Source organism: Lepidochelys olivacea (assembly GCF_965140295.1).
Source record: "Lepidochelys olivacea isolate rLepOli2 genome assembly, chromosome: 9".
Classification (NCBI taxonomy): domain Eukaryota; kingdom Metazoa; phylum Chordata; order Testudines; family Cheloniidae; genus Lepidochelys; species Lepidochelys olivacea.
Window position 1 is genome coordinate 55625410 of NC_140419.1, and position 126222 is coordinate 55751631.

Here is a 126222-nt window from a genome sequence, read left to right on the forward strand (position 1 = left end):
ATTGAGAAACCCCATTCTAGTTAGATTTCACATTTTAAGAGTAAGAGGAACTAACAGAGTGTGTGTTACAATTAACATACTTCATTATTTTCACCATGGTAACCCTCATCCTTCTAGCTCCCCATCCTTTGTTTACTGGCAATCCCTGTTGTGTCATGTTGATTCAACTGTAAATCTCTTGGGGCAAGAACCGGTCTCATCTACAGACCACCACCAGCACTCCTGCCACTTCATGTCCATCATCATTACGGGCAAGCCATATGGCAGGATTCCTTTGTGTATGGTGTCAACAAAAGGGAGCTCCTGTGCACAGTCTATGACAAGCTTGCTCAACTTTGCTAATGAAAAGATTGTGTGGCAGCTAATAGAAGGTTCACTGAGGGTCAGCGCAGAACAGCACTGTGTTCCCTGAAATCCTGGTGAGTGATGGCTGCTCTGTATTTGGGCCCCATAATTTTTAAACTAGCAGGATTTACCATCCAGTTTCCGACAAACAAACAATTGTGTGTTTCCTGGGTTCTAAAGTAATCAGAAAGGAGACACTTTTAAAGGAACAATGTCACCTACTTTTCAGGTCCACATGGACAAACCATAAATATTACTCATGTGATGACTCTAAGCAACAGCACTGAGCAACAGCTCAAACAATAGTTTGCAGAGAAAGGACAGAGGCAGACTATAGGAATAAAGCTCTCAGAGGTGGTACGCTCTGGTGGAAAAAGGTTTTGACAATACCTGCTTATTTGAAGTATCTTTAGGCACAAGGGAGAAGAGACCTCTCTGGCAGGAATGGTTCAGCAATATCCAAAGAGTGGGGTGAACTCTACCAGAGGTAGAGAAATTCCCTATCCTGCCTTTACAGTTCAATACTGGGTATGATTCACTTATGGAGAGCACCTTCTTACTCTAGACTCTTCTTTGAGGTTTCCTTCTGCTGAGTATTGTGTCCAATTCTGGGTGCCACACTTTGGGAAAGAAGTGGACAAACCGGAGTGTGTCCAGAGAGCAGCACAAACAATAAAAGGTTTACTAAATCTGGCCTATCAGAAAAAGTTTTTTAAAATAGGCATGTTTAGTTTTGAGAAAAGAAGATTGGAGGGGCAGGAGTGCTGATAGGAGGAACTGGCTTTGGGGGGAAGGATAGCTCAGTGGTTTGAGCATTGGCCTGCTAAACCCAGGGTTGAGAGTTCAATCCTTGAGGGGGCCATTTAGGGATCTGGGGCAAAAATTGGGGATTGGTCCTGCTTTGAGCAGGGGGTTGGACTAGATGACCTCCTGAGGTCCCTTCCAACCCTGATATTCTATGATATCCTCAAATGTGTAAAGGGTGGTTATAAAGAGGACAGGGATCAATTGTTCTCCATGTCCACTGAAGGCAGGACAAGTAGTAACGGGCTTAATCTGCAGCAATGGAGATTTAGGTTATATATGACGAAAACCTTTCCAACTCTAAGGGTAGTTAAGCTCTGGAACAGGCTTCCAACGGAGGTTGTGGAATCCCCATCACTGGAGGTTTTTAAGAACAGATTTGACAAACACCTGTCAGGGATGGTCTAGGTATATGTGGTCCTGCCTCAGCACACGGGGCTGGACTTGACGACTTCTAAGTCCTTTTCAGCCCCTCATTTCTACGATTCTTAGATTACATCAGGCTCTGTCACCTTCAGCATTTTTGTAGCAGCCTGGCAGAAATACCCAGACTGAAGAATCGGCGTTAAGAATCCATCTGAAGTCCTGAATGTCAGAGAAGGAAGGCTATACCCACACCTTTGAGACTGACTCAGGAAGTCACCCAGGAATCAGCACCAGTTGAACTGAAATCCTTTGCTCCAGAGTTTCTCTCTTATTCATACACATTTGGATGACATTTCTGCTTTGGAAAGGAAAGTGGAAGCAGTAGGAAACTGCCAGATTTGGGAGTTATAGCTCCATGTGATTCGGAGGGTTCTGCATTAGGGTATAATGCTACATTCACCAAAATTAACAAGGACAGTGCAGTTCTGTGCCACAGAGTAGACTACCTCAAAACCAAAGGAGTGGAGGAGATATTTTTGCTTGGCTGGCATACTGGAGAACATGGCATCAGGAACTCTGCAACTTTGTTCTTGCTGGATGCTTCACAACTTTGCTTGAAGCAATGGGTCCACTGGATCCCATTATTTGATGTCACCTAGAAGACTTCCTGATGGGTAACTGTGCTGCCAAGACTTCTTCTAGGATTGGTTAACGTGTGAAGTTTAGAATATGAGGATTTACATGCTGAGTGTGCTAAGGAGAATGCAGAATCTGGAAAACATTTTCTTACTGAAAAGTGCATTATACAAACAATGGAAAAGTTTAATGGTAAAATCCCAACTGCATTAGATAGTGAGGTACCAGGCCAAACAAAAACAGAATGGTATGTACACAATACAAAACAGAATACAGTGCCCTCTGAATTCAACTCCTTGTCCTAGCTTTAGCAAATGATGGGGCTCCAATACCACAAAAGTGGATATGGTATAAAAATCAAAGTAGGGTGAATGTTGAAGATGCCTTTACTTTAAAGCAGACTACCCTTCTTTCGGATCTCTGAATGCCTCTGCCTCAGCATAGCAGGGAGTTGCCACATACACTGAAAGCTATATTTTGTTATGGCTAATTCTGAGGAATTCCTGAGGCAAATTTAAGTCACAAATGTGGGGGAAATAATGTAAGGCACAGATTTAGGCCTCCTTAGATTCAAAAGTCATAGAATCATAGAATCATAGAATATCAGGGTTGGAAGGGACCTCAGGAGGTCATCTAGTCCAACCCCCTGCTCAAAGCAGGGCCAATCCCCAATTTTTGCCCCAGATCCCTAAATGGCCCCCTCAAGGATTGAACTGACAACCCTGGGTTTAGTAGGCTAATGCTCAAACCACTGAGCTATCCCTCCCCCCAAATTCCCTAAATTCCCCCCAAAATCCCTAAGTCAAATTCATAGTCCCTCCCGCCTCTAGCTCCTTCCCCAACCAACTACTTAGAGTGGCAGCATGTAACAGTTATCACTTCCCATCACCATAGCAGTGTGTGGACTGGCAGTTCATCCATCTGCTCGCGCACACATATCCTACTTAGCTCAGGTTTTTAAGCAATATTCTAAATCGATGAGTGCTTATCTTAAAAAGGATCAGAAAAGATAGAAACTCTGGACAAGGGTAGGAGTGTTAACACAGTTCAGTGCCTTTAAAGGATTATCACCCCCATCTGTCCCACTACAAAAACTGAAGCTCTATTCACGGGGGTGTTACTGACTTGAAGACTTTTCACTCCTGTTTACCAACATGGTTACTTAATTCTGACACACGAGAGACAGCTGCTGGCTTAGACTGAACACAGAAGCTTGCTGACGAAATACCCAATACAAATAAACACTGGTACAACCAGGAAATATCATGTGTTAAGATTTATTAATAATAATAATAATAATCATCATCATAATTTTTCAAAAACAACGAGAGAGAGTGCATTATACACAAGATCTGGTACTCAGTGCTTTTTATTGGCTGTTTTCTCTGTGCCAGTGTACTGAAGACTTGGGTAGTGGTAAGTGGATAAAAAACCCAACTGGGACATTTCTCCAAGGAAGGAAGGAGAGAGGGTAGGCAGGAAGTTCAGAATCGGACAAACGTGGCATCAATCTGCCGGACAGAAGGAAGAGCCAGCATGATTTTGCGCCGGTACTGAGGATCCTTCTGCAGGGGGTTTCTCTCCAGATATACAGTTTCCAAATTCTTGGCTCCCTTCAGCTCATCCAGGTCGCTCCAACTCTCAATGAGATTATCATTCATCTGTGAAGCACACACACGAACACTCCCAGCAAAGCTTCATTAGTGAGAACATAACCCAGACAGACACCGCTCATGAGGGGTTACCAAGAACCAGGGGGCAGTTAGGCTGTGCGGTTACCAGCCTGATAGAATCTAGCTAGAAAGAATGACACCGTATAAGCTTCTTCAGTGTGAAGCCTTGCTGAGCCTTCTCTGTTCCCTACTCCAAGCACAGTTATTCTTCAGCAATATCCACCACAAGACCTCGCCCCCTGGTAACGTGTAACCAGAACTCAACTCGACAGGCTTTAACATACCTTGCCCGTTTAGAGGATCCATGGAAATGCCACCTATTGGCTCTCTCTTGTCTACAGAGCATCACAGGAATGCCTTACTCACTGCAAACCTCACTCCCTCGTGACTTGTCCCTTCAGCACATTGCTGCAGTTTTGGCCTCAAGGCTTCATAGGTTCCCCTTTAATATTGTTCCCTTAAAGCCAGCTCCTGCCTGACATGGCAAAGCTTGAGTTCTCCAGTCTAAGGGCACCAATCTTTCCTAGGCAGGACATTCTCATGTAGGGGTGGAAATGCTCTAAGCCTCGCTTCAGCAGGTTTCCTCTCGTGTCTCCACTGGGAGGCAGTCTGACTCCCACAGAAGAGGCTGCATGGTTCAAGCTATAAACATAAGACCTGCTCAGATCTCAGTGCCACCTACCACGGAGGCTTCATGCCCCCCCACTGCAGCCAAACCCCCGCAGGGTTAACTGTGGTCTCTTGACAGCTGGGCACTGCTGCCCAAAATACACCCACTGGAAAGCAGGATGGCTTCCATAGCACAGAGACTTCATGCATGTCACTGTAGACAGTATGCAGCAGTGCTTTGAACCACAGTTGGCAAGGGGGAGGGATACAAACATGCCATTCAGTGTTATCATTCCATCCCACATTTGGATCCTGGCCGAATTCCAGTGGGGGTGTCAGAGGAAGGGAGAAGCATACCATGCAGCCACAATTCCCCTATCCCAGATGTGAAAGCTTCAGCTCTCCTTTGCTCCTGCAAGCAGAGCCTGGAGGTTCAGAGGAAGTTACTGCAGCAGCAGCATCTTTACTCTCAAAATAAGAGATCAGACCTTTTTCAGCACACTGCTCCCAACTCACATCATGCAACCAAGGCAAGCAGCACTGAGGACTCCCAACTTCCCCAAAATTGTAATTGTGAAGTGGAAAAGCAGTGTTTTTCATTGAAGTGCCTACTTCCCACCACCCCAGGGAAAGACAGCTGCTCTAACAACAGGGGCCATGTGTCACCAAAGGATGGTCATGGGGTTAAGACACTGGACTGGGCCTCTGGAAATAACTTCTCAGCTCTGCCACAGAGTCTCCGTGTGACCTCAGATAAGTCTATCTGTTGGTGCCTCAATCGCCCCTGCCCCATCCATAACATGGGAGTAATTTTTCCCCTATCTCAGAAGGGTGATAGAGAGGCATTCATATACTATTGTGCCAGAAGCCATATAAATACCTAGTTAGAGTAGGACAAACTATCTGCAACATTCCTGGACTTAACAAGTGATACTACATCTGTGCTAACTTTAATACCCTTATTTAGGGCACTAAATAGGGTCAGAAAGATGCATACAGCATTTAGGAACTGGAACCCTGCAATTAATAAAAAAATAATTCTTTAAGGTGGGCTTCATACCTCACTCAGTTCTCTCCATCAGGAGGGATGTAGGGGCAAATTAAAAGAGTATTAAATGGGAAAACTGGAGGCTTAGATGAGGAAGGGAGTTAGAGATCATGAGCAGACCTTTACCAATGCACTGCTGTCCAGTTCAGTAGTGGGCTCAACAAAGGTAAAGTCCTATAGAATTAGGTTGCTCCCTTTCCCTCCTGAGGAAGAAACAACAGCAGCTGGAGCAACTTTTTCTTCTGGGAGCAAAATGCTTTGTAAATGTCTCCATTTGGTTCAAAGGGAGAGTCTAGTAACTTGAAAAGAATCGCACCACATTCTGCACACGCAAGCTAGTCTGTAATGTCTCACTTTGAAGACAGTAGTAGGCCACACTTCATAGGATGCCTGAGCTCCTTGGTGTACAAAGGCAGTTCATTCTGGCATGAGTAGGCACAGATGGGAACCACAAACCTGACTAATACAGCCTCTGAAAGGTTATATTCAAGGGTTGGAAAAGCACCATCCAAGAAGCCTCTATATTGGATTCTAGCTTGATTTCATGTCCAGCTACTTCTCAGTCCTGCAGCCAAAGCCTTCATTCAAGGGCTCAGATAGTGAAAAGTTCCAAATGATGAAAATGTGAAACAGAAAAATGTGGCTTCTAGGGCTTCTATTTATTAAGCACTAGCAGAGCAAGTCCAGACATTCCCTAACTGAACATAGCAAGAAACACTGTACACTATGGGGGCTGGAGCACTGAGATTCCAGGTGGATATCTACTCCTCTGTTCAAACGTTGTTCCCTTCCTGACAGAAACTACAGAAACAAAATGTGGGGCTTAGCCATCCAGGATGCCACCAACCAGAGCCAGCTCAGTATTTTGATCTGGCTAGCAGGAGTGGAAACACCCAGAGGACAGCTGAATTTTTCCTAAGTGGTTACAAGAAACTGACCAAACTGGCTCTGCTCTAAAACTGCTTTTAAACACTTTGGCTCACCTCTGCACCAAAATGCATTATATCTACTTCTATTACACAGCCATACTGTAACTTACAGAAAAGCTAGCTGTGCAAAAATGGGGGAAGGCAGAGCTCTATACTTCAAAGCCATAACCCGAGCACAGTGGCAAGATCAGTATTCTAAGGAGATAGGCACCTGACATAATTAAGGGCCTGCTATCATTAAAAACCTGTAAAATGAATTAACTGTGATGACCCTCCCCCCATGCAGACAGGTAAGGAGAAGAGGGGCTTACAACCTTGTCACCAGAACAAAGGGGACACCTGAAAAAAAACTCAGTCCACATCTAATGAGCACTGGAGCCGGAATCTAAGAGATGTACAACTCACCATTTTAAACCCTCTTCACACCCAATCAAGAAGGATTTCTTTTAGTACGTATCTATTTCAGCAAGGCCTGCACTTACCCAGAATTCCTGCAGCTCTGTTAGATGGCTGACATTTTCAATCTTTTTGATCCTATTGGATGCAATGTCCAGCATTGTAAGTTTGTTCTGAAATAAGCAAATGAAAACTTTAGCTTGGATTTCCTCATTTCCTCCTCTACCCCACTCTGAGCCCGAGGGCTGAAAATTCTGAGGAGCACTAGTAAACCACTGCCAGCTGGCTATTATGGTTAGCTAGCAAAAGTACAATTGGTTAATTAGGCTCTAATTAGTATTGTCCTATACTCCTCCCCAGAATTATAAAACTTCTGAATATGAGAGAAAACACATTCAGTGCAAGGAGAACTCTCACTGTTTAACTATAGCAGAAAAGATAGTTTTTAAATCAAGACAGCTTGCCAACTTCTCAGAAGCAACTGAAAACAATTACTAGCTGGCCAGTAGTTGCTGACAAACTAATTACTCCTGAGCAGTGAGCTTTCTTTGTAATATTTTAAGATTAGTAATCAGACATTCCAAGACGACGTTTTGAAATCTACAAAAAATCTGATTAAAAGAAGGTTTCAGAGTGGTAGCTGTGTTAGTCTGTATCAGCAAAAACAACGAGGAGTCCTTGTGGCACTTTAGAGACTAACAAATTTATTTGGGCATAAGCTTTTGTGGGCTAAAACCCACTTCATCAGATGCATGGAGTGGAACATACAGTAGGGTGGTATACATACACAGCATATGAAAAGATGGGAGTTGCCTTACCAAGTGGGGGGTCAGCGCTAACCAAAGAACTCTCTCAGGTGGCATATTTGAAGACAGGAATTCTATGCATTAGGAAGCCCAAGAGTTTTAGAATATGTAACCCTTAACGTGTGTATGCAGGAGATCAGCTAAATTACTCAGATTCCTCTGATCCCCATGGGTGCCTCACAATGCCACCTATTGGTAAAAGGGCATGAACACATCACAGGCTTCTCCATAAGGACAATCCAAAGCAGAAATACAGAAAGTTGGACTGATTTAAAAGAGCAAGATGGCATGGTTTGCCTCTTCTGACCCATGACAACTCACTTAGTCATTTCTGGTGCCCGTGTAAGAGAAACTCATGGCTACCTATTGCAGATCCAATTCATCTTTCAACTCAGCAGTTTAGCAGCAGAGATAATCAGCAGAAGTGCTGTCAGGCCTCCCTGTGCTAGTTATCAGCCAAATTGTTACATTAACTGCTTCAAGACTCCATCTAGCTGGTACAGTTTTACAGTCCACTCCAGACTGACTAGAAAACATGCCGGTTCCCAGCAGAAGAGGCGGCGGCTCATGTTTTGTTCTTTTAGGTATAACAGACAAACAATTTATACGGTTTTCCAAGAAGCTCAACTTTCTTTGGGTAACTTAAGGAAAACAGGAACTTCCCAGCAACACCAATGTAAGATGAACCCAGCCATTCTGCGAAGTACTGTGAGGCCAGCCCTTCTTAAAGAAAGCCAAATGAGACGCTCACATTGTTCTCCAGTCCCTCGATGACTTCTATGCCATTGTGGCTAAGGTACAGCTCACGCAGATTCACCAGGTTCTGCAGACCCTCGATCTTGGTCAGCCGGTTGCTCTGAAATTGTACAGGAGGGAGTGAAAGTCCAGTCCAAAGGAATGAACCCAGAGTGAACTCTTACACAAGAAAGAATTTCAAGAACATTTCTACAGAGCACAGATCATTTAGATAGAAATAAAGTGGATGGGAAGGAAGGACTTTGCCTGTTACAGAGGAAGGACAACACTGTACTTGATGGATGTGGGACATTCAATTACTTTGAAACTTTTGTAACCAACTCACAAGCAAGTTCCAGGCGAGCCAGAGTTCCTTCAAACCTGGCAGGATCTCTGATTCTCCCCCTACTTATGACAGCTGCAACCCTGAAGGCCTTTTCTTTTTAGTTTCTTTAGAAGACCAGGCAAGGACTTCAACAGCACTCATTTTATATTGCTCTTTTATGAGCTGGGGAAGAGGATGATGTAGCAATTATAAACAGACCCCAAATACATCTGTGATACGCTTACTGTGTCTGTCATACATGACAAGTTTTTATTGGCAGTGAAACAGTGTGTGTGTGTGTGTATGAACATCTGATTGCTATACCCCCTGCTGGAACTTGCCAGGCTGCTATATTGGTGTGCAGAGGAAAAGAGATTGTTTCTCTGACCCAGACTGAGGTGTCATTAGAGGTGGTTTTGGAACAAATTGATAAATTAAACAGTAATAAGTCACCAGGACCAGATGGTATTTACCCAACAATTCTGAAGGAACTCAAATATTAAATTGCAGAACTACTAACTGTGGTATGTAATTTATCATTTCAATCAGCTTTTGTACCAGATGATTGGAGGATAGCTAATGTGACGCCAATTTTTTAAAAAGGTTCCAGACACAATCCCAGCAATTACAGGCCAGTAAGCCTAACTTCAATGTCGGGCAAACTGGTTGAAACTAAAGTAAACAATTATCAGACACACAGATGAACATGATTTGTTAGGGAAGAGTCAGCATGGTTTTTGTAAAGGGAAATCCTGCCTCACCAATCTACTAGAATTCTTTGGGGGAGTCAACACGCATGTGGACAAGGGGAAATCCAGTAGATATAGTGTACTTAGATTTTCAGAAAGCCTTTGACAAGGTCCCTCACCAAAGGCTCTTAAAGTAAGCTGTCATGGGATAAGAGGGACGGTCCTCTCATGGATAACTGGTTAAAAGACAGGAAACAAAGGGTAGGAATAAATGGTCAGTTTTCGGAATGGAGAGCGGAAAATAGTAAATAGTCCAGCTCCCAGGCTGAAAATGTCACGGAGGTCAATGGAGACAAAATCGTAGCCTTATTCATAAATGATCTGGAAAAAGGGGTAAACAGTGAGATGGCAAAATTTGCAGATGATGGAATACTAAAGAAGATAGTTAAGTCCTAAGCAAGAGTTACAAAGGGATGGGTGACTGAGCAACAAAATGGCAGATGAAATTTAATGTTGATAAATGCAAAGTAATGTACACTGAAAACAATCCCAACTATACACATAAAATGATGGGGTCTAAATTAGCTGTTACCACTTAAGAAAGAGATCTTGGAGTCATTGTGGATAGTTCAACATCCACTCAATGTGCAGCGGCAGTCAAAAAAGAAACAGAATGTGGGGAATCATTAGGAAAGGGATAGATAATACAACAGAAAATATCATATTGCCTCTATATAAATCCAAGGTACACCCACATCTTGAACACTGCGCACAAATGCGGTTGCCCCATCTCCAAAAAGATATATTTGACTTGGAAAAGTACAGAAAAGGGCAACAAAAATGATTAGAGATATGGAATGGCTGCTGTAGGAGGAGAGATTAATAAGACCGGAACTTTTCATCTTGGAAAAGAGACGGCTAAGGGGGGATATGAATGAGGTCTATAAAATCATGACTGGCATGGAGAAAGTAATTAAGGAAGTGTTGTTTACTCCTTCTCATAACACAAGAACTAGGGGTCACCACATGAAATTAATAGGCAGCAGGTTTAAAACAAACTAAAGGAAATAATTCTTCACACAATGCACAGACAGTGTTGTGAAACTCTTTGCCAGAGAATATTGTGAAGACCAAGACGTTAACAGGGTTCAAAAAAGAATTAGGTAAGTTCATGGAGGATAGGTCCATCAATGGCTATGAGCCAGGATGGGCAGCGATGGTGTCCCTAACCTCTGTTTGCCAGAAGCTGGGAATGGGCGACAGGGGATGAATCACTCTATGACTACCTGTTCTGTTCATTCCCTCTGGGGTACGTGGGCAGTGGCCACTGTCAGAAGACAGGATACTGGGCTAGATGGACCATTGGTCTGACTCAGTATGGGTCTTATATATTGGTGGGGAAGGATAGCTCAATGGTTTGAGCATTGGCCTGCTAAACCCAGGGTTGTGAGTTTAATCCTTGAGGAGGCCATTTCGGGATCTGGGGCAAAAATTGGGGATTGGTCCTGCTTTGAGCAGGGGGTTGGACTAGGTGACCTCCTGAGGTCCCTTCCAACCCTGATATTCTATTAAATGCTTTTTACTACTTTTATTAGCTCTGCATGTTAAAAGTGAGACACTTGGTATCAGGGCAAAAAGGATAAACCCCCTCATTTTGCACAGCCTTAGAACCATAGAATATCAGGGTTGGAAGGGACCTCAGGAGGTCATCTAGTCCAACCCCCTGCTCAAAGCAGGGCCAATCCCGAATTAAATCATCCCAGCCAGGGCTTTGTCAAGCCTGACCTTAAAAACCTCTAAGGAAGGAGAGATTCCACTACCTCCCAAGGTAACAAATTCCAGCGCTTCACCACCCTTCTAGTGAAAATCTTTTTCCTAATATCCAACCTAAACCTCCCCCACTGCAATTTGAGACCATTACTCCTCATTCTGTCATCTGCTACCACTGAGAACAGCCTAGATCCATCCTCTTTGGAACCTCCTTTCAGGTAGTTGAAAGCAGCTATCATATCCTCCCTCATTCTTCTTTTCCGCAGACTAAATAAGCCCAGTTCCCTCAGTCTCCCCTCATAAGACATGTGCTCCAGCCCTCTAATCATTTTTGTTGCCCATTGCTGGACTCTTTCCAATTTCTCCACATCCTCGTAGTGTGGGGCCCAAAACTGGACACAGTACTCCAGATGAGGCCTCACCAATGCCGAATAGAGGGGAAAGATCACGTCCCTCAATCTGCTGGCAATGCCCCTACTTATACATCCCAAAATGCCATTGGACTTCTTGGCAACAAGGGCACACTGTTGACTCATATCCAGCTTCTCACCCACTGTAACCCCTAGGTCCTTTTCTGCAGAACTGCTGCCTAGCCACTCGGTTCTTAGTCTGTAGCAGTGCATGGGATTCTTGTCTTAAGTGCAGGACTCTGCACTTGTCCTTGTTGAACCTCATCAGATTTCTGTTGGCCCAATCCTCTAACTTGTCTAGGTCCCTCTGTATCCTATCCCTACCTCCCTGGCACCTCTTTCATTACAATTACTAGAAGAAGTTACAGAGTAACAGCCGTGTTAGTCTGTATTTGCAAAAAGAAAAGGAGTACTTGTGGCACCTTAGGACTAACCAATTTATTTGAGCATAAGCTTTCGTGAGCTACAGCTCACTTCATCGGATGCATAAAGCGACTGAAAAAGTTCTTATATCAGGTTTGAAGCAGCAAAAGAATAAAACTGCTAGTTTGCAAAAGTCTCTTTGGAAATTACCTCAATAGCTTGGGGGTCATCAGTCCTTATTTAGTGCTTCCTGGTTAGAAATCCAGTTAGGAAGCACTAAATAAGGACTGATGACCCCCAAGCTATTGAGGTAATTTCCAAAGAGACTTTTGCAAACTAGCAGTTTTATTCTTTTGCTGCTTCAAACCTGATATAAGAACTTTTTCAGTCGCTTTATGCATCCGATGAAGTGAGCTGTAGCTCATGAAAGCTTATGCTCAAATAAATTGGATAGTCTCTAAGGTGCCACAAGTACTCCTTTTCTTTTTAGAAGTAGTTATTAAACTGTAGTTGAGCCAAGGATGCAGAAGTATTTCTTTCTTCTTTCCCTCAACCAAAGTAGATCTAGATACCCATCTGATGCACTTATAAAGTGCTGGCATTTCCATTTTCAAAAGGCATGAAACAAAATACTGAGCACAGAGAATGTCACAGTCTTTAAAAAAAATTAGCTGAAGAAAGATTGCAGATCTGCTGATTCAGGCTGAGTTGTGATTTACATGTTCCCTTGTCAAGGTGGAATGAGGAGCCCAAGGAGGATCAATACCTGTATACTGAGCACTGTCAAGTTTGTCAGTGCATCCAAATTCTGGAGCTTGGTAATTTTGTTCTTTCCCAGGAACAGGCTGTCCAGGTTAGTCAGTGTGTCAGTATTCTCAATTGCCTGTAAAATGACCAAAGGAGGCAGTGTTACTGCTCTGGGCACTACTCCCAGCCTTAAGTGCCATCTCCAGACTCATTTAGAGAGAGAGTTCAGATGGTGGGAACACAGCAAGCAAACCTAGATCTCCTGATCAATTCAAGCATTCTGTCCTTCTGGATCTATGGAGTCCTAAAATGACTATTCAGATTAGAACCCTTATGCCATACCATCCAGATGATTTTCCACCTCGAGTTTTGAAAGAAAGCAATCAATGTTAGAAACAAGCAATGTTATAAATGTTCCTGCAGCAGTTCTCGAACTTCATTGCACCACAACCCGCCTTTGATAAAAAAAATTACATGATCCCAGGGGCTGGGGGGAGAAGAGAACCCAGCTGCCGGGGGGGAGGGGGGGGGAAGAGGCGGCAGCAAGAGCCCGAGCCCTGCTGCTCCTGGTGGGGGTGGAGCTTGGGCTTCACAACCCACTTTGGGGCCCTGACCCACAATTTGAGAACCGTTGTGTTAATGAAGCTGGCATCCCCAACTAGGCGGAAAGGAAAAGGGAGACAGTCTATGGAAAGATCCAATTCTTCTGGTAGAGTTCACATTACTCTTTATAATCCCCAAAGAAATGTAATAGTCTGATGAGCAAGTCCTTAGAAGGCAGAAGCCATTATCCCACCTCACCCAGAACAAATAGTGAGCTGAATCCATTTAGAAAATTCACTCTTAACATAATAAATAACTTCAGAAGACAAACACATTACAGCCAACCCAACTGAATGAGAATGGAAGTTGTTGTCCTTGGCAGATACATTGGACTTGTTTTTAAAAAGGTTTCTGAGGATGGCAGCATTTTCAATATTACAAACACCACATTCCATTGAGATTAACTATTGCATTCATCCACAGCTGTGCAGTTGAGAATCATGACCCCGAATGATTCTGCAACACCTAGTTCACACGAGCTGGGGCCTGCCCTGGGGGCACAGGAGCAGCACAAATGCCAGCATGCTTTCATGGAATGAATCCAGGAGTGGGAGCTAGGAACTCCTGAGTCTTAATCCTGACTCTGCCATTGTTGTGATGTGTAGCCTGAGGCAAGTCATTCAGCTTCTGTGTCTCAGTTTCCCTATAATAAAATAAAGATGATAATGCTTTTTTGGTTTCATAGGGCTGTTTAGTTCATAATGAGACAGTGCTTTGAAGATGAAAATGCTACACATATGCCAAATATTACTATTAGTACAACATGTGCCATTCTAGTTTAAGTACTGAAGGGGGGGAAAGGGAAATGAGGTGGTTTCCCTCTGGATGATCAAAAGAACTGTATTCTTTGTTTCTAAAAAGAGATGTGTCCAGCCCTCCTCATCAGAGAAAGTATCAGAGGGCAGGAAAGTGTGAAAGGGAGGATCCCAGAGACTCCTATAAAGAAAAGGAAACACAGGCAGGCTTTAAAAAAAAAAAAAAGGGAACTTCAGCACATAAATAACTGAAGAAATTTTCTTTTCCTTCTTCTGGAGCCTTAAAGGCATATAACATTGATCAGACAAACCATACACAACAACTTATAATTGACTCTAAAGTAGCTTAGATTGCCAGGTCAGAAAAATATTCGAACAACGAGAGTGTCATAACTGAAAAGGCTTTTCTATGTTTGCCATGTAGTCATCAACAAATAAATACATCCTGGTAACAGCTCACATGGGGACTCTATCACACTTCATAGCCTGTGTCCCTGCCAAGGACTGTGTTCTGCCAGGTCCCTGAGCAGTCTGTTCCCCGAGTTCAGCTCAGCAATGGGAGAAACCTGCAGCTGATACCACCTCTGCCCCTCACTGGCAACTCCTGCTGTAGTAATTGGGAAAAAATTGCTTAGCGCTCTGGGGATATGTAAGAAGAAGAAAACAGGCGGGGGAGAAGAAGGGGAATATCTCCTTAAAGCAATGAGATGCTTATTTTAGTGAGAATATTATCGAACAAGTGCAGATGGGAGACATAAGAGGTACGTCATCAGTTAAATATCTGTTTGATAATTGGCTTAGCCCAGCCTCAGCATAAAAACATACCAGAGCAAGCACAAAATAAATTTACTTGCCCACGCTTACCATGACACCACCAATCAGATAATTAGCAGCATTTTACCTATCCATCACAAAGAATTACTTGACGTCAAGTGAGAGAATTTTGCAAAGCAACTACAACCCTTTGCTACAAGTGCTCTTGTCATTCATTCTAATGCACCATCAGCAAGTCAGAAAAGTTCCAAGCATCAAAATATTGATATGACCTTGTTAAAGACTGAAATTTCAAAAGTTCTTTTTTAGGTCTTCATCCTACAGATTTATCTCCAGGAATTTGTCCACAAGTTACAGTGCAGAAGAGAGCTACAGCAATCAAAGGTTTTTATTGCCCACAAACCCAACAGGGACAGGAGCTACTTCCTTGTTGTCTGCCTGGAAGTTGACTCCTCTCAACATTGAGCTGCAGCATTCAGCCACTTAGGATGGAGGCACTTTGAGAAGTCAGAATACAATCAATCTACAAACACAAGTACCGTGTTTCTAATTTTTTCCCCCCATTAAAATAAGCTTTAGCGATTACATAATCTGATGTAACTTATCTCCACATACCTTTCAGTCCTTTACCATGAAGGTCAATTCACCAAAATTTGTACTTATTTTTAAGTTGCTGGAAGAGATTGTCTGGCTAGACCCTATCTCACTATAAGTATAAGAACATAACTGGATCTTCTGTCTTTCTCTACCTGGATCTTCTGTCTTTCTCAAATTGCCTCACATACCCATAGATGTGGGATAGAAGCTAGACCACTGAATTCAGTTTGCTGGATTCCTGCCTGCCTCTCCAGGCCACCTATGGAGATCCCATTGCCTTGTTTCTGCAAAGTCCAAGATTCCCAATCATTTAACTGGCTGCAGCCCCAAAACTGCAGTGTTATTCCCCACAGCCGTTTCATTTCACAAGGAATATTTCCCTCTATTGAGGAGAAATGGACTGGAGTCTCTCTTTTAGCTGTGAAGGCAAATCTATTGACTATAATGCAAGCAAAGCGCTCCTCCCCTTCAGCCTAAGAAAAAGGCTGACCACAGAAGAGGGGAAGGAATTGCACCCTGGTTCCATGAAGAGAAACATGCTCCCAGGTGGTTATAAAAAAAAGAAAACCAAGAACTCTCCCCACCTCAGATGCTTTCCTTCTTTTCTTATTATTTCCTTCAGCAAAACAGCTGGTTTACCAAAGAAGTTGGGTTAAAGGGGTACTGTCAACTTAGAAATCATCTTTCAGACTGACATTTTTCTACCTACTATTGTTACAAGCATTCCATAAGATTTCTATACTGAAAGAGATTAGGGAAGTATTTCTGTCTATTTCACATTTTTTATCTTGAGCATTTGACAACACTTTATGTGCAGTCAGCTTCAGTATTTCCCATGTTCCCTTGTTTGTGTGGATCTCACACCCAGGAACAGCAAGAGAACACACAATTTGCAGAGGTATGTAGTATCTGAAACCATTCATTCATCTTCTTGAAGTTGACCATGTCTCTAAAGTCAGGAGAACCACATCGGCAAAGACAAATGATAGAAAGGAAAAGTCAGTCGTAGGATAGGAGATGTACAGGCATTTCAGGCTATAAGTGAAGTAAAATAACTAATTCTTACTATAGGTTAGAAACACCTGCATGAAGCAGCATAAACCAGAAGTGAAAAAACATATCTAATCTTAACAGATTTCAATACTCAAACACTTATACCTGCCTTGCTCCAAAAAGATGAAAGGAAACTGAAGACCTATTGGACATCTGAGTCCCTCTCCACAACCAACACAACACTTGGATGGGAGGCTGGCTTCTCCTGCTGTATTCCTGTGAGACAGTTTTGATTCTTGTATCAAAAGTGTTACTGCCTAAATTACTGGCAAGTTCATGACACTATTCCAGTATGATTACATTGTTAAAAGAACCTGAGTATTTTCGAGACAGAAATCAGCTTTTCTCTTTATGATGCCCATGATCTTCTTTTCCTAGGGTGCACTGTCCCTTTATGGAACAAAGTGAGTCACATTTTCAGATGTGCACAGTGCATCTAAAACCTAAGTTAAAAAGTCATTGAGGCAGCAAGTCAACAGAATGTAGGCTCCTAAGTGACACCTGAAAATAGAACTCTGGGTAAAATTTTCAAAAGCACACAAGAAATAAAATGGACCATTTCGGTTATGCCTAATCAGTTATAAGAGCTAAAGAATTACAGAGTAAAAAATCCCAATCAAAGGAAAGCAGCATGGCTGGATTGCCTCAGATAGTTCAACTAGAACAGAGCTTTCCAGTCTCCAAGATGTATGCAGAACAAGACAGAAGAAGAGAGGAGCAGCTGCTCCCTTTCTAGACTGGTTTCTGACCTCATCTCTAGAGACGGGACTGGTCAACAACAAATGAGTGAGTGTGCAAGGAAGAGGACGTGGAAAAGACTAAGCCATTCCCTACCACTCCAGATATTGCATAGCAGATATTACAGGTACTCTCTTTTTCTCCAAAAATACGCGCATTACTTCTATCTGCCCTTTCCTCATTTCTATGCAATACACTGGGTTGTCTCAGTTGTATCTAGCCAGCTATTACTGGATCCCCATCTACTTTCACCACATAGAGTAGATGTTAATTTTGCTTCTACTATACATTTTGCAGTCGTGCCTACCCGGATTCGATTGGATCCCAGCTCTAACATCTGTAATTGCTGTAAGTTGCTCAGGTTCTCAATTTTGCCGATTTTATTGTTGACCAGGAAGAGTTTTTTAAGCTGGGTGAGCCGGTCTAGTCCTTCAATGTGTCGCAGCAAGTTAAAAGAGATATCCAGGATCCTGCCATAAGCAAAGCAAATAAAGACCTCATCAATCCAAGGCAAAAGCAAAGGGAGTCCATGGAAAGGACACTTGCATACGGGGCGGGGGGGGGTTGGGGGGGGAAGGATCTAAAATAAATTTCCCATCACCTATGGAGCTCAAGCACTTTGTTAGCACACTAAGCTATAGGGAGTCAGAAATAACATTTGTTTACCATACAGGAGATTAAATACATGCTTAAAACAGGGTCTGAAGAAAAAAAAACAAAGAATTGGCACTAGTTTTACTTCATCACCTGAACCCAACCCAACAGTGGCACTTCAGCCTCCAATTTTAAAAATACGACTACAACATGCTTTTCCCAACCCAGCATGTCCCTATGGAAATTCCCTCTGAAAAGCACCAGATCAAAACCTCCCTTAAGCACTAGACAATCACTACTAGTGGAGGCATTTGTGTACTCAGTCTAAATTAAGGTGAATTTCAGTATCCCCAACAATTTATCACCTCTCGCAAGGCCTCATGTCCTCTAGCCAGGAGGACAGTACAGAATTCAGCTGCTTGAAGGAAGGATGAGCTTGTGGTTAGGATACTTGACTGGGATTCAGTTCCCTGCTATAGACTTCCACTGTGACCTTGAGCAAGTCACTGTATAATGGGGATAACAATACTTTCTTTCCGCGACCTTGTCTGCCTTGCTTAGTTAGACTGGAAGCTCTTCAGGGCAGGAACTGTGTTTGTACAGGGCTCTGCACAATGGGCTTCTGATCTCACTCAGGGCCAATAGCTGCTTCTATAATGCAAATTCTAGTTACAGTGGTCACCACAGAACAACAGGAGGCTACACTCCTCTTCTCTGGGGTAGAAGTCCTCTGCCGCCACGCAGCACTCCAGCCACACATCTACAGTACATTTAATTTTTGGTTTTAACAAAAAACTGTCCCTGATCGCCTCCAGAGTAATGAAACCAGCTTACAGCAAGACCTAAATCCTAGTGAACACAAGACGTTGTCCTGCATGTAGCACCCATGTGAATCTCCACAAGCAGAGAGTGCAGCTTGTGTAATTAAGGTTTTGTTTTTTTTAAAAAAATGCCTAATGATACATTTTGCTTGACAACCACTTCATAGAAAGCCTGCAGACTGGCAGCCTCATTTATCACATCACCACCCAGTCCCGGTCATTCCCTCCTCACTGGATACTCACTCAAGGTCTGTCAGGTCCTCTAAGTTCTCAATCTTCCGGATCTGATTGTCATAGAGATCCAGTTCTCTGAGAGTCTGCAACTGTTCCAGGTTCTCGATGCACTTAACCAAATTCTGACGCAGACACAGAGTCTGAGTTTTGGGGAGAAGTTAAAAAAAGCCACAACAAAGTGAGAAAAACCCCACGAGAAAAAAATTGCACCTGAAAAAGACAATATGCACCCCTTCTTTGGGGTTACCATCAGACTCCATTTTATAGTTCACCCCCATTACCATGAGGAGGAGGAAATGTTGATCCAGTTTCTTTAAGGACAAGAGAAGCACAGCCATGCCAGGTATAGGGTGAGGAAGGAGCACATGGAACTGATGCTATGGCTAGCCTATTAACTAAAGGCCCAGTTCTGCTCCCCCTGAAGTCAACAGGAATTTAGTCATGGACTTCAAGGATTGCAGGCTTCAACTCAAAGGGAGTCATGTTCTAGAAGAAGGGAGGAACCTGGGTCCCATTATCTTGTTGAAAGGATTCTGTTATGCCACAGACTTGCACAGCAAGGACAGGACATTCTGGCTGAAAGGATGGACCACCACACAGGAAGAATCCTTGCAATGCTGAAAAAAGCTATACAGTCAATACATTTTTCTACAGAATTTTGCTTCTCTAGTTTTGTTAATAGCAGACTTTCTGGAGCTAGTTACTCTTCAAATTGGGGTTCAGCATCACAGTTTGCTGGTCCAAAGACCAAAGAACTTACTTGCAACTTACTAGTCTCTCAACAAAGACGTATTTTATGTTTCAGCCTATCATAGAGCATACTATAGTCTCAAAATGCACAACAGTGATTTTGAGAAAGCCCTCAAAAGTTATTGTTATGGCAGATGTCACCAGGTCACACTGTTAAAGTCTTCCAAGTTTGATAGCGTGCAAGCAAGTTTTTAGTCTTGGAAGAAATGCTTGTAGTGGTGTTAGGTTTTGGTTGTGCAAGGTTCTGTGTTGAGGCAGCTTTGAGAGGAGAGGGAGTTGTAGAAGTAGTAGGAGAGATTGCTCTCTGCCTCAGTTTCAAATCTTGAAGCAGAGTTTGTGCTGAGCTGAGATTCCTGAAAGAAGGGAGTTGCCTGAACCTCTGTTCCAGGACTGACATGTAGGTGTAAATAAAGCAAGTTACACTTGGAATAAACCTAGATTCCACGTCACTGATTTCTCCTCCTCTGGGAAGCAATCTTACAAGGCCCTGACATCTGCTACTGCTTGGCAGAGGAGCAGTTACATTCTTTACAGACACATCTTAAAAGGTTATTGCTCATTAGAATCTCTGCTGGTTCCCAGCCAGAGAAAGACTCATCATACTGGTTGGCTTACAGATAAATGACATAAGAGTTGCAGCTCCTAGAGTTGCTTGTACCTTGATGCTCACCATTCCTTCTGAGTCTCACCTTCACTTTCTTGAGCACTTCAAATCCCTCAATCTTTCCAATTCGGAAGTGATTCAGGTCAACATCCTAAAGAGAATCATAGAATATCAGGGTTGGAAGGGACCTCAGGAGGTCATCTAGTCCAACCCCCAGCTCAAAGCAGGACCAATCCCCAATTTTTGCCCCAGATCCCTAAATGGTTCCCTCAAGGATTGAACTCACAACCCTGGGTTTAGTAGGCCAATGCTCAAACCACTGAGCTATCCCTCCCCAGAGAAGACTTGGACTCATCCACCGGCTGTTTAGGGTTGAAGGTTTGTTTCATGATAGTGTCTTCCAAGTCCAGAGTGAAAATGCTGCTTGTGCATTGCCTTGAAAGGGAGACTGTAGGTTCATAGAGTATATAGACCTCAATAAGACCCCTTCTTAAAAATCTTGCAAAACTCTGGTCTTGCGGGCAACTGAGTGCCATTAAATATGAGGGGAAGCTTGGGTTTGTTGCCCAAGATGACACGTGTCATAAATATAGAGGGAAGGGTAACAACCTTTATGTATGCAGTAACATCAAATCCCTCCTGGCCAGAGGTACAGAATCACTTACCTGTAAGGGGTTAATCAGTTCAATTAACCTAGTTGGCACCTGACCAGAAGGACCAATGGGGAAAGAAGACACTTTCAAATCGGGGGGTGGGGTGGGGGGGTGTTTGGTGCTCTTTTTTTTTTGTTCTCTCTCGGGACAAAGAGAGACCAAGCAGGTAACCCAGCTCCTACTGAAATGATACATCTAAAATTATAGAAATTGTAAGTAATAGCAAGGAAATGCATTAGATTATCTCTTGTTTTAGCATGTGAATTTTCCCTATGCTAAGAGGGAGGTTTATTCCTATTTTTGTAACTTTGAAGTTGAGCCTAGAGGGGAATCCTCTGTGTTTTAAATCTTATTACCCTGTAAAATTACTTTCCATCCTGATTTTACAGAGGTGCTTCTTTTACCTTTTTCTTTATAATAAAGTTCTTCTTTTAAGAACCTGATTGATTTTAGTGTCCTAAACATAAAGGGTCTGGTCTGTACTTTTATTAAAGGCAACTGGTTGATATATTATTCTAAGTCTCCCCAGGAAAGGGGGTGAAGGGGTTTGGGGGAATATTTTGGGGAAATAGGAACTCCAAGGGTCCTTTTCCTGAATCTTTGTCTAAATCACTTGGTGATGGCAGCAATACTGTCCAAGGACAAGGAAAGGAATTTGTACCTTGGGGAAGTTTTTAACCCAAAACTGGTAGAAATAAGCTTAGGGGGTCTTTCATGCGGGTCCCCACATCTGTACCCCAGAGTTCAGAGTGGGGAGGGAACCTTGACAGCATGTCTGCCTACAGCTGAAAAAGTCTGAACTAGAGAATATTAATAGTGGTTATATCAACCTGTGTTCATTTAACAGAAGGGAAGTTTTTTGGGTGAGTTTTGTTCTTATGCAGATAAAGTGCTAATTCTATTGGCTAGAGCCAGGTACTGCACAGGCTTCCCATACATACCTTTCTAGTGTTACCTCAATCCCAACTAGAGCATCCTTTTCTATTCCAGTCCTGGGCCTCTGCTGGCAGAAATTGCCAATTGTGTCTAATTATTTGGTGGTTTTGGGACTACAGGTGTAAATAGGTGAACAGCTAATACATTTACCATCTGTGCTGCCTAGCCCCTGCTGTTCAGTTTTTGCCAGAGAAACATACAAACAAAATGTAAATACAACACCTGCCAAAGTTCAGCACATTGCTCTGTAAACAGTCTCTCACAATTCATTTATCTGACAGGCTGGGTGGATAACTTCCTATGTGTGCTGACAGAATAAAGTTTTGCAACAGCAAGGAGATCTTTAAAGACAGTCTAACAAATGCTTACAACATGTTGCTTGATGTTTATACCATCTCTGCTTTAAAAGGACTTTGTCCTAATATCCCAAGTTATTACAAAAAGATTCCAGCTATTGATTTAAAAAGTACTTTTTTGCTTCTGACTGTAAAACTCAGATTCAATTTTGGGGAGATCTGGACAGCCAACACTTCCGGAAGAATTATTCCTCTTGTCCAAGGTTCAGATACTTTCCCATAGAACTAGTCATCCTTTGCCTACCTTTCCTTCTTTAAATAAGTCCGATATGAGTGCAACCAGCATTACCTCAGCTTCCGGGTCCAGATTAATTGTCTCCATATCCACTGGTGTCTCTGCCTCTCCTGCAGCAGAATGAGAACATACAGTATAAACTCAAGTTATACATCAACTGATGGAAAGGCTGCAGTGCTTCTCCACTGGGTGGGGAGGTGCAGGAGTAAATGCTCCTTAGGCAATGTAGGAAGGTGAGAAAGATACTGCTTTGAGTCTCTGCTGCACTGGACAGAAGCTGCAGGTACATGAACGGGGGAGGGATAGCTCAGTGGTTTGAGCAGTGGCCTGCTAAACCCAGGGTTGTGAGTTCAATCCTTGAGGGGGCCATTTAGGGATCTGGGGCAAAAACTGGGGATTGGTCCTGCTTTGACTACTAGATGACCTTGTGAGGTCCCTTCCAAACCTGATATTCTATGAACACTGTCCATCTAGTTGAGAATGCAAAAGTCACTAACAATAGAATTTCATACTTTGATGCACAGTGCAGAAAATAATTATAATTCTCCAGCCTAGCTCTAGTGAAGCGGGTAAACGCTGCTGACTCAACAGCCAGGTATGATGGGGGTCTTTGCTGAAGTAGTGTCTAATACTGAGATGCCAGGTTTTAGCAGGACTGTTGATTTTTCAGCTACCATGACATTTAGCTGATTTACTCCTGCACATTCTCCATCTTCCCTTGTAAACAGTCACAGTTGCTGAAATAACTGCTCTCCTCAGATAACTCAGTACAATGCTCCCAGGGGGAAAACTAGCACACACAGGTTGTCTGGTGGAAACACATTGACCTGCATGTTCAACCACCTGAAGAATTCCACCCTTATTGGAATACTGAAAGCATAAGTTACTAGTTTGCATGCCTTCTTGAATGGTTTTTCCTTTTTGTTTAAATGAGCTCACCAATATTTTAGAATGCAGCATTTGTTATGCTGGGTATGTTGTTCTGGGAAATGCTCTTACATCTCTGGAACACAGCCCAGTATTTTCATGCACTTCTAGCACAGCATTAGAGGGAGAGGTATTTAGTGGAGAGATTCATGTTGAGTAATTCATGTGTGTTTCCCATTTGGTGAAGAGGGTGGGTTGGGTGTATCAATTTCAGTATAGGATTTCAAAAGACAGATATACAACATACGAACAGATCACATTTCAAACCTATGGTCCCCTTATGCTGAAGGAAACCTACAGGAATTGTTAACTACCGCTGAGCACACAGACTTTGGATTAATCCTTGCAACGCTTTATGCAATCTCACTCCATTAGCCCCTTCAGTAATACCTGATCTTATTTGTATTTTGGTTCAGTCAAACATCCATTCAAATGACTAACATCTAACTACACTGGACAAGTGCATTTCCTAGACATACCTGACACACCCTCCAGCACTGAAGGGATTCATGGTACAGAATTCAAACTCAATAGAGTCTAGCAGACAGATTTGCTAATATTCTCAAATTCTGTATTCTACTATTGCCCCTATTTCATCAATTCAGAATGGGAGGATTGACTGACTCAGGGGAATTGGTGAGTGATATGAAGCGTTTGACCTCTATCTTTCTAATTTGAATACAACATAAATCAGCAGTGACTCCAGCTTGTAGACTTCTGATGTGAAACAAGCTTGTGGTTTGGGAGCTGAGTGGCATCACAAAAAACTCGGCCACAACTGACACCAATCAATATGCTGGTTGGCAGCCTCAGCAGATGCCAAAGGATGAATTATCCTGTGATCCTTCCAGGCAATCCTTTCTTGTTTGGGTTGAAACACCTTGTTAGAGCCTTGTGGAGAAGCATGCTCTGCCACTGCCAAAGCTGTACGCGTTCTATGGATGACTAGGGTAAAAAAGGGTGCCAAACTGCCAATAGCCTCAGCCCAAACAAATTATGCTGCAACAAACAGCCCAATTTAATTTGCAGCCAGCCAACTACAGAATTGCAGGGCAAGACAGGAACAACAATTATTTGAGATCTCACTTGAAACTAACACATTCTCCTTGTATTAAGAAGTATAAAGAGCCTGTTGCAGGGCACAAGGTACGGGAGGCCACTTCACTGTATCTCCAGAATTCTCCAATGACAACATTACCAAAGCGATACAGCTGGTAGATCATTGTGATTAACAAACACTAGCATTATTCACAACCTTACTGTGCTCTGTTCCTTCCCATATGACATGACAAGCTCCCTTAGGATCACCTTGGTACTGACAGTGCTTTCTTTGGTGGCAATGAATTAATACAATACTATAACTGGTGAGCCATGATTGGAAGGCTCAATTTAAGTGCACTAAACAGACATTAATAAAACCCCTCAAAAATCCCTGTACTGTCACCATTTGACATTTGGGTAAAATAAGCCACAGCCAGGTTAGATGGTTTACTCAAGGTCACACGCAAATTCTGTGGCAGAACCAGGAACCGAAACCACATCTGACCCCCAGTCGTGTGCTTAATGGAGCTTCTTAATGACAAAGGCTGCCCTTCCCAGAACACTCTACGTACTTGTACATGCTATGCTAACACCATGAGTATAAATAAAGATTTCATTGGGAAGAACATGGCTGCCCACCTGATTTCGCTACTCATACATAATTCATGTTATCCCAAACAAGTGCCAATAAAACTTGTCACCACACTAGCATTTATCTTATGGCACGGGTTCTCAACTTTTTTCTTGCTAAGACCCCCCTCAACATGCTAATAAAACATCAGGGCCCGCCGGGGGCTCAAGCACAGCCGGGTCCAGGGAGGGAGCACTGCCTCCACCCCCTGACTCACTCAAGAGGCCACTCAGCCTGTCTGGGCTGTGGGGGGATGAAACAAAAAAAAGGGGGAACTCAGTTCAAAAAGTTTGAAAATTGCTCAGGATGCTGGCAGGGGGTAGCTAGGGCTGTGTACAGGTGGGGTGGTCTTCCGGTGCTGTTCCTGGCTTGGGATGCTTGAAGGGAGGGTGCTGGCATCAGCCCTGTGCCCAGCGGGGAGTGGGGGAGGAAGCGCTGGCTTCAGCCCTGCGCCGCTCCCGGCCTGGGGGTGGATGTGGGGGGGGAAGCCGCCAGCTTCAGCCCCGCAGCACTCCCGGCTTGAGGGGGATGGGCCGGGGGCGCCAGCTTTGGCCCTGTGACACTCCCGGCTTGGGGGGTGGGAGAAAGAGGGGGCGCCGGCTTCAGCCTCGCAACGCTCCTGGCTTGGGAAGGGTAGCCCCCCCCACTTGATTCAGCCCTTCATCCTTGGGGGCGGGGTGGGAGGGGACGCCGGCCTCAGCCCTGCGACTCTCCCAGATTTTTTTTGGGGGGGGGGCGCCGCACGGTGGAGAGGGGGCACCAGCTTCAGCCCTGCACCGCTCCCAGCTTTGGGGGGGAGGGGAGCTGTCACGCCGGCTTCAGCCCCACGACGGTTCCAGCTTGGGGGGGGGAGGGGGAGAGGGTGCCAGCTTCAGCCCCACGACGCTCCCGGCTTGGGGGCGGAGGGAGAGGGGGCGCCAGCTTCAGCCCTGTGACGCTTCGGGCTTCAGCACTGGGGCTCGGGGCACCAGGTTTCAGCCATGGGGCTCCGCGGCCCCTTTGAAAGAGATCACAGACCACTAGAGGGTTGTGGACCCCTGGTTGAGAACTGCTGGATATGGCACGTTAGAGACAATCTTTAGAATTCCTAAATGTTACTTAGGTTTGCGATTAACATGTCATGTTAAACATATTCCTGTATGTTCTGTATCTATCTGCTTGCAAAACTCGGTTGCCTTAGTTACTTTAAGTCCTGCTATTTAAAGTAATCCAGCTTTAGAGCCAGAGCAAGAGTTATCAATACATAAATAAGCCAGATAAAATGTTTCAAGAGTAGTTTTTTAAAGGAGACAGCAAGAAACCCTCTCATTCCCTCCTCCTTCTATTCTCCTCGCCTACAAGCATTCATCCCCATTGTAGTTACAGCAAAGAAGCTGTACACGACCTACTTTCCCATGGGTTGAGAGAGACAGAGTGGGCTGGAAGAACCACTGTGCAACTGGAGAAGTTGGAGGACTTTTTAGCTGCCACAAATAGAAAAGGGAAATTATAAATAAAGATAGATTGCGGATTTATTTATTTATTTAACGGCAATCTTCTAACAGGGTTGGTATTTTTTAAATAGTCCAGGCAGACAGCACATGAGAAGTCCTAAGGTGCCAAATAAATATAGATAGTGTATTTCATAGTTGTCATAATCACATGTGAATATATATCAAGTGTAACAACCTACAGACATGCAATTTAAAATCGAACACACAAAAGTCAGGAAATATAAAATAGTTAAGGTTTACATAGCAACGCTGACTCCGCCCCCACCACCACATTCCATATCCTACACATTAAGATGGGTTACACATTTACTAGTCTAACCACACACATCTATATACGTGCAACACAGGTGATATAACATTGCTATAGGAACCTTAAATTGTATTTTGACTCTGGAAAGTAATAAAAACAGTACTAACAGATCTACTTCCTATGGGTAGTCTGTCTGTAATCTTATTTCTGTAACAAAAATAAGTTTTTACTGCTCTTTACTCCTGTTAGCACTTTATATCCAATACTGGCTCCTGCATCATCACCAGAACTATTATGTTCTGACTGCAGAATCTTTAGATATCTGTGGTGGTACTGGAGCTAGAAAGAACCCTGCTTGATTTTCAGAATCAATGCACTAGATAGAAAAATAACAGGTTTTTACTTGTAAACTGAGCAAAAGTGATATAGCATCACTAATAGGCATCAAACACATACCCCTATACTGGTATTTTTACAGTCATTGCTAAGAATAGAACTGCACTTTAACTTATGTGTATTAAAATATGCTAATATTGGTTTAGCACAATTTTTTTTTAATATTTAACTGTTTTCTGAGAAAAAAATAAAAAAATTCTCCAACTCTGCAGAGTTGTGCAACTTCACTGATTGCAAGCTACAAAACTCTACAGAGTCCATATGTAGGTTTTTTCTGTAAGATTGGGTTCCACATTACAAAACTACTGGTTTATGTAAGTCCACAGTACCACAGGCACTTGTAATTACAAACATAACTGCACTTTTCTTTAACTGTAAATGCATGAAAAAAAAAACTAGATTACTTACAACTAAGTTACTTAAAACACATATGCTATTCCTTAGAGAACTGATTGCATGTGAAATCTGAAATCTCAGCCATTTGATCTATCCATATTTAAATTTACCTTTCAGCTGTATAACTCAGAAACTGGTTGGCTGGATTTAACTACAAATATTTCAACCACGGCAGAGAACAGGTATTTTTATTTTTTACTGATAGCTTTGGATGGAAAGATGAAACCTAGATGGAAACATTAAATAAGCTCCAAATTTATACTGTCCATCCAATCTAAACCTTGTCTCCTTGTTTTGCTCTGTAATGGAAATATGCTGCTTTATATATACTGTTTATTAATTGTGTAATGAAGATGTCCAAAGAAACAAACATAAAATCTACTCCCAGGGTGCATTTAAGCTATGTCAGTTCTATGTACACTCATAATGTACTGTGTTGGTAGAGAAGAATTTTATGAAGGATTGATCTGTTTGGCATTATCAAATATGTTGATTATAAAAGTAGGGCTTCTGATTTATGGTTTTAACCAATAAATATTGATAAATGACTCCCGATATTACAAAAAAAATCAGAGTTTATCCAATTAAAATCAGAAACACACTGGAAATGGTTACTTATATCTATGGGTTTGTCTACATGTGGACTATTGGGGGTGTGATTTTTAACAAGCACTAAAGCATTGCAAGTAGTATAGCAGGGATAGTCAATTATTTTTTATCAAGGTCCAAATTTCTTGGTCAAGGTATAGTCAAAGTCCAGACTGCCACACAGCTACTCTCTCCAAACTCTGATTGCTTGCCAGCTCTCCGCCTGCCCTGCCAGGAAAGTAAGGTGACTTTATTTTCCTGAACTGAAAACAGGAAGCAAGGGGCAGGCCTGAGCCACCTGGCTTTGCCGCTCCTCCACACACACACACAAAAATGTTCCTCTGTGCCCCGAATTGAGCCAAGTAGCAGAGATGGGGCAGACAGTAAGAGGAATAGGTATGTACTGGGATCTGGGCAGTAAAGCAGTGTGTGACTGTGCGAGAGTACTTTTGAGTTTGGAGCCAGGAGGTGAAGCTGTTGGACTGTGATCTAGCTAGTGGTGCAATACCTTTTTGGGGGCTAGGATAGCAGAGGAGCAGGAAGGAGGCAGGAAGTGGGAGGGCCAAAGTAGACTCCAGATAGCAGCTCTGGTGAGATGTGGGGAAGCTGGGATGTGACGGAAGCAGGTGACTGGAAACGGACTGGGAGGAAAAGAGTGGGGTAGGGGACTCGGGGGGGGGGCGGGGGGGGCGGCTGGAGAGGACTTCAGGGACTGACCCCAGAAGGATGGGGGCGGGAAAAAGGAGAGGGAGGTCATAAGGCCAGAGTGGAGGCTCCGGGGACCACTCAGGGTCAGGGAGGGCAAAAGGCCAGGGTGGGGACTCCAGGAACCACTTGAGGGCGGGAGACACAAGAGTGGGGGGCCTCTGGGAACTATCTGGAGCACAAGCATAGCTCCGCTTGCCTCCAGCTCAGCTTCAGTTTGCACACAGAGGCAACATGTAGCTGTGGCTAGTGGAGGGGGGCACAAATGAAAGTTCTGGGGGGGTCACGTACCCCCCTCTCCACCCTCAGATTTCTCAAGACACCCAAAAGTGAGGAGGCAGTACTTCCCATGGCAGCAGAACTCTCCGTGTGTGTCCGTGCAGTGCAGGGACGGAGAGAGCATGGTTGCTGGCTGAGCTCCTCCCCACTAGGTCCACCCATGGGGCTGTTTAGCATTCCCTGCCTTTCACCTGCAGATGGTCTGCAAAGCAGGCAGCAGTGCCGAGACTCCAGTGAAAGCAAGGGAGGGGGGAAGAGAAGAGGAGGAGAGGGGAGGAGCTCAACCAGCTCCCCTGCTCCCTCCCTGCACTGCACCAACACAGGGAGAGTGCTGCCTCCTTGCTTCTGGACATACCCTCCAGGGGCATTCAGAACAATCTGGGGGAGTTGAGCATAAGCTTTCGTGAGCTACAGCTACAGATATATTTGTTAGTCTCTAAGGTGCCACAAGTACTCCTTTTCTTTTTGTAAAGCATCTGTCAGTCCAGATTTGGACTGCGGTCCGCCTATTGACTACCCCTGCACTACAGTATGTCCTACTGTAATTAATAATGTATAATATATGTAACTCATTACAGATATACAAAGAAAAAGCTCCCAAACCCTCCAATTTTTGGACATACATAAATTCAAAAATTGTTAAGAATAACCTGCAATAAATTAAATTAATAAACTCCTAAAAACAAAAGCCCTAATTATATGGTGCTGAAGGTTTATGTAAATTGTACAGCAGTTCCCATATGTACTTTTTACAGTGACTAATGCAGAGTTATAGTATATTGGAATGGATCCTTTAAATGGGACATGGGATTTTAAATTTCCCTAATAATTTGCTATTTTGACCTAACTATACCTTTGCAAATTTTAAAGGGCAATACTAAGATTGGGTGGTTTCTATAACTAGTGATGTGTTAGTCAGAGAGGAAGGATTATATGGCAATGGAGAACTGGCTGGAACCCCTAATTTTAAAAAAAGCGCGTGTAGAATTTCTACCCAAAAAAGTGTAACTGTGTTTCTGAGCATTATCTGGACTTCACTAAAACACTTCAGCCTGTAACTCTTTCTTGACTAAGTTTTTATTGGAGAATTTCCCTCCTTTTTAAAAAAAGGAAGTCCCAAAAGTTTAAATGATATTGGCATATGAGATCTGTCCGAGCAGATCCCTTTGTGCAGATCTTAAATAGATTGCTAAACAAGACCTACTCGCCTGCACAGCCATCAGGACAACTAAAGCCACTAAGCACTATTACAAACAATAAAATAATAATGGTGCTAGTTTTGAGCTCAGAGGATTCCAGAGAGGAGCAAAATAGGACTTTAAAGCAATGCCTGCAACCTCTTCACAGTAAAAGTAATAATGAAGTACATCAGAAAAATCCTATTCTCTTTGATACCGTAAACTCTTTGAATATTTTAAAGTCAAACATGTTTGCAGATAAATAAAAACAAAGATACTACAAAAGACCAACATTAAAGTGAACCTAAAAAAAATAGATCCATAGAACAGATGTAATTAATTAACTAAAATATAATACATGATCAGAGTAACTGCAAAATTGGGAATGGTACAAACATTTTATTACACATGGCATTAAGAAGTCCATCTTTAAAATATGATTAGGGTCGCTTAGGTACCTGTTAAATTCTCCCCATTCTGCTCATCTCTCAGGCTCTGCTGACTGAGGTCTGTTACTATGCAACCTGCTTGCTTCTTCCCTTCTTCATCTCCTGACTCTTCTGACTCTACCCGCCTGTCAACTGTGCAAGATACATAACAGCAGGGTTAGGCTACTTTCAGAAAACAGTAGCCGCAAGTACATACAGTAACCAAGAGTCACATAAACCTTTATGAAGTTAGTAGAGATCCTAAAATTTACTAAATTAAAGGTTTAGTCTTAAATAAAAGTCCTCTTACCCCTTGTTTTTACTTTGATTTTTGAAGCACTTTTTCCTCCCTTCACCTCTTCCTAAACCAACAATCTGGGAAGAAGACTGGAGGAAAAAGGAAATTTCTTAGACCGATGGAATGCAAATCCAAAGATTAAGGTGATGGAATTAGAACTGTGACATTTAAAGATAATTTACAATGGTGACACTTTACAGACCAATATCACTAATGCCAGGTACTACAGTGGTAAAAGTTTCCAACCCTGTTGCAACCCACAAGGCCACCTCACCTCCCCAGCAACAACTCATGAGATCACTTCATAATTTCATTACATGCCTTCTTCAATTCAGTGTAAAGCAAAGGCCTCTTGTGCACTGAGGTTCATCTTGCTCAAAGGTTTGGACAGAACTTTATGTGACTGTGAATGACCTTAAATATGACATCATCCCATTTTGGGGGGAGAGAGTAGGGGAAAGATGATTCAATCGTAGTTACAAATAAGCTGTATTTCTATAGCACCTTTCATTTGATGATCAAAAGACACTGCATAGTGATTAATTAGCCTCCCAACACTCCCCATTTTATTAATAGCTTAGGTGATTCACAAAAAGGACAAGCAACTTCACCAAGAACACCTAGACCCAGAAGTGCAGTAGGACCCAGTCCCCTTACAAATCCCATATTTTAACCACTACACTATGCTCATCTCCAGTCCGCAAGTGCAGAATCCCAAAATCCTTAACAAGTTTAGCCCTAACTCCTCCCAGTAGGAAACTAACAAAAAGTACAGCTTCAAACCCCATCCCTCAAGCCTGCTTCGGAATCGCTCTCCCGTTCGGCACCCCAGCCGTTCCCTTCTTGCCAGGCCACAGCTCTGCCTAGCCCCACCTGCCCCCCGCTGCCAGCACCCCGGCAACAAGCCCTCTGCTCTCCGGGCACCATCACCCCAGACAGACCCTGCCCCTCCAGCCAGCAGTCCCCTCCTTTCCCACAGGCCCAACCCTGCTACCTCTCCCCTTGCCTAGCCGGGGTCGCTCCGCTCCGGGCCCAGGACTTCGGCCCAGCCCGACCGCACCCCGCAGGGAAGCTGGCCTGATGCCCCAAGCATCGCCCCAGACCCCGGCTCCCCCCGCCATTCCCAGCCCGGGCTGTCACCTCAGACACGGTCGCGCCGCTACCCAGGGCCGGCCCGAGTCCCCGGCCCTCAGCTGCCTCCTTCCCCTCAGGCCCCGCTCGCCCCACGGGTCTCCCCCCATCGGCCCCCAGCCCTCGCCCCCTTTAGCCGGCTGCCCCAGGGGCCCAGCCCCGTCTACCCCCGACCGCAGGGCTGGCGTCCCCGGCTGCTGCGAACGGCCGGGACCGGGGGCTCGGGCTCGGCTCGGCTCCCCCAGACACGGCCGGGCTCTCACCCTCCATCATCTCCTGCAGCGGCCCTTCTCCTCTTGCCGCCGCCATGTCGCTTTTCCTGACCCCCACCCACTCCCCGTCGCAGCAACGGGCACAACCAATGAGCGGGGCAAGGATTTCCGCCAATCAGCTCAACTACTGTTTTCGCAGAGGCCTCCTAGGACCCCAGGCGCATGTGTATAGTTTCCGCAGCCTCATGGGAGATGTAGTTCTCCGCTGGCTAGATTATGAAGACCCTGACTAGCGTGCTGAGAGGTGGAGGTGGTGTCCACCCACGCTGCTTCATTGGCGGCGGCAGCAGCCTCAGCGCTAGCACCGCTGCAGGGTTCCGGCGGCTGCTTCTTCTCCCATTTGGCATATAAAAAAGAGATCAAAAGAATTTGACAAGAAAAATGTTGAGGCCAAATGGTGCATCAATTTACATCTTGTGCAGCTCCCTACTTTGCACGTTGATCAGTGGTGCTTTGCCTGAGGGCAAATGGTCTATTGATCCTTTTACCTAGTGGGCTAATTGATCTCTATTTCTGATTTTAATGTTTTGTTTTATTTTACTCTATGGTGCTTATCTGATGGTTGTTAGGCAACTGTAGTTTAGGTAAATGTATTTAAATCTTGATGCTGCTTTACTACATATCTATAAGATCCAGCGTTTCCTTTGCACTTACATGGCTCTTATTTATCATCATAGAGATTAGGAGCCATAGTCATGGACCAGTGTACAGGGTTCTGTACAAACACAGAACAAAAGACAGTCCCTGCCCCAAAGAACTTACACTGGTAAACTTCATCATCTTGAATTTCAACTACAGCAACCTTCTCTCTGGCTTTAATAGATGCTATATCGTCCCACTTACATCCATTCATAATGATGCTGCAAAGATCATATTCACACATGCCATCTTACACCCCCGCCCTCCTCCTTGCATCCCTCCACTGGCTCCCATTTCTCCATTAGGTTAAACATATGCTACTTGTCTTCACTTTTAAGGCCCTTCGTAGAGTATCTCCACTCTACATATGATCTCTTAAATGCTATTGTAATGTCAACCCTTGCCTTTCCTCTGGCAATGATGCCAACTTTAGAATCATAGAATATCAGGGTTGGAAGGGACCTCAGGAGGTCATCTAGTCCAACCTCCTGCTCAAAGCAGGACCAATCCCCAATTTTTGCCCCAGATCCCTAAAAGGTCACCTCAAGGATTGAGCTCACAACCTTGGGTTTAGCAGGCCAATGCTCACACCACTGAGCTATCTCTCCCCCTTGCATTGTCCAGTTGTCACAACCTTGCCACACCTCGGTTTCCTCATTTAAAATGGAGATTTTAATATTTACTCAGTGTACTGGAGTGATATGAGACTGACTTGGAAGGAAGTCATTATAGAAGTGTGAAGATTTGCTTATTGTGAAAATCTCCTTATACTGACTGATTTTCTAGCTATATAATTTGATATCACACAAATTTTAATAATTCCACAAGTGCACTTCTACATGTATGCCACTGTGGTAACAGTATATGCAAATTATGCAAATCTGAATTTATTCTATCTAGAGGGGGGGATGGAGACCAAATACAACGTGAAACAGCTTGTTAAACACAAGGGTAGGATACATGTAGGATACTGCTTAGAACTAAGGGCTTGGCTACATTTGCGAGTTAGAGCGCATTAAAGCAGCCCTGAGCGCCCTAACTCATGATGTGTCCACACTGGCAAGGCGTGTAGAGTGCCCGGACTCCACAGCTGGAGCGCTCCTGGTAATCCACCTCTACGAGAAGCATAACGCTTGCTGCGCTCCACCTGGGGCGCCGCGGCTCCAATGTGGACGCCTTGGTCTACTAATGCACTCTGATCGGCCTCCAGAAGTGTCCCACAATGCCTATTCTAGCCACTCTGGTTATCACTTTGAACTCTACTGCCCTGCCCTTAGGTGACCAACCATCAGACCCACCCTTTAAATTCTCTGGGAATTTTGAAAATCCCCTTCCTGTTTGCTCAGCGAGGCGTGGAGTGCTCTCAGCGAATCTTTCCAGGTGACCATGCCTCCACACGCCAGGTGATCCCCGGTATGGAGCAATGGCAAAGTCCTGGACCTCATCAGTGTTTGGGTGGAGGAAGCTGTCCAGTCCTAGCTGCGCTCCAGCCGTACGAATTACGATACCTTAGGGCAGATATCGAGGGACATGATGGAAAGGGGCCATGACCGGGATGCACTGCAGTGCAGGGTTAAAGTGAAGGAGCTGCGGAATGCCTATCGCAAAGTGCGCAATGCAAACTGCCACTCCAGTGCTGCCCCCGCAACCTGCTGTTTCTACAAAGAGCTGGAAGCAATACTTGGGGGTGACCCCACCTCTACTCTTTAGACCACCATGGACACTTCAGAGCCCAGTTCAACAAGGCAGGAGGAGGAGGAAAGCGGGAGCAAGGGTGCTGAAGAGGAGGGAGACAGCCCAGCATCCCTAGATGCATGCAGGAGCTGTTTTCAAGCCAGGAGGAAGGTAGCCAGCCGCAATGGACGGTGCTTGGGAAAGAACAAACACTTGAGGAGGTGCCTGGTAGGCAGTTTTTATTTTGGGAAGGAAGTTGTTTGGTGCGGGCTCATGGGGCGAGGAGGGTTAGGGCTGCATGCATGCCTAGATGCGGAATAGGGTGTTGATGTGCTCTCTCATATCACAGTAATCGGCCTCAGTGATCTCTTCAAAGGTCTCATGCAGAAGGTGGGCAATGCGCTTGTGCAGGTTCCTTGGCAGAGCTACTGTGCTCCTTGTCCCAGTAAAGCTAACGAGTTAAAGAAGTATGGGCTGGATGAATGGACTATAAGGTGAACAGAAAGCCGGCTACATTGTCGGGCTCAACGGGTAGTGATCAATGGCTCCATGTATAGTTGGCAGCCGGTATCAAGCGGAGTACCCCAGGGGTCGGTCCTGGGGCCGCTTTTGTTCAATATCTTCATTAATGATCTGGAGGATGGCGTGGATTGCACCCTCAGCGAATTTGCAGATGACACTAAACTGGGAGGAGAGGTAGATACACTGTGTTAGGATATAGATATTCAGGCCTGTTTGTAAAGGCCTATATGCTAAGAATTTAGGTGTATTCTTATCACTTAGCTAGTTCTAGAGGTATAAAAGAAAGAATCAAAATCAGTCTGCCGGTGTAAGGGACTTCTCTTACTGTGACAGTCTGAGGCCCTGTTCTTAGGCTAAGGCCTTTGGCTAAGCAACAGAGGCAGCCATAAGCTGGGAAGCGACAGGTCACATCCTCACATTCCAAACTGGTCACACTGAAATAAGGTGCTATTGAGCTGTTAGGAATACAATCCTATCCTGATAATGCCTATCGCCTCCAGATAAAGGGAAGTGCCTAGAAGATGTAAAAGGAAACTTAGTTTGATAGCATCCTGTCTGGCAAGAACTCACTTATCAATAGCTGGGATGTGAAATCCTCACTTCTGGTTTTTTTTGTCATTATAGTTCCCACTTTGCTATTGTTTGTCTGTATAATCTCTGTCTGGTTCTGTGATTGTTCCTGTCTGCTGTATAATTAATTTTGCTGGGTGTAAACTAATTAAGGTGGTGGGATATAATTGGTTAAATAATCATGTTACAATATGTTAGGATTGGTTAGTTAAATTTCAGGAAAATGATTGGTTAAGGTATAACTAAGAAGAACTCAAGTTTTACTATACAGTCTGCAGTCAATCAGGAAGTGGGTGGATGTGTGTGGGGGAAATGGGAACAGCGAATGGGGGTGGGGAAATTGGAATCATGTTTAGCTAAAGGGGAAAATGGGAACAGGGACACAGGTAAGCCTCTGTGGTGTCAGAGCTAGGATGGGGGAAACTAATGAAGGAAACTGGAATCATGCTTACTGGAAGTTCACCCCAATAAACATCGAATTGTTTGCACCTTCGGACTTCGGGTATTGTTGCTCTCTGTTCATGCGAGAAGGATCAGGTAAGTGGGTGAAGGAATAAGCTCCCTAACATGCTGGAGGGTAGAGATAGGATACAGAGGGACGTAGACAAATTAGAGGATTGGGCCAAAAGAAATCTGATGAGGTTCAACAAGGACAAGTGCAGAGTCCTGCATTTAGGATGGAAGAATCCCTACAGACTAGGGACCGAATGGCTAGGCAGGAGTTCTGCAGAAAAGGACCTAGGGGTTACAGTGGACGAGAAGCTGGATATGAGTCAACAGTATGCCCTTGTTGCCAAGAAGGCTAACGGCATTTTGGGCTGTATAAGTAGGGGCATTGCCAGCAGATCGAGGGACGTGATCGTTCCCCTCTATTCGACATTGGTGAGGCCTCATCTGGAGTACTGTGTCCAGTTTTAGCCCCACACTACAAGAAGGATGTGAAAAAATTGGAAAGCATTCAGTGGAGGGCAACAAAAATGATTAGGGGACCGGAACACATGACTTATGAGGAGAGGCTGAGGGAACTGGGATTGTTTAGTCTTGTGGAAGAGAAGAATGAGGGGGGATTTGATAGCTGCTTTCAACTACCTGAAAGGGGGTTCCAAAGAGGATGGATCTAGGCTGTTCTCAGTGGTAGCAGATGACAGAACGAGGAGTAATGGTCTCAAGTTGCAGCAGGGGCGGTTTAGGTTGGATATTAGGAAAAACTTTTTCACTAGGAGGGTGGTGAAGCACTGGAATGCATCACCTAGGGAGGTGGTGGAATCTCCTTTCTTAGAAGTTTTTAAGGTCAGGCTTGACAAAGCCCTGGCTGGGATGATTTAGTTGGGAATTGGTTTAGCAGGGGGTTGGACTAGATGACCTCCTGAGGTCCCTTCCAACCCTGATATTCTATGATTCTATGTCCGCACCACTGTGCCGTGACAGGCAGGGGGACCATTGCTGCACAGAGGCAAGCTACATATGGGCCAGGGCAGAAGCTGCATTTTAGTAGAAGACACTCCGTTGCTTCCCAGGTCACCCTCAGCAGCGAGATATCTTCCAGGATGAACTCATCCTGTGGAAAATGTGGGGACAGTGTTCAGTAAGGGGGCCCCCTGCAGCTGTTGGCTGTCCCCAAGGCACAGAACCCCAGAGGACAGTACAGCTGTGAAACAATCAGTCCCTCTTGTCCCTGTGCTTACTCACCATTTTGGGGCTCCTGTGGGTTAGGTGCGCTTGCTTTGGGACGCGTAATTTCTGCTATTGTGTACACTGTGCTTGTCTTTAAATACAGCCGAATCATTGCTCTGTCTGGTGTGAACAATGCTGCCTCTATTAAGTGTTGCATTTTGGCTTTACAGATGCAGCCTTGAGATCCAAGCCATCCTTGTTATCAACCGTCGAAAGACTCCAAAGAATCAGGAAGCATCCACGAAGAAGCAAAGAGGACATGCTGCATGAAGTCATGCAGCAGTCCCTTAATGAAAATCAAAAAGTGCAGGAGGGAAAGGAGGGTCTGCCAGCAGAATGCGGATTGCCAGCACCAAAGCACGGAGTGGCTGCTAAGCATCATGCAGCACCAAGCGGACTCGATACAGGCGCTCGTAGCAATGCAGGCGGAGCACTTCCACGCCCATCTACCCCTGCAGCCCTTGTCCCAAAAATCTTTCCCGTGTGCCCCTATGTCACTACCAACTCACTTTCCCCAACATCCGGGTTCTTATCACCACCAGCCACCTCCAACACATGTAGCTTCACCACCCAGCCCTGCAAACTCTGACTCTTACCCACTGCACTTAACCCCCATCACCATGCATTTTAGCCAGCCTGAAGTGCAACACTCATTGTACGGCACTCCAGACAGGAAGGCTGAGTATGATAACAGGACATACGCAAATCTGTGATTGTCCCGTTCCCCACCCCACCCCACCCCCTTCCCTCGTCCCACACAGCACAGATGTGTCATGCCCTTTCTGTTTCCCAAGCAGTTGTGTTTCTTTTCAATAAATGAATCTTTTGCCTTTGAAAACATTCTTTATTATTGCATTAAGTAAAAGATACCGTAGTTCAGGAAAGCAAAAGTCAGTGCATCATACGTAGCAAACAGAGATTTCTACTAACATTGGAACCACTGCACTTCACTCCCGTGCAGGGCACCAAACATTAGTGCTGGCTTTAAGCCCCAAATTGCTCCCTCAAGGCATCCCTTATCCTTGCAGCTGGGCCCCTCTAATAGCCCTGCTCTCTGGCTGTTCAAATTCAGCCTCCAGGTATTAAACCTCAGAAGTCCATGCCTGAGTGAATCTTTCACCCTTCCCTTCACAAATATTATGGAGGGTACAGCACATGGATATAACCGTGGGGATGTTGTCATTGGCCAGGTCCAGCTTCCCATACAGACAGCGCCAGCGGCCCTTTGAACAGCCAAAAGCACACTCCACAGTCATTCCACACCAACTCAGCCCGTTGTTGAACCTCTTCTTGCTCCTGTCAAGGTTCACTGGGTTTCATGAGCCACAGCATTAAAGGGTAAGCGGGGTCTCTAAGGATCGCAATGGGCATTTCGACTTCCCCTACAGTGATCTTCTGGTCTGGGAAGAAAGTCCCACCTTGCAGCTTCCTGAACAGGCCTGTGTTCCGAAAGATGCACCTTTCCGGACCAGCCTGAGTTAATGTCAATAAAATGCCCACAATGATCCACAAGCGCCTGGAGAACCATAGAGAAATACCCCTTCCGATTTATGTACTTGGAGGCTAGGTGGGCTGGTGCCAGAATCGCCCCTCCACAGCTAGGGAAACGCATTTGTGCAAAGCCAGCCACAATGTCATGCATGTTACCCAGAGTCATGGTTCTTCTGAGCAGGATGCGATTAATGGCCCCGCAAACTTGCATCGAAACAATTCCAATGGTTGACTTTCCCACTTCAAACTGTCTGGAGTTGCCAGCTCCCAGATTGCAACAGCCACCCGCTTCTCCACCCGCAGGGCAGCTCTCAATCTCGTGTCCTTGTGCTGCAAGCTCATCACACAGTCCCATGAAAGTGGCTTTTCTCATCCGAAAGTTCTGCAGCCACTGCTCGTCATCCCAGACTGGCATGACAATGTGATCCACCACTCGGTGCTTGTTTCCTGAGCCCAAAAGCGGCATTCCACTTTGGTGAGCATGTCCATGAATGTCACAAGCAATCTCATGTCGTATGCATTATGTGAGTCAACATCATCGTTGGACTCCTCACTGTCAGTTTGTAGCTTAAGGAGTAACTCGGCTGCAATTCGTGACGTGCTGGCAAGACCCATCAGCATATTCCTCAGCAGTTCGGGATCCATTCCTGCAAACTGAAAGGGAAGACAGAGCATGCAGTACAAAAAACGTTGAAAGATGGTGCCAAATGTGGACAGAAGCATAGGGACTGCTGGGATGCGAAGCGATGCATCACAGGGCATTGGAACAGGAACCAGAATACCCCGCACTCCCCCGCCCCCTTCCCACAAACCACAGCACCAGAATGGGAAGAGGTGCTCTGTGGGATAGCTGCCCATAATGCACCGCTCCCAATGCCGCTGCAAGTGCCGCAAATGTGCACTTGCAGCTGACAGTGTGAACACACTGCAGCGTTTTCCCTCCTGTGGTCTCTGCGGGCTGGTTTAACTCACAGCGCTCTGCATCTGCAAGTGTAGCCATGCCCTAAGTGGGCAATTAATACCTCTGCAGTTCTAGGGCAATTGAGAGATAGTGGGCAGCAGGGTGTGTTACAAATTGTTGTAATGAGCCTCAAAATCATTGTCTCTGTTAAGTCCATGGTTTTTAATGTCTAGCACTTATGAAGTCAAGTTCCCAGGCTCAACTTTTTAACATGTGCAGCTTTCTTTTGAGGACAAGGACTGAGAAGTCAGCTATGGAGTGAACACTTTGTGAAAAGCTGTGTTAGTCTGTATCAGCAAAAACAACAAGGTGTCCTTGTGGCACCTTAGAGACTAACAAATTTATTTGGGCATAAGCTTTTGTGGGCTAAAACCCACTTCATCAGAATCATGGAGTGGAAACTAAAGTAGGGAGGTATAAATACACTGCATATGAAAAGGTAGGAATCATAGAATATCAGGGTTGGAAGGGACCTCAGGAGGTCATCTAGTCCAACCTCCTGCTCAAAAGCAGGACCCATCCCCAATTAAATCATCCCAGCCAGGGCTTTGTCAAGCCTGACCTTAAAAACTTCTAAGGAAGGAGATTCCACCACCTCCCTAGGCAACGCATTCCAGTGTTTCACCACCCTCCTAGTGAAAAAGTTTTTCCTAATATCCAACTTAAACCTCCCCCACTGCAACTTGAGACTTACTCCTTGTCCTGTCCTCTTCCACCACTGAGAATAGTCTAGAACCATCCTCTCTGGAACCACCTCTCAGGTAGTTGAAAGCAGTTATCAAATCCCCCCTCATTCTTCTCTTCCGCAGACTAAACAATCCCAGTTCCCTCAGCCTCTCCTCATAAGTCATGTGTTCCAGACCCCTAATCATTTTTGTTGCCCTTCGCTGGACTCTTTCCAATTTATCCACATCCTTCTTGTATTGTGGAGCCCAAAACTGGACACAGTACTCCAGATGAGGCCTCACCAATGTCGAATAGAGGGGGACGATCACGTCCCTCGATCTGCTCGCTATGCCCCTACTTATACATCCCAAAATGCCATTGGCCTTCTTGGCAACAAGGGCACACTGCTGACTCATATCCAGCTTCTCGTCCACTGTCACCCCTAGGTCCTTTTCCGCAGAACTGCTGCCTAGCCATTCGGTCCCTAGTCTGTAGCTGTGCATTGGGTTCTTCCGTCCTAAGTGCAGGACCCTGCACTTATCCTTATTGAACCTCATCAGATTTCTTTTGGCCCAATCCTCCAATTTGTCTAGGTCCCTCTCTATCCTATCCCTGCCCTCCAGCGTATCTACCACTCCTCCCAGTTTAGTATCATCCGCAAATTTGCGGAGAGTGCAATCCACACCATCCTCCAGATCATTTGTGAAGATATTGAACAAAACCGGCTCCAGGACCGACCCCTGGGGCACTCTACTTGACACCGGCTGCCAACTAGACATGGAGCCATTGATCACTACCCGTTGAGCCTGACAATCTAGCCAACTTTCTATCCACCTTATAGTGCATTCATCCAGCCCATACTTCTTTAACTTGCTGACAAGAATACTGTGTGAGACCATGTCAAAAGCTTTGCTAAAGTCAAGATACAATACATCCACTGCTTTCCCTTCATCCACAGAACCAGTAATCTCATCATAGAAGGCGATTAGATTAGTCAGGCATGACCTTCCCTTAGTGAATCCATGCTGACTGTTCCTGATCACTTTCCTCTCATGTAAGTGCTTCAGGATTGATTCTTTGAGGACCTGCTACATGATTTTTCCGGGGACTGAAGTGAGGCTGACATGTGACACTGGGATGGGGTAGCTGCCCGCCACCCCCGAGTGTGACACTGGGATGCGATAGCTCTGCCCCTCCCCCCGAGTGTGACACTGGGATGGAATAGCTTTGCCCCTCACCCCCGAGTGTGACACTGGGGTAGAGTAGCTCTGTCCCCCTATAATGATGCTGCCTCTGACGGGACACATCTGAGAGTATCAATTCAGGACAAATTGCTTAGAGCAGGGCAGTTACAGCCCAAAACTGGAGGTCCTTTACTATTAAGGTTTCAGAGTAGCAGCCGTGTTAGTCTGTATCCGCAATAAGAAAAGGAGTACTTGTGGCACCTTAGAGACTAACAAATTTATTTGAGCATAAGCTTTCGTGAACTACAGCTCACTTCATCGGATGCATAGAGTAGAAAATACTGTGGGGAGATTTTATATGCACAGAGAACATGAAACAATGGGAGTTACCATACACACTGTAACGAGAGTGATCAGGGAAGGTGAGCTATTATCAGCAGGAGATAAAAAACCCCTTTTGTAGTGATAATCAAGGTGGGCCATTTCCAGCAGTTGACAAGAACTTGTGATGAACAGTGGGGTGGGGGGGAATAAACATGGGGAAATAGTTTTACTTTGTGTAATGACACATCCACTCCCAGTCTTTAATCAAGCCTAAGTTAATTGTGTCCAGTTTGCAAATTAATTCCAATTCAGCAGTCTCTCGTTGGAGTGTGGTTTTGAAGTTTTTTTATTGAAGAATTGCCACTTTTAGGTCTGTAGTCAAGTGACCAAAGAGACTGAAGTGTTCTCCGACTGGTTTTTGAATGTTATAGTTCTTGATATCTGATTTCTGTCCATTTATTCTTTTACGTAGAGACTGTCCAGTTTGGCAAACGTACATGGCAGAAGGGCATTGCTGGCACATATCACATTGGTAGATGTGCATGTGAACGAGCCTCTGATAGTGTGGCTGATGTGATTAGGCCCTATGATGGTGTCCCCTGAATAGATATGTGGACACAGTTGGCAACGGGCTTTGTTGCAAGGGTAGGTTCCTGGGTTAGTGGTTTTGTTGCGTGGTGTGCAGTTGCTAGTGAGTATTTGCTTCAGATTGGGGGGCTGTCTGTAAGCAAGGACTGGCCTGTCTCTCAAGATCTGTGAGAGTGATGGGTCGTCCTTCAGGATAGGTTGTAGATCCCTGATGATGCATTGGAGAGGTTTTAGTTGGGGGCTGAAGGTGATGGCTAGTGGTGTTCTGTTATTTTCTTTGTTGGGCCTGTCCTGTAGTAGTTAACTTCTGGGTTCTCTTCTGGCTCTGTCAATCTGTTTTCTTCACTTCAGCAGGTGGGTACTGTAGTTGTAAGAACGCTTGATAGAGATCTTGTGGGTGTTTGTCTCTGTCTGAGGGGTTGGAGCAAATGCAGTTAGAATCATAGAATCATAGAATATCAGGGTTGGAAGGGACCTCAGGAAGTCATCTAGTCCAACCCCCTGCTCAAAGCAGGACCAATCCACAATTTTTGCCCCAAATCCCTAAATGGCCCCCTCAAGGATTGAACTCACAATCCTGGGTTTAGCAGGCCAATGCTCAAACCACTGAGCTATCCCTCCTCCTACCTTCCTGTGACCACAGAGCGCACGAGGACCCGGAGAAAGAGCTAACGGCGCACGAAGCTTAGAATGGGCTGCGTTCTGATCTTCAGCAGCACTGATTCCCTTAGCCTCAGTCACAGGAGACAGTTTCCGACGTCAACTATTTAATACAACGGAAATGGGACCAGACATAGGTATGCGGGGGAGGGGGTCCAGGCAGGGAAGAGGTGAACTCAGGGCTGAAAATAGCTAAAGCGGTTATATGATGCTAACACACACAAACAGGAAATGGGCTTGTCTAGAGAAACGCCATGTACTACCTCCTACAGGCCCCAAGCCGTGTCACACCCCCACACAGGCAGGAATCAGGACTAGGTCCAAGCTACCTCCTGGAAGTTGGTGACTTGGTCCAGTGGCAAACCTTCCTCCTCCTCGATGGCATGCCGGAGGGTTTTCTCTACACGCTGCAGCAGGAAGTCGAAGGCAACAGGGTTCTGGGGGGACATCAGAATGAGTAATTATGAGGCTGTCTCCCGCTCCTCTCACCCAACCTCCCTCGCTGGCCTGGGGAAGGAAAGCAACTACAAACTCCTACCAAGCTGCCCATTCTTCTGTCTGCTTTAGATGGGCCTAGGACAACAGAAGGCATCCATGCAACAATTGTATCCTAGAGCTTGGCTGTAGACAATGGATCGTGTGGTGTGGTCTGGATGAAAGCTGGAAGCACGTAGGTAGTCAGTAGGTTTCCGGTATAGGGTGGGGTTTATGTGACCATCGCTTATTAGCACTGTTGTGTCCAGGAAGTGAATATGTGACCATCGCTTATGTCATAAAACTAAAGGGAAGGGTAACCGCCTTTCCATATACAGCGCTATAAAATCCCTCCTGGCCAGAGGCAAAACCCTTTCACCTGGAAAGGGTTAAGAAGCTAAGATAACCTCGCTGGCACCTGACCAAAATGACCAATGAGAAGACAAGATACGTTCAAATCAGGAGGGGGCGGGGGAAACAAAGGGTTTGTCTGTCTGTGTGATGCTTTTGCCGGGAACAGATCAGGAATGCAGTCTCAGAACTTCTGTTAGTAAGTAATCTAGCTAGAAATGTGTTCGATTTCCTCTTGTTTAATGGCTGGTAAAATAAGCTCTGCTGGAGGGAATGTATATTCCTGTTTTTGTGTCTTTTTGTAACTTAAGGTTTTGCCTAGAGGGATTCTCTGTGTTTTGAATCTGATTATCCTGTAAGGTATTTACCATCCTGATTTTACAGAGGTAATTCTCTTACCTTTTCTTTAATTAAAATTCTTCTTTTAAGAACCTGATTGATTTTTCATTGTTCTTGAGATCCAAGGGTTTGGGTCTGTGTTCAACTGTACAAATTGGTGAGGATTTTTATCAAGCCTTCCCCAGGAAAGGGCGTGTAGGGTTTGGGGGGATATTTGGGGGAAGACGTCTCCAAGTGGGCTCTTTCCCTGTTCTTTGTTTAACACACTTGGTGGTGGCAGCATATGGTTCAAGGACAACACAAAGTTTGTACCTTAGGGGAAGGTTTAACCTAAGCTGGTAAAAATAAGCTTAGGGGGGGCTTTCATGCAGGTCCCCACATCTGTACCCTACAGTTCAGAGTGGGGAAGGAACCTTGACAGCTTATTAGCACTGTAGTGTCCAGGAAGCCACACTATCAGAGGCTCGTTCACATGCACATCTACCAATGTGATATATGCCATCATGTACTAGCAATGTCCCTCTGCCATGTACATTGGACAAACTGGACAGTCTCTACATAAAAGAATAAATGGACAGAAATCAGATATCAAGAATTATAACATTCAAAAACCAGTCAGAGAACACTTTAATCTCTTTCATCACTCGATTACAGACCTAAAAGTGGCAATTCTTCAATAAAAAAACTTCAAAACCACACTCCAACGAGAGACTGCTGAATTGGAATTAATTTGCAAACTGGACACAATTAACTTAGGCTTGATTAAAGACTGGGAATGGATGTGTCATTACGCAAAGCAAAACTATTCCCCCCCCCCCCCACTGTTCCTCACATGTTCTTGTCAACTGCTGGAAATGGCCCACCTTGATTATCACTACAAAAGGGTTTTTTTTCTCTCCTACTGGTAATAGCTCACCTTCCCTGATCACTCTTGTTACAGTGTGTGTGGTAACACCCATTGTTTCATGTTCTCTGTGTATATAAAATCTCCCCACTGTATTTTCTACTGCATGCATCCGATGAAGTGAGCTGTAGCTCACGAAAGCTTATGCTCAAATAAATTTGTTAGTCTCTAAGGTGCCACAAGTACTCCTTTTCTTTTTACTAGTAACGCAAACCAAACCAGCCAAACAGAGAAGACTTTGGTTTTACCCCAGTGGCTATTCAGAAGTCATACAAGCAATTCCCTTTGACACTCCAGTTTCCCAGTATCACCACCAGTGTCACTCCTTATGGGGACGAATGGTTATGAAAACCAATACCCCAGTAAAAGAAAAAAAAGGTCTCCTGATTCCAAAGGACCAAGCCCCACACCCAGGTCAATATACAAGTCAGATCTTACCTACAAATCACGATGTTGCCAATCCTTTAGAATCTAAAATCTAAAGGTTTATTTATAAAAAGAAGGAAATATAGATGAGAGTTAGAATAGGTTAAATGGAATCAATTGCATACAGTAATGGCAAAGTTCTTGGTTTAGGCTTGTAGCAGTGATGGAATAAACTGCAGGCTCAAATCAAACCTCTGGAGTACATCCACAGCTTGGATGGGTCATTCAGTCCTTTGTGCAGAGCTTCAGTGTAGCAAAATTCCTCCAGAGGTATGAAGCAGGATTGAAGACAAAATGGAGATCCTGCTGCTGCCTTTTATAGTCCTTTTGCCATGTGGCTTGTGCTTTCTTTGTTCCAGCAACAAGCCACCCAGCACATGGCATGGAAAAACCGAAGTGTTTCAGTCCATAGGCATGTCCCTGCGTGCCTTCCTTAGTCACAAAGTGTATCTGCCTTCTCTCAATGGGTCAGTTGTATAGCTGATGGACCTTAATGGGCCGTCAAGCAGGCTAGGCAGTGCTGATGCCACATTGTCTGGGGTGTCACCCAGAAGCATAGCACAAGTTTGAAATACGGACAGTATAGAGCCAATACTTATAACTTTAAATACAAAAAGGATACATGCATACAGATAGCATAATCATAACCAGCAAATCATAACCTTGTCTTAGACACCTCACATGACAACCTTTGTACAATATTTGCTGCAAATATATAACAGTGGTTGCAGCAATGAGCTATACGGTCACAGTTTATGTCAATAACGTCACACACCCGCAGTGTGACAGTGGGATGGGGTAGCTCTGCCCGCCCCCGAGTGTGACACTGGGATGGGTAGCTCTGCTCCTCCCCCCACATTGTGACACTGGGATAGAGTAGTTATGCCCCCCTCTCCCAGTGTGAAACTGGGATGAGGTAGCTCTGCCCCGGGGCAGTGTTTAGATTTTTAAGGTGGTTTAACCTTAGCACAGGATTGTCCTGGAGTCTCTATGAATTAAATATTAATATTCAATTAAATATTATGTTATGCGGTGAAACCTCATTAGAACATAAAAATGGCCCTACTGGGTCAGACCAAAGGTCCATCTAGCCCAGTATCCTGTCTTCCGACAGTGGCCAGTGCCAGGTGCCCCAGAGGGAATGAACAGAACAGGTAATCATCAAGTGATCCATCCCCTTTCGCTCATTCCCAGCTTCTGGCAAACAGAGGCTAGGGACACCATTACTGCCCATCCTGGCTAATAGCCATTGATGGACCTATCCTCCATGAATTTATCTAGTTCTTTTTTGAACCCTGTCATGGTCTTGGCCTTCACAAGGTCCTCTGGCAAGGAGTTCCACAGGTTGACTGTGTGTTGTGTGAAGAAATACTTCCTTTTATTTGTTTTAAACCTGCTACCTATTAATTTCATTTGATGACCCCTAGTTCTTGTGTTATGAGAAGTAGTAAACAACACTTCCTTATCTACTTTCTCTACACCAGTTATGATTTTATACATGGTAATAGACCTCAATCATATCTCCCTTTAGCCGTCTCTTTTCCAAGATGAAAAGTCCCAGTCTTATTAATCTCTCCTCATATGGAAGCCATTCAATACCCCTATCATTTTTGTTGCACTTTTCTGAACCTTTTCCAGTTGCAATATATCTTTTTTGAGATGGGGCGACCACATCTGCACACAGTATTCAAGATGTGGGCATATCATGGATATATATAGAGGCAACATGATATTATCTGTCCTATTATTTATCCCTTACTTAATTATTCTCAGCATTCTGTTCATTTTTGTTGACTGCTGCTGCACATTGAGTGGATGTTTTCAGAGAACTATCCACAATGACTCCAAGATTTCTTTCTTGAGTGGTAACAGCTAATTTAGACCCCATCATTTTATATGTATAGTTGGGATTATGCTTTCCAATGTGCATTACTTTGAATGTATCAACATTAAATTTCATCTGCCATTTTGTTGCCCAGTCACCCAGTTTTGAGATATCTTTTTGTAGCTCTTCACAGTCTGCCTGTGTCTTAACTATCTTTAGTCATTTTGTATCACCTACAAATTTTGCCACCTCAGTGTTTAACCTTTTTCCAGATCATTTATGAATATGTTGAATAGGACTGGCCCCAGAACAGAGTTTACCTCTCTCCATTCTGAAAACTGACCATTTATACCTACCCTTTGTTTCCTATCTTTTAACCAGTTACCAATCCATACCCTTCCCTCTTATCCCATGGGAGCTTACTTTGCATAAGAGCCTTTGGTGAGGGACCTTGTCAAAGGCTTTCTGAAAATCTAAGTACACTATGTGCACTGGATCCCATTGGTCAACATGCTTGTTGACCCCCTCAAAGAATTCTAGTAGATTGGTGAGGCATGATTTCCCTTTACTAAAACCACGTTGACCCTTCCTCAACAAATTATGTTCATCTATATGTCTGACACTACTGTTCTTTCAACCAGTTTGCCCAGTACTGAAGTCAGGTTTACAGGCCTGTAATTGCTGGGATCACCTCTGGAGCCCTTTTTAAAAATTGGCATCACATTAGCTATCTTCCAGTCGTCTGGTACAGAAGATGATTTAAATGACAGGTTACAGACTACAGTTAGTAGGTCTGCAATTTCACATTTGAGTTCCTTCAGAACTCTTGGGTGAATACCATCTGGTCCTCATGACTTACTGCTGTTTAATTTATCAGTTTGTTCCAAAACCTCCTCTAATGATACCTCACTCTGGGACAGTTCCTCAGATCTGTCCCCTAAAAAGAATGGCTCAGGTTTGGGAATCTCCCTCACATCCTCAGCCGTGAAGACTAATGCAAAGAATTCATTCAGTTTCTCCGCAATGGTGTTATCGTCCTTGAGTGCTCCTTTCGCACCTTGATTGTCCAGTGGCCCCACTGGTTGTTTAGCAGGCTTCCTGCTTTTGATGTACTAAAAATTTTTTTGATATTACTTTTTGAGTCTTTGGCTAACTGTTCCTCAAATTCTTTTTTGGTCTTCCTAATTGTATTTTCACACTTCATTTGCCAGTGTTTATGCTCCTTTCTATTTTCCTCACTAAGATTTAACTTCCACTTTTTAAAGAATGCCCTTTTGCCTCTCACTGCTTCTTTTACTTTGTTGTTTAGCCACAGTGGTTCTTTTCTGGTTCTCTTACTATGTTTTTTAATTTAGGGTATACATTTAAGTTGAGCCTCTATTATGGTGTCTTTAAAAAGTTTCCATGTAGCTTGCAGAGATTTCACTTTTGGCACTGTATCCTTTAATTTCTGTTTAACTAACCATCTAATTTTTGTGTAATTCCCCTTTCTGAAATTAGATGCTTCAGTGTTGGGCCACTGCGGTGTTTTTCCTGCCACAGGGACAGGGCCTTCCTTACCCATACGCAAAACACGCAGCGGTGTAGGGGTGCCCTGTTTCAGCCCCTGCTCCGCCCCATCCCTTCCCCACCTCTTTCTGCCCCTGCTCTGCCCCAGCCCCGCCCCCATTCCCCTAAGCTCTGCAGCAGGGCTGAGCCTGTACTCACCAGCAGTGGGAAGTGCAGACCCGGTCCCAGCCATGCCGCCGTTGAGTGCTGGTGGGTGGTTCCTCACTGCCCCCCAAGCCAGTCCCCTCTGCACAGGCCTGGGGAGAGCCGCCCTTGCTCAGGCCTGCCCCCCCACCCCGATGCGGGGGCTGCATCGGGTCCCAGAATAGCTAGGGATGGCCCTGCACAGGGATATTAAATTTAATTATATTATGGTCAGTTACCAAGCAGTCCAGTCATATTCACCTCTTGGACTTGATCCTGTGCTCCACTTAAGACTAAATCAAGAATTGCCTCTCCTCTGGTGGGTTTCAGGACCAGCTGCTGCAAGAAGCAGTCATGTAAGGTGTCAAGAAACTTTATCTCTGCATTGTGTCTTGAGATGACATGTACCAACCCAGTCAATATGGAATACATCCAACTGAATTGGCAACCCTGGCTGCGTCGCAGTCTTTCGTGATACGTGGAGGGGAGCGCGATTTCAGATGCTTAATTAATTTTGCCTCATGTGACATGCCGTCGCCGGGGTCCAAGGAGACCCTAGCAACTATTTATGCCGGTTTTTGCCATTCAGGGCCAGAGTGGGTACCGCCTCGGCAGCCGATTGGCTTCTCTGGCTGTCAATCTGGACCTCTCCGTTTCTTACCATCTTGATTGGCCTCGGTGGGGGCGATGCTTTTTCCTTCTTCCCTTCGCGCTAATGTGCGCCACCGGTTCTCAAGTGACCGGCGCCTCGAGGTGGGGGCGGGGCAGGGAGCGGGCCGCCTTGGGTCCGAGGTGGTTATGGGCCCCGGGGGACATTGGAGAGCAGGATAGTCCCCATGGTGGCGGGTCTGGGACCTTGTAGGGAGGAGATTGGCCATGGGGGGCAGGGATCCTCGGGGGGAAGAGGGTGGGTCGCCCGGTGGCGGGGGGGAGTGAAAGATGTTCTCTGGGATGGGAGGTGTTGGGGGGCGGGGAGTGAAAGATGTTCCCTTGGATTGGGAGTGTTGCGGGGGTCAGGACAGGGTCTCTGCTGGTTTGGCCTCAGGTTTCCTTGCTGTGGGTGTTATTGGGGACAGGTTCCTGTGGCGCCTGTTGTAGCCATAGTTTCTGAACTGGGGTGGAGTACGGTTTGCCTCCCGGTATGGCTATGCTGCGAGCTGGCTCGGGTTCGCAGTGCTCGGGTTCAGGGGGCGCTGTTTGTGCTCAGGCTGCAGCCCGAGCCGCGGTCCCCTCCCACCTTTCTTTTCCGCGGCACCTCTTCCTGACTCCGTTGACAGTGTGTGTTCTTTTCTTTGCATAGACAAAACTCATGGGCCTGGAAAAGCAGTGAAAGGATGATTTGGGAGGTAATAAGAGAGCAGAAGCTGAGCAGGTGAGATGGGGAGTTTGTTTTGTTGTGTGTTAAGGCTTAGTTAACTTCAGTGACTAATATTTTGGAGAAAGCATGCTTTTTGTAACAGCTTCAGCACCCTAACTCCTTCAGTTAAGGTGTGAGGGCTAACAATTTGTGTCTGAAACATCAAACCAGTCCTCTAGGGTGGGAAATTGTGGGGGGGGGGGGGTTGTTTTTGAAGCAGAAAAAATTCTTCCAGCCTTTGCTTCTTAATGATGTATAAACAAGGGCATTTGGAGGGCAACTATAAAAATGCCACATTAGCAAATAGATTATGCATAATCAATATATTTTTAATAGGACTGTTAAGCGATTAATAAAAAATAATAGAATACCATTTATTTAAATATTTGTGGGTGTTGTCTACATTTTCAAATATATTGATTTCATTTACAGCCCAGAATACAAAGTGTACAGTGTTCACTTTATATTTTTTATTATAAATATTTTCACAGTAAAAAACAAAAGAAATAGTCGTTTTCAATTCACCTAGTACAAGTACTGTAGTGCAATCTCTATCATGAAAGTTGAACTTACAAATATAGAATTATGTTCAAAAAATAACTGCATTCAAAAATAAAACAATGTAAAACTTTAGAGCCTACAAGTCCACTCAGTCCTACTTCAGCCAGTGGCTCAAACAAACAAGTTTGGTTACAATTTGCAGGAGATAACATTGCCTGCTTCTTGTTTACAATGTCACCTGAAAGTGAGAACAGGTATTCACATGACACTGTTGTAGCCAGCATCACAAGATATTTACGTGCCAGATGCAATAAAGATTCATATGTCCCTTCATGCTTCAGCCACCATTCTAGAGGACATGCGTCCATGCTGATGATGGGTTTTGCTCGATAACGATCCAAAGCAGAGTGGACTGACGTATGTTCATTTTCATCATCTGAGTCAGATACCACCAGTAGTTCGATTTTTCTTTTTTTTTGGTGGTTCAGGTTCTGTAGTGTCCGCATCGGAATGTTGCTCTTTCAGAAGTCTTGAAAGCATGCTCCACACCCCATCCCAATCAGATTTTTGGAAGGTACTTCAGATTCTTAAATCTTGGGTTGAGTGCTGTAGCTATTTTTAGAAATCTCACACTTCTTTGCGTTTTGTCAAATCTGCGTGAAAGTATTCTTAAAATGAACATCATGTGTTGGGTCATCATCCGAGACTGCTATAACATGAAATATATGGCAGAATGCGGGTAAAACAGAGCAGGAGACCTACAGTTCTCTTCCAAGGAGTTCAGTCACAAATTTAATTAACACTCTATATTTAACAAGCATCATCAGCATGGAAGCATGTCCTCTGGAATGGTGGCCAACACATAAAGGGGTATACGAATGTTTAGCATATCTGGCACGTAAATACCTTGCAACACTGGCTACAAAAGTGCCATGTGAAAGCCTATTCTTACTTCCAGGTGACATAAATAAGAAGCAGGCAGCAGTATTTCCTGTAAATGTAAACAAACTTTTGTCTTAGTGATTGGCTGAACAAGAAGTAGGACTAAATGAACTTGTAGGCGCTAAAGTTTTACATTGTTTTGTTTTTGAGTGCAGTTATATAAGAAAAAAATCTATATTTGTAAGTTACACTTTCACAATAAAGAGATTGCACTACAGTACTTGTATGAGGTGAGTTGAAAATGCTATTTATTTTATCATTTTTACCGTGCAAATATTTTTGTAAACTTTGTATTCTGTGTTTTAATTGAAATCAATATATTTGAAAATGTAGAAAAATATCCAAAAATATTTAATACATTTCAATTGGTATTCTATTGTTTAACAGTGTGATTTAATCGCGATTAATTTTTTTGAGTTAATCGCATGAGTTAACTGCAACTAATCCACAACCCTAACTTTTAACTATTTGTAACTGCCCCCATTTAATTCTCTTTTGCATATATACATATATATCTGTGTGTGTGTGTGTGTTAAGATCAAGCACACAAATTCCGTGGGGACATGTGTACCTCTTTTGTGTCTCCAGTTGTTAGTCCGATAGCTTCATCAATCTAACAGTGGTGTGGCTAGATTGTACTCTCTATGGATAGTTACAAAACCTCTAAGACTTGTCTGAAGCCCTAACACTTTACTGTTTAAAGAAAGTGATATCAGTAGAGGAGAGACTGTTAATGTAGAATGTAGCATTTAATTTGTCTCTTCCATTGTGAATTTGGAAACTACTAAACAGCTAGTTATATATAATAAAGATTGTTGAGAAATGAATCTTTCAGGGAAAAGTGGGTCTCCTTAAGGAAGACTAATACTGGAACAACAGTAAAAGTATTGTGTGAGCAGCGGAGAGCCCCACCAAAGGCTCATCTCTCCATGGAAAATCTTGTCCTCATCTCACACCGTCTTTATTTTTCATGGTGCAAACTGGGGAACACTGATGGCTGTCTGTATGCTGTGGAGTGTTCTCTCAATCATTGATCTCATTGGTCCCTTCTATATTTCCATTATAGATGGACTCCTAACTGTGGTGTTCCAGCGAGGGTCTGACTATGGCAACCAAGGATTGTGTCCCCTCTGAAGAGGGCACCTCATTAGGATTACCCCTTCCAGGACTGAGTGACTCTGATGAGCTGAGCAAATCCTACCCTTGGACCAACAAGAGTAGAAAAAGTGGGCTTTCCAGACTCTGCCAGAGTAAAGCTTCTTTGTCTGGTGATTATCATGTAGCACTCTGAATTTGACAGTGTGAACTTATGAATCAAGATATCTGTTCTTTCCAATGCCTTAAGACGGGGTGGACAACCTGTGGCTCCAGAGCCACATGTGGCTCTTCAGAAGTTAATATGCGGCTCCTTGTATAGGCACCGACTCCGGGGGTGGAGCTACACGCACCAACTTTCCAATGTGCCGGGGAGTGCTCACTGCTCAACCCCTGGCTCTGCCACAGGCCCTACTCCCACTCCACCCCTTCCCGTCCCTTCCCCTGAGCCTGCAGTGCCCTCGCTCTTCCCCCTCCCGGTCAGAGCCTCCTGCATGCCATGAAACAGCTGATCGGAAGGTGTGGGGAAGGAGGGGGAGGTGCTGATCGGTAGGGCTGCCGGTGGGTGCGAGGCGCTGGGAGCGGGGTGAGGGAGCCGATGGGGGGAGCTGCTGACATATTACTGTGGCTCTTTGGCAATGTACGTGGGTAAATTATGGCTCCTTCTCAGGCTGGCCACCCCGCCTTAAGACTTTCCCCATAAATTAGAAATGACACAGTTAAAGAAGTAATTGCAAAAAAAAGATAATGTGTTCAGGAAGTTGTACCAAAGGAGTGAGGAGGAGGAGGTGATAGGGATGGGGAACGAATTTGACTACTTCTGAACCCAGAGCATATCCATGGGTTGGATGAAGGTCTTACTACATGGTGACTATTACCAGCATAACGGTTTACATACCCTTAAGTTGCCTTGTTTTAGACCAGAGGTTCTCAAACTGTGGTCTGAGCTCCATTCAGGTGGTCTGTGGATAATTCCCTCTAAGGTGCATGCCTGGGCAGCTGCACACAAGAGAGAATGGCCACCCATCTAATTAGTGGAGCTGTGCAAGCATGGCTCCACTGATTAGGTCCCTGGACCCTGGAGAAGATGCATATGTAAGGTGAGGTGGTAGCCTTGGGGGAAATAGCGGGTAGTTGAGAGGGAGCAGTGGGGTAAGAAGAGGGGGTGGGGGGAATTTGGGACATGCAGGGCTGCAGTGGCCAGGGAAAGAAGTGACTTTCCCCAGCTCCAGGGCTGCGGCTTCTGGAGAGACCCCCACTCCTTCCGAGCCCCAGCTTGGGGGCTGCTGTGGTGGAGGGGGAGAGGGAGAGACTCTCCTCCTTGCCAGCCCTAGCTGCCGCGGCAGGAGAGAGAGGGAGAGACCCCCATCCTTCCCAGCCCAGCTCGGTTGCTGCCATGGTGCTGGAGACCCCCCTCCTTTCCAGCCCCAGCTTGGGGGCTTCCACAACGGGGGGCAGGGGGAAGAGGGCACATCCATCGATTTAGAAAGGTAATACTATTGATATTAAAACGAGTTGTGTGCTTTTATTTGTAGAACAAAAAATTTTTTTTGTTTTTTTTGTATATAATGCTTTTATCCAAAGTCCTTTACAGTAGTTATCTAACGATACAAACAACATTTGGAAAGATCATTAAGTGGTCCACTGAGACCCTCAGCAATTTTCAAGTGGTGCATGGGGAAAAAAAAGTTTGAGAACCACTGTTTTAGACACCTTCCTCAGTACTGCCTACCCCTGCTTGTTCTTTTGGGAGTGAAATGACTTTATAGGTGACGCTATGATATTTCCTGAAGTACCTCCCTTTCGATGTAGGACTTCTGAGAATTTCAGCAGAGTCACTTGGCAAGATGTGCCCTACAGATTTTTGTTTGTTAGTAGTCAAAAGTATCGGTGGGTGAACAGCGCTTCCTCACCAGTTCCAGTGCTGTTGTAGTTACAAGCAGGTAATTAACTAGTTTCTGACTAAACAAATATTTAATGGAACACTGTCTATGTAAAAATTATTAATAACAGCTTAGATTATTAAAACGGATAGAATTTTTAAAATCATCATTTGGTCTTTTCTCAGGTTGGCCAAAAGAAAATAAGACTAGCGAAACAGTGCATGAGAACCAGTAACATTGCATTTTTCCAGCCTTTGAGTCATAAGTACTGGAATACTTAAATCTGATCAAAACAACTGTTCGTATTAACATTAAAAATATTGAAAACATTTGTATTTAATATTAGGCTTTGAAAATCTTTCTTTAGTCTAAAAATTTAAAGTTTTTATATGTAAACTACTTGACAATTGCTTCAGTTGGTGATCTTTCCCTGAAAATTGTCTCCCCACTAAATGTTCTTTTATATCAGACTTCTTTAACTACAGAGATGCTCATCTTTTTTCCTTTAGAGGATGAATGGACTTCCTATTGCTTATCTTCACTGGCTGCTCATAACATTTGTTCTGGCAATCTTGGTAACCCTTGGGCTCATTTGGAACTTGCCTCCTTATCCTGTTCAGTCGGTAGCACCTCTTGTTCCTTCTTGAATGTCATGAGTGTAGAGGAATCCCTCCCGTCGCTCCCAGCTGCTGTGCGCAACCCAAATAAAGCTGTCTTCACTGTGGATGTCAGGACAACAGAGGTACAGGGAGTCCTCGACTTTACGACGTTCGCCTTATGACGAAAGGCACTTACGACGTTTCTGAATTGACACCCTGATTTGACATACGACAGTTGGTTTCGACGTTATGACGCTCGGTCCCACAATGGAGTGGACTGCTGTTCCGAGTTACGAAGTTTTGACTTACGACGCAATTTTCAGGAACCAATTGTGTCTTAAGTCCAAGAACCGCCTGTACCAGCCTTTTACCATGGCTGTAGCAGGACCACCCATTAAAAATGAGCTTTGTATAGTTCTGTTATAAACCACATAGTTTTATGTAGATTCAGACTTGTGTAATTTTTACTTGTATATGTAATGGAACTCATAGTCATTCACAAGTCTTAAAAGTATGTGAGATTTATGTATCCCAGGAATAGTTTATAATTGGCAAAATGCACACAAGACAAGATCAGACAGAACACTGATCTATTGAGCCCTTTTCAAGCAGAGAAGGGGAAAATAAAACTTTAGGACAAAGGTTAATACAAATTGAAATATACTTGGAGTTCTTTGCACTTAATGCTGTATTCATATAAGCTTATGGCCAGTGTATCTAGCTGTCTGAAAGTTTAGGCTTTCCTCATGCAGACATAGGTCCTACACTGTAAAATGCTCTTTGTGGTGCAGAATCACTTTAAGAACTGTAGACATTATGTGGTTAATGCACCTTTTGAAGGTCTGGAGCAGGTCACTTTATTTAAAACAAAAAAGACTCGTCAGCTAGAATCAGCAGTTGCAGCTACAGTAAGCTGGAAATTGAACTGAAGACTGAACTGTGGCTTTATGTAGCTGTAACGAAGGACCCTTTCACTGTGCTAACTGGATTATTTTACTGTAATCAATTTAAAGGAATTATAGTTAAGTTAAAAGCAAGGGTTGGCTAACTGGATTTTGGATACTAGTCTGCAGGTTGCTGATCAGTTGTTTTTGCTGTTAGATACATCTAAAACTATAGTCCTATTTAGGATTTACTTGTAAATATAACATAATTTTATTCCACTAGATAGTTTTGTTTTCACAAGCCAAATGGCTGGAGGGTGCTGAGTAGTATACAAGAAAGAGGAAAAGATGAAAGCAGTGTCTCTGTTTCGTTTACCAGATAAGTGACTATGGCTTTGTCTAGACTACATAAAAAGTTGGGCAGTGTAAACGGTTTTTGTCGACACTTTTGCCAACAAAATATTTTCACCCCCCTACAAGCGTTGTCAGCAGGAGAGCGCTCCTGCTGACAATGAGCCGTTTACGCTGCCACTTGCTGCGGCAAAACTTTTGTCTTTTTTTGAGGGGCGGGAGAGTTGTTTTTTTAAGCACCTGTGAACGACAAAATTTTGTTCAATTGGCAGTGTAGACAAAGCCCAAAGCAGCGGATTGTCATAAAATTGAAACAGACATAGGAATACGACTAAGTATGAAGTGAAATACGTATCAGGTTTCAGAATAAAAGTAGGACCTATCATTTCCAACTTCCATTGAGAGAAGATGTGATGTAACGAAATATTAGACCAGTCATCTAGTAGGAGAACTAGAAACAAAATTCTTACTGCATTCTTTTTCCTCTCCTAGATTCTTGTTGCCAGTGACACAGCCTGCAAGCTCCTTGGGTACAGTAGTCACGAGCTGATTGGCCAGAAGCTGTCCCAGTTGATATCAAAATCTACTCAGGGTGTAGTGGAGGCTCTAGGGGAGGAACATGTGGAAGATGATGGATATGCAGCTGTGGTTTCTGGAACAGTGGTGTGTGAGATGTTCAAGCAAATAATCCCTTACAGAAATACACTTGTGTGATTATTTCAACTTAACTCTTCAGTGTTGTCCAGTACATGTCCCTGGGTAACCTTTTATCACTCTTTGACAGTGGAGGCATTTCTTTTTTTAAAAGAAGCTTATAAACATGTTTTGCCTTTTTTAATTCTGGCTTATGAAGTCCACTTGGGAGGCACTCGTAAGAGTCATCCCTGTGTCAACTTGTATAGTCAGGATGACTGTTTCTCTATCTAATGTCCATTATGAATTAATTTGAGCAAAAATGTTAAACTGCTCCAAGTTGAGCCATTAATACTAATGCAAGATTCCCAAGGACTGTCTCAATGTAATTTAAAAAAAAAAAATTAAACTTTAAATTGCATTCCATGAATTAAATAGTTATCAAAGCAGTCAAATGCGATGAAATATCTGAGGATATATATGGCAAAACACTTAACTGAAAATGAAAAAACGATATCTTGCCTTCAAGGGAATATAAGCCATAAAGTATATGGAACTGTCTGAGAGAAATGTCTCAAAAAAAGCATTTTTTTGTTTCTATTGTCCAGTTATTGCATGTGCAAATATTCTGGAGGGAAAATGAGCTCATAGCCTCTCAGCAGGTCTTCTCTTTTAAAAGAGATTTACAGCACCTCAGAACTACAGCTTTCTCAGTCCTAAAACAAGTTTGGGGAGTAAAGTGAAGGTTTGGTTGGCTGAGGCCCCAGAATAGAAATTAGCATGTCTGACAGTTGTTCAACTCAAAATTTGTGCTATTAAATGTATTTCAGAGACTTCTTATGGTGTAGTAAATGCATAAACTCTTTCTATCGCAATGCTAGTAAGGCCTGATATGAACAGGGCAGGGGAAAAAGTGAGTAAACCTCATGTGAAAGAATCATCTTATTTTAGAGGAATCTATTCCAACAAGAAATAAAACTGGCATTTTTGCAGTTGAAATTAATATAGCTACCATTGAAGTTAAGTCTGCTGGTTTATTTCCACGGTGCTAACTCTTCTTGCAAGGATCCAGCTGCTGTTTTGGTTATTGTAATTTACTGAGATTCCCATAAGGAATGCATCTTTGAGTGTATGGTGTTAGAATAAAGAAAAGGAGTACTTGTGGCACCTTAGAGACTGACAAATTTATCTGAGCATAAGCTTTTGTGAGCTACAGCTCACTTCATCGGATGCATTCAGTGGATCCACTGAATGCATCCGATGAAGTGAGCTGTAGCTCACAAAATTTTATGCTCAGATAAATTTGTCAGTCTCTAAGGTGCCACAAGTACTCCTTTTCTTTTTGCGAATACAGACTAACACGGCTGCTACTCTGAAACCTGGTATGGTGTTAGAGTATCACTTTTTAAAAGGCATACAAAAGTTGGGGAAACACCTTGATCTTTTTTCTGAGGTTGAAGAGAATAAGTGTGTGTGTGTGTGTGTGTGTGAGAGATCGGTAAACTATTTGCAAACCTTCAGCCCTTTATATTCTAACAGAGCCAAAGCACTGGATCTTATTGGGGACTCCATGTTGATTGTGCATGTCAGATGTGAGGTTTAAAAACAAAGCTGTTATGCAAGCACAGAGAAGTTTTAATGTTACATGCTCTTTCAATGGCCGAGTAACTCAAACAACTTTATTTATAACAGCATTTCAGCAAAGCTGCAATATTGGAGATACAAATGTATAAATATGCAGCTTGCATATTGATATTATGCATTCATTGAATGCAGGGCTTTGGAGCAGAGCCCGGAGCTAGAGCTCTGAGCAGCTCCGGAGCAGTGGAGCTGCAGGTTTTTGCCTGGAGCTGGAGCGGAGCAATCCTATAGTCCAGAACTGTTTGTCATACCCCCTATAATACAAATGGAGGTTCCCATTTAATTGAATGTTTTGGAGAATGCAAGAGGAATTGGCACCATTAAGGAAGACTTTTTCACTTTGCCCTGTTCGAAAAATTAATAGAAAGATCCCTTATCTTGCATTTCTAACAGCAGGAGAGTCACATCTCAGATTGAAATCTTATTCAGCTCTCATTGCCCTGAAGCTGTTGGTAGGTAAAGAGACATATCAGAACACTGTATTTAATGTTGATTTCTGTTAACAGGTGGATGTTATAGGACGTAGCAATGAGAAGATCCCTGTCTCAGTCTGGATGAGGAAAATGAGAAGCAAGGACAACCAGTGCTGTGTGGTTGTGCTGGAACCAGTGGAAAGACTCTCTGCCTCTGTTTCCTTCAGAAGTGATGTGAGTGTTCTGTTCTATTAGTCACAAAATGTGAGAGCAATTTGACAAAAGAGCTTTTGTGCAAGTGAGGGGATCTTAAAAGCTTTAACAGACAATTTAGTACTCATGAATATGAAAGATGTAGATAGCACTGGCTGGAGCCAGGTGTAGTGTGGGCAGACTCTGCAAGTTTCTCCCACACAGCCGTGCCAGTTGATCTCAGTCTTGACTTGCAGTTTCTAACATGATTAGCTCAGTGGTCTCTCAGTATAGATAGAATACTGCAGGTGAATTAACAGACATGGTTGTAAATCTTTGTGTACAAACACTTTTTGTTGGGGGAAATCTCAGATACTGTTTTTCCACTTGCCTCACATGGATTTTAGCTACATGTAGTTTCCGTGTATAAAAATAGTGTCAGAGTGGCACTGTATTATACTGCATCTGCTTACTGAATCAGTGTTTGTTATTGGTATTGACTCTCTTCATGGGCACGTCCAGCCATATTGTTTGATATTAGCATAAACTGCTCTTTAGGAGTGGTGTGGCCCGTGGTTAAAACATTATAATGATGAGGGTCATGTGAACTCTTTTTAAGGGAGAGATTACATCGTGTGACCTTCTTTTTGCTCATCTCCATGGTTACACATCATTGGAAGAAGTAGTTGGTCACTACATAACAGACCTGATTCCTTCGGTGCAGATCCCTGCTCCTGGCAAGAAAATTCCAAAGGTACTGTGTGGTCTATCAACTAAGCTGTTCCTTGCTCTTCTCACTTGTGATATAAATACTGCACAGTCTTCATATTTCATATGTTGGCTTTCTCTAGTTGGGTAACAAATAGAGCCTCTGGTGGCAGATTTAGCACCTAAGACCTAAGTCTCCTGATAATGGCTATGCAGTTGTTGGTTGCTGTTCAGGTGTTTCCTAGCTAAGTAATGAGCTAGGGCTTTCACTGCAGGAGCTCTCCTAGTGAAATAACACATTCTCCCCTCCACCCCCTGGAAAGCTTTCCTGTGCATAACTTGATGTGTAAACAGTGTTTCTCTTTTTAGAATCTCAAGATCCAGAGATCTATAGGTCGAGCCAGGGAGGGCACAACATTTCCTCTCAGTTTAAAGCTGAGGGCTAGTCTTCCTGATGAGGACCAAGTCTCAGTGATTGAGGATGGACTCTTTCAGGAGTTCAAGACAGGATCTTCCACAGACTGTTCTTACTCTGCCACTGTCTGGGTTTTCACCGCCCTCAGTGGGCTTATCACACTCCAACGAGATGGGAGCATCTATGGCATCAACAACAGTTTTGCTTTAATGCTGTTTGGCTATGAGAAAAAGGAGCTGCTGGGAAAGGTGAGGCCTGAATTTTCACCCCTCCTCCCCCCAGAAATGATTGGTGTGTCTTAATGATCTCAAGTCTGCCAGCAAAAGAATCTATTCCACTTGCTCAGTTAGAACTGCTGTAGTCAACAAATAAGTGTGGGGTGGTCGTTGGTGCATAAGTTAACTTCTGAACAAAGGATTGCCAAAGGATTAGAACAAATTTTAAGTATGCGGAAGCAGACTCTGTAATCTCTCTTCTTCCATCACTGTTGTGGATCATGTATTGGGGGTAGCCTTGTTAGTCTGTCTCCACAAAAACAACAAGGAGTCTGGTGGCACCTTAGAGACTAATAAAATAAGGACAAAATAAAGACCAAATAAATCTTAGTCTTTAAGGTGCCACCGGACTCGTTGTTGTTGTGGTAAGTCAGACAAACATGAACCACAAGGATCAGATTGGATTGCTTTCTCCACCAGCAAAGGTTATTGGCATCTGTCACCAACCAGTGAGGAGTCAGTCTGATTCATACTGTTGTATTCTGTATTTTAGAACATCACCTTCCTGATTCCTGGTTTCTGTAACCACATGGATAGAACTGATGAATCCTCCTTGCCATTTCCACCTCTTGATGACTGCATGGAGACAGAAAATGGACTTACCTCTGGAGATATTAAAAGAGCCCAGCAGGGAGACTGTTGTATAGCAGATAGTAGAGAAGGTAAAATGATCTGAAAGAGGAGAAGCATGTCACTGAAAATGGTTGTGTGTGCTACGAAATGACTGGATTTCTGTATAGTTGAAAGCACATGTTTGAAATAATCAGTTACATTGCATTGATGGAAACTTTATTTTACTTCTACTTCCCTCTGCATTTCTAATGGCAAGAAACCAAAGAACATGCCAGTTCAGAAATAATTATACCAAGAATAAATAATACTTTGCCTGTATAGCATCCTTTTTTCTCAATGATCTCAAAGCACTTTAAAATGTCTGAAATGTAACTGGCTTGACAGAGGTGTCGGTATGCAGAAGTCTACTGTATTAGCATTTTGAAGGAGAACCTTAATATTGGTTAGCCAATATTTGGAGCTTTGCTGGTTTGTTTCTGTTAACAGGAGAAAGTGCTGATGAGTCAGGTATATTATTTGGTGCAATCCTGTCCATTTACAAAGAATGGACACACATTCCTGTTCCCCTGAACACAGTAGGAACAAAGAGGAGACAGTGTTTTTCTTTGTTCACAGTTTCCAAGCGTACCTTTCCAGCCAGGGCCCTGTCTACAAGAAGCACTTTCTCATTTGGCTTCCTTGTTATCACTGCTTCTCTGGCTTTCTCATGGCTTTTCTTGCTGCCACGCACAGCTGTATTCCAAACCGTGCTCCAGTCCCTGCATTTGAAATCTGTTCCCAGGGATACTCTTCTTCTCCCTGAGTTAGTTCATGTTCAGGCCTTCTGTGTGGCCTGTGCTTTGGATGGTGGCTTCTATTGTTTCAGCTATCTTACTCCATAAATGAGTTCAATTGCTTCTTCCATTCAGTCAGAATAAAGGGCAGCCTGCATGCCCTTCAGCAGTCTGATTGTCTGTGTATCAAATACACCCTTGTTGTTGGCTAGCAACGTCCTTCAATGTAAGTCAACTACAAAAGAACAGTAAAAGTATTTTAAATATGACAGAAGAATTCTCAATCAAGTAGAGTTTCCATGTTCGAGAATGCATCTGTGAGCTGAATACCTGGGGTGGGGGAAGCAAGAAATTGATCAAGTTACTGTAAGGTATGTTCAGTCTGTTTGTTGTCCTAGTTAAAATTCTAGTTTAACAAAAGAGCTCTTGTTGGTGTGTGTTAGTTTTACTGCTTAATGGAGCTGTTAAAATAATAGACCTGGTGTTACAGTGTCTTGCTAAATTCCTTGCTTTTTCATGCATTGAAATCAGAGCTGTATTTCCAAAGTCATAGTCTATGTCAACCTTTCTGTGGGAATATCATATTTCTATTCCCAGAAGACTGTGTCGGGTGCCAGACACCCGGCCGCCAAAATGCCACCGAGAAATGGCAACGCTTCTCGGTGGCATTTCGGCGGGCGGTTCTCCGGCGGCCGCGCTCAGCAGCGGCATTTCGACAGTGCGGTGTCCTGTGGGTGCCCACAACTGCCCCGGCTGGTGCCATTGCATCTACATCGTCCGAAATGAGCTCCTTCTGAGAAATAGCTATGAAATGGCAGCTACCACTGTGATCAGTCTCAGCTGGAAACAGTGGCGAGTATTTCTAAAAATTCTCCTGGAAATTCACTTTTATCTAACAAATATGCAATTACAGTAATCTGAGGTATTCTTGCTAACCACACTGTTTTTCTTATAGCAAATTCTTAAGGTATGTGGCTTTATTTTGCATGCTTCTTTTTGAAGCAGAAAAGGAGAGGGGAATGATTTTTGGTTACTGTGTTCAGCAGACTTCTAGCTGTTACTGATACACACAACCATTCTATAAGATTCCTTATACTTAAAAGTATCTCAGGCTGCTTACTCTGATCACATTTCAGCAGTATGTCTTCCCACCCACTCTGTTTTGACTCTCTTCTTTTCCTTTCATTCTCTTCTTTTCCCTTTTCCTTTGTAGCAGCTGCTCTCTAACACCAAATATGTGTGTATGGATGAGGATTAGTGGCTTTTCAACAGTGCTATTGTCATCTGTTAATGAAATAACTTAGAGCTTTCCTTTTGAAAGCAAACCCATGACCTCCAGTGCATATAGCTTTTATTAGTATAGTGGACTTGACTCATAAAACTACTCCCAAATCCTGGTGGTTTGGCTGCTCTGGATAGCATTTGCTTCTGTGAGGATTCTGGATATGGTAATGTCGAAGTTTCCATTATAACCCCTGTCTTCAGAATCTCACCCATGCAGAGGAAGAATACTTCTAAAAGTCTATTTTCCATGCTGGGTCTTAATGCAAAGATAGATGAAGATATTTTAAAGAGCGTCTGAGCATAAAACAACCTTTGTGGACAAACGTGACCTTGTGTGTATATTGTACAGGTGAGAAGTAACTTAGAAATTGAGTGAAACAAAGTCTTAAAGTGTTTCAGAAGGTTGGCTTTTCTACAGTAAATCCCAGATTGATTCCATGTTATAATTCAAGACAAAGGACTCTGATTTCTCCTTTTCTGCAAATGGTAGAGGTTCAAATTATAGTATGAGTCTGTATTCGAGTATTTTGGTACAGTAACTCCCCACTTAACGTCCTCTCACTTAAAGCTGTTCTGATCTTACGTCCCTGCTCAATTACAGAACATGCTCCATTTAAAGTTCTGCTATGCTTCGCTATAACATCGTTTGGCTGCCTGCTTTGTCCACAGCTGGCAGCCCCCATCAGCTCCCCTATGCCCCCTGCCCCCCCACAGCTCCTCCTGTCTGCTGGCAGACCTTGCAGATCAGTGCCTTCCCCTTCCTCCTCCTGCCCGCAGCGATCAGCGGCATTCAGGAGGGAGCGGGGAGAAGCAAGGATTCAGCATGCAGGCTCCCCTTCCCTCCTCTACCTCCCAAACGCTACAAACCAGCTGATTGCCGTGGGCAGGATGCAGGGGAGGGAGGGAGGGGGGAGGTTGCATGTCAAGTCCTCGCTTCTGCCCTCTGAATGTCTCAAGCCAGCTGATTGCAGTGGGCAGGAGGGAGGGGGGAGGAGCAAGGACACAGCACGCCTCCCCTGCCTCCTGCCCACGGCAATCAGCTGGCTTGTGGCATTCAGGAGGCAGGGGAGGGAGGGGGAGCCTGCCTGCTGTGTCCTCGCTCCTCCCCCTCCCTCCTGAATGCTGCAAGCCAGCTGATAGCCGAGGGCAGGAGGGGGGGAGGGCAGGAGGGGGGGGAGGTGCGAGGACGGGGTGTGTGGAGTAAAGGGTGGGGGGGAAGAAAAGGCGGGTTAAGGGTGGGGGTTTGGGGGAGTGGGTGGGCCGAGGGTTGAGCCCCCCACCCCTGGTGCTTGCAGATTAGGGGAAGCTGCCGCTGCTGCTGTGCAACGTGCTTCTCCTAGCCTATAGCCTCTTCAGCCTCCTTGCCTGCCTCATTGTCTCTAGTGCCAGTGGATTGTACCTGTGTGGGGTAAGGCGGGGACACCTCCGAACTATAATACTGTACTGTATGGCAAAAAAATTTTTCCCTGGAACCTAAGCCCCCCCCCCATTTACGTTCATTCTTATGGGGAAATTGGATTAGTTTAACATCGTTTCACATAAAGTCGCATTTTTTAGGAACATAACTACAACATTAAATGAGGAGTTACTGTTATACGCCCTTTGGTAATCCATTAAGGGCTAAATTAGCTACAGGAGTAACTCCAATGGAATTATGCCAGCAGAGAATTTTGGTCCTAAATAATAAAATTAGAGATCTGAGATGCATGAACTATGTTGGTCATTTGCACAAGGCAAATGGTAGCTGAGGACTTAGGGTTATTGGCTTCACAGTTCCCTCTAGCTCTCAGCTTTGTCCTCTGGTTCCTTTTTGGATGTGGTGACAGGAACCAAAAGGAATTGGTGGACAGTGCTTTCAGTCTCTACCAAATAGATTCTGGGGGGAGCTTTTCTTGGTTTTTAGTCGAGATTTAGTCACTTTGTATCTTCATTTTGTAGCTGTATACAGCCTAGTTTAGCTGTATGTAGTTTTGGCAGTGTCTGTTTACTTTACTTTACCTGGCATCCTCACTTGCATTCTGATTCCCTTTGGATATTTTTGCATTGTAACAGACCACTGTTTCTGTTCTTTGAGTCTTTCCTTAAACCTTTTGAGCTTTGTTCTTCTTTCTATCCTAGACGTGTAATTTGGGTGAATTAAGGTTACCATAGCAAACTGAACTTTTGTGGTTTTTTTCTTGATTTTGGAGTGGTTTGAAATAACTTTAATGTTAAATAATGTAAATTTTCTTGTATTGCATTTGTCATAGGCTTTTCCTGGGGATCTGAGCATGGGCTCAGATTCACTGTCCCAGGTTTGAACAGAATGGAAAATCCAAAAGTAGTGCTCAGGTTCTTCACCTACCCAGTGGTTTCAGGGCTGTTGCTTTCTTCTGTTTTTTCTCCACCTATGTGTTTGATGCTTTAGCACTCGACCATGCTTCTCTGGGAAGTTAGGTTGTGACGACCTCCTCCCCCCCACCTTTGTCACCTGGGTCAGTTCTACCCTTTAAACTATTAGGTACTAGATACAGAGCAGGGCCATTCCCAGGCTTCTTGAGCTATGAAAGCTGATATATTTCCAATCAAGACTAAATGTGAAGAATTGTCTCATTGTGTTTGGTACAGGTGCCAGCCTCTTGCTTCCTGGAGATGCAGTCCTTCTGCTACACGAGAAGCAGAAACTATCAAGGAGCCAGGCAGAAGAGATTTTCACTAGTGCAGAGACCTGGCTGGACAGTGGGAGCAGTTTGCCATCTACTTTCTCGTCACCTGCAGTGACATCCACACATTTCAGTGGGTAGGTTTTATATGCGCACTGTCAAAGCTTCTATAAATCAAGCCAATTAGCAACAACTGCAAGAAATAGTGTTTCTTTATTTGTAAAACTGAACTGGGTGGGGTCAGGAGAGCGTTAGCCTCCTGTACTTGTTTTTTTGCAGCTGAGGGGCTATCTGCAAGGCAGGTAAATCATCTTGTCCATCTCTGCTGCTTCTTTAGTCCTACCCATACTCAGCCAGTTAGATTACCCACTACCACCACTCTGACCTGTAAGGGTCACTTTCTCCCCAGCCAGAAGTGATATCTAGCTTCTGTCTGCACTAGGTCAGGAGCAGATTTAAAGAAATGTTTAAATACAATTCCAGCTAAACCAATTTCTAACATTGCTTGGCCTCATTCATGCTATCCAGCAAAAGTGTTCTGGGAACTAGTCTAGCTGGAACTATGTTTTAAACAGTGTTCCTTCCTTCTGAGAGTCACTATATGCTATGTAAAAGTCTTGGTTCATTTAGTACTTCATCTTCCCACAGAACTTTGCACTCTATTAGCAGGGAAGCCCAACTGTCTCCGCTGGATCTCTTTAGGTCATAGAATCCTAGAATATCAGGGATGGAAGGGACCTCCGCATGTCATCTAGTCCAACCCCCTGCTCAAAGCAGGATCAATCCCCAATTAAATTATCCCAGCCATGGCTTTGTCAAGCTGGGCCTTAAAACCCTCTAAGGATAGAGATTCCACCACCTCCCTAGGTAACCCATTCCAGTGCTTCACCACCCTCCTAGTGAAAAAGTTTTTCCTAACATCCAATCTAAACCTCCCCCACTGCAACTTGAGACCATTACTCCTTGTTCTGTCATCTGCTACCACTGAGAACAGTCTAGATCCATCCTCTTTAGAACCCCCTTTCAGGTAGTTGAAAGCAGCTATCAAATCCCCCCTCATTCTTCTCTTCTGCAGACTAAATATTCCCAGTTCCCTCAATCTCCCCTCATAAGTCACGTGTTCCAGCCCCCTAATCATTTTGTTGCCCTCCGCTGGACGCTTTCCAATTTTTCCACATCCTTGTTGTAGTGTGGGGCCCAAAACTGGACACAGTACTCCAGATGAGGCCTCATCAGTGCCGAATAGAGGGGAATGATCACATCCCTCGATCTGCTGGCAATGCTCCTATTTATACAGCCCAAAATGCTGTTAGCTTTCTTGGCAACAAGGGCACACTGTTGACTCATATCGAGCTTCTTGTTCACCGTAACCCCTAGGTCCTTTTCTGCAGAACTGCTGTCTAGCCGCTCAGTCCCTAATCTGTAGCGGTGCATGGGATTCTTCCGTCCTAAATGCAGGACTCTGTACTTGTCCTTGTTGAACCTCATCAGATTTCTTTTGGCCCAGTCCTCTAATTTGTCTAGGTCCCTCTGTATCCATGGTTTCTGTAAAGGGAAATCCATGTCTTATTAATCTATTAGAGTTCTTTGAAGGGGTCAACAAACATGGACAAGGGGGATCCAGTGGACATAGTGTACTTAGATTTCCAGAAAGCCTTTGACAAGGTCTGTCACCAAAGGCTCTTAACGTAAATTAAGTTGTCATGGGATAAGAGGGAAGATCCTTTCATGGGCTGAGAACTGCTTAAAAGTCAGGGAACAAAGGGTAGGAATAAAGGTAAATTTTCAGAATGGAGAGGGGTAACTAGGGGTCAGGCCTAGGACCAATCCTATTCAATTTGTTCATAAATGATCTGGAGAAAGGGGTAAACAGTGAGGTGGTAAAGTTTGCAGATGATACTAAACTGCTCAAGATAGTGAAGACCAAAGCAGACTGTGAAGAACTTCAAAAAGATCTCACAAAACTAAGTGATTGGACAACAAAATGGCAAATGAAATTTAATGTGGCTAAATGTAAAGTAATGCACATTGGGAAAAAATAACCCCAAATATGCATACAATATGAAGAGGGCTAATTTAGCTACAGTTAATCAGGAGAAAGATCTTGGAGTCATCGTGGATAGTTCTCTGAAGACATCCACGCAGTGTGCAGCAGCAGTCAAAAAAGCAAATGGGATGTTAGGAATAATTTAAAAAGGGATAGAGAATAAGATGGAGAATATCTTATTGCCCTTATATAAATCCATGGTACGCCCACATCTTGAATACTGCGTACAGATGTGGTCCCCTCATCTCAAAAAAGATATACTGGCATTAGAAAAGGTTCAGAAAAGGGCAACTAAAATGATTAGGGGTTTGGAACAGGTCCCATATGAGGAGAGATTAAAGAGGTTAGGACTTTTCAGCTTGGAAAAGAGGAGACTACGGGGGGTATGATAGAGGTATATAAAATCATGAGGTGGTGTGGAGAAGGGGAATAAGGAAAAGTTATTTACTTGTTCCCATAATATAAGAACTAGGGGCCACCAAATGAAATTAATGGGCAGCAAGTTTAAAACAAATAAAAGGAAGTTCTTCTTCACTCAGTGCACAGTCAACCTGTGGAACTCCTTGCCTGAAGAGGTTGTGAAGGCTAGGACTATAACAGGGTTTAAAAGAGAACTGGATAAATTCATGGAAGTTAAGTCCATTAATGGCTATTAGCCAGGATGGGGAAGGAAAGATGTCCCTAGCCTCTGTTTGTCAGAGGGTGGAGATGGATGGCAGGAGAGAGATCACTTGATCATTACCTGTTAGGTTCACTCCCTCCTGGGCACCTGGCATTGGCCACTGTTGGTAGACAGGATGCTGGGCTGGATGGACCTTTTGGTCTGACCCAGTATGGCCATTCTTATGTTCTATCCCTATCCTCCAGCGTATTTCCCACTCCTCCCAGTTTAGTGTCATCTGCAAACTTGCTGAGGGTGCAATCCACACCATCTTCCAGTTCATTAATGAAGATATTGAACAAAACCTGCCCTAGGACTGACCCTTGAGGCACGCCGCTTGATACCGGCTGTGAATTAGACATGGAGCCATTGATCACTACCCGTTGAGCCCAATGATCTAGCCAGCTTTCTATCCACCTTATCGTCCATTCATCCAGCCCATACTTCTTTAACTTGCTGGCAAGAATACTGTGGGTCAGTCTTCTCTCTCTTCTTTTCACTACAAGAATGATAATTCTACATTAAACAGAACTGTATTTGTCATCCACTGTTTAAGTACAGACTCTAAAACCCTTTATATCTGCACTCTCCTTCATTTAATGTTTTACTTGAGTTAGAATTGTTACTGCCTTTGTAAATTTACAGTAATCTAAAGGTCATTTGTATTATCATAGATAAAACTGTGTATAAAAATATCTGGGAACCCAATACAGATCTTTCATTAACTTATTCTGCCATGTGCTGTAGCTTGTTTCCATTTAATTGTGGTAAATTCACTCCTGTTGTAGATCCTATTTCGTAGACCATCTATTGGATGAAGTGAGCTGTAGCTCACGAAAGCATATGCTCAAATAAATTTTTTAGTCTCTAAGGTGCCACAAGTACTCCTTTTCTTATTGGTACAATGTTTAGCAGCCTGTGCCATATGCTAACTTTAGCAATTCCTTTGCATTAAGACTTTGGATTTGCCATGAACTGGGAAGTCTGCACCAAGAGTTTCCTACTGAATCTTGTAAAAAAGTGCAAGTTGTGTATCAATGAATTCTCTCTTTCTTTTCTGGCCCTGACATGAATGACACATTTGAATCCCTATAGTGTGGACTGCATTGCTACTGGTGGCCTGCCTGCCACAGATGAACAGCCATTGCCTGAGAGTCAGCATGATGGAGTCTTCACTGTGTTGGAAACTGCAGAAACTAATAACTCACCCCAGAGCCTCTCTGCAGCAGACTCTCCCAAACCATCTAATTCAAAACCATCAGTTTTCTGTCAGGATACAGAAGACGCAGTGAGAGACAGTGGTGGTCCAGTACCATCTGAGACTCGGCAGGTGAACGTTGATGTGACCGGTAGCTTATCTGACCTGCTGCAGGAAGAACATCAAGTCCTTGTGAATTTAGATAGGCAACTGAGCTCTAGGTTACCATATGAAACCATGAAGTGTCAATCTTCCACTGAACCTCAGGGAAAGGCTACTTCACTAATGGACTCTCAGATGCCTGTTCCCTGCCGATTAGAAGAAACTGAGACCAGCGATTTGAATAGATCTTTGTGTGATGCTACTTGTCTCTCATTTGGGACACCAACACTAGATGAACCGTGGCTTGGGGCAACATCTTACCGCAGACAAGATATGCAAGCCAATGTGATTACAGAGCAGTTCGCAAATACAAAGTCGATGAGTGGGACGAGAAACTCCAGCTTTGAGCAGATGACAATAGAAGACTCCAAACTGACTGACGGATCATCTTTCCTTCCTGTTGGAAGGAATAATATTCAAGATGTTTGTTCAGGAAGTTTACTAGCTTGTGATGCCTCTGCTTTGGGGGCTGCCATTAATTTCAAAGCAATCCAAGTACCGGGCACTAAGGTAAATTGCATTTGCGAAGGCCTTGAGGAACTGGACCTGAACATTGGCGCAGAGCTGACTTCAGCCAGTTGTTCAGATGCTACTTCAGATCTTCTAAGGACACACTTGCCTGATGTGGTGGATTGTGACTTAGATATGGGCAGCCTCCTGGCCCAGAAGACTAACTCCTCTACAATTGAACAGGAAGAGCTCCTGTTGAATAGCACTTCCCCAAAGAGTGGCCAGGAGTGGTTGAATTCCAGCAGGCATTTGGAAAATATTCAAGAGGATTCCTCCAGAACATCTCCTTCAGTTCCTAAAAGTGCTGCAGAGAACATGGGGGATCACCTGAACAGAAGCCCTCTGAACAATGATGCGAATCCCCAAGAAGACTTTCTGCTGTTCAAGCAGCAGAACTTGAAAATGCAAGTAACATCCACCCCTGTAAAACCAGAAGCTACATTATCTCCATCAGTTCCTTTGCTTATCTCCAAGATCCTGGAAGGCAGCTACGCTGGGAACTGCTATCACAGAGATGGTTCACAACTAAGTAAGTTTAAACCAATGACCATTTCTGACCCTCTGAAGCTCTTGATTAGACACACTTTCTTTCCTTTCTGGAAGAATGCAAATGATTCTGGGATAAAGGAGGAAGGAGGCTTTGGAATTGCAGGAGGAAAAAGGTTAATCTGTGGGCCAGTCTGTTTCCATTGTCCAAGTGGAGTGAAATGCAAAGTAAGTAGCATAAATGATGAAGAGTGAATTTTTCTAAAATTCATTGATTTAGTAATCTCCGGTGGTGTTCAAAACACAATTAAGGAATCTTGGGGTGTGTTTTTTTTTTTTTTTGCCAGATATTTTATGTGACAATAACCTTTAATCGAAAAGCTGCTAGCATTTAATATAGTACCTGAGTTGAGTTGTGTGTTTGAAGACCTTTCATCCACTCCTACAGTTTGATCCAACAGCTTCTGATGTACAGCTCCTATTTATGTGTTACCTAAAGTCTGCATCCATAGCTTCGCCCTTTGACAGGCATTTTCTTTAACCTGCCACTTCTAAGGGTGCAGTCACTGCTCTTCCAAATCTTCTAAATTTAGGAGTGCCAGGAATAAAGCTGGCCTCAATGCTTTCTCTGCATTGGTAACTTTTTTCTTTACCTATGTTCACTGTTTAAATGGATCTGAATATCTTTCTTCTGGGATATGTGTTTCTGAAGGTATACTTTTTGAAGTGAAGCGTGTAGAATTGCAAGACCCTGCAGTTCTCTTCTGTGTCTGGGTGGTGAGAGACCTCCTTCGGAGCCAGAAAGAAGCAGCAGCAAGGACTCAGCTTCTGCTCTCCAGTCTAGCCAGTTCTTCCCAGTCTATAGAGGATCTCTCCGCATTCAGCCTGGGAGAAGTGAGTATCTCTGCCATCATGTAATGTGGGGGTTGCCAAACCCTTTTACAGTTAAAGTGTGGCCTGCAGAGTTCCCCTTCCTGTTTCCCCCTCATTTTCCACTTACCGGACTGGGAGGAGAGTTCAAGGCTTCTGCCCTCCAGTGGGATGGTGGGGATAGGGGCTTCTGCCAGACATGACCGGTGCCTGCTGAGAGTGAGGGGAAGCACAATTTAGAGGTTCAGCTCCCCCAACATCTTGAGTCACAACCCCCAGGCACATCTACCCTTGCCCTCAGCGGCCCCTCCCTGCTCTCCCAGGTATTTGTTCCTTGTGGAGTGACAAAGCAGGTACCTCCCACAGGGCTAAAGCTCCAAGACACCCCCCCACACACACACACACAAGGCTGAAGCCCCAAGCCCTGGCAGGCGCACCCCAGCTCTCGAAATTCTGAAGTTTGTCATATGTGGCTCAGAGGGCCAGTAAGTTTGGCCACCCTGACTTAGTGTTTGAAAATGCTTCTCAGTTCTTGTTGCACCCTTCTCTGGGTGAAGCTGAAGTGAGAATTTTTTTGATGTAATGTGTATCGCAGGAAGTATTTAACTGTCATGAGAGAGAGAAGACAAAGTAGTTTTAACTACTCATTCATATTTTGGATTTTTTCTTGGTGCACCTTAATGCTTTAAAGGATCTCTCTTGTTGAGATTTGGTAACTTATTGCATTAAGCTAAATTAATATAAGGATAACATAAAATGGTCTACGTGCATCTAATATAAATTCCCTAAAACCATTTTAAGTGTATCTGTTAGAGGTTTGCACCAGTGTAACTAGACCAATTTTTAAATCAATTTAATCTCACTGGCTTCTATTTCCTAATATACACAAGGCCTAGAACAGTGCTACCCCAAAAGCTAGGATTTGCATGATGCACAGAACCTCTGTCATCTCATCTAGTTGTGGCTTAAGGTTGATTTAGTGTTTTGCTGGGTTCCATTGTATGAAATTTTCATTTTTAAAAGGAAATATTAGGTTGAACAAATATTAATGGACTGACTTACATTGACAAAAGGAAATTAAATGGCAGGTTTCATCTGCAACTCCAGTGTTGCATTTGGCATGGTATCACAGTACTTAAGCACAGAGTAATGTCTGTGTGAGAAGAACAGTGGCAATCTTAAACTAAAAAAAACCCTAAAAATTCCGTTGAGGACCTGTTAATAATAAATCTGATGATATGCTCCTCCCAGTGCAGTTCCTATAAGAGAAAATAATGTCTAATCAGTTAAAATAGATGATGATGACCTTACAGATGATGTTTACCTGCATTTTCCAAAGGTTTATGGTAAGGTTATTTTAAGAGTTAAAGAACACACACACCAAGGTAAGGGTTAAATTTAAAAACTGATTGAATGATGATAAACAAAATGTCTTAATGAATAACTGCTCCTCAGAGCAAAGAGAAATACTACAGTGTATTTGCAGAAGTAATTATTACTTGGAAGAGAAAGGGGTGGAGTTACTTAATTTTTACAATGATACTTTATTTTTTTTTGTTTCTTGCAATCTTCCTTCAAGACAGTGGAGAGTTAGGCAGCAAAATGTCTCATGAAATTTCAATTTTGAAAATTGTTTAAACTGCTGATATCTGTCCTTGTCACTGTTTGGCATGGATAAGTCAATATAAAGCAGCATTTCACACTTCAAAAAAATAAATAGAGTATTTGTTGGTTCTTTTTAGAAATACAACAATTCCTTCATGTGGAATACTCTATCCACTTCCAGTTGCCTCCTCTTAAGAAAGAGGAAACCTGCTGGTCACTTATAAACACCCTCCCCTGACATAGTTCAGAGTACTGGGGGACTTACATTCTAATCTCCCTGCCTTTGGAGCAGGGGGAGCGCGTGGTAAAGGAGAAAATAGAATGAACTTGATGGAGCTATTCAGAATTCTGAAATGTATCCCAAAACTCATCAGTATCTATTTGCTGTCTCCAAGGAGAACAAGGTGACAGTCTATGAAACTTAAGGGCATTAAACTTAGAACCAGTGAAAGAATGGTATCTTTAGCCTCTGTTTGACAGAAGCAGGGAATGGGCGACAGGGTATGGATCATTTGATGATTACCTGTTCTATTCTTTCCTTCTGGGGCACCTGGCATTGGCCACTGTCGGAAGACAGGATACTGTGCTAGACAGACTTTTGGTCTGACCCAGTATGGCCGTTTGTATGAATATTCTTGATACGGTGTTTATATCTGTGGAATTCACTGCTGAGTTTTAGGTCAGTGAGACAAACTGTTGTGACTGAGTTTAAAAACTTGTGTGACTCTGATCCTACTGGTCAAGTTAAAACATGAAAAATAATCTAAAATTTTGCTCAGAATGTAACATGATTATGTATGCTTGATGGTAGTTGAAGAAGACAACTTTCTCCATACACAGCAGTTTACAAAATTATCTAGGTACATTTTCTTCTGTTTCTTCTCTTTCCACTGAAGTGTGTGGTATTGGTGACTGCTGGAGTTAGGCTGCTGAACTAGATGAACCAGCACTCTAGTTCGTTGTGGTAATTCCGAGGACAGACAGCTTTTGGCATTAGAGTTAAAATAACACATTTTCACAACTACAGTGAAAAAGCGTCTTCCTCTAAATATCTTATTTCATTATATCTCTTTATTTTATAAACCTCACTGGCTCATTTCAGTTTTTTGGTGTCTCTTCCTCCTTATTGCAGGTGATCAGGACAATGCCATTGTTTGAAAATTCCCAAAGAGCTGAAGATCTGGAAAGATTGCAGGCATGTGATGGAGAATATGCAGAGAAATATGACACTCTCAATCTCATTGGCAAAGGAGCTTTTGGCTTTGTCCGGACTGCCAGATGCAAGAAAGATAATAAGGAGGTTAAGGAGGAAAAATTTATTTAATTTACTCTTCTAGTTATTTTTTTCTTTTATAATATGACCATTTATTGCAAGAGCAAAGGTTATTCTGTAATGAAATGTCTACCTCAGACTATCAAAAACACAAAATTAAATCTGAACTTCTTAGCTCTTTTAAAAAGACAAACAAACAAAAACCTAGAAAGGTATTGACACTGATGTAATACATTCTTTAAAAAGGATATTAATCTCTGTGGCCAGCCTCATTTTGTGACTGGTAACAATTCTGTGTCTAATTCAGCCCACTGAAAGTCTGAGAGCAGTGGTATTGCAGATCTTAACAATGCTGTAAAATTAAGTTGTCAGTAAGCAGAGAGGACAAACTGCAAATGATGGCTCAGCTCCTTCAAAGATTTAAGAATATGCCTAGAGTAGACTTACTGAAGTCTTGGGGCCCTAGTTTTGATCCATGGGAGAAGTTTTACAGAGTTCAGTGAACCAGCTGAAAGCAAAATAGGGAGTGTATGTTAATAGCAACAGGTGCAGTTGTGCTGCCAATCCAGTGTAGCTCTGGCTTTTATAACTATCAGCAGCTTTCTGGGCTACTGGCAATGGCCTTTTAGAGAGCTTGTAGAGAAAATAATCTTCCTTTTAATCATCCTGGGCCCTCTTGCATTCTGTTATTTGTGTAGGTTGTAGTAAAGTTCATTTGGAAGGAGAAGGTGCTGGAAGACTGCTGGGTAGAGGATCCTGAGCTGGGGAAAGTTACTCAGGAGATCGCAATCCTGCTGAAGCTGCAGCACCCCAGTATTATTAAGGTATAATCTAATTCAAAGCACATAGCTTTTAAGGTACAGTCGTAGTTTGAATTATTCTTCACTTCCTCCCATCTTTCAAACTGATCTTCCATCAGGCTGTTGTCTAGTAGCTAATAACTCTTACTGACATTTTCTTAATGCAAAGTACGTAATACAATAAATGCTCTAAAGTTGCTTGTTTAATATATAGTATTGTCCCTAAAATATACCCATCGATTTATCTGATCAAATTAGTTCTTCAAAATTATCAATGCAAGATAACTAACAGTTGATTCTTTTTAAATACTATTTCAACCCCCAACAAGGAAAAGCCAGTATTTGGGGAATAAAGGCTTCCACATATGGAACTCTGTGTCCTTCCTGATTTTTTTTTTGGTAATGATCATAGTGTTTACATTTTTGTATATAATTAACTTAGCTTTACTAAATTGATTCTAGGATTATTACAAATTTACCAAACCCACTCTCTCATCACAATAAACCCTTTGAAGTCTGTTACAGACTTATTAGACATGACTCACTTAAAAAATCTTGCATTCTGACTATTCAGGTCAGAAGACCTTGGCAAGATTTGGCATGGCTTGCAGTCTTTACTCGGAGGCAAAGATATAGATGTGAGCCAGATTGCTGCAATAGTCTTTGGAGAATTAGGGGCATTGTAACATTGCCTTACTGAATTCTGTGTGTCTATGTTCAGACCATACAGGGGTTCTCTGATCCTGTCAGTGTTCAGAATTCCCTCCAGGATATGCTGGCTTGGTGACATGAAAGAGACCATTTTCAATTAAGAGTAGATTTTTAATTAGTCCGAGATATCTGTCACGATCATCAAAGCCTTCATCTGGTTGTCCCTGCAGTTAAAGAGAACAGTAGCTAATACCATTAAACAGAAGGTCTTGATTTATCTTGTAAAGGATTCAGGACTGAATTCCTGAGTCCTTTACCTGCTGTTTAGGTTAGCTAATTCTCCACAAGACATGAGAACCTTATTTTGTTGAAATTTACCCTTCTCAGGAGGTTCAAGCTGATCATCACAAGACTGAGGAGGCCTTCCTCTGAACTTCTTGTATACTTCAGGGTTCAGAGGAGACTTTATTTCTGGTGGCAGTGATTTGGTGACATAAGAGAGCTTTAGACCAGAAACTGATGCTCCCTTTCTAAATTCTTGCCCCGCTTACCCTGGATGATGTTACGAGTTGGGCAATTTAATGCTGACAAGTTTAGAGAGATTTAATTCCCTAAAGATAATAATATGCTTTTATCACTGCCCTTCTTGGAGGTTAATGTTTGTAGAATGCTGTAAGGATCAAAGGCATTATAGAAGTGCCTGTTATTTATAGGTGCTGGATGTATTTGAAAATGAACGTTTTTTCCAATTCGTGATGGAGAAGCATGGATCGGGTCTAGATCTTTTCACATTCATTGACAATCAGCCTGACTTGGATGAGCCTTTGGCAAGCTATATATTCAGACAGGTGGGAGCTACTTTTGAAGTAAAGTGTGTTTCTGAGAATGTGCCAGTTTGACAGTTGTGATGGGGGAAACTTGGCTAATACAAAAATCCCGTTTCACTGGAAAGTTGAGATAAGATTAGTCAATTAATCTGTATGCACTGCTCTGTTTCTATGATAGTGTGCGGTATTTAGAGAGTACCACTTGAACATTTTGGAAGGCTGATTTCTAGTGGTCTGAAATGTCACTCATAGTAACCTTTAAAAGACTGCTGCCACAAGTGGGGTAACATTAAGTGAGGTTTCCCCAAGTCTCATTAATGAATCTGGTATTTTTATGTACTTTTCATTTACTGCTGGCACACAAAGGTTTGTGTCAACTGAAACTCCCGTTTACTTTCCTGCTCAGCCTGCTTGATTGGACTGAGGTGTCACAAAATTAACACTTTATCAGATTTGTTTGTTTGCAAATTGTGATGCTATACTTAATTATGGCATCACAGAATGATTGTGCAGAACGAAGTGACTGAGAGTTTTCTATCCTTGAAACATTGCAGAGCTGAAGCTGCACCGTTGTGTCTCTTGAGTGTAGACAGGAGGGGTTCTCCCGTCAGCGTAGTTTACCACCTCTCAGGGAGGTGGATTGCAAGGAAGAATTCTTCTGTTGACCTAGTGCTGTCTACGTGGGGAATTAGGCTGGCTTAACTGTGTTGCTCAGGGATGTGGATTTTTCACACTCCTGAGCTATGTAGTTACACTGACCGAATTTTCTAATGTAGACCAGGCCTCAGTATTTATGAGTGAGTTATCTTATTTATATAAAAGTTCACTCCCAAATACTCAGACCTCATAAGCCTGCAATGATGGGGAAGGAAATGTGGGAAGACTAAATTATTCTTTGGTCAAAGTTTGGATTTAAAAAAAAAACATTAACTTGCTGGATTGTGACTAATCACTGGTGCTCCTAACCCCAAGGGATGAACAAACATGGCTAAAAGGCACCCTAACCTGTACACATTTGGAGAAGGTGAAACCTTAGTTTGCTTCCAAATATATTTCCCAGAGAGCATTACTTCAATATGATGACCACCATCTCCGGTTGGATGCAGCTCCTCATTTTGTATAGATGAGATGTAAACAAACCCCCAAAATATGCCTATCAGAGTTCTGTTGTGTTCTGGATAAGTGTCCCTCATGTAAACTTCTTTGTATTGTGACCTCAATCTTTGTGCTTCAGCTAGTGTCAGCAGTGGGATATCTCCACTGCAGAAATATCCTCCATAGAGACATCAAGGATGAGAACATCATCATTGCTGAAGATTTCACAATCAAACTGGTGGATTTTGGCTCAGTTGCTTACTTGGAACCTGGCAAGCTGTTCTACACCTTCTGTGGGACAATTGAGTACTGCTCACCAGAAGTGCTCTCAGGCAATCCGTACGTACTGGGCCTGAGTGAAAACTGCTCTTGTGTTCCTTGTTAGCAATGCACTTGTAAGGCCAGGGCGGTAGAACGGCTGACAGAATGATGCTTAAACTATTGTCATTAGCATCTATGCTAGACCCATTGAAATGAATTGGGTATTTCATACCTCAAAGCTCTTCTTTCAGGTACTCTGCAAACTCCCGGACATTGCTGCATAGGTTGCATTTGGCTCACATCTTTTGAAAATTGTCTTCACTGCTGTTGCAGAGACTTCATTTCTCTCTTTCAAATGAAAGCTATATGTGGGCCCCTGCCCATTAGTCCTTCTTGCCCCTTCAGTGGTGTGCACCCTCATGTTGGGAAATACTGCTGTAAGTTTTGTCAGTTGTCCAAATGCAATCTAAGCATCTCGAAATGTCTTGATCATTTTCCATACGTCCTTTATCAAGATCATAAACAAATTCTCTGTGCTCAACACAAGCATCAATGTTCCCAGACAAAGAGGGACTACCTGTCTGGTGTGATCTAGAATGCAAGTGCCACTTCAAGCTGAACTATTGTTGCTTATGCGGGGCTTTATTAAAAATAGCATGCTGGGTGAGCTTCTGACTGCCATGCTGTACAACCAAGTTAACAAACAGGTTTAAGATTTTTATCCCTAGGCTGGTAGGGTCTAGGTGAATCCTATTACAACTTAATCTGTTCTGTGTTTCTCACTATCTACATCTAAATCTTAATAGATGGGTCTTGGTGACCCACCACCCCTCCCATTCAAGTCTTTTTATGAACACACATCTCTTTTTGGCAATTGTTTACATGGAGAAACAGGGTATCAGGGAAGTATTTGTGTTGTAGCTGTCCTTTAACTTGCCCTATTTTGAAGAATGAAATCTTGTCATATCCCACTCCCATCAGTTCTGTCTCCCTTCTCTACTTGCTTTCTGGCATGTACTTCTCTGCTGCTTGATCAGTTTGTTGTCCTCTCCTTGATCATGCTGTCCCATAGTCTGGGCTTCCTCTCCCATTACGTGTATCTCCATGCTGATTGGTTCATTGCTCCCCTGGACGTATGGTCCAGGCATCAGGTTGTCTCATTCCCCATCTCCTCTGAAAATTCCTTTCCAAGTGGAGATTGGCAGGTTATGGATTCAGCCCCTGAAGAAGAATTACAGTTCCTCTTCCTAGGAGCAAGGACTACTATTAGGGACATGTAGGTTAGCTCTTCCTCCTTGTTTCTAGCTGTTCCCCTGGGTCCCCTCTCCAGGCTCTTCTTTCTAATGGGAAAAACTCGACATACATAGCAGCAGCTGTAAAAAAGGAGGAGAGCCAGTCCTTTTCTCCAGGGCAGCAGCAAGCCCTTTGTGCAGTCCACAGTCTAGGAACAGCTGCTTTGAGTAGACTGATGACTAAGCTGTGTTACCAGTAAATTAACCAATGTCACTTTGTGACGTTCCCCTGGTGTTATCTGGACTGGTGATCTGCTAGGTCACTCAAATCCTTGACTCTGGGAGCTCTGCTGTGAGAACCCCCACTCCCAAGTTGGTCCCACACAGCCTCTGGTATATAAGCTGCTCCCAGCTATGTGAGTGGCCAGCCGCTGCTTGGCTTGTGCAACCGAATGACTCCAGTCAATATCTCCGGTCCCAGACACAATCCTAGGAACCTCCATCTTGAGGTGTCCAATTATACCCACCGGACACTGCAAGTTTGTATGAGTTCGTCAGTTTAACAAAGAAATTGATACATACCAAGCTAGTTATCCCAAGGGGAGTCTGTGACACACTTCAAACCAAACACGCTGCTTCAGGTAGAATAAACAAACAAATGTATTAACTACAAAAGATAGATTTTAAGTGATTATAAGTCAAAGCACAAGAAGTCAGATTTGGTCAAATGAAATAAAAGCATTCTAAGCTGATCTTAACACTTTCAGTGCCCTTACAAGCTTAGATGCTTCTCACCATAGGCTGGCTGGTTGCCCTTCAGCCAGACTCTCCCCTTTGATCAGCTCTTCAGTCGCTTGGTGGTGGTGTCTGTAGATGGAGGTGGAAGAGAGGAGGAGCATGGCAAACGTGTCTCTCTCTCTCTCTCTCTCTTTTATCATGTTCTTTCTTCCCTCTTGGCTTTGTGCTGCCCCCCCTTCAGAGTCAGGTGAGCATTACCTCATTGTAGTCCCAAACTGACCAAGGGAGGGGGAGTGACTCACTCGAGAGTCCAACTGACCCTTTGTTGTTGCCTAGGCCAGTGTCCTTTGTTCCTGTGAGGCTGGGCTGGGTTTGTCCCATACATGCCCTGATGAGGTGTGAACTGCCCCTCTGCTCCTGGAGAGTTTTGCCTTGCCTTGTTTTAAGCCATGAGGACACATTTTCAGCCTCATAACTTTATACATGAAATTACAACGTGTAACATTACTATAACAACAATGCTCAGGGCATCATAAGCCTTCCAGAGACACCCGACATGACAAACTTTGCACTGGATACCACACAATCATATTACAAGGATGAACATGGGAGTGCAGGGTGTTTCCTCAAGGTACAGAGTGTCTCCCACTTCTAGCCTTGTGTGAAGCAAGTTACCTTCCTTCCCAGATGGGATGTCAAGTGGTGGGACTCTCTCTTGGAAGAGGGTGTTTCAGAGTGATGTGTGGGGTGTCCACTGAGCTGTGTAACCTGTAGTTTGAAACTCTGGTTGGCAAGCCCTGGTCTACACTACAAACTTAAGTAGGTATAGTGACGTCACTCGGGTGTGGAATGAGCAATGCAGCTATACTGGCCAAACTTTTGGTGTTAGACAGCGCTATATTGACAGGAGGACTTATCCTATTGACATTGCTACTGCCTGATAAGGAAGTGGCGTACCTATGCTGACGAGAAAAGCTCTCCCACCAGCATAGGTAATGTCTTCACTGGGTAGTGGCACTGGTGCACCTGCAGTGCTGTAAGTGTAGTCAAGCCCTAATTTTGGCCTGGGTTCAGTAGTTAGTCTTGTCTTCATAAACTACTAGGGTTGAAAGAGACCTCAGGAGGTCATCTAGTCCAGTATCCTGCTCAAATCAAGACCAACACCAACTAAATCATCCCAGCCAAGGCTTTGTCAAGCCGGGCCTTAAAAACCTCTAAGAATGGCGATTCCACCACCTCCCTAGGTAACCCATTCCAGTGCTTCATCACCCTCCTAGTTAAATAGTTTTTCCTAATATCCAACCTGGACCTCCCCCACTGCAACTTGAGACCATTGCTTCTTGTTCTGTCATCTGCCACCACTGAGAACAGCCGAGTTCCATTCTCTTTGGAACCCCCCTTCAGGTAGTTGAAAGCAGCTATCAAATCCCCCCTCACTCTTCTCTTCTGCAGATTAAATAACCACAGTTCCCTCAGCCTCTCCTTGTAAGTCATGTGCCATAGCCTCCTAATCATTTTTGTTTTCCTCCACTGGACTCTCCAATTTGTCCACATCCCTTCTGTAGTGGGGGTGGGCCAAAACTGGATGCAGTATTCCAGGTGTGGACTCACCAGTGCTGAATAGAGGGGAATGATCACTTCCCTCGATTTGCTGGTAGTGCTACTAATATAGCCCAATATGCTGTTGGCCTTCTTGGCAACAAGGGCACACTGCTGACTCATATCCAGCTTCTTGTCCACTGTAATCCCCAGGTCCTTTTTTGCAGAACTGCATCTTAGTCCGTCAGTCCCCAGCCTGTAGCAGTGCATGGGATTCTTCCTTCCTAAGTGCAGGACTCTGCACTTGTCCTTGTTGAACCTCATCAGATTTCTTTTGGCCCAATCCTCCAATTTGTGTAGGTCACTCTGGACCCTATCCCTACCCTCCAGCATATCTACCTCTCTCCCCAGCTTAGTGTCATCTGTAAAATTGCTGAGGGTGCAATTAATCCCATCATCCAGATCATTGAACAAAACCGGCCCCAGGACTGACCCCTGGGGCACTCCGCTTGATACCAGCTGCCAACTAGATATCGAGCTCTTGATCACTACCCATTGAGCCCCATAATCTAGCCAGCTTTCTATCTGCCTTATAGTTCATTCATCCAATCCATACTTGCTGGCAAGAATACTGTGGGAGATCGTATCAAAAGTTTTGCTAAACTCAAGATATATCACATCCACCACTTTCCCCATATCTCCAGAGCCAGTTATCTCATCATAGAAGGCAATCAGGTTGGTCAGGCATGACTTGCCCTTGGTGAATTCATGTTGACTGTTCCTAATCACCTTCCTTTCCTCCAAGTGCTTCAAAATGAATTCCTTGAGGACCTGCTCCATGATTTTGCTGGGGACTGAAGTGAGGCTGACTGGTCTGTAATTCCGTGGGTTCTCTTTCTTCCCATTTTTAAATATGGGCACTAGTCTTCTGGTCACCAGTGCGACATTGACCCTAAAACAGCTTAATAGATTCATGGATATTAAGGTCAGAAGGGACCATTATGATCATCTAGTCTGACCTCCTGCACAACGCAGGCCACAGAATCTCACCCACCCACTCCTGCGATAAACCTCTCACCTATGTCTGAGCTATTGAAGTCCTCAAATCATGGCTTAAAGACTTCAAGGAGCAGAGAATCGTCCAGCAAGTGACCCGTGCCCCATGCTATAAGGTGAAAAACCTCCAGGGCCTCTTCCAATCTGCCCTGGAGGAAAATTCCTTCCCAACCCCCAATATGGTGATCAGCTGAACGCTGAGCATATGGGCAAGGTTCACTAGCCAGATACCCAGGAAAGAATTCTCTGTAGTAACTCAGATCCCACCCCATCTAACACCCCATCACAGGCCTTTGGGCCTGTTTACCATGAATATTTAAAGATAGTTAATAGCCAAAATCATGTTATCCCATTATACCGTCTCCTCCATAAACTTATCGAGTTTAATCTTGAAGCCAGATAGGTCTTTTGCCCCCACTGCTTCCCTTGGAAGGCTATTCCAAAACTTCGCTCCTCTGATGAGATATATGTTGTAGCTATACTAGCCTTCTTTGTTCAGGAAGGCTAGGTTCTGATTTCGCCTAGAGACTAGGTATAACAAGGTGGGTGTTCCTTTAGTGGCTGTTAATTCATGTTGCATAATTTGTTTGCAGTTTGGCATAATTTATTAGTTTCTGTTTAGGAGAGACCCAAGACTAAAATTATTGGAAGTGTTGTATTTGAGTTAAAATACAGAGCTGCATGAAGGAAGCTTGTGTGGTGGCTCCCAGTGATAAGTGCTCTCACTTTTGCTAGTTCTGACTTGTGAAACTGAATACCAAGTGTTGGGGGAATGAGGGTGGGAGAGGGCCAGGGATCATGTGCATGACGGTAGTGTATATTTTTCTGCTTAAGCATTTATATAGTTGTGTAGAACTCCTAAAATATTTGCATATTATCTTTCCTGCCTTTAAAATGAAATTCAGAACCACAAATTAGGGGGAGGGATAACTCAGTGGTTTGAGCATTGGCCTGCTAAACCCAGGTTGTGAGTTCAATCCTTGAGGGGGCCATTTAGGGATTTGGGGCAAAAATTGGGGATTGGTCCTGCTTTGAGCAGGGAGTTGGACTAGATGACCTCGTGAGGTCCCTTCCAACCCTGATATTCTATGATATACGCACATTATAAATGTGTGTTCTTTCATATATCTTAGTGTATTTGTACTTCGAGTTTATGCAGGCTTCTGTATTTTTGTGTAGGTACCAGGGACCAGAGCTGGAGATGTGGTCGCTTGGCATCACCCTTTATACCCTAGTATTTGGAGAGAATCCCTTCTGTGAATTAGAGGAGACCATGGAGGCTGTACTAAATCCTCCTTACACGGTGTCAGAAGGTGTGTTTTCATTTATTCATGCCATTCATTACCAATGGAACTGACCATAGTGGACGAGATTGCTCTAGAACAGTAGTTTTCAAACTGGGTTGTGACCCAGCACTGGGTCGTGGTGGCTCTGATCAGCACTGCTGACCAGGCCGTTAAAAGTCCTGTCAGCAGTGCTGCCCGGCTAAGGCAGGCTAGTGCCTGCTGGTTGCGACACCATGCTGCACCTCGGAAGCGGCCAGCTGCAGGTCTGGCTCCTAGGTGTGGGGGCCATGGGGCTCTGTGCCCTGCTCCTGCCCTGAGAACCAGCTCCACACTCCCATTGGCCAGAAAAAAAAGTTTGAAAACATTGCCCTAGAAAGAACCTTTGTGTAGCTGGAAGCGCACAGTGTATATAAATTTCTCCAGGTTTTGCTCTCTTCTTGGGAGTCTGTCTTACACATGCTCTCAGTTTATTAAACATCAGTTCTCATCTGAAAAAGGGCTATGACGTGTAAATCTGTATATTCACCTGCTTTAGGGAAAGTACTCTAGTTCTTTACACACACGGAAGTATCTGTGTACTACCTGTACTGGCAGTATTTCAAATTCCAGGTCTTCACTGTGGTGAGTTCACTTCTTCATTCATTATCCCAGACCACAGAGGAGTTAAAAACTGAGTGAACTGGAACAAATAATGTAATAGGAAATTTCAGCCTACTAGGTAAGTTTAAAGTCCAGTGATTACCAGTGGTCCTCAGGAGGCTTGAATGCAAACTCAGGCTTTGCTTTACTTAGAATCATAGAATATCAAAGTTGGAAGGGACCTCAGGAGGTCATCTAGTCCAACCCCCTGCTCAAAGCAGGATAAATCCGGAACTAAATCATCCCAGCCAGGGCTTTGTCACACCTGACCTTAAAAATCTCTGAGGAAGGAGATTCCACCACCTCCCTAGGTAACGCATTCCAGTGTTTCACCACCCTCCTAGTGAAATAGTTTTTCCTAATATCCAACCTAAACCTCCCACACGTCAACTTGAGACCATTACTCCTTGTTCTGTCATCTGGTACCACTGAGAACAGTCTAGATCCATCCTCTTTGGAACCCCCTTTCAGGTTGTTGAAAGCAGCTATCAAATCCCCCCTCATTCTTCTCTTCTGCAGACTAAACAATCCCAGTTCCCTCAACCTCTCCTCATAAGTCCATGTGTTCCAGACCCCTAATCATTTTTGTTGCCCTTCGCTGGACTCTCTCCAATTTTTCCACATCCTTGTTGTAGTGTGGGGCCCAAAACTGGACACAGCTCTCCAGATGAGGCCTCACCAATGCCGAATAGAGGGGAACGATCACGTCCCTCGATCTGCTGGCAGTGCTCTTACTTATACAGCCCAAAATGTCGTTAGCCTTCTTGGCAACAAGGGCACACTGTTGACTCATATCGAGCTTCTTGTCCACCGTAACCCCTAGGTCCTTTTCTACAGAACTGCTGCCTAGCCAGTCGGTCTCTAGTCTGTAGCAATGCGTGGGATTCTTCCTTCCTAAGTGCAGGACTCTGCACTTGTCCTTGTTGAACCTCATCAGATTTCTTTCGGCCCAATCCTCTAATTTGTCTAGGTCCCTCTGTGATGTTACTGACATAAGCTATGACCGTATAGATCGTTGTGGCAACCACTGCTATATATTTGCAGCAAATATTGTACAAAGGTTGTCATGTAAGGTGTCTGTGAAAAGGTTATAATTTGCTGGGTATGATTATCCTATCTGTATGGGTGTATCATTTTCATAGTTAAAGTTATGAATATTGGCTATGTACTTGTATATCAATGAATTTTGATTCTGAAGTAGCCTTGGCCCTGGTCTACACTACGAGTTTAGGTCGAATTTAGCAGCGTTAGATCGATTTTAAACCTTCACCTGTCCACATAACGAAGCCATTTACTTTGACTGAAAGGGCTCTAAAAATCGTTTTCTGTACTCCTCCCTCGACGAGGGGATTAGCGCTGAAATCGACCTTCCCGGGTCGCAATTTGATGGTATTGGCCTCCGGGAGCTATCCCAGAGTGCTCTGTTGTGACCGCTCTGGACAGCGCTCTCAACTCAGATGCACTGGCCAGGTAGACAGGAAAAGGCCCGCAAACTTTTGAATCTCATTTCCTGTTTGGCCAGCATGGCAAGCTGCAGGTGAGTGCAGATCTCATCAGCAGAGGTGACCATGATGGAGTCCCAGAATTGCAAAAGAGCTCCGTCATGGACCGAACGGGAGGTACGGGATCTGATCACTGTATGGGGAGAGGAATCTGTGCTATCAGAACTCCGTTCCAAAAGATGAAATGCCGAAATATTTGAAAAAATCTCAAAGGGCATGAAGGACAGAGGCTATAACAGGGACCCGCAGCAGTGCCTCATGAAACTTAAGGAGCTCAGGCAAGCCTACCAAAAAACCAGAGAGGCAAACGGCTGCTCTGGGTCAGAACCCCAGACATGCCGCTTCTATGATAAGCTGCATGCCATTCTTGGGGGTGCAGCCACCACTTCCCCAACCCTGTGCTTTGACTCTGTCAGTGGATTATCACGCAACAGGGATGTGCATTTTGCGGACGAGGAAGATGATAGCGCATGGCAAGCAAGCGGAGAAACCATTTTTCCCGAGAGCCAGGAACTGTTTCTCACCCTGGACCCGGAGCCGTTACCCCTCGAACCCACCCAAGGTGGACTCCCGGACACACCAGGTGGAGAAGGGACCTCTGGTGAGTGTACCTTTGTGAATATAATACATGCTTTAAAAGCAAGCATGTTTAATGATTGATTTGCGGCCAGTACAGCTACTGGAAAAGTTTGTTAACGTGTCTGGGGATGGCGTGGAAATCCTCTCAATGAAGCTGTCCTGGATGTACTCCCAAAGCCTTTGCAAAAGGTTTCTGGGGAGGGCAGCCTTATTGCGTCCTCCATAGTAGGACACTTTACCACACCAGGCCAGTAGCTCGTAGTCTGGGGGCATTGCAAAACAAAGCATGGCAGCATATGGTCCTGATGTTTGCTGGCATTCAAGCAACAGCTGTTCTTTATCTCTCTGTGTTGTCCTCAGGAGAGTGATATCATTCATGGTCACCTGGTTGAAATAGGGTAATTTTATTAAGAGGACATTCAGAGGTGGTCGTTCCTGCTGGGCTGTTTGCCTGTGGTTGAACAGAAATCTTCCCTGCTGTTAGCCACACGGTGTGGGGAGGGGTGAAGCGATCATCCCAGAGAATTGGGTGTGGTGGGGGGGAGGTGGGCTGTTTAGTTGGGTTGTGCTGCATGTTAACCCGAAAACCGCAGACCCTCCTTCTAAATTGCCAACCCATTTTAAATGGCCAACCCAACGTCTGTTTGGTATGGGAAATGAGGGCGCTGCTGTTTTGAAATCATTCCCAAATGTTATGAAGGTTAAAGAAGCCAAAAGACTGTGGCTTACCATGGCTACCTGCAAGCTGAATTCTGTTGCCTGCCAGCCCTGCGTGTGTGATCTCTCACACCAGACCAGCAGACCCTCAATATAAGAGGCAAAATGCGACCTTGTACCGAATGCACATGTGCTATGTAATGTTAACAGCAAGGTTCACCCTGAAAGAGTCTATCCATTGTTATCTAGAATGTCTTTTTAACTACTACTCTCCCTTTTTTTTCCTCCTGCAGCTGCAAATTGTTCTCTGAGCTCATGCAGTCCTCCCACACTGAAAGAGCCCAGCAGAATGCGAGGAGGCAGACAGTGGTAGAGTCCAGGACGGCACAATATGAATGCGAGGACAGGTGGCGGGTTGAAGATGACAGATGGTGTCAGCTTGCTGACAGAAGGCAGGAGTCAATGCTGAGGCTACTGGTGGATCAAAGTGATATGCTCTGGCGTATGGTTGAGGTGCAGGAAAGGCAGCATGAGCACAGACTGCTGCTACATCCCCTGTGTAACCAACCACCCTCCTCCCCAAGTTCCATAGCCTCCTCACCCAGACACCCAAAAACGTGGTGGGGGGGCCTCCAGGCACCCAACCACTCCACCCCGGAGGACTGCCCATGCAACAGAAAGCTGGCATTCAATAAGTTTTAAAGTGCAGTGTGGCCTTGTCCTTCCATCCTCCCTCACCCCTCCTGGACTACCTTGGCAGTTATCCCCCTATTTGTGTGATGAATTAATAAAGAATGCATGAATTTGAAGCAGCAATGACTTTATTGCCTCTGCAAGCGGTGATGGAAGGCCGGAGGGGAGGGTGGCTAGCTTACAGGGAAGTACAGTGAACCAAGGGGCAGAAGTTTTCATCAATGAGAAACAAACAGAACTTTCACACCGTAGCCTGGCCAGTCATGAAATTGGTTTTAAAAGCTTCTCTGATGCACACTGCGCGCTCCTGTACTCTTCTAACCACCCTGGTGCCTGGCTGCGCATAATCAGTGGCCAGGCGATTTGCCTCAACCTCTCACCCCACCATAAACGTCTCCCCCTTACTCTCACAGAGATTGTGGAGTGCACAGCAAGCAGTAATAACGATGGGAATATTGGTTTCGATGAGATCTGAACAAGTCAGTAAACTGGGCCAGCGCGCTTTTAAACATCCAAAGGTACGTTCTACCACCATTCTGCACTTGCTCAGCCTATAGTTGAATAGCTCCCGACTACTGTCCAGGGTGCCTGTGTATGGCTTCATGAGCCAAGCCATTAAGGGGTAGGCTGGGTTCCCAAGGATAACTATAGGCATTTCAACATCTCCAACAGTTATTTTCTGGTCTGGGAAGAAAGTCCCTTGCTGCAGCTGTTGAAACAGACCAGAGTTCCTGAAGATGCGAGCATCCTGTACCTTTCCCAGCCATCCCACGTTGATGTTGGTGAGACGTCCCTTGTGATCCACCAGTGCTTGCAGCACCATTGAAAAGTACCCCTTTCGGTTTATGTACTCGCTGCCTTGGTGCTCCAGTGCCAAGATAGGGATATGGGTTCCGTCTATGGCCCCACCACAGTTAGGGAATCCCATTGCAGCAAAGCCATCCACTATGACCTGCACGTTTCTCAGAGTCACTACCCTTGGTAGCAGCAGCTCAGTGATTGCGTTAGCTACTTGGATCACAGCAGCCCCCACAGTAGATTTGCCCACTCCAAATTGATTCCCGACTGACTGGTAGCTGTCTCGCATTGCAAGCTTCCAGAGGGCTATCACCAGTCACGTGTGAACTGGGAGGGCTGCTCTCATCTTGGTATTCGTGTGCTTCAGGGCAGGGGAAAGCAAGTCACAAAGTTCCATGAAAGTGCCCTTACGCATGCAAAAGTTTTACAGCCATTGGGAATCGTCCCAGACCCGCAACACTATGCGGTCCCACCAGTCTGTGCTTGTTTCCCAGGCCCAGAATTGGCGTTCCACAGCATGAACCTGCCCCATTACCACCAAGATGTCCACGTTGCTGGAGCTCGTACTTTGAGAGAAGTCTGTGTCCATGTCCTTATTACTCTCCTCACCGCTCTGCTGTTGCCTGCTCGCCTGCTTTTGCAGGTTCTGGTTCTTCATATACTGCTGGATAATGCGCGTGGTGTTTAGAATGGTCATAACTGCCGTGGTGATCTGAGCAGGCTCCATGCTTGCCATGGTATGGCGAGAGCAGAGTGGCAGTGGAAGCAGTGGGTGGATGATGATGCTGACAGCAATATGGCGCCCGCACAGAAAAAGGCATGAAACGATTGTTGGCCATTGCTTTCACGGAGGGAGGAGCACAGGGTAGGCTGGCAGCAGACAGTACAGTACGACTGCTAGCTGTCATAGTCTCCTGGGTGCTCACAGTGCTGCTGGCTGGGAGAGCAGCCTGATGCAGAGTGGCCCCCTCAAGGATTGAATTTACAACCCTGGTTTTAGCAGGCCAGTGCTCAAACCACAGAGCTATCCCTCTGCTGATATTCCAGGCAAGACTGAATCTCCATTAGACAAAACTTAAAGAAGAGAATGACCTGAGTCACTCCCATTTATGTCCAGGCGCCCCTGACAGATCTCACCAAGGTCTTCCAGGAGCACCCATGTCCGCCCAGGCTCCCCGACCGACCTCGCCAAGGCCAGCCAAGAGCACCCAGGAGACGACAAGGACAGATACCAGTCGTAATGCACCATCTGCTGCCACAAGGCATTTCAACATCTCCAAAGTTGCTGCTGTGTAGCAACGCAGTCCTGCGTCTGCCAGCACCCAGGAGACGTACGGTGATGGTGAGCTGAGCGGGCTCCATGCTCGCCGTGGTATGGCGTCTGCACGGGTAACCCAGGAAAAAAGTCGCGAAATGATAAACTGCTGTTGCTTTCATGGAGGGAAGGGGGGGTCTGACGACATGTACCCAGAACCACCCGCGACAATGTTTTTTGCCCCATCAGGCATTGGGATCTCAACGCAGAATTCCAATGGGCGGTGGAGACTGCGGGAACTGTGGGATAGCTACCCACAGTGCAACACTCCGGAAGTCAACACTAGCCTCTGTACTGTGGATACGCTCCGCTGACTTAATGGTCTTAAGTGGGGACATACACAATCGACTGTATAAAATCGATTTCTAAAAAATCAACTTCTATAAATTTGACCTAATTTCGTAGTGTAGACATAGCCTTGGTAAAGCATTTGGTCAGTGTCTTGAGAAAGGAATGTGCAAGTAAGTGCCTAATCAAGAAACACTTAACTGACAAAAAGAGAAGGAGTACTTGTGGCACCTTACAGACTAACAAATTTATTTGAGCATAAGCTTTCGTGAGCTACAGCTCACTTCATCGGATGCATTCAGTGGAACTTAACTGACAATGGATCTTGGAAGACTCCAATCCACATAAGCTGTCTTCCTGGGGACGTGCAAGGTAGCATGTAAGCAATGGCTGCCACCTGTAAAGAACTGAGTCATGCATGGACATGTGACTTGCCCATATGACTCCAAACTCCATTTTGCTGTAATTTTCCACAGTAATAACAAAGAGGTGTTCTTACACGTGGAAATGACTATAAAAGGCTGATGCCTCATCTCCATCTTGTCTTGAATCCTGCTTCATACCTCTGAAGGGTCTTTGCTACAAACTGAAGCTCTAAACAAAGGACTGAATGACCCATCCCAGCTGTGGATGTACTCCAGAGACTTGATTTGAATCTGCAGTTTATTTCATCACTGCTACAAGCCTGAACCAAGAACTTTGCCATTACTGTATGTAATTGATTCCATTTAACCAATTTTAGCTCTCATCTATATCTTTTTCCTATTATGAATAAACCTTTAGATTCTAAAGCAGTGGTCTCCAAACTTTTTGGATCGCACACCCCTAGAGCCAGCTCTAGGGAAGCAAAAAAAAAAGAGGAGCTGCTGCTGGCGTGCCGCCGAGGAATCAAAGGTCTAGGAGCGCTGCTGCCACCGTGCCAGCGGCACTCCTTCGGCGGCGCTCCTTCTGCCGAGCACCCCCAGGGATGGTCTTGCACACCCCACTTTGGAGACCACTGTTCTAAAGGATTGGCAACAACGTGATTTGTGGGTAAGATCTGATTTGTATATTGACGTGGGTTTGGGGCTTGGTTCTTTGGTATTGAGAGAACTTCTTCTCTTTTACTGGGATATTGGTTTTCATAACCATTTGTCCCCATAACGAGTGGCACTGGTGGTGATACTGGGAAACTGGAGTGTCTAAGGAAATTGCTTGTGTGACTTGTGGTTATCCAGTGGGGTAAAACCAAAGTCCTCTCTGTCTGGGTGGTTTTGTTTGCCTTGGTGTGCATAGAAACCCCAGCCTTGGGCTGTAACTGCCCTGTTTTAAGCAATTTGTCCTGAATTGGCACTCTCAGTTGGGTCCCATCAGAACCAGCATCGTTATACCCTCTGTATCCTATCCCTACAGTCCAGCATGTATCTATCACTCCTCCCAGTGTAGTGTCATCTGCAAACTTGCTGAGGGTGCAATCCACACCATCCTCCAGATCATTAATGAAGATATTGAACAAAACTGGCCCCAGGACCGACCCTTGGGGCACTCCACTTGATACCGGCTGCCAACTAGACTTGGAGCCATTGATCACTACCTGTTAAGCCTGACGATCTACCCAGCTTTCTATCCACCTTATAGTCCATTCATCCAGCCCATACTTCTTTAACTTGCTGGCAAGAATACTGTGGGAGACCATATCAAAACCTTTCCTAAATTCAAGGAATAACACATCCACTGCTTTCCCCTCATCCACAGAGCCAGTTATCTCATCATGGAAGGCAATTAAGTTAGTCAGGCATGACTTGCCCTTGGTGAATCCGTGCTGTTTCTGATCACTTTCCTCTCCTCTAAGTGCTTCAAAATTGATTCCTTTAGTACTGAGGTGAGGCTGACTGGCCTGTAGTTCCCAGGATCATCCTTCTTTCCCTTTTTAAAGATGGGCACTACATTAGCTTTTTTCTAGTCATCTGGGACTTCCCCGGATCGCCATGAGTTTTCAAAGATAATGGCCAATGGTTCTGCAATCACATCTGCCAACTCCTTTAGCACCCTCGGATACAGTGCATCCGACCCCATGGAGTTGTGCTCGTCCAGCTTTTCTAAATAGTCCCGAACCACTTCTTTCTTCACAGAGGGCTGGTCACCTCCTCCCCACACTGCGCTGCCCAGTGCAGTAGTGTGGGAGCTGACCTTGTTCGTTAAGACAGAGGCAAAAAAAGCATTGAGAACATTAGCTTTTTCCACATCCTCTGTAACTAGGTTGCCTCCCTCATTCAGTAAGGGGCCCACACTTTCCTTGACTTTCTTCTTGTTGCTAACATACCTGAAGAAACCCTTCTTATTACTCTTGACATCTCTTGCTAGCTGCAACTCCAGGTGTGATTTGGCCTTCCTGATTTCACTGCTGCATGCCTAAGCAATATTTTTATACTCTTCCCTGGTCATTTGTCCAATCTTCCACTTCTTGTCAGCTTCTTTTTTGTGTTTAAGATCAGCAAGGATTTCACTGTTAAGCCAAGCTGGACGCCTGCCATATTTACTATTCTTTCTATACATCGGGTTGGTTTGTCCCTGTAACCTCAATAAGGATTCTTTAAAATACAGCCAGCTCTCCTGGACTCCTTTCCCCCTCATGTTGTTCTCCCAGGGGATACTGCCCATCAGTTCCCCGAGGGAGTCAAAGTCTGCTTTTCTGAAGTCCAGGGTCTGTATTCTGCTGCTCTTCTTTCTTCCTTGTGTCAGGATCCTGAACTCGACCATCTCATGGTCACTGCCTCCCAGGTTCCCATCCACTTTTGCTTCCCCTAATTCTTCCCTTTTTGTGAGCAGCAGGTCAAGAAGAGCTGTGCCCCTTGTTGGTTCCTCCAGCACTTGCACCAGGAAATTGTCCCCTACACTTTCCAAAAACTTCCTGGATTGTCTGTGCACTGCTGTATTGCTCTCCCAGCAGATACTGGGGTGTTTGAAGTCCCCCATGAGAACCAGGGACTGTGATCTAGTAACTTTTGTTAGTTGCCTGAAGAAAGCCTCATCCCCCCTGGTCTGGTGGTCTATAGCAGGCTCCCACCACGACATCACCCTTGTTGCTCACACTTCTAAGCTTAATCCAGAGACTCTCAGGTTTTTCTGTAGTTTCGTACCTGAGCTCTGAGCAGTCATACTGTTCTCTTACATACAGTGCAACTCCCCCACCTTTTCTGCCCTGCCTGTCCTTCCTGAACAGTTTATATCCATCCATGATGGTACTCCAGTCATGTGAGTTATCCCACCAAGTCTGTTTTTCCAATCACATCATAATTCCTTGATTTAACCATTGCCAACCAGTATTGTTGGCTTAAGAGATCTTGCTGGTAACTTCCTCGCCTCAGTGGGGCCCTTAGGAATGTGGAGGGTGTTTGTTTGCATTTGTAGCTTCAGAATTTGTTTCATGATCTGGACTAAAAGAAAGATATTGTTCATCTTGCTTCCTGGTGGAGGTGTTGAAGAGAACAAACATGTGGTGGGTTGATGCATCTTTCATCAGCAACCTCTCTGTAGGTGATCTTAGGAGTCTTGTAGTCCCATAAAGAGCCTCTATAGCTTTGCAGTTAGGAATTTCTTGGTGTTTTCCCTAAGCCACTGGTATATGCCCTGGAAAGAAAACATAAGACCTCATTTAAGAATGTCTAGAAAAGGACTGGTCTTGGAGTGGGTGGGTGCCCACGAGGGGCACCAAAGTTATAAAAGGAATGGTGTCCAAAAAAAGTCTTCCATGCATAGTCTGTCTGTCTGTTTCTTTCTACCTCTTCCCCCCCCCCCCCCTCCCGGTGTCTTACCTCTTTTCAGTTTGCTATTTACACAATGTGAAAGGCTTAAATCATTCCCCAAGCCAAGCAAACACAGCCCTAAGTGAATGAAACAAGACAGAGAAATCCTGACAGTAAGGCAGAAGGGTTGGAGGGATCTGGGGTTACAATTTTACCTACTTATGGGTATTGAACCTAATTTACTAAGGGTATATCTACACTGACAGAGTTACAGCGCCGCTCAGAGAGCACTGAAGGGAAACCGCTCTTGTGTGTTCACACTGTTAACTGCCTGTGCAATAGCGTGTTCACAGTTGCGGTATTTGGAATGGTGCACTCTGGGCAGCTATCCCATAGAGCATCTCTTCCTCTTCTGCCGCTAAGAGTTGTGGGAAGGCAGATAGGGTCGTGGGGCATCCTGGGTCCTGTCCCAATGCCCTGTGATACATTGCTTCACATCCCAGCAATCCCTGTGCTTCCCTCCGCATTTGGCACCATCTTTCAACGGTTTGTGTACTGCGCGCTCTGCCTCTTTGGTCTGCAGGAATGGATCCCACACTGTTGACCGGTATGCTGCTCGCTCTGACTAACACGTCATGAGTGGCAGTGGAGTTATTCCTTAAACTACAAAGGCGAGGGGAGTGCAACGTTGATCTCGCCACGCATAGTAGCTGTGACACGAAATTGCTTGTGGCATTCACGGAGATACTGACCACAGTGGAACGCTGCTTTTGGGCTCGGGAAACAAGCACTGAGTGGTGGGATCACATTGTGATGCACATCTGGGATGACTAGCCATGGCTACAGAACTTTCAGATGAGGAAAGCCACATTCATGGGACTGTGTGGTGAGCTCGCCCCAGCCCTGTGGCGCAAGGACACACGAATGAGAGCTGCCTTGCAGTTGGAGAAGTATGTGGCGATTGCACTGTGGAAGCTGGCTACTCCAGACTCCTACCGACGGAGTGGGAAAGTCTAACCATTGGACTCGTGTTGATGGAAGTGTGCAGGGCCATTAATCGCATCCCGCTCCGAAAGACCATGACTCTGGGCAACGTGCGTGACATTCCAGATGGCTTTGCACAAATGGGCTTCCCTAACTGCGGAGGGGCGATAGATGGCACACACATTCCAACTCTGGCACCAGACCACCTAGCCACTGAGTACATTAATTGGAAGGGGTATTTCTCAATGGTTCTCCTGGTGCTTGTGGATCACCATGGGTGTTTCACAGACATTAACGGAAGCTGGGCTGGAAAGATGCATGATGCACACATCTTTCAGTGCACTGGCCTGTTCAGGAAGCTGCATTCAGGGACTTTCTTCCTGGACCAGAAGATCACCAGGGAGAAGTTGAAATGCCCATTGTGATCCTGGGAGACGCCCCGCCTACCTCTTAATGCCGTGGCTTATGAAGCCATACATGGGGCACCTTGACAGCTGTAAGGAGCAGTTCAACAACAGGCTGAGCAAGTGCAGAATGACTGTTGAGTGTGCTTTTGGCTGTTTAAAGGCCCGCTGGCGCTGTCTATATGGGAAGCTGGACCTGGCTGATGACAACATTTCTATGCTTATAGCCGCGTGGTGTACTCTCCATAATATTTGTGAAGGGAAGGATGAAAGCTTCACTCAAGGCTGTACTGCTGAGGCTCAGTGCCTGGAGGCTGAATTTGAACAGCCAGAAATCAGGGCTATTACAGGGGCGCAGCACAGGGCCATAAGGATCAGGGATGCCTTGAGGCAGCAATTTGAAGCTGAAAGCCACTAATATTTGTTGCTATGCTTGGGAGTGCAGTGCTTATAATGCTAGGAGGTGATTGTGATTGATGCAGACGATGCAATATGAAGGCTTAAGATAGTTGTCTGTTGCTTTGCAGGGCTCTGTTTCCTTTCAATTAATAGAATAAAGATTGCTTTCAAACTAATACAATTCTTTTGTCAAAAAACAACCACCAGAGGAGAGGTCAATCAAAAAAAACACATCAGCACTGAGGGGTGTCGGAGAAGGGAAGGTCACAGGAGAAGGTGGGGTCCTGGGATGGTTAAAGATTTTTGTATGTCCAGGGATCATAACCAACTTTCTCCTTTGGAGTACAGTGCAGCGGGTACTGTACTTTAGCAGGGCCAAACTGCAGGGGGATGGGTGCTGAGTGCAGTGGGTACTGGGAGTCCGTAGTGCTGGACTGTGATGAGGGAGGAATGGAATGCCGCGGGTACAGACTGGAGCCAGGAAGTTGATCAGAGTTGGCGGCATCTGGGGGACTCATGAGAGAGAGTTTTGTGACAGCAGCTGCAGGGGAGGGCAGGCGCGGAGCTGCTGGGTTTCCAGTGCTAGTATCACAGTACAGTACATGCCTGAAGCATGTCTGCTTGGCGCTCCATAATCTTTAAGAGCTGCTCCGTGGCTTCATTCTGATCTGCCGCGTTCTCCTTTTGGTCTCTCTTCTCGCTGTTCCGCAACTCCTTCAATTCCTGTTTTTTGTCCGCGGAGTGCATCATAACATCATGCAGAAAGCCCTCTTTAGTTTTTTGTGGCCTCTTTCTAATTCTGCTCAGCTGTTCAGCCAGCGATAAAGAGGGAGGCTGGGCTCCCAAGGTCATCTCTGTGAAGCCAAAACGCAACATTTTACAGAAGCAGTATTGTTTGCAACACACAGAACACTGATACAGTGATTTAAAACACAGCCACTATTCACATACCTGTCACTAATTGGCTGACTCCAGGCAAGCACACATGAGCCCAAAAAAACCCCCAAAATGGTGAGTAGCCTCAGGGGCAGGGTAAATCAGTGTTCCCGGACTCTACTGTATACTGGGCACATGGCTCTTCGGGAGAGTCAGCACTGTAGAGGGAGCCTGATAATCATTCCTGTCCCCACATTTTCCACAGGCTGTGTTCATTATGGAAGATATCTTGCTGCTGAGGCTGAGCAGGGAATCAAGGGAGGGTCTTCTCCAATCCTTATTGAGGTTGCAGGAAGAAACCATCCTGATGTGTAGAAAGAATAGTAAATATGGCAGGCGACCAGCTGTGCTTAGACACATTAGAGGATTGGGCCAAAAGAAATCTGAGGTTCAACAAGAACAAGTACAGAGTCCTGCACTTAGGACGGAAGAATCCCGTGCACTGCTACAGACTTCAGCGGTTTCCAAAATCAAATCCACTTACCATGGGCCTCCTTTCCTGTTCGTGCTTCTCCAAGATCTGACAGCTGTGACTGGCTAGCCTCCTCTGGGTAGAAAAGAGCTCCTAGAGGCATGCATCGCTGTCCTCCGAGTCATTCTCTGCCTCTGGTCCCCCTCCACATCCTCATCCAAGATTTCCTCCTACTGGCTTGGTCAACTGGTATGCGAGCCACAAAAGTATCCACAGTGGCTTTTGCAGTGGAGGTGGGGTCACTGCCAAGTATTTTAACAACAAAAAGTGCAGGTGTGGACAGCACTTTGTTGGCAGGAGAGCTCTCCTGCTGACAATGAGCGGCTACACTGCATGCTTTATAGTGGTAAGGCTTTAGCGGCACAGCTGTGCCACTCTAAGTTGCGCAGTGTAGACATCACCTAGGACAAAGACAAAGCCACACCTATTATTGTCTCTAACTTTATGTGTGTGTATATATATATATATATATTTTTTTTTTTTTCTCAGCTCTGATGGTTCTGGTGTCTGGGCTCCTGCAAGCTGCTCCAGAGCAGCGCACAACCCTGGAAAACCTAATAAAGGATCCTTGGGTGCTGCAGCCTGTGAACTTGGCTAATTATACGTGGGAAGAGGTGTATATCTCGGCCAGGCCAGGTAAGACATCATTCTGAAAATGACTCCTTTCCCCACCTCTCCCCAAAGTATCTTTTGAATAAGATTTTCAAGAGGAGGTGGAAATGTGAATAGGAGTTGTGTGGAAGTTACTCTTGTGATTGTCTCAAATATGGCTGCTGTTGATAGATGGACTTCTGCTAAACACTTGCCAGTGAAATCCTAAATGGTGCAGACTAGGTACAGTCATCATGTTAATGGAATCTTGGCTGGTGTAGAGAAGATAGTGTAGTGGGGAAGCTCATATAACTAGAATCATAGCTGGTATTAGTACAGCTCTAATAACTAGGCCATGTCAGTTGGCAGTGCTTTAAGATAGACCTTAGTTCTTACAGAGATTTGGCTCCTACCTGCTTCCTGACTGCAGATTAAGGCTTAGTTTCTGGAATCTGTGCATCTGTGTTTGAGATACATGTTCATAGGTGCCGATTTCATGGGTGCTCCAGGATTGGAGCATCCAAGGAAAAAAAAATAGTGGGTGTTCAGCACCCACCAGCTACAGCTGTTTGGCGGCTGGTGGCGAGGCTTGCTGGGAGGGCAGCGAGCGGGCAGAGGCCTCACGGAGAGGACAGAGGAGGGGGTGAAAAGAGGCAGAGTGGGGTGGGGCTTTGGGTGAGGGGAGGAGTGGGGGCAGGAAGAGGCGGAGCCTTGGGGAAGGGTGCAGTAGGGGTGTGTATTTAGGGCCGAGCAGGGGTAGAGCACCCCCAGGGAAAAGAAAAACTCATCACCTATGTACATGCTGGCTGATAAACAGTGTTTATGGCTCATCCCTAAATTCCTGTTCCACCCTTTGTTTTTCTTCCTCCTCAGAAAGCAATAATTTCAGAAATCACTGTATTGAGCACAGCCGCAGAGCCAGCCAACCAGCTCTTTGGTTGCAGAGTGAGCAGAGACTGAGCCATGATGCCTGTGACAGTGAGCTCATAGATCCCCAACTGGAAGGAACAGCCACTGCTTTGGAACAAGATCTGTTGGCCTATCTTCAGTGTTAGGACTGACATGCGGAGGACGCATATTGCAGATTTCCCCACCTGCTGGAGAACAGCTCCCTAGTCATCATCTGGACAGCAATTACTGTCCTCCCAAGAACTAAAAGAAGCTTCACATTAAGCACTTCTGTTTTAACAGACAGATCAACCTTAGGTACTAGAAGACAGGAGTTGCTCACTGTTGAGAGAAATCTCTCCGCTGGTACACCATTGCTTCATGTGCTTACTGTAACAGAGGCCTTTGATATGAAGGGGTTTGATAGTCACGTGAAAGAGCCAATCTTTGACTTCAGGCTGATCCATTCTAGACTCTTAAATGCAGAAGCTTTTCACTTTCTCCAGATGAGCTTTTCTGGATATCCCTAGCACTGATTGGATCCAAATGTGCCTTTCTTTTCTTACTGTCCTTGAGCCATCAGCACTTCATCTGGACAGGTCCTGTGAGCCTGAGACGTCTATCGTGTTAATGAAACAGAATCCAGCAGTACACTTACCCATCTGACTTTAGGATTTGTCTTCCTAGTGTAAAATTGAGTTCTATTCAGGAGACCACCACACACTCAGATACAGTTTCTGGTCTGGCCCAAACCTCTGCTTATCTGAAACTGCAACTCTCCCACCAGTAGCTGTTTGGAAGTAAAATTAGCTCAGGCCAGGAGACTGCAGGGCATGCGCTCTTCCCAAGAGTTGGGACTCTGGTTGAAATCCTATTCTTGTGAATGAGGCTTGGCACAGTGGTTGCGGATGAGCCTTCCTGCAGCAATTGTTAGAATGTGGTTTGAGGCAAGCATTCTCTTGCAAATGGAAAGACTACTTTTGCTACTATCTGTTGCTTAGCTCATTCACGTCTAGAATCTGGAGTCCTAATGTTTGCTGATTGAAGCTGAGGATGGAAAGTACCCCAGTTGATCATCATCCTCTGTCGCTGTAATGGCAGTGGGAAGCTGAGTCAGCCCCTTTTTCAAGGGGCTTGGATTTTGACAGAATCCATACAGTGGAAAACCCCAGTGTGGTCAGTTGGTTTTGACTTTGTTTCTCTGTTTAATAGCACTTGGTTCAGGAATATGAGCGTGTGGTGGTGCTTTTCTCTCGACAGAAAGACTGAGATGTCAAGCTTAGAAATTGACTTACTTGGTTTGTAGTTCTCTTGTAAATCTTGGTTTAAGGATTTCAGAAATGCAGCTTGGTTTGTCAAGTGATCCATGCTGCATCACAAAATCAAATCAAGCCTGAATGCTTGTTTATTGCTCTGTAAACAAGGTGGTGGGTGCACACGCTGAAAAGAGATTTAATGAATGGCTTTGTCTAGGGCAAATGGCACGGGGGCCTCCATAATATAGCTCCATCAGTCGAGTCTTTTACTGAACTAGACTTTTTTCTTAATTCTCTTTTAATTTTTTGTCTAGGCCTAGGTCACACTTCCTCAGAGTGACCTCCCAGATTTTGGCTGTGCTGCAAAATCTCACTTATACCTTCTCCCCTCCATCCTCCCAGGAGCTGTCATTCTGTAGATAAAAGAGCGAGAGAGAGTATTTAAAGGACCTGATTTTAGTGCACTGTGTGTGGAATTGGATACAAAAGCCCAGGGCAGTAACAGGATTTATACATCTAAATACGTATTTGTAGATGCTGTATTGCAGTACATAATTCCAGTGTTATGGGACTGGCTTGCTCACTGAACTCTGTATAGCTGCCCTCACTAATAGATGTTTCATGTATGATGCTGCAGGTTTGAACGATTCTGGACACGTGCGCACACAAGATGTGCACACAAATGAAAGGTACAAGAGAAACCTCACTTGAACCTTGTTTTCCTGTAGCAAAATCACTCTGTTTACACTGACTGCAGCTGTATCTAAAAGGTTTCTTCAGGAAAATCCTATAGCCAATGTGTGTCTCTTAATCTACTGAGTGGATTACATTTTAAAATGTAAAGTGAAGAAATTTTAACACCCTGTTTAGTTTTTTGCAATATATTTTTATTTGCTATGTTTTTATCCAAATTGTGCTGTTTCACTGTTTCCTAAAAGTGAACAGAATAAACATTTTAGTTCTTAAAGTATCTCTTTGGTTGTGTCTTTCACTTGTGTTGCTGTGTGAACTGTTGACTTACGATGAAAGGCTTGTTTCCTTTAAAAATAAATAAATAAAGATAGATATAGATATAGATATAGATATATATATAGAGAGAGAAAAATATATATATATATATCTATATATATAAAATTAAGCCTGGTCTTCTCTTTCCTCTTTTTGCCAGAGGACTCCACTGGCTCCTCACTTGGAAGCTTTTAGCCCTTAATTTGTAGGGACCCGAGATGTTAAATTTAAGGTTTGGGATTTTTTTCTTCCTTCTAACAGAGAGCCTGGTTTTAACCAAAATACAAATGTTGAAACATGCAGAATAAAAATTACTTCCCCTCTCAATTCAACCATAATTCCACTTGGTATCTGTGATGTCATAAACTTAATAGTTCTCTAGTCATCCATAGACTCTGCCAGGAAAAACTGGGTAGGATAGATCTGAATTTCTAGATTTATAATCTTTTTTCCAAGACTACCTAAAAGGTTAAAGAAACAAAAAGCTCTCAGTTCCAGTTGTCATCTTTGTCATGTGTGACTTTGTTCTGTGCACTCTGAACTGCTCAGAAGTCCACAAATAAGAGGGTTTAACTTTTAGCCTGAGTACTATACTGAGGTTGGACTGCCTTTGGTTCAGAAACCCTCATTAGGGAACATTCAACTTGGCCATTCAAACGAGGCTATGTGTAATGTGGCTACTATGTTTATAGATATTGGTCACATATTAATATTGCTGCATTGATTTCTGATGACCCTCATAAAAGATGTTATACTCTGGCTCAGATATACCCTCAGTACTGGCCAGGCCAGACTCATGAAGAATTTCTGGCCATGCTTACTTATTGTTTCCTGTAGTTTCCTTTGCAGGTCAAATTTAACAAAGAGCTGAAAAAACTCTGCAAAGCTCCACTTGATGTTCAATTGCTGCTTGAAAGAGGAAAGTCCAAAAGTTATGGAAAAAGAGTAAGTTGTGCATGAATGAGGAGGGTGCGGTGTAGTGTATGTGTAGCCATGTACTATGCAAAGTCAGCTATGAGGATAGTAGAAAAGCAGCTGTGTTGGAGCTGAAAAATGGAAGAGTTAGAGCTAAGACCATCTATGGCCATACCACTTTGAATGTCCCTGATCTTGTCTGGTCTCAGAAGTCAAGCAGGATTGGGCCTGGTTGGTATTTGGATGGGAGATTGCCTAGGAATACTGGATGGGTAGGCTTTTGCCCTCACTTTCATAAACTGCATGCACAGCCACCTCTCAATCCTATTTTTCTACCTCCCAAGCTGTTTGGATGTTTTCCCTGTCTCCTCTGATTTCCAGTTGAAAGCATCTGCCAACCTGCATACAGAGCTGGCAATCACACCTGCTTCCAGATGGCAGTGCCTTGTCGAAGAGAACACGACAATTCCTCTCTTCTGATTCCCTGTAGATCAGGGCTGCCCAGGAAAGGACTTCATGTTGAACCACTTTCTGCTCCATCTCCCCCAACTGTGGTCCTGAAGTTCTCTTATTCTCTCCTCTGGGATGGTGATAGGAGTTTGGGGAATGAAGGTGGGGGTCTGCAGTGTGAATGGTGTGTAGGGAGCAGTGTGGGTGAAGGATGTGTTAATGCTGCTCACTTCATTCCCTCCATAATTAATTGTGTGGTGAACTATGCACATGAGGGGGCTGCTGCAGTGTGTGTAAATTAGGGTGGGGAACTGCAAATAGTACTAGTTGTATGTGAGAGGGAAAACACTGCAGCAGTATACAAACAAGTGTGTCTGTGAATTGTAGGAGTGGGAGGGGGGGTCTCCACTGTGTGAGCAGGGAGGGGTCTATCACGTTACCTCCTTGGGGCAATTAAAGTCTCCTTGTCTGCAGTGCCCCACACAACACAGCTTTGCTCCTCTTTTCAGGATTTTGGGCACTACCCCAATGGAAATAATCAGTGTGTGGGGATGAACTAGGTGTGGTGGGGCTGAGGAGGTGCAGCATCCGTGAGAGAATTGTGCGGGATGGGGATCTGCACTGTTGGTGGGGGGAGTTGTGCGTCTAAATTGTGCGAGTGGGGGGTCTGCAGTATGAGAATTGTGGGGAGGGAAGGAGTTTGGGTGTGAATTCTGTATGGTGGGAGTCTGCAGTGTGTGTCAGTGTATATTAAGTATAGGTCAGTGGAATGAGCCGCATTGTATGTGTGAAGTGGGGGAGAGGGTGTGCAGTCTGAGTGTGAAATTTGAGGAGTGGGGAGATTCAGGTGGTTCTAATTAAAGGGGCAATGTGTATGTGATGGAAGGCACAAAATCAATACAAATAAGTGAGAATTTTGGGAGGTAAGTAGTGTTTGAGGAATGCATTTATGGAGCAAATGAATTGCACATATTATTGTGCATATGAATTGTCAAGGTGGGGCTCTACTCTGTGTTGGGGATGATGGGTCTGCAGTGTGTGTCTGCATATTGTCCATGTGAGGGATGTGTTAATTATGGAGAGAGCAGTGTTGATTATGTGTGTATCCTGTATTAAATAGAGGGTGTGCGCTGGTTTTCCCCTCTCCCCTCCCACCCGCTCAGTGTAGCCATGTTGTGTTGAAGAGTCTGTCTTGCTCAGTGTTTGTTGCTTTAGTTGGTTCTGGCAGGGAACTGGAGTGAAGAGCTCAATGAATAAGATAAGGAGTTGGTGCTGCTGCAGTTGTGAAGCGTGTTGTGCATGGTAAGCGAGGTAAGGAATGTGGAGAGGTTGTGGGTAAGGAGAGGACACGTGAGTTGTGTTCGCGTGGAGTGAGATCCTGTGCTGTGTGAGCAGCAGCTGGGGGTGGTGATGAGGCTGAAAAGGGGCCTAGTTGGAGATGTGAATGCCCCTGTTCTTGGAAGCTAAGCAGGGTCAGGCCCTGATTAGTACCTGGATGGGAGACTTACCTGCTGGGAATACTAGGTGCTGTAAGCTTTTTGCTTTTCCTTGTTGCGATCACCTGCCCAGGCTCTCCAACCTCTTTTCTAACTGAGTTGAGTTATGTATTAAGTGTCTTGCTCTAGTACTAGGAGCCCTATCCGTAGACCAACTTTCTTCCCCATCTTCTCCAATTCAGGGACAGCACTCAGTGCCTGCCATGCTGCACAGAGAGCTGGAGCTCACACCTGCTCCAGGATTGCACCTACTGCAGGAAAACAGAAGACTTTACTGAATAAAGAGTCTCCTGCTCCCTGTCAGCTCATAGAATATCAGGGTTAAAAGGGACCTTAGGAGGTCATCTAATCCAACCCCCTGCTCAAAGCAGGACCAATTCCCCAACTAAATCATCCCAGCCAGGGCTTTGTCAAGCCTGACCTTGAAAACCTCTAAGGAAGGAGATTCCACCACCTCCCTAGGTAACCCATTCCAGTGCTTCACCACCCTCCTAGTGAAAAAGATTTTCCTAACATCCAATCTAAACCTCCCCCTACCGCAACTTGAGACCATTACTCCTTGTACTGTCATCTGGTACCACTGAGAACAGTCTAGATCCATCCTCTTTGGATCCCCCCTTCAGGTAGTTGAAAGCAGCTATCAAATCCCCCCTCATTCTTCTCTTCTGCAGACTAAACAATTTCGGTTCCTTCAGCCTCCCCTCATAAGTCATGTGCTCCAGCCCCCTAATTATTTTTGTTGCCCTCCGCTGGACTCTTTCCAGTTTTTCCACATTCTTCTTGTAGTGTGGGGCCCAAAACTGGACAGAGTACTCCAGAGTACTCCCCTTGGGGGGAGGGATAGCTCAGTGGTTTGAGTATTGGCCTGCTAAACCCAGGGTTGTGAGTTCAATCCTTGAGGGGGCCATTTAGGGATCAGGGCAAAAATTGGGGATTGGTCCTGCTTTGAGCAGGGGGTTGGACTAGATGACCTCCTGAGGTCCCTTCCAATCCTGATATTCTATGATTCTATGAGGCCTCACCAATGTCGAATACAGGGAAACTATCATGTCCCTCAATCTGCTGGCAATGCCCCTACTTATACAGCCCAAAATGTCATTAGCCTTCTTGGCAAAAAGGACACGTTGCCTCATATCAAGCTTCTCGTGCACTGTCACCCCTAGGTCCTTTTCTGCAGAACTCCTGCCGAGCCATTCGGTCCCTAGTCTGTAGCGGTGCATGGGATTCTTTTGTCCCAAGTGCAGGACTCTGCACTTGCCCTTGTTGAACCTCATCAGATTTCCTTTGGCCCAATCCTCTAATTTGTCTAGGTCCCTCTGTATTGGGGCAGGCAAACTTTTTGGCCTGAGGGCTGCATCTGGTTTCAGAAACTGTATGGAGCGCCTGTTACGGGAGGCTGTGCCTCCCCAAACAGCCAGGCATGGCTGGCAGCGGAAGTGCAGTGACCCGGCCTCAGCCACGCTGCTTGGGTGGGGCTGGGGCTGGGGCAGGGAAGAGACGGGGCAGAGCAGGAGGCAGGGCCTGGGGAAGAGCCAGAGCAGGGGCTAGAGCAGCACGCAGCTGTGCAGGGCACCAGGATATGTGGTGGTCCAAATTTCCTGGTGCCCTACGCTGCTGTGTGCTTTGCGTATGGGTAAGGATGGGCCTGCCCCCTGCTTCTCACCCCTGACAGCCCCTCGGAACTCCTGCCTCATCCAACCCCCCCCCCCGTTCCCTGATGGCCCCCCCAGGACCCCTGCCCCATCCAACCACCCCTTCTTCCTGTCCCCTGACAACCTCCAGAACCCCCACCCCTCACTGTCCCCTGCCACCCCATCCAACCCCTCCTCTCATTCCTGACTGCCCCCCCCCGGACCTCTGCCCCATGCAACCACCCCTTCTTCCTGTCCCCTGACAACCTCCAGAACCCCCACCCCTCACTGTCCCCTGCCACCCCATCCAACCCCTCCTCTCATTCCTGACTGCCCCCCCCAGGACCCCTGCCCCATGCAACCACCCCTTCTCCCTAACTGCTCCTGAACCCCTGTCCCCATTGAACTGCCCTATTCCCTGCCCTCTGACCACTCCCCTCCTCTGCTCTCTGCTCCCTTACCACGCTTCCTGGAGCACTAGTGGCTGACAGCGTGGCTACACCAGGACAAGCAGCCACGCCACGCAGCACAGAGCACTGGGTCAGGCCAGGCTCTGCAGCTGCCCCGCCCCAGGAGTTTGCGCCCCCCTGCCGCCCAGAGCATTACGCTGGCGGTGCAGCGAGGTGAGGCTGCAGGGGGCTGGGAGGACAGCAGAGGAGGCTGGAGCTCGGGGGCTGGGCAGAACGGTCCCACGGGTCGTAGTTTGCCCACCTGTGCTCTGTATTGTATCCCTACCCTCCAGCGTATCTACCATTCCTCCCAGTTTAGTGTCATCTGCAAACTTGCTGAGGGTGCAATCCACAGCATCCTCCAGATCATTAATGAAGATACTGAACAAAACTGACCCCAGGTCCGACCCTTGGGGCACTCCTCTTGATACCGGCTGCCAACTAGACATGGAGCCATTGATCACTACCCGTTGAGCCCGACAATCTAGCCAGTTTTCTATCCACCTTATCGTCCATTCATCCAGCCCTTACCTCTTTAACTTGCTGGCAAGAGTACTGTGGGAGACGGTAACAAAAGCTTTGCTAAAGTCAAGGAATTACACATCCACTGCTTTCCCCTCATCCACAGAGCCAGTTATCTCGTCATGGAAGGCAATTAGGTTAGTCAAGCATGACTTGCCCTGGGTGAATTCATGCTGACTGTTCCTGATCACTTTCCTCTCCTCTAAGTGCTTCAGAATTGATTCCTTGAGGACCTGCTCCATGATTTTTCCAGGGACTGAGGTGAGGCTGACTGGCCTGTAGTTCCCCAGATCCTCCTTCTCTTTTTTAAAGATGGGCACTACATTAGCCTTTTTCAGTCTTCCAGAACCTCCCCCCGTCGCCATGAGTTTTGAAAGATAATGGTCAATGGCTCTGCAATCACATCCACCAACTCCTTTAGCACCCTTGGATGCAGTGCATCTGGTCCCATGGTCTTATGCTCGTCCAGCTTTTCTAAATAGTCCCAAACCATTTCTTTCTTCACAGAGGGCTGGTCACCACCTCCTCTCCATGCTGTGCTGCCCAGTGCAGCCGTCTGGGAGCTGATCTTGTTCGTGAAGACAGAGGCAAAAAAAGCACTGAGTATATTTCCTTTTTCCACATCCTCTGTCACTAGGTTGCCACCCCCATTCAGTAAGGGGCCCACGCTTTCCTTGGCTTTCTTCTTGTTGCTAACATACCTGAAGAAACCCTTCTTGTTACTCTTGACATCCCTTGCTAGCTGCAACTCCAGGTGTGATTTGGCCTTCCTGATTTCACTCCTGCATGGCTGAGCAATATTTTTATACTCTTCCCTGGTCATTTGTCCAATCTTCCTCTTCTTGTAGGCTTCTTTTCTGTGTTTAAGATCAGCAAGGATTTCACTGTTAAGCCAAGCTGGTCGCCTGCCACATTTACTATTCTTTCTACACATCGGGATGATTTGTCCCTGTAACCTCAATAAGGAGTCTTTAAAATATAGTCAGCTCTTCTGGACTCCTTTCACCTTCATCTTATTCTCCCAGAGGATCCTGCCCATCAGTTCCCTGAGGGAGTCAAAGTCTGCTTTTCTGAAGTCCAGGGTCCATATTCCGCTGCTCTTCTTTCTTCCTTGTGTCAGGATCCTGAACTCGACCATCTCATGGTCACTGCCTCCCAGGTTCCCATCCACTTTCGCTTCCCCTACTAATTCTGCCATTCGCATTGAGCCTCTCGGGAAAAGGGATGATTTGTGGGGAATGTGCTTTGTATGGGTGGGTGTTTCTCTGCCTACCCTCACCAAGTCCTAAATTTGCTGGGGGAAGGTGGGTTCTGTTCCCCTGCCTTTGTCAAGACTGAAGCTGTTGGGTCTGATTTTCAAACCAGGCTGTACAGGAGGAGAAAGTATAACTTTGCGTGCCTGCGGTGCCTCCTGGCTGGCAGCAGGGTGAATGAGGTAAGATCAGCCCCAGCAGGCCTGTTGGGGAGCAAGCAGCAGAGCACCTGAGTGGGCAGCAGGCCTTATGGAGACACAGTGCTCTGGGTAGCACTGTGCCCTGCAGTGTATGTGCTGTGTGAGCAGAAGGGAAGAGACAGTAACCAGACTGGAAAGGGGAAAAGTTAGAACTGAGGCTGTCTATTGCCCTTCCACCCTGAAATGTACCTGATCTCAACAGCCTTGGGCCTGGTATGTGCTTTTTGGGAGACTCTCTGGGAATACTGGCTTATGCCCATGCTTCCGAAACATGCCTGCCCAGCCACCTCTCAAACTCACTTCTCTACCTCCCAAGTTCTTTGGCTTTTTTTCTCCCCTCTGCTGTCCAATTTTTAATCAAAAGTACCCAACACTCTGCACACAGAGCTAGATATCGCACCCACTATGGTGCTGCTGAAGGAAAGCCCTTGTTGAGGAGAACATGACCATTCCCTCCTTCAGATTCCCCTCTAGAGCAGGGCAGCCCTGAAAAGTGTTTCATATGGACCCTCTTTCTTCTCCATCTCCCTCCACCCAAAGCCCTGCCATTCCCTCTTTGTCTTCTCTGGGGGGTATATATGTGTGTGAGGTTTAGGGGGTCTGCAGCATCTGTTAATTATGTGTGTGAGGGAATTGTTAATTATGGAGGAATGGGCAGCATGGATCCACTCTGCCTACTCACTAATCAAGCAGCTCACCTGTATTCTCAGAGTTTAGTACCTTCACTCATAAAAGAAGTTCTGGACACCCTAAAGGAGTCTTCCCCCAAGGCTTGTTAATCTGACCTATATCCTTCCTGGCTTATGAAAGAGAACCATGAACAACTAACACTAACTCAGGAACCTATCCTTGCAACAAAGCCCGTTGCCAACTCTGTCCACATATCTATTCAAGGGACACCTTCATAAAACCTAATCACATCAGCCACACCATCAAGGACTCGTTCACCTGCACATCTACCAATGTGATATATGCCATCATGTGCCAGCAATGCCTCTCTGCCATGTACCTTGGCCAGACCAGGCAGTCTCTATGCAAAAGAATAAATGGACACAAATCAGACGTCAAGAATTATAACATTCAAAAACCAGTTGGAGAACACTTCAACCTCCCTGGACACTCAATTAGAGACCTAAAAGTCGCAATTCTTCAACAAAAAAACTTCAAAAGCAGACTCCAAGAAACAGCAGAATTGGAGTTAATTTGCAAATTGGACACTATTAAATTAGGCTTGAATAAAAACTGGGAGTGGATGAGTCATTACACAAACTAAAAACTATTTCCCCATGCTAATTTTTCCACTACTGTTACTCACACCTTCTTGTCAACTGTTTGAAATGGGCCATCCTGATTATCACTACAAAAGTTTGTTTTCCTGTTAATAGCCCACCTTAATTGATTAGTCTTGTTAAAGTTGGTATGGCAACACCCATTTTTTCATTGTGTGTGTGTGTATATATATATATATATATATATATATATCTATCTTCCTACTGTATTTTCCACTGTATGCATCTGATGAAGTGGGTTTTAGCTCACAAGAGCTTCTGACCAAATATATTTGTTAGTCTCTAAGGTGCCACAAGTACTCCTCATTCTTTTAACTGGTCAACTGTTGACTGAAATAGCCAACATCTCGCTGAGAGAAGGAATTTTCCCTTCCTCTTTCAAACCTGCCATAGGCTGGCTGACGCAGAAGAAACCCACCCTGCAAACTTCAGTTATAGCCAACAGTTGCTCAGTGCCAAACCTCCCAGTCCTGAGCAAGCTCACAGAGAAGCTAGCAGAAGGCCAGCTATAAACTCACCTAACTGAGCTCTCAGCTGCTGCAATCTGGATTCAGGCCAGGACATAGAACCGAAATTGCGTTATTGGTACTTCTGGATGACCTTTCAGTGGCTAGAGAATAGATATCAATTCTCATCCTCCTGGACCTCTCTGCAACATTCAGTCCTGTTGACCATGAAATTCTGTTGTCTTGCCTACAAGGCGAGGTGGCAGGGGGTCCAGAGTAACGCACTAAAATTGTGAGAGTTCTTTCTGGAGGGACACACACAATGAGTAGTGATGAGTGTGATGGGTTGGACCCCCCCTTCTAGGATGCCACCTGTTTTGCTGTGGTTTAACCGAGCCTCTCCTGCTCAATCAGCCTGGGTTTCCTCTTAGTGCTTTGCTGTAATAGGCTCTCCGGCCTCTTGCAGCACACGCACACAGGTAGGGCCACACCCCACTGCAGACACAGTCTGAAGTCAGCTCTGTGTGAGAGGGCTCCCCCAGCGCTCACGTGCCCACTCCCTTTAACCCAAAGATTTTATGAAATTTGCCCCCTCCCTCAATGTGCAGGAAATTGGAAATTAAATAAACTGGGTTATATTATAATCAAGAAACAAGTTTAACAACTACAAAAGGTGAATTTTAAGTGAATATAAGAGGGAACAGACTGACCAAAACAGATTACTGACCAAATAAAGCAAAATATACAAGCTAGGCTCAATATACTTCAGAAACATGTTACATTTAGGGTAAGAAATTACATTTTGTAACTTTAGGCAGGTTACAAAGTTTCTGTGGTTTAGAGTTCCAGTTGTATTTCTTTTCAGACTGGACCCCTGTCTCAGTCTGGACTCCCAACCCTGCCTTCCCTTCAGCTGGCTTTAGCAGTCTTTCTTCTTGGGCAGACAGGCCAGGGCGAGGAGGAGCCAAGTTTGCCTTCCTCCCCACCCTTAAATAGGATTTACATAAGGTGGGAATCCTTTGTTTCCCAAACTTGCCCCCCCTCCTTCCCTTCCCTTCCAGGGGAAAGTTACAAGAAGTCCCAGGTAATGTTTAGACTACCTGACCTAGTAGTGTCACAGTTAGGTCCCCGGATGCCTCCCAGGAGGGAGAGAAATTAGTATCTTCATAGTTTTGTTGTTCCTTCCTAATGGCTCATCAAATTTGATGGCCTGTCATCTGGTGGGTGTCTTCCCAATACACACCCAGTTAAAATAGTTACATAGTCCATATCTCTAACTTTAGATGCAGAAATGATACATGGATACAAATTGGATAATCACATTCAGTAAATCATAACCTTCCAAATGATACCTTACAAGTCCCATCTTGCATTAAGTATATCTCAGTTATGTCATATTCATATCATAGCATATTTTCATAAAGAATATGGAGTGAAACGTCACACCTTCCCCCAGAGATTACTGCCAGAGGATTGGTCACTGACCAATGTGGAGGCAGTATGCCTAAAATCCCTTTTTGGCATTGATTGTACAACCTCCCACTGTTCATAGAATCATAGAATATCAGGGTTGGAAGGGACCTCAGGAGGTCATCTAGTCCAATCCCCTGCTCAAAGCAGGACCAATCCCCAATTTTTGCCCCAGATCCCTAAATAGCCCCCTCAAGGTTTGAACTCACAACCCTGGGTTTAACAGGCCAATACTCAAACCACAGAGCTATCCCTCTCCCCAAAACACTGTAAATGTCATTCATAGGTGCTTTTGCAAAGTTCTGGATTTCTGTTCCCAGGTTGCCAGAAAACATTGTGGTGTGTAGTATTGTGTACATAATGCAGCTGTCAATACATTTTAAAGTGTAGGTGCCTTGGCATTTAGCCACCAATGCATTGAGGCAGCGTGCCTCAGTTTTCCCTTCCACACAGAAGTCTAGATTGGTTATGCTTTCTCTGTTCTGCCCAGCTCTAAGCCTGTTTACAGGTACTATCTGAGAAGCAGTATCGTTATAGGACTTTGCTACCACTCCAAGTCCTTACCAAAGATTCTTCTTCAAGTGCTTGCTCATATCGATTCCAATTTAGCTGTGTGCATGCTGCGTGCGTGGTTGTCGGAGAATTTTTACCCTAGCAACACCTGGTGGGTCGGCTGTGGAGCCCCCCAGAGTGGTACCTTAATGGCGCTCAATATAAACCCTTGCCAACCCAGCGCCCCCTCAGTTTCTTCTTACCACCCGTGACGGTCATTGGAACTGTGGAGTTCGGCTTTGGTGGTCTCCACTCTCCCTAGCACTTGCAGTTTTTAGTTTATAATAGTTCATAGTTGATAGTAGTTCACAGTTTTCGTTGTAGTTAGTTAGTATTAGTGGGTTGGGGGGTTTCCCTTCCTTCCTGATTTTCTATTGGGCTCATGCCCAGACCTCCGGGATTCAAGCCTTGTGGTTCCTGCTCTAAGCCCATGCCAACGGGTGAGCCCCATGACTCTTGCCTAAAGTGTCTGGGGGAGTCTCATCAAGCAGACAAGTGCAGGATCTGCGGAGGTTTTCGTCCCCGGACCAAGAAGGAGCGGGACTTTTGTCTCAACCTTATGGAGGTGGCTCTTAGCCCTCAACCTCCTGCAGCATGCCAAGATCCGGCACCGAGCGCCTTGGTGCGCAGTGCCCTGGCGGCAGCGGTAGGAGCGGCACCGCGGTTGGACTCAGACTGAGACCCGTGGCACCAACGCTCCCACTTTCCTGCCCAGAAGCGGCACTGGAACCTGGAAAAGGCTGGCCCACCTCCACAGAGGCCATCCCCTTGGAACCACCTCTGGAGGCGCGTCCTGCAGGGGAGCATCTAGGGGCACAGTCTATGGCCTTGGCACCGTTGACTCTGGCCCCAGGAGGAGAGTTGTTGAGTCCGGTGCCCTTGGACTCCCAGTATGCAGCGTGGTCGAGGTCCAGTTGCCGTCCACTCCGAATACCTTTGTGTCTGCAAGGGACCTTATTGCCATGACGGCAAATCTGCATCCCCTCAGCCCCATGCCAAGGCACCAATACCTGCATGCACAGCACCATCCCGAGGCAAGCCAGCCCTGATCTACCCGTAGGCACTGTTTGGTTGAGCCACGGCACCGGTCTCATTCTCTGCACCGTTCCTGCTCCTGATGCTGCTCGCACTCCCAGCATCACTCGCAGTCCCAGCGCCGGTCATACTCACGGCTCCGTTCTGACTCCCGGCGCTGGTCCCGCTCGCAGCACTGTTCTGCCCACCGGTCACCATCGAGGAGCAGATCCCAGACCCGATGCTGCTCTCAACGCTGCTCATCGTCTAGATCCAGGTCCAGATCCAGACACCGTTCTAGGTCCTGGTACCGTTCCAGGTCCTGGCACCGCTCCCCAGTGTCGCGGCACCGTTCACCATCGCCCCGTCGGCGTGACCCAGTGCAGATTCGCTTGGCACCACCTGGCCTTCCTGTTCCATCTCCCATTCTTCGGGATTGGAGGCAAGGTTGCGTGTCTCGGACTGCCACCGCGTGGACTATAGCCACCTGGGGTCAGGGGCTGGGCATTGGGAGGTGCAGGAGCAGGGTCCTGCTCAAAGGCCCACCTAATGGTCATTCTGGACACCCTGGGTGTACCACCAGGCCCAGGGTGCTCCATCTGGGGCTTCTCGCTCAGCCCCGTCCGAGCCATGAGTGTCAGAAGCCGCTACCACTCAGCCTGCCCTAGGAGGCATGGAGACCATGGTGGCTCCTCTTCCCGCTACAGGACCTCCTCCAACACCAGTTCCTGCTCTGGGCCTTTAGGTCACTGGCACAAGACAGCTGGGCCCAGTTCCCCAAGAGACCTTAGATGACCCTCTTCCCCCCGGTGGCCCCGTCCTCCCCTGACGAAGTGGTGGCAGGCACTACAGTCTTGGGCCCCCCTCCCATAGACCTCCATGCCCACCAGGACCTCCTGTGCAGGGTGGCCCGCACTATGAACTTGCAAACAGAGGAGGTGGTAGAGGTGGAGGACCCGATGGTGGATATTCTGTCAGTGGAAGCTCCGTCAAGGGTAGCCCTAACCCTTATTTGGACTATCCAATCCACCACCAGAACAATCTGGCAAATACCTGCATCCATCCCACTGACTGCTAAGGGGAGCAGAACCCCTCAAAGGGGTACGATTATTTGTTCACCCACCCACAGCCTTGTTCGCTAGTGGTAGCATCGGTGAACGAGAGAGAACGGCATGGCCAGCAGGCCCCAGCTCCCAAATCAAAGGATGCCAAGCACCTTGATCTGTTTGGGCGCAAAGTTTATTCCTCGGAGGGTCTTCAGCTCAGGATCGCTAATCAGCAAGCGCTCCTGAGCGGCTACAGTTTTAACTCCTGGAACTCCATGCTGAAATTTAAGGAGTTAATACCTCCTGAGTCCAGAGAGGAGTTTGGGGGCCTTGGCTGATGAGGGCAAACAGTGGCACGGACCTCGTTGCAGGCCTCACTGGGCGCTGCGGATTCTGCCGCATGTACTTTGTCCTCAGGGATAGCAATGAGGCGTATCTCCTGTCTGCAAGCCTCCAACCTGCCACCGGAGCTTCAGCAAACACTGCAGGACCTCCCCTTTGATGGAGAGAGCCTGTTTTCGGAGAAGACCGATTCCAGGCTACAAAGCCTTGAAGACGCAAGGGCAATAATGAAGTCCCTGGGCGTGCACACACCAGCTACCCAGCGGAAACCCTTCAAACCCCAGCAGCCACAAAGATGCTCCTATCCTCCCCCTTGACCCAGGCAGGATTTTTATAGGAGATGGGGGTGTAATGGCAGGAGGAAGCCCTCCAATCCCCAGTCTGGGCCTGTCCAAGCCTTCGTCAGGCTCAAAACAGGCCTTTTGAAGGGATGCTCGAGGACGATGTACCGGACCTCATTCAGGATCCTACCACACCCTTCTTGAATAGTTTATCCAGCTTCCACCGTGCCTGGTCCCACATAACTACGGACCGCTGGGTCCTCCACACGGTGGAAGTGGGATACGCTCTCCAATTTTCTTCCTCCCCACCCTCCCACTCTCCTTTCCCATCCCTCTTCAGGGACCCTTCTCACAAGCAACTCCTTATTCAGGAGGTTCAGACACTCCTTGCCATGGGGGCTATCGAGGAGGTCCCAAGGGAGCTAAGGGGCAGAGGGTTTTACTCCCAATATTTCCTAATCCCCAAGGCAACAGGAGGGCTTTGGCCCATTCTGGACCTGTGCAGCCTCAACAAGTTCATAGTAAAGTTGAAATTCCGCATGGTTTTCTTGGACACCATCATGCCTTCTTTGGAGACTGGTACGCCGCCCTCGACATGAGGGACGCGTATTTCTATGTAGCAATTCATCCGGCACACAGAAGCTTCCCCTGCTTTGTGGTCAGCCGCGAACATTATCAGTTCACGGCCCTTCCCTTCGGTCTCTCCACGCTCCCCCCTCCCCCCCCGGAGTGTTTACCAAATGTATGGTTGTCGTGGTGGTCTTCCTTCATAGTCAGCGGGTGCAGGTATATCCTTACCTCGATGACTGGCTTATCCGGGGAAGCACCAAAGAGCAGGTGCAGTCCCACCTCTGCTTGGTCAGGGACATGTTTCTTCGGTTAGGCCTCCTTCTCAATGTGGCAAAGTTGACACTAGAACCGACCCAGAGAATAGAATTAATCAGGGCGGTTCTGGACTCCGTGCAGGCACGAGCCCTCCTGCTGGACGCCCATTTCCGGACTTTAGTGGCTCTTGTCCGGAGCCTTCAGAGCTTCCCAACCTCATTAGCAAGAAGTTGCTTGAGTCTTCTTTGCCACATGGCTTCCTGCACATATGTGAACAGGCATGCCAGACTTCGACTCCGCCCCTTACAAGCCTGGCTGGCATCAGTCTATCGCCCAGGTTGAGACAGCCTGAACTTGGTGGTCACTGTCCCAGAGCAGGTCCTCGCCTCCCTCCGCTGGTGGCTAAATCCCCAGGTGGTTTGCGAAGGAGTCCCATTTCACAGCCTGCAACCTTCCTTGTCCCTGGTCACGGATGCGTCAGCTCTGGGATGTGGTGCCCACCTCGGGGACATTCAGACCCAGGTCCTATGGCCCCTGTCCATGCTCTCCCTTCATATCAACATTCGGGAGCTGATGGCGGTGCGGCTTGCCTGTCAAGCCTTCCGGGAGCGGCTGCAGGGTCATTGTGTGGCATTCCTCACAGACAAAGCCAAAGCCATGTTCTACATCAACAAACAAGGCGGGACCCGCTCCTCCTCACTCTGTCAGGAGGCTGTTCGACTGTGGGAATTCTGTATAGCCCACTCCATTCACCTAGTGGCTTCCTTTCTACCTGGGGTCCAGAACACGCTGGCGGACCACCTGAGCAGATCCTTCCACTCACATGAGTGGTCCCTTCGACCAGATGTCATCCACCCAATCTTCTGAAGGTGGGGGGTTTCCCCAGGTTGACCTGTTTTCCTCCAGCAGCAATCGAAAATGTCCAGCTTTCTGCTCCCTCCAGGGCCACTCCTTGGGTTCTCTCACAGACACCTTCCTGCTCCCCTGGATGAGTCATCTATTTTACACCTTTCCCCTTTTTCCCCCAGTGCACAGTGTTTTGCTCAAAGTATGCAGGGACAGGCTGCAAGTGATTCTGGTAGCTCCCTTGTGGCCCAGACAGCATTGGTATACCACGCTCCTCGAACTCTCTGTGGATGCTCCAGTCCCATTGCCTCTTCTTCCAGACCTGATAACTCAGGATCACGGTCACCTCTGCCATCCTGATGTACGATCTCTCCACCTTACGGCATGGATGCTGCGTGGCTGAACCCTGCAGAACTTCGCTGTTCAGAATCTGTGCAACAACTATTGATGGGCAGCAGGAAGCCCTCCACTAGGGCCACAAATACAGCTAAGTGGAACTGGTTCTCGTGCTGGTGCACTCAGCACAACACGCCCCCTCTCCAGGCATCCGTGCCTCTCATTTTGGAATACCCACTGGGCCTAAAACAGCAGGGCCTGGCGGCATCCTCCGTCAGAGTTCACCTTGCGGCCATCTCGGCTTTTCACCTGGGTGCGTATGGCTGTTCTGTCTTCACCAATCCCATGGTTGGCAGGTTCCTTAAGGGCCTGGACTGTCTCTACCCACAAGTTCGACACGCAGTCCCCACATGGGACCTTAACCTGGTCCTCTCGAGACTCATGGGGCCCCCATGCAATCCGCTGGCCACCTGCTCCCTCCTCTACCTCTCCTGGAAAACAGCTTTCCTTGTCGCTATCACGTTTGTGCAGCATGTCTCCGAGCTCAGAGCCCTTTCCTCTGAATCACCCTACACTATCTTTCATAAAGATAAAGTGCAGCTTCGGCCTCATCTGGCCTTTCTTCCGAAGGTTGTATTGGCCTTCCATATCAGCCAGGACATATTTCTTCCAGTTTTTTTATCCAAAACCGCACGCCAGTCACCAGGAACAGCGGCTGCATTCCCTCGATGTCCGTAGGGCCCTCGCCTTCTACACTGAGCATACAAAACCGTTCAGGAAGACGACCCAGCTCTTCGTCGTGGTGGCGGACCGGATGAAAGGCCTCCCAGTTTCATCTCAGCGGATCTCCTTGTGGATCATGTCCTGTATCTGCGCTTGCTATGATCTGGCCGGTGTATTGATCCCGCCCCTCACTGTTCACTCCACAAGGGCCCAAGCCTCATCGGCAGCTTTTCTGGCCCAGGTGCCAATCCAGGAGATCTTCAGAGCCGCAACTTGGTCCTCGGTACACACTTTCGCTTGGCACTATGCCATCGTCCAGCATGCCAGAGACGACGGAGCATTTGGTAGAGCAGTCCTACAATTCACATTGATTCACTCCGACCCCACCGCCTAGGTAAGGCTTGGGAGTCACCTAAACTGGAATCGAAATGAGCAAGCACTCGAAGAATAAAAAACAGTTACTTTTGTAACTGTTATTCTTTGAGATGAGTTGCTCATATCCATTCCAAACCAAACCCTCCCCCCTTCCCGCCTTCTCCTCTGTTGGAGTAGCCAGCAAGAAGGAACTGCGGGGGCGCTGGGTCGGCTGGGGTATATATCGAGCACCATGAAGGTGCCAGTCCAGCGGGCTCCACAGCCGACCCACCGGCTATTGCTAGGGTAAAAATTCTTTGACGGCCGTGCACACAGCGCGCGCACACTTAATTGGAATGGATATGAGCAACACATCTCGAAGAACAACCGTTACAAAGGTGAATAACTGTTTTTTTCTTCCAAAAATTATGCATGTTACAATTTTTAAAGTATTTACCACCAGTATCAAATTCTTTGTCTTAACCCATAGTGTGTGTAGTAAGAGACATTAAAATTACCAGCAAAATTCATGACAGAGAAGCACGTCCAAGTATGATCATCATACCGCACCTTTTGTCTAAACAGATCAGTTTGTTTAGCATTCATTGTATTTCTCATCCCCTCAGTAAAGGTTCTTACTTTGGGTATGTCTTTGGCAAGGAAAGGGTGCAAGGAGACCTTGTATGTTACTGGCCCATCCCCTGGGGAGTTGCATTTCCTCTCCAGGATTAAGCCCATGTGAAGAATCCACCCCCTCTCCTGAGATTCCTTTGTGTTGTTCACACCCATCACGCAGTGTCTGATGCTTAGCTGTGGGGCGGCGTTTACCTGCCTGGGAAGTGGCTGTCTCCGCCCCTTTATCAGGTGGGTCATTAGCATGTTCACAGACATCAAAATGCTTGGAAGAATCTCCGCACCCCATCTTAAAGAGACAGACTTAGGGTATGTCTACACTACGAAATTAGGTCAAATTTATAGAAGTCGTCTTTTTATAAATCGTTTTTATATAGTTGATTGTGTGTGTCCCCACACAAAATGCTCTAAGTGCATTAAGTGCATTAACGCGTCAGAGTGCTTCCACAGTACCGAGGCTAGAGTCGACTTCCAACTGGGGGTAGCTATCCCACAGTTCCTGCAGTCTCCGCTGCCCATTGGAATTCTGGGTTGAGATCCCAATGCCTGATGGGGCAAAAAACATTATCGCAGGTGGTTCTGGGTACACGTCGTCAGGCCCTCCCTCCCTCTGTGAAAGCAACTTCAGACAATCATTTCGTGCCATTTTTCCTGAGTTACCTGTACAGACACCATACCACGCATGGAGCCCGCTCAGCTCACTGTCACCGTATGTCTCCTGGGTGCTGGCAGATGTGGTACTGCATTGCTACACAGCAGCAGCAACCCATTGCCTTGTGGCAGCAGACGGTGCAATAGGCCTGAAAACCATCCTCATCGTGTCCGAGGTGCTCCTGGCCGCCTCGGTAAGGTCAGTCAGGAGCACCTGGGCAGACATGGGCGCAGGGACTAAATTAGGAGTGACTCAACCAGGTCATTCTCTTCAGTCCTGCAGGCAGTCCTATTGTACCATCTTATGGTGAGCAGGCAGGAGATGAGGATGGCTAGCAGTCCTATTGCACCGTCTGCTGCCAGCCAAAGATGTAAAAGATAGATGGAGTGGATCAAAACAAGAAATAGACCAGATTTGTTTTGTACTCATTTGCTCCCCACTCCCTCCATGAAATCAATGGCCGACAATCGTTTTGGTGAGGTCTGTCAGGGGCACCTTGACCTGGTTGCTGTGCACTCCACAATATCTGTGAGAGTAAGGGGGAGACGTTTATGGCGGGGTGGGAGGTTGAGGCTAATCGCCTGGCCCCTGGTTACACACAGCCAGACACCAGGGCGGTTAGAAGAGCACAGGAGGGCGCGGTACGCATCAGAGAAGCTTTGAAAACCAGTTTCATGACTGGCCCGGCTATGGTGTGAAAGTTCTGTTTCTTTCTCCTTGATGAACCCCCCCGCCCCTTGGTTCACTCTACTTCCCTGTAAGCTAACCACCCTCCCCTCCTCCCTTCGATCACCGCTTGCAGAGGCAATACAATCATTGTTGCTTCACATTCATGCATTCTTTATTAATTCATCACACAAATAGGGGGATAACTGCCAAGGTAGCCCAGGAGGGGTGGTGGAGGAGAGACGCACCGGGAGGGGTGGATCAGGAGGGAAGAACAAGGCCACACAGCACTTTAAAAGTTTAAAATTTTAAAACTTATTGAATGCCAACCTTCTGTTGCTTGGGCAATCCTCTGGGGTGGAGTGGCTGGATGGCCAGAGCCCCCCCCCACCGCGTTCTTGGGTGTCTGGGTGAGGAGGCTATGGAACTTGGGGAGGAGGGCGGTTGGTTACACAGGGGCTGTAGCGGCGGTCTGTGCTCCAGCTGCCTTTCCTGCAGCTCAAACATATGCTGGAGCATATTAGTTTGATCCTCCAGCAGCCTCACCATTGAATCCTGCCTCCTCTCATCAGATTGCTGCCACCTTTCAGCTTCAGCCCTCTCTTCAGCCCGCCACTTACTCTCCTCAGCCCGCCACCTCTCCTCCTGGTCATTTTTTGCTTTCCTGCACTCTGACATTGTCTGCCTCCAAACATTTGTCTGTGCTCTGTCAGTGTGGGAGGACAGCATGAGCTCAGAGAACATTTCAGTGTGAGTGCTTTTTTTTTCGCCTTCTAATCTTCTTTAGCCTCTGGGAAGGAGAAGATCCTGTGATCCTTGAAACACATGCAGCTAGTGGAGGAAAAAAAAAAGGGTACAGTGGTATTTAAAAAGACACATTTTATAGAACAGTGGGTACACTCTTTCACGGTAAACCTTACTGTTAACATTACATAGATAGCACGTGTGCTTTCGTTCCAGGGTCGCATTTTGCGTCCCACCACCACGTGGCTAGCCCCTCACCCCTCCCTCCCTCCCCGTGGCTAACAGCAGGGAACATTTCTGTTCAGCCACAGGCAAGCAGCCCAGTAGGAAGGGGCACCTCTGAATGTCCCCTTAAGAAAAGCACCCTATTTCAACCAGGTGACCATGAATGATATCACTCTCCTGAGGATAACACAGAGAGAGAAAGAACGGATATTGTTTGAACACCAGCAAACATACACTGCAATGCTTTGTTCTACAATGATTCCCGAGTATGTGCTACTGGCCTGGAGTGGTAAAGTGTCCTACCATGGTGGACGGAATAAGGCTGCCCGCCCTAGAAACCTTTTGCAAAGGCTTTGGGAGTACAGCCAGGAGAGCCGTGAATGCCAGGGCAAATTAATCATTAAACATGCTTGCTTTTAAACCATGTATACTATTTTAAAAGGTACACTCACCAGAGGTCCCTTCTCCGCCTGGCGGGTCTGGGAGGCAGCCTTGGGTGGGTTCAGGGGGTACTGGCTCCAGGTCCAGGGTGAGAAACAGTTCCTGGCTGTCGAGAAAACCAGTTTCTCTGCTTGCTTGCTGTGAGCTATCTACAACTTCATCATTATCATATTCCTCGTCCCCAAAACCTGCTTCCGTGTTGCCTCCATCTTCATTGAAGGGGTTGTCAAAGTCAGATTCAGGACTCACATAATTTGTCAGACCACTCTGTTTATTAGCAAAGCGCTTTGCCAATGCACCCAGATGTGAGCCCCTCTCTGAGGCTCAAGATAACTTATTTATACAGCTAAGCCAAAACCAATTTAATATAAGAGACGAAAGAAAGCAGAAACTGACAAATATACATACATATCTTATTTGCATACTAACGTTTACCAATCTCCTAGCTCAGTAGGAGCTCTAAGTTAATTAGTTTGAGGACCCATTGTCTCATACTCCTTAATGTTTCTCTTCCTGACAACTATATTTCAACAAACCCTTCAAGTAGCATTTCTTTAATGAATTATAATTTCAGTATAATTCATTCTACTTTCACAGGGTCAGACAACATGGCTAGGGTAGTGGTGGCTGAACCCCCTAAAATGGCATGCAGCTCATCATAGAAGCGACATGTTTGGGGCTCTGACCCGGAGCGGCCATTTGCCTCTCGGTTTTCTGGTAGGCTTGCCTCAGCTCCTTAAGTTTCACACTGCACTGCTTCGGGTCCCTGTTATGGCCTCTGTCCTTCATGCCCTGGGAGATTTTGACAAATGTTTTGGCATTTCAAAAACTGGAATGGAGTTCTGATAGCACGGATTCCTCTCCCCATACAGTGATCAGATCCCGTACCCCCCGTTTGGTCCATGCTGGAGCTCTTTTGCGATTCTAGGACTTCATCAGGGTCACCTCTGCTGATGAGCTCTGCATTCACCTGCAGCTCGCCAGGCTGGCCAAACAGGAAATTGAAATTCAAAAGTTTGCGGGCCTTTTCCTGTCTACCTGGCCAGTGCATCTGAGTTGAGAGTGCTGTCCAGAGTGGTCACAATGGAGCACTCTGGCATAGCTCCCGGAGGCCAATACCATCTAATTGCGTCCACAGTACCCCAAATTCGACCCTGCAAAGCCGATTTCAGCGCTAATCCCCTTGTCGGGGGTGGAGTAAGGAAATCGATTTTAAGAGCCCTTTAAGACGAAAAAAAGGGCTTTGTCGTGTGGACGGGTGCAGGGTTAAAATGATTTAACGCTGCTAAATTTGACCTCAACTCCTAGTGTAGACCAAGGCTTAGTTTTCACAAGTACAGCAGGAAAAACATTTTTCAAAAGTGGGACCTGGGTTGGGGTACCCTTGATCACCCCTCTTGCTGTTCCCAAGAGGTCAGCTGTATGGCTGCTCCCCTTAGGGAGGTCAGATACACAGTTTCCCCCTTAAAACATGAGCCACAGGTGAGGTGCCTGGAATTACAGATGCAGATCCAGCAAATTTCTCTTGGGCAAACCCTTCCCTGTAATGAGTGGGGAGAAACTCTTGTACTCCCAAACATTCCTTCTTAATCTCTTTCTCTGAGCCCCCCACCAAGGCATACACACCTGTGTCTCCTTCAGGGTAACCTGTCCCATGTTCAGCTGTGGGCTCACAGCTACCAGCCATGACAGACCTTTCACTGGAAGCCCTGAACCCTACTCTGTCTTTGAATTAGGCTGGCCTCCAGTTACAGAGCCCATAGAATCCTCACCCCCCACAGCAGTTTCTCGGATTCCATCTTCCCCCTCTAGGGTTTCTTCCAGGACACATTTCCCTATGCATCCTAGAGCCAGATTTATCCCTTGCTTAACTGCAATTTCCTGGCAGCCAGCAACCTGGACAGTCTCCCTACCATCAGGCAAAACGTTCCCCTTCCCTGAGGGAACAGCCACCGGACAGGAGCTGATTCTACCCACCCCTTGTGCCCCTTGCAGGGCAGTAGAGGAATTAGAAAGACACTCATTTCCTCAGCAGTTTCTGTAGCTTTGCTCCTTCCCACTGGGGCTTCAGCACAAGATTTCTCCTCGCTGCTGACAGATCCTTGGATAGCCCTAGCCATATTGAGAAGGCCATTTCCAAGAAGAATTTGTGTAGGATTTTGAGAAACTGCAACCACGGTCAACTCAGCTTGCAAATCCTCAGTTTCCATGTGCACCTTAGCCAAAGGCACAAGGACTTTGTGACCCCCTACTAACAAAAGCTCTGCCATCTGTCCTGGCAGTATGTCTTTCTCCTGAACACAGAGATTTCTGCACCAGTATCTCTCCATGCAGGGGGTTCTTTGCCATTTACTTTGACAACCTTCATGAGCTTACTGCCTGGCTGTGCAGTGGCAACCTTTACAAATTCTATGTGATAAGTGGCAACTGCCTGAGGTGCCTCTGTGCTCTGAGTAGCAGCATTTCCAGGAGTTGCGTGATGCCTGTTCCCACTTAGCACAGGGCATTTATTCCTCAGGTGCTCAGTGGAATTACAATGATAGCACCTTCTGGGCTCTTCTGCTTTCACAGGAGATTTGGGATGAGGACTGGAGGAGTGAACTTGGGGGTGTGGGGTGAGCGTCCAGCCTCCCATCCACCCTCCTTCTTCCCAGGGGCAAAACGAGGACCTTGCTTCCCACCAGACTTTAACCCCTTTCCTTGTGGTTTATTCCTACTAGGTGCTTGTGATTGCTCAAATTTATCTGCAAAAACTGCAAATTTATTGACCATTTCCACCTTTATATCCCATAAATACTGTTCTTCTTCAAGTGATTTGTTCAGATCCATTCCAACCAGGTGTGTGCATGCCACCCGGAAGATTTTCCCTTAGCAGCATCTGTAGGGTTGGCCTGGGTGGCCCCTGGAGTGGTGCCTTCATGGCGCCGAATATAGGGCCCTGCCGACCCTCCACCCCCTGAGTTCCTTCTTACCCCCAGTGATGGCTAGTTTGAACACTGCTTGCTCCTATAGCAAGTGCTCTAGCAGTGTCTCATAGTATACCACGTATATAGTTTCTCAGTTAGTTAATAGTTGTTCTTTATTGTAGTAGTTAGTTGGTTTGGGGGGGTCCCCCCGACAATGTTTTCCCCTTTTGGGGTATGCCTGGGTCTCCAGGGTTCAGGCTCTGCGAGGACTGTGGCAAGTTTATGCCCAAGACTGACCCTCACTCTTCCTGCCTGCGGTGCCTCGGAGACAGTCACCAGAAAGAGAAGTGCTGTATCTGCAAGGGTTTCCATCCCAAAACCCTGAAGGACCGGGAACAGAGACTAAAACTTCTGGTGATAGAGGCGGCTTTAAGGCCACACTCTGACCCGGGACCCGCCGATCCGGCACTGAGCATGTCCTCATCAGTGTGCAGTGCTCCGGTGCCAAAGGTGCGCGAAATGGCACCAACTAAGGACTCTAAGGCCCCCCCGGCACCACCACGGCTCAGGCCATAAGAAGCAGACCTCAGCGTGGCACCGCTCCCAACCTCCAGTGCCAGTAAAGAAGAAGAGGCTGGAGAGGGGTCGGTCTCCTAATTCAAAACCTAAGGGGCCTGCGGTGTCCACGAGCATATCGGGGCAGACTGCCCCCTCCCTGCAATCTCCCAGGGTCTTGTTGACTCCTGCCCCAGCCGGGGTCCAGTTGAGTCTGAACCCTCCTCAGTCCCTGGATCGCCAGGGGAACATACAGCTCCCATCGACGCCGGAGGCGTTCGAGGCGGCCACAGACCTGATGCACCTCCCAGTGCCGTCCTCCCCACAGAGGAGGGACAAGTCGCTGGTGACTGCACGCCCCCCATTCCACTCCAGGGGCCCGTCACTCTCCATCCCCAGCACCTCCGGTCCCACCCACGCAGACAGAAGGGCCGCACCATTCCCTGGATTCACAGCACCGCTCGCCGGCGACCCAGGGTACTGCTCCTCCGTGGTCCTCCTACTCGGAGACCTCAGAGTCGGAGGTGGACTCTTATCATTCCAGCAGATCGTGGAGTAGGAGATCCAGGTCACGCTGGAGTCACCAGCCATACCCGGCACCATGGCCGCAGCAGCGGCAGCCATCTGCCCAATGGCCCTTTTGGACACCCTGGGCTTACCACCAGAGCCAGGGTCAAGTCCACAGTTCGCGATCCAGGACAGCCTCGGTGTCTTCAGCCTCCTTTGTGCCACAGACAATGCTGGCACTGCCGACAGCGGTACCGTCGTCTCAGGGAGCGGCACCGCTGGCACAATCAGCTCCGGTACCCTCTCTCCACCAAAACTGTGACAGATTTCTGTTACCAATCTGCCTGAGGTGTCAGGTGATCAGGCTGAAGCTGCAGGATCGTTTGGGGAGGAGATGACGAAACACACCAAATGTCTGAATTTTAAAGCTTTATTGATAAAATAATAATAAAACAGTGGAGAGTGAGGGTGCTCCCCATGTCACTCAGAGGAAGGAAGAAAGCATTAGTGTCCCAAGCCCTAACCCACTT

At 45.6% G+C, this 126222-nt stretch overlaps 2 protein-coding genes and 1 long non-coding RNA gene across 16 annotated transcripts; 1 reads left to right on the forward strand and 2 right to left on the reverse strand.

Moving 5' to 3' along the window:
* Window positions 1-3412: 3412 nt before the first annotated feature.
* PPP1R7 (protein phosphatase 1 regulatory subunit 7) lies at window positions 3413-32482 on the reverse strand. Of its 4 annotated transcripts, none has more exons than XM_084638376.1 (10): window positions 32359-32481; window positions 30697-30819; window positions 22409-22464; window positions 20260-20325; window positions 18830-18960; window positions 17479-17641; window positions 12671-12787; window positions 8364-8468; window positions 6893-6979; window positions 3413-3812 (listed from the first exon to the last, which is right to left on the reverse strand). In XM_084638376.1, the coding sequence occupies exons 1-10, from the start codon at window positions 32402-32404 to the stop codon at window positions 3636-3638; spliced, it is 1071 nt and encodes a 356-aa protein (XP_084494502.1). In that variant the 5' UTR covers window positions 32405-32481; the 3' UTR covers window positions 3413-3635. The 4 variants fall into 4 exon arrangements, with proteins under 4 accessions (XP_084494502.1, XP_084494505.1, XP_084494504.1 ...); XM_084638379.1 differs by lacking the exon at window positions 32359-32481 and adding an exon at window positions 30977-31033; XM_084638378.1 differs by lacking the exon at window positions 12671-12787 and having other exon boundaries at window positions 32359-32482.
* Window positions 32483-41822: 9340 nt separating this feature from the next.
* On the reverse strand, window positions 41823-49857 carry LOC311525741. Its single transcript, XR_014712852.1, has 3 exons — window positions 49347-49857; window positions 43650-43757; window positions 41823-43071 (listed from the first exon to the last, which is right to left on the reverse strand). It is a non-coding gene; the product is annotated as an uncharacterized lncRNA (long non-coding RNA).
* Window positions 49858-49954: 97 nt separating this feature from the next.
* Window positions 49955-101809, forward strand: PASK (PAS domain containing serine/threonine kinase). 11 transcript variants are annotated; one of them, XM_084638385.1, is made up of 20 exons: window positions 49955-50084; window positions 50632-50703; window positions 53198-53399; window positions 55619-55851; window positions 57436-57606; window positions 59724-59864; window positions 60442-60576; window positions 60900-61193; window positions 61714-61882; window positions 66458-66629; window positions 70296-71599; window positions 72269-72450; window positions 75164-75331; window positions 76003-76128; window positions 77469-77603; window positions 78817-79016; window positions 84683-84816; window positions 87347-87531; window positions 88460-89377; window positions 98670-98807. In XM_084638385.1, the coding sequence occupies exons 3-19, from the start codon at window positions 53237-53239 to the stop codon at window positions 88475-88477; spliced, it is 3930 nt and encodes a 1309-aa protein (XP_084494511.1). In that variant the 5' UTR covers window positions 49955-50084; window positions 50632-50703; window positions 53198-53236; the 3' UTR covers window positions 88478-89377; window positions 98670-98807. The 11 variants fall into 11 exon arrangements, with proteins under 11 accessions (XP_084494511.1, XP_084494506.1, XP_084494510.1 ...); XM_084638380.1 differs by lacking the exons at window positions 87347-87531; window positions 88460-89377 and adding an exon at window positions 99645-101809 and having other exon boundaries at window positions 98670-98816; XM_084638384.1 differs by lacking the exons at window positions 87347-87531; window positions 88460-89377 and adding an exon at window positions 99645-101809 and having other exon boundaries at window positions 75164-75226; window positions 98670-98816.
* The last annotated feature ends 24413 nt before the right edge of the window (window positions 101810-126222 follow it).

What these genes read in the sequence shown, in the direction of transcription:
- PPP1R7 (XM_084638376.1), bottom strand. Translation starts at nt 32,404, where the DNA reads ATGGCGGCGGCAAGAGGAGAAGGGCCGCTGCAGGAGATGATGGAGG. An exon ending in GCTGCAGGAGATGATGGAGG is followed by an intron (nt 30,820 to 32,358) that starts GTGAGAGCCCGG and finishes TATCTTGCACAG; the next exon opens with TTGACAGGCGGGTAGAGTCA. An exon ending in GAGGACCTGACAGACCTTGA is followed by an intron (nt 17,642 to 18,829) that starts GTGAGTATCCAG and finishes TGCTTATGGCAG; the next exon opens with GATCCTGGATATCTCTTTTA.
- PASK (XM_084638380.1), top strand. Translation starts at nt 53,237, where the DNA reads ATGGCAACCAAGGATTGTGTCCCCTCTGAAGAGGGCACCTCATTAGGA. An exon ending in AAAAGGAGCTGCTGGGAAAG is followed by an intron (nt 61,194 to 61,713) that starts GTGAGGCCTGAA and finishes TCTGTATTTTAG; the next exon opens with AACATCACCTTCCTGATTCC. An exon ending in CAAGCTATATATTCAGACAG is followed by an intron (nt 77,604 to 78,816) that starts GTGGGAGCTACT and finishes TTTGTGCTTCAG; the next exon opens with CTAGTGTCAGCAGTGGGATA.